The following is a 144,179-nucleotide window of genomic DNA, read 5'->3' on the forward strand; positions in this document are numbered from 1 at the left end:
TAAACAACTATAGAAGACACAAGGGGGACACGGGGAAAAGCATGAACTACTTATCATTAGCTGACTCAAGAAGGAGTTCATCAGAGCTTTCAGTCACAATACCACAGAGGGGAACAAACCATCTGCTTGCAACCTTGGCTTGAAGGAACTGAAAATATCACCAGCACAATCCAAAGGAAGGAAGGGGTATTTAACCCCTTCACGACCGCGGGCAGTAAAGTTATGTCCTATTTTAACATGACTTAACGACCAGGGACGTAACTCTACTGCCGAAAGTTCATTTGATTGCCGTGGCCATATCAATGGCTTTCAAATGATGTCCCCTGCTGTTTCTTACAGCAGGGGACCGTTGCTTGACCCCGGGGGGTGGCATCGCCAGCCCCCATCGACGATCGTTGTGATTGGCTGTTCAAATCTGAACTGCCAACCACATCGTTCGCACTGGTTTTGGGTAAAACAATGCCTGAACCAGTGCGACATTGTGAGATCCTGCTATGAGGTGCCGCTGCAGCTGCAGCAGATCATAGCAGGAGATCAAGCATGGTGCCCCCCAGCCCCTGCAGCACTGATTGGAGCGATCGTGGTATGACGCGCAATCGGTCCAATCAGCGTGGGGCGGTCTGATCTGGATGTGACTGCCCTCCCCAGGCTTGTGTTGGTCTGGGGAGCCCTCCCCCAACATGTCTGCAGCATGCACTGGCTGGTACTTGTAGTACCACGCCGATGCTGCCACTGCCACCGCCGCTGCATTCGCCGCTGCTTTCTGGCTGCCGCTCCTGGTCTCGCAACCCATAAGTATTGCATGCTGCCCTGCGCGCTCCCGTGATTGCCCCTGCATGCTCCCGTCATGGCCCCTGCCCATGCTAATGTGCCCCCCGGCTGCAATCTGCCCCCACCCCTCGCTGAATCTGCTCCCCCCACTGCACTCTGCCCCCACGCGATCTCAATTCTGCTTCCATGCGTCTGCCTCTTCTTCTCCGGTCTCCCCCTCCCCCCTCTCCATCTGCTCTCCCTCTCCGATGTTCCCTACCTGCCTCCACCAGGTCGTCCGAGGTCTTCCCTGGCCCGATCACATCTGCCTCCATCGCTGGGTCCTTCTTGGGACTTCTGAGGAGCTGTCCAACTTCATGCCTGCTGCTCTCCTGTAAGAAGCTGTCCACTTTCTGCCTTTTATTCCTCCTGCAGTTCCTCTGGTCAGTGATCCTCCTGCAAATCTTCTGGGTACTGTGAGTATATTTTTTTTTGTATCCCCTGTCCATTTTCACACCTCATCCGTCTCTGCATCCCCCTGAGCGCTGATCAGTGATGCAGATAACTTATCGGCATCCGTGGTCAATTTTCGGTGGGACTTTTTTTTCTTTTGTCCGTATCTTGCGTCGTTTTTTTTGCACCTCATTTGTGTGTGCGTCCTGCAGCGGCTGAGCGCTGATCAGGGATGCACATAACGGATCGGCATCCCTGCTCAATTTTTTCCCTGACGCTTTTTGTATCTCATCCGACCGTGCGGCCAATCAGTGCACCGTGTCTGTGCGCTTGAAAAGTCAAATGGCGTTCCTTCTCTTCTGAGCCCTGCCGTGCGCCCAAACAATTACTTTCCACCACATATGAGGTATCTGTGTACTCTGGAAAAATTGCACAATAAATTTTATGATGCATTTTTTCCTGTTACCATTGTAAAAAAAAAAATCTACCTGGCTGAAGCAAAAATGTTGTGGTAAAAAAAAATAAAATTTCACGGTTCAACATTATCAACTTCTGTGGAACCCCTGGGGGTAGAAAGGGCTCGCCAAACATCTAGATAAATTCTTTGAGGGGTCTAGCTAATGATTCCAACCAATTTTGCTGTCAAATGGTGTTCCTTCTCTTCTGAGTCCCACCATGCACCCAAACAATTACTTTCCACCACATATGAGATATCTGCGTACTCAGGAGAAATTGCACAATACGTTTTATGGTGCATTTTTTCCTGATACCCTTGTGAAAAAAAAGCTACTTGGTTCAAGCAACAGTTTTGTGGTAAAAAAAAAAAATTGTATTCATGGCTCAACATTATCAACTTCTGTAGAGCCCCTTGGGGCTCGCTAAACATCTAGATAAATTCCTTGAGGGGTCTAGTTTCCAAAATGGGGTCACTTGTGAGGGAGCTCCATTGTTTAGACACCTCAGGGGGGTCTCCAAATGCAACATTACGTCAGCTAATGATTCCAACCAATTTTGCTGTCAAATGCCGCTCTTTCTCTTCTGAGCCCCGCCATGCGCCCCAACAATTACTTTCCACCACATATGAGGTATCTGCGTACTCAGGAGAAATTGCACAATATGTTTTATGGTGCATTTTTTCCTGATAGCCTTGTGAAAAAAAAAGCTACCTGGTTCAAGTAACAGTTTTATGGTAAAAAAAAAATAAAATTGTATTCATGGCTCAACATTATCAACTTCTGTAGAGCCTCTTGGGGCTCGCTAAACATCTAGAAAAAATATTTGAGGGCTCTAGTTTTAAAAATGGGGTCACTTGTGGGGAGCTTTATTGTTTAGGCACCTCAAGGGGTCTCCAAACCCGACATGGCGTCCGCTAATGAGTGCAGCTAATTTTGCACTCAAAAATTCAAATGGCGCTTGTTGCCTTCCAAGCCCTGCCGTGTGCCCAAACATTTGATTTCCACCACATATGAGGTATCTGCGTACTTAGGAGAAAATGCACAATACATTTTATGGTTAATTTTTTCCTGATACCCTTGCGAAAATAAAAGCTACCCAGTTAAAGCAACAGTTTTGTGGTAAAAAAAATGTTTTTCTTTTCACGGCTCAGCGTTATAAACTTCTGTGAAGCCCCCAGGCATTCAAAGTGCTCACCAAACATCTAGAAAAATTATTTGAGGGGTCTAGTTTCCAAAATGGGGTCACTTGTTTAGGCACATGGCGTCCGCTAATGAGTGCAGCTAATTTTGCGTTCAAAAATTCAAATGACGCTCCTTCCCTTCCGAGCTCTGCCGTGCGTCCAAACAATTGATTTTTACCACATACAGTTAGGTCCAGAAATATTTGGACAGTGACACAAGTTTTGTTATTTTAGCTGTTTACAAAAACATGTTCAGAAATACAATTATAGATATAATATGGGCTGAAAATGCACACTCCCAGCTGCAATATGAGATTTTTCACATCCAAATCGGAGAAAGGGTTTAGGAATCATAGCTCTGTAATGCATAGCCTCCTCTTTTTCAAGGGACCAAAAGTAATTGGACAAGGGACTCTAAGGGCTGCAATTAACTCTGAAGGCGTCTCCCTCGTTAACCTGTAATCAATGAAGTAGTTAAAAGGTCTGGGGTTGATTACAGGTGTGTGGTTTTGCATTTGGAAGCTGTTGCTGTGACCAGACAACATGCGGTCTAAGGAACTCTCAATTGAGGTGAAGCAGAACATCCTGAGGCTGAAAAAAAAGAAAAAATCCATCACAGAGATAGCAGACATGCTTGGAGTAGCAAAATCAACAGTCGGGTACATTCTGAGAAAAAAGGAATTGACTGGTGAGCTTGGGAACTCAAAAAGGCCTGGGCGTCCACGGATGACAACAGTGGTGGATGATCGCCGCATACTTTCTTTGGTGAAGAAGAACCCGTTCACAACATCAACTGAAGTCCAGAACACTCTCAGTGAAGTAGGTGTATCTGTCTCTAAGTCAACAGTAAAGAGAAGACTCCATGAAAGTAAATACAAAGGGTTCACATCTAGATGCAAACCATTCATCAATTCCAAAAATAGACAGGCCAGAGTTAAATTTGCTGAAAAACACCTCATGAAGCCAGCTCAGTTCTGGAAAAGTATTCTATGGACAGATGAGACAAAGATCAACCTGTACCAGAATGATGGGAAGAAAAAAGTTTGGAGAAGAAAGGGAACGGCACATGATCCAAGGCACACCACATCCTCTGTAAAACATGGTGGAGGCAACGTGATGGCATGGGCATGCATGGCTTTCAATGGCACTGGGTCACTTGTGTTTATTGATGACATAACAGCAGACAAGAGTAGCCGGATGAATTCTGAAGTGTACCGGGATATACTTTCAGCCCAGATTCAGCCAAATGCCGCAAAGTTGATCGGACGGCGCTTCATAGTACAGATGGACAATGACCCCAAGCATACAGCCAAAGCTACCCAGAAGTTCATGAGTGCAAAAAAGTGGAACATTCTGCAATGGCCAAGTCAATCACCAGATCTTAACCCAATTGAGCATGCATTTCACTTGCTCAAATCCAGACTTAAGAAGGAAAGACCCACAAACAAGCAAGAGCTGAAGGCTGCAGCTGTAAAGGCCTGGCAAAGCATTAAGAAGGAGGAAACCCAGCGTTTGGTGATGTCCATGGGTTCCAGACTTAAGGCAGTGATTGCCTCCAAAGGATTCGCAACAAAATATTGAAAATAAAAATATTTTGTTTGGGTTTGGTTTATTTGTCCAATTACTTTTGACCTCCTAAAATGTGGAGTGTTTGTAAAGAAATGTGACAATTCCTACAATTTCTATCAGATATTTTTGTTCAAACCTTCAAATTAAACGTTACAATCTGCACTTGAATTCTGTTGTAGAGGTTTCATTTCAAATCCAATGTGGTGGCATGCAGAGCCCAACTCGCGAAAATTGTGTCACTGTCCAAAGATTTCTGGACCTAACTGTATGGGGAATCAGCATACTCAGGAAAAAATAAATTGTATAGTGCACTTTCTCTTTTCTCCCTTGTGAAAATAAAAATTTTATGGCAAAAAGTAACATTTTTGTGTTAAAAAGTATAATTTTCATTTTTTCCTTCCACATTGCTTTGGTTCCTGTTTAAAAGAGGGGGCGAGAAGGTGTGCAAAAAGAGGGATACACCTATATCACACACAAAAATAGGTCTTTATTAATTTTAAGACACAAAAACACATTTAAAATCCTTAAAAACAGGCCAATAGCCACAATAAACATAATTTGTCCCTATAGGAGGCAAATTAACACCTCCTTCTCAAATGGCAAAATAAATATATAAAATCTATATAGGAGTGGTTTCCCAAGGCATATGTTGTATACACAAATCAAATTAACCTGTTATACAATAAGGATCATATGATATAGCACAATACAGACAATATGCTTATGCATACAATTATGTATATATACAATCAGTATAACATTCAATACAAAGATAGATAGATAGATAGATATATCTATATATATAATTGCCTTATTCTGTCTGTCTGTCTGTCTGTCTTGCTCCAAAATTCTGTCCTTACTGCGACAAGCGTCTCATTGACCGACCCGCTCTGCCCCCCGCACGGATTGGCCGCTTGCCCAGGCTCTGCCCCCCCTCCACGGATTGGCCTCTTGCCCCGGCCTCCTGCACGCATTGGCAACTCGGCCACGCCCCACCCCCCTCACGCATTGCACGCTCGCTCTGGCCCCGCCCCCGCACGTATTCCCCGAACCGACATGGAGCCCCGACTCCCAGGTGAGTGCTATACCCCCGGGAGCCCACATCAGCGTACGCCGGCAACCCAGCCAACACATACCCTTGCATTGCTGGGGTTGCCGGCGTACGCTGGTGTGGGCTCCCGTGCGTGCGGGGGGTGGGGTACGCTGGTAAGCATGGCACACATCGAGTAATATTGTGTAGCATGGTTACCAGCGTACACCGGCTCCCAGGTGAGCGTATCAAGGTCCTGCAGCGGCGGAACACACACACACGCACACACATAAGAACAGACACACACATCAGATCACACTCACTCTCACACACACCTCACACACACATCAGATCGCATCCACACACTCACAACATCCCGTGATATCGCTTGCTTCTCGGCGGCGATACTGTGCGTGCAGTGACCTTCCAGGACCTGCCGGAGGATCACATGGACAGAAGCATGTGGTATCTCCGGATGTTGTGAGTGTGAGCGCGTATGTGCAATATCGTCAGTGTGTGTGTGCGTGTATGCGATCGGGTGTGTGCTTGTATGCGATCAGGTGTGTGCGTGTATGCGATCGGGTGTGTGCGTGTATGCGATTGGGTGTGTGCATGTATGCGATCGGGTGTGTGCGTGTCGGCAGAAGGCAGAGGAGCACTGCGTACAGCACAGCTGCTGGGACCGCACACCGGAGGGGACAGGCAGAAGTGGGGTGTGAGTGTATGCGATCAGATGTGTGCGTGTATACTGTCTGATGTGTGACTGTGGAGCACGATGGGGGGTGCACAGCATGGGGGATGGAGCACGATGGGGAGTGCGCAGCATGGGGGATGGAGCACGATGGGGAGTGCGCAGCATGGGGGATGGAGCACGATGGGGGGTGCGCAGCATGGGGGATGGAGCACGATGGGGAGTGCGCAGCATGGGGGATGGAGCACGATGGGGGGTGCGCAGCATGGGGGATGGAGCACGATGGGGAGTGCGCAGCATGGGGGATGGAGCACGTTTGGGAGTGCGCAGCATGGGGGATGGAGCACGATGGGGAGTGCGCAGCATGGGGGATGGAGCACGATGGGGAGTGCGCAGCATGGGGGATGGAACACGTTTGGGAGTGCGCAGCATGGGGGATGGAACACGTTTGGGAGTGCGCAGCATGGGGGATGGAGCACGTTTGGGAGTGCGCAGCATGGGGGATGGAGCACGATGGGGGGTGCGCAGCATGGGGGATGGAGCACGATGAAGAGTGCGCAGCATGGGGGATGGAGCACGATGGGGGGTGCGCAGCATGGGGGATGGAGCACGATGGGGAGTGCGCAGCATGGGGGATGGAGCATGTTTGGGAGTGCGCAGCATGGGGGATGGAGCACGATGGGGAGTGCGCAGCATGGGGGATGGAGCACGATGGGGAGTGCACAGCATGGGGGATGGAACACGTTTGGGAGTGCGCAGCATGGGGGATGGAACACGTTTGGGAGTGCGCAGCATGGGGGATGGAGCACGTTTGGGAGTGCGCAGCATGGGGGATGGAGCACGTTTGGGAGTGCGCAGCATGGGGGATGGAGCACGATGGGGAATGCACAGCATGGGGGATGGCGCATGATGGGGAGTGCGCAGCATAGGGGATGGAGCACGATGGGGAGTGCGCAGCATGGGGGATGGAGCACGATGGGAGGTGCGCAGCATGGGGGATGGAGCACGATGGGGGGTGCGCAGCATGGGGGATGAAGCACGATGGGGGGTGCACACCTCCCCCCAAAACACACACACACACCGCCACACACGCACTGCCCAACACACCACACACACACTGGGAACCACAAACACTGCCCTACACAGACACCCACACACACAGACAACGCCGCACACACACAACACCCAACACACAAACACCGCGGCACACACAAATATACGCACATACCGCACAACACACACATTGCACAAAACATACCTCCTCCCAAAACACACACACACACTCCACACCCACACAAACCGCGCAACACACACAACGCTACAGACACACAGCGCTCCACAAACAACGCAACACACACAACGCAACACACAAACAACACCGCTCTCACCCCCGCCACACCCAGACAACACCCAGAACATGTACAGCGCCCTACACAAACACTTGGTAACTACACACAACAACATCTATATATATATATAACAAAAATCATACTTTAACTACACAATACGTAAATTCTAGAATACCCGATGCGTAGAATCGGGCCACCTTCTAGTATGTATATATATATGCCAAGTTAAATCCCTATAGATAGATGACCCAGTAGATGTTAAATCCTAGTCAGTATCAAAAGCAAGGGAATAGTAACCACCCACAGCAATAGATTACCAGCCAGGCTGGATTTACCACCCCTGACAAAGTTGTCCTTGCTGACAAAGATACAAGTGGGGACGCTTATCTCCTGCCTTCCCTATCATATGGCTTTTTCTATCTGGTAAATCCAGCCTGGCTGGTAATCTATTGCTGTGGGTGGTTACTATTCCCTTTCTTTTGATACTGACTAGGATTTAACATCTACCGGGTCATCTATCTATAGGGATTTAACTAGGCATATATATATATATATATATATATATATATATATATCTTTGTATTGAATGTTACACTGATTGTATATATACATAATTGTATGCATAAGCATATTGTCTGTATTGTGCTATATCATATGATCCTTATTGTATAACAGGTTAATTTGATTTGTGTATACAACATATGCCTTGGGAAGCCACTCCTATATAGATTTTATATATTTATTTTGCCTTTTGGGAAGGAGGTGTTAATTTGCCTCCTATAGGGACAAATTATGTTTATTGTGGCTATTGGCCTGTTTTAAAGGATTTTAAATGTGTTTTTGTGTCTTAAACTTAATAAAGACCTATTTTTGTATGTGATATAGGTGTATCCCTCTTTTTGCACACCTTCTCGCCCCCTCTCTTAAACATGTATAATTGGGTGTGCTGAGGTGATTCCTCCTTTATTTCATTTATGGGTTTATTGGTTCCCATAGGTGGTGCCCTCCTACAGCTTGTTTCTATTTCTTTGGTTCCTGTGAAGCACCTAAAGGGTTAATAAACTTCTTGGATGTGGTTTTGAGCAGCGTGAGGGGTGCAGATTTTATAATGAGGTCACTTTTGGGCATTTTGTGCCACCTCGGCCTCTCAAAGTCACTCCAAATGTAATGTGGTCCCTAAAAAAATTATTTTGTAAATTTTGTTGGAAAAATGAGAAATTGCTAATGAACTTTGACCTCTTCTAACTTCCTAAGAAAAAAAAAAGTTTTTTTCGAAAATTGCGCTGATGTAAAGTAGAGATGTGGGAAATTTTATTTAGTAACTATTTTGTGTGACATATCTCTCAGATTTATAGGCATACATTTTCAAAATTTGAAAATTGCGAAATTTTCAAAATTTTCGCAAAATTTCTGAAAATTTTTCCAAATAAACGCAAAAAATATCTGCCTAAATTTACCACTGACATGAAGTACAATATGTCACGAAAAAACAATGTCAGAATCGCCAGGATCCATTGAAGCGTTCCAGAGTTATAACCTGTCAAAGTGACACTGGTCAGACTTTCAAAAAATTATTAGGGTGTTTTAGTGGCCGGAGGTGAAGGGGTTATTATGCACAGGCCCGGACTGACAGGCGGGAGGGGCGGGACTTCTCCCGGTGGGCTGGCCGGTGGAGGGGTGGGGGGGCCGCCCCCCGCCTCTCCCGCACTGCCTGCTGTTTAAAATTATTTTGTGGCTGCCGCCACCCGCCGGCCGCCACTATAGCGGCGGGGTCCGGTGAGCGGCCCCCGCCACCAATTTTCAATGCTGCTGGCCGCTGTGCCCCGCTGTGCCCCGCCCACGACGTGCAGCAACGTGATGACATCAGCACCTTGCTGACGTCATCACAGTGCTGCGGGGCCGGGCGCCACACTGGATGCATCAGGCAGCGGTAAGTACTCCATGGAGGAGCCGAAAAGACAGGTTTAATTAATGGAGATGAGTGGGGAGGGGCGGAGGACACATAACGGGGAACATATGTGAAGGAACACCACTTTGTGACAGGCAGGGGTGGTTACTGTATTCCAAGGGGGGGAGGCAGGAGTGTGTAGTGATGGGGTAGTGTAATTTGTGTGTGTAGGGGGTGATGGGGGGGGAGGTGTGCATTTTATTATGTCTGGGGAGGGGTGATGGAGGGTGTATTGTATTGTGTGTGTGTGGGGAGGGGTAATGGAGGGTGCATTGTATTGCGGGTGTGTGGGGAGGGGTAATGGATGGTGCATTGTGTGTGTGTGTTTGTGGGGGTGATGGAGGGTGCATTGTATTGTGTGTGTGTTTGTGGGGGGAGGGGTAATGGAGGGTACATTGTGTGTGTGTGTGTGGAGGGGTAATGGGGTGCATTGTATTGTGTGTGTGGGGGGGAGGGGTAATGGAGGGTGCATTATATTGTGTGTGGAGGGTATTACAAAAGTGCAGTTTGGGGGAATATATAACTAAATAATAATAAAAATGAATGGGCAATATGTGGGGATAGTATGGAGAGAGGCAGTGTGGGGGTATATTATAAAGAGCAGTGTGGGGGGGACATTATGGGGAGAAGCTGTGTATGGGGACATTATGAAAAGAAGCAGCGTGGGGGTATATTAAAGAGATAGGCAGTGTTGGAGGCATTTTGGATAAGGGTAGTGTGTGGGGGATATTTTGTGAAGGAAGCACAGCAATTATTTATTCAGTGACACAGCATGGGAGATATTTATATTTATGGGGCAGTATAATGATACTTTTATTTATAAAGGTGCTGTGTGGGGAAGTGCTGCTGAAGAATAAAGAGGGAGGTCTTCAGAGACGAGTAGCGGGCAAGAAACCTCATCATGGCGTCTGTATTGCGTGGAGACAAAAGGGATGGGACCGACTCAGAAGATGTCACCTATAAAGGCACCTGGATGTAAATGATTATTTGTGATGCTGCCTGCGTCTTATCAGTATTGTGGTTCCTGTATGGTCCGCAGTCTGATAACAACAACTCCCAGCATCTCCTTACCATTGTTAAGGACAAGCTGGGAGTTGTAGATTCCGGCATCTTCCGAGCCTTCCTATTGATTTGCAATGTAAAATACAGATCGTTTTCCGAGTGGAAAACACCAGAAGAATGGAGCGGTCACTTCTTTTAATCGCTTGGTGGTTTTAGAAACCTGAAGTGGGTAAAAGATGCTCAAAGCCTGAACCTGTGCACAGCGAGAAGATGCATGTGGTCATTTGAGTATTTTTCATAGTGGTTTCCATGGTGGGATCTGCCCTCCAAAAAATGTCATTGCACATTCCCTAAGTGGTATGTGTCCAAAATTGTCACCAGTGAAAACGACAGATTACCTGTTCACCTATCTGTAGAATAGGTCACCAGTGTTTGTTTTAGGGGATCTGATTTTGTATCCCTGCCCATCAGCTATGTGACCGCAGCATTATATGGAGAGCAGCATCCTCTTCATTATCTGCGAGACCCAGCTCTGTAGGGAAAATAGCGGCTTTACCAGGTCCTGCTACTAAGAGCAATAAACAGGACTGAGCTGTAATACTGGACACAGCCGTGACTACATGTTATATGGTCGTGTTACACAACCTACAAGTGCACAAAGATATTACACATTCACCAAGTGAGCCTGTGTACCCCCAAATGCCAGGGCTGAATTTTAGTCCCAGTCCGTTCCTGATTATGCAGCTACCGGTGGACAATCCAGGACAGAGAGTGATAGCTTCGTTAGATGCCCATAAGGCATTTGACAGTGTGGAATGGGGGTATCTGTGGGAAGTGCTGAGACATATGGGATTTAGCCCTAGCTTTATATCTTGGATACAGTTGTTATATGCTAGACCATCGGCTAAAGGAAGAATTAATAGAATGTTGTCACATACAGTGGACTTACAAAGGGGTACTCGTCAGGGTTGTCCGCTCTCGCCTCTCCTTTTTTGCTTTAGCGGTTGAACCATTGGTGGCCGCTATACGACAGAACAGTAGATGTAAAGAATCCGGCACACTAATAAAATGATTACAAAATTGCTTTTCTGAGAGTGTTTTTATTGTGTTCTTGTGAGAATATCAAGAAATGCGAATAAGACAAGTCCGACGTTTCGACCAACACCTTTGGTCTTTTACAAGGACTGTAAGAATGTAAAACAATATAAAAACAAAGAATTACAGAAAATAAATGAATACAGTGAGCATTGTTCAGTCACAATAAAAAATAACAAAAAATTAGAAAAAACAAAACTAGAAACACTAAATAGTGGAAAGAGAAAACAGGGATTACAATAAGTTTTTTCTCACAAGAGAACACAGCATGCGTAAAACAATGATAAATGGATGCATTGTTACATTCAAAGGTATACGTGCATCATATTAGGGTAAAGGAGAAGAAAAAGGAGGAAAGAATTAATGGAAGCTACTAAGTGGCAAGGCGAAAAAAACAAACCTCAAGGGGTTGTGGTATAGTGCGTATCGCATGGAATGGTCAATCGCATATGTCTAGTATTCATCACTCTTACAGAGCCTAAGATCAAAGAGGGAAAGGGTAAGAGAGTGGCATGTAAGGTATAGGTTGAGGAACAGAGATACAACCATATAAATCATTAGGGAAAGGAGGGTAATATCATCCTAGGACATAAATGTAAATACCTTAATACCCTTATATAGATGATAGAATGACAGTCGTCCTCTTATCACCTTTGTTTTGAAAGCTGTATGACAAATGACACACATATTGTACATTTAATATGGTTCAGTGCATGGAGCAAGTAATGATAGAATAAATGTATTGTGGAGATACATACATATATGGCAATGGGCACCTGACCATCCAAGTGGGAAGAAAAAATAACACCTCTTACGTCTCTATAGGACATGGGATTGTAGGCAAAAGGAACGCCAGGCACTGAATAGGTCCATAAGTTTAAATGTATGCGTCTTACGATCTAAAACAAATATGTAAGAAAAAACAAGTGGTGGCTCGGTGTCATATTACCAACTGACATATCTGAATAATTATAAATTGCTATAGATTGTATATAAGGAGAGAGGATCACCTGTAGGGGAGATAGCCTATTCTGTTGTAGGCAAGGAGCCTAAGATAAGTATAAGATGGCTCCTGGATATAAGAATAAAGGACTATGTCATTTAGACAGCCAAGGAAACAATAAACAATGGACTACTCTAAGGTATCGCTTACCCAAAGGGTGAGACTAATAGGGTATGGTCCTGAGATTGGTCAGTGAGGCCTGTATATAAACAAAGGCGATTAGGGGTCAAGGTCTAAATGACATAGTCCTTTATTCTACTTATATCCAGGAGCCATCTTATACTTATCTTAGGCTCCTTGCCTACAACAGAATAGGCTATCTCCCCTACAGGTGATCCTCTCTCCTTATATACAATCTATAGCAATTTATAATTATTCAGATATGTCAGTTGGTAATATGACACCGAGCCACCACTTGTTTTCTCTTACATATTTGTTTTAGATCGTAAGACGCATACATTTAAACTTATGGACCTATTCAGTGCCTGGCGTTCCTTTTGCCTACAATCCCATGTCCTATAGAGACGTAAGAGGTGTTATTTTCTCTTCCCACTTGGATGGTCAGGTGACCATTGCCATATATGTATCTCCACAATACATTTATTCTATCATTACTTGCTCCATGCACTGAACCATATTAAATGTACAATATGTGTGTCATTTGTCATACAGCTTTCAAAACAAAGGTGATAAGAGGACGACTGTCATTCTATCATCTATATGAGGGTATTAAGGTATTTACATTTATGTCCTAGGATGATATTACCCTCCTTTCCCTAATGATTTATATGGTTGTATCTCTGTTCATCGACCTATACCTTACATGCCACTCTCTTACCCTTTCCCTCTTTGATCTTAAGGGGGCTTTAAACGCTGCGACATCGCTAATGCGGAGTCGTTAGGGTCACGGAATTTGTGACGCACATCCGGCCGCATTAGCGATGTTGCTGCGTGTGAAACCGATGAGCGATTTTGCATCGTTGCAAAAACGTGCAAAATCGCTCATCGGTGACATGGGGGTCCATTCTCGATTATCGCTACTGCAGCAGTAACGATGTAGTTCGTCGCTCCTGCGGCAGCACACATCGCTATGTGTGACGCCGCAGGAACGAGGAACCTCTCCTTACCTGCCTTACGGCCGCTATGAGGAAGGAAGGAGGTGGGCGGGATGTTACGTCCCGCTCATCTCCGCCCCTCCGCTGCTATTGGTCGGCCGCTCAGTGACGTCGCTGTGACGCCGCACGGACCGTCCCCTTAGAAAGGAGGCGGTTCGCTGGTCACAGCGACGTCGCTGGGCAGGTAAGTATGTGTGACGCGTCTGCGCGATGTTGTGCGGCACGGGCAGCGATTTGCCCGTGTCGCATAACAGATGGGGGCGGGTACCCACGCTAGCGATATCGGTACCGATATCGCAGCGTGTAAAGTAGCCTTTAGGCTCTGTAAGAGTGAGGAATACTAGACATATGCGATTGACCATTCCATGCGATACGCACTATACCACAACCCCTTGAGGTTTGTTTTTTTCGCCTTGCCACTTAGTAGCTTCCATTAATTCTTTCCTCCTTTTCCTTCTCCTTTACCCTAATATGATGCACGTATACCTTTGAATGTACCAATGCATCCATTTATCATTGTTTTACGCATGCTGTGTTCTCTTGTGAGAAAAAACTTATTGTAATCCCTGTTTTCTCTTTCCACTATTTAGTGGTTCTAGTTTTGGTTTTTCTAATTTTTTTGTTATTTTTTATTGTGACTGAACAATGCTCACTGTATTCATTTATTTTCTGTAATTCTTTGTTTTTATATTGTTTTACATTCTTACAGTCCTTGTAAAAGACCAAAGGTGTTGGTCGAAACGTCGGACTTGTCTTATTCGCATTTCTTGATATTCTCACAAGAACACAATAAAAACACTCTCAGAAAAGCAATTTTGTAATCATTTTATTAGTGTGCCGGATTCTTTACATCTACTGGACTTATATTTTTCCGAGCACCTTAAAAAAAACCCTTTATAGTTGAGCCAGGCTTTTCTAATTTATACGACAGAACAGTGACATAAAAGGATTTGTATATGGCCCTCTAGAAGAAAAGATAGCCCTCTATGCAGACGATATTTTGCTATTTTTGGTAGACCCGGGAGCATCATTGAGCCATGCCATGCAGGTGATCAAACTGTTCGGAAAGAACTCTGGACTGTCTATAAATTGGACCAAATCAAACTTATTCCAGGTGGATGCGGGAATAGACTGGTCGGCTTCAGGTGATGAGGTTAACAGACTTGCAGTAGTGGATCGGTTTAGATATCTGGGCATACAGGTATCCCTACCAATTGTGAATTGCTTCACTATTAATCTAGTTCCTTTACTGAAGCAACTGCGTAGTAAGATAACTGCATGGAATAAGCTTTATGTATCAGTGATGGGATGGATTAACCTTATTAAAATGGTACTTATGTCCAAGATACTTTATGTGATACACAGTACTCCTATCTGGATCACTCAGAGTCACTTTAAAGAGGTTGTTTTAGAAGGGGGCCACGGGGCTTGGATCCCCTCTGTGTGAACTGAGGTGAAGATGTTAGGAAAGACCATGCTTAGCAAGCACCTATATACCATAGCTGTGGGACACTGTAGTCTCTGGGTAGCCCTCACGGAATATGAAGACATATAATCTTATTAAGAGGGGACTGTGAAGGCCTAGGCTAGGAATCGTTTGTCCACTATAATAGTATTATAATATAATATTAACCTGTATTTTGAATGTTTTATGTATTGCTTTCTACATATATCTGACTGAAATGTTGCAAGGATTGTATATGTAAACAAACTACGCTTAGGGCTAACTAATGAGTTTGTAGTCTCATAAATAAGTAAACTGACATTCTTCAATAGAACAGGTTCTTGGAAAACTGGTTAGACTCATGAATAAGCAATATTCTTGAGTAGACTTTCATCTGTTCCCAAACACACCTGAATGACTTAAAGGAATGTTGTTTTACAGGACTGTCCAAAAAGCTGTATAAAATGTTATGCTTTTTGAATACACGGGCAGAAGGCCTCCACTTCTCCCAAATAGAGACACATTTCTCTGTGTGGTCATTTTCCTGATTCATATACATCTTGTTACGGGGGGCTGTCTGATAATAAAACCCAAAGGAATATCAGACAGTCAGGGTCCACCGTGCAAAGACTCTGCTGCAGACTATGGCAGAGGATAAGGGGTATATAAGTGTGCCACTGTAAATAGTAATAGCACAAGTGCAGAGTGCAATACCTCTGTTAAACTCACAGAGGAATATAATTAGGAAATAAAGCAATTCCTCCCTTACTTGGAGAGTGTGTGGTATGGTCTCTCTTAATGGTCAGAGAGTCAAAAGCAGTGAGTGTGAAATGGCACCTACCTAGGTCCGTTCCTCTAGCGGTGCCAGGAGACGGACAGCAGCGTAAGCCGCACAAAGCTCCTACCTGCGTTCGCTCCACTAGTGTGCGAGGACATGAACCACTAGATATGGCACCTGCCTAAGTCTGCTCCACTAGTGGTGCAAAAGAGACGGACAGCAGCATAAGCCACACAAAGCTCCTACCTATCTTCGCTGCCATAGTGTGCGAGGATACGAACAACTGCCAGACGCAGTATAAGGAACGTTACCCTAGCGGCAACGTCCACCTACGAGTATAATCACAAGGCCCAGCCGGACCATGTGCCTCAGGCACCTGCCTATGTCCGCTCCACTAAGATGTAAGGATGCGGACCGCAGCCGAAGCTGTAAGGTACAAGAACGCTACCCTGCCGGTAGCGCTCACCTAGCATAGACAGAGAGATGCCTAGAAGGACGTGCACAGAGCGTCTACTCTCATGCATGAACCAAGAGAACTGAGCGCCGGGCGGCGTGCGTCAGGGTCTTATATAGACTCTGTGCCTCATCCAAGATGGAGGACACCAGAGCCAATCCGCTGCCAGAACGACAGCAATGACGTCACGCTGGCCTATCACCGAGTAAAGCGTCACAAGCACATGACCAGCGACCAATCGGCATAGAAGGTGTCAGAGACATGTGACCACGTGTCACAAGCACATTACCAGCGGCCAATCAGTTTAGAAGGTGTCAGAGACATGTGACCTCGTGTCAGCGATGATGTCACCCGCACATGTGCAATGGCTCCAAGATAGGACTTAGTCTCCAGCGCTTGCACATGTGCAGTAGCAAGAAATCCGAACATAGTCTCCAGTGCTCGCACATGTGCAGTAGCAAGAAATCAAAGCAAGAAAGAGTTCGTTACTTACTTTGCCCAGGAAGATAAGTTGGTTTATTGCATCGATGTCGAAGGTTCGATGGGTCAATTCAAAATCCAATATGATTCAGCGCAATGGCGTCTTTTTATAGATTCTTCAAAAAGAAGTGTCAAACCAGTTTTACTCCACAACGGCGGTTTTCATGCTTCCATCCCTGTAGGTCATTCCGTACACTTCAAGGAAACCTACGAGAACTTGGAATTGGTTCTTCGTAAACTTAAATATGAAGACCACGGTTGGCAAGTGTGCGGGGATTTGAAAGTCTTGTGCATGCTGCTCGGGCAACAAGTTGGGTATACCAAATACCCTTGTTTTCTGAGTCTATGGGACAGTCGAGACCGACAAAATCACTGGACCAAGAAGAATTGGCAGCCGAGGGTGCTCACAGTTGGTGAAAAAAAAATGTCTTCCGAGAAACTTTGGTTCCTCCCCATAAAGTTCTTCTACCACCTCTCCACACCACCTCTCCAGATCAAATTGGGATTGATGAAGCAATTCTTAAAATCACTTCCAAAAGATGGAGAATGCTTCAAATACTTGTTCGCCAAGTTTCCAGGCCTCTCGGAGGCAAAATTGAAGGAAGGTCTGTTCGTCGGACCAGACATTAGAAGGCTTATAGCTGATCAAGAGTTTATCAATACCATGACGCATCCTCAAAAAGAAGGGTGGATTGCATTTAAAGAGGTCGTAGAGAAATTTTTAGGCAATAACAAAGACCCTGACTACAAACAAATCGTCGGACTAATGCTGAAAGCATTTCAAGTTTTAGGTTGCCGGATGGGTTTGAAAGTGCATTTCCTCCATTCCCACCTTGACAACTTTCCTGAAAATTTGGGAGCTGTGAGTAAAGAGCAAGGTGAACGATTCCACCAAGACATTAAACAGATGGAAAGAAGATACCAGGGAAGATGGAGCATTACAATGATGGCAGACTACTGTTGGACGCTTCAGAGAGACATTAAATATGCTACTCACAAGTGTAAATGTACCAAGAGAACCCTCATAGGGAAGAAGAATCGATATAATGTGTGTTAGTGAGCTCATTGCAGTTAAAAAAATGATTTTCATGAAACATTTGTAATAAAAAATTAATTTTATGAGTCTATTTTCATTTATTTTAAGGTATTGTCTTATTTAACATAGTTACTTAAATTGTCATACAACATGATGTCCTATAACAAAACGGAGGTCATTTTCGGATTCAGTGCACTCAAAAACATAAAGATTACGTGGAATAACCAAAACAGCTCTCGAAAAAATTTTTTTTACAGATCTGTGTAAAGTTCTCAACATGTTGAAGGGAATTAAATTAGGTGATGTCCTCTTGGTGGGAGATTTTAATTTGGTCCCAGATTGTGTTTTAGATTCCACAGCTCAAGCCAGAAATTGTACCTTCTCACTTAAACATTGGTTGTTGAATAATTAATGTTTGGACACTTTTAGAAGCCTGAACTCCCAATCGTACGAATATACCTACTATTCGGATATTTACAACACAATTTCCAGAACTGACTTAATTTTAACCACCTCCCTATCGATTTCTAAATTTAAAAAAGGTACTATTCCACAAAGGACCTTTTCAGATCATTCACCAGTTTTAGGCGAAATCATCTTAAATTCTTAAGCATATAAGATTTTTTTATGGAAATGTAGTCCCTTACTGATCCATTCCTCTACCTACAAACCACAATTAGAACGAACGATAAAAAAACGACTTAATTAAAAACAACAGAGATACGATCTGTGCCACCACGGTTTGGAATGCCCATAAGGCAGTGGTGAGTGGAGAGTTAATGGGGATTTCAGCTCATTACATCAAGACAAAAAGAGAAAAAATTGAAAGTATTCAAAATAAAATTAATAGCACTGAGAAAAAACAACAGTCTTCCTATTCCATCAATTGATATTCACAAGGAACTATTAGACCTTAGGGAACAATTGAGATTGATCATACTCAAAGAGATTATGACAGATTTAACTTTTACTGGAAAATAATTTTTTACGCTTGTATTAATAAACCCACTAAGTTAATGGCCCAAAAAGAAAAACATTTAAGAATTCGAAAAAGAATTATCTCAATTAAAACTGCAATTGGCAATATTGCATATCACCCTAAAGACATATTTGATACTTTTGCCAAATATTATGAAAACTCTATAATCTTAAAAATGACCCACTTACTCCCCAGCCAACCTTGATTAATGAATTTTTGTCCAGTTTAAATCTACCAATTATTTTCAGACAATTTAACTAATTTCAATGCTCCTTTTACTGAAGAAGTCAGCAAAACAATTAACTCTATTAAATTAGGTAAATCCCCGGGTCCAGTTGGGCATACAAATGAATATTATAAATTATTTAGTCCTCTTCTTGTCCCTCATTTAACTAAAACACTTAATGAAAACTCCTCCAAAGGTTCCTTCTCCCCGGAGATGCTTCAAGCTACGATATCCCTAATCCCAAAATCTGGTGGAGATAATGAATTAATTGAGAACTACAGACCCATTTCCTTGATCAATACGGACACAAAAATTTATTCCAAATTAATAGCCAACAGATTGAAAAAGATTATCTCACATATTATAAATGAAGGTCAACTTGGTTTTGTTGAAGGGGCGTCAAACATCTGATGGAACAAGGAGGACAATCAACCTTGTCCATCAGATGGGTAAAAGTAGAACACCATCTATATTGCTAGCACTGGATGCCGAAAAGGCTTTTGATCGCGTAAACTGGCAATATCTGAGGGCGACTGTCGAAATTCAGCTATGACGGCAGTTTTATTAAGACGATTATGGCATTATACTTTATGCCAACGGCGAGAGTGTATGCTAATAATCATTTATCATCTCCCTTCAGCATAACCAACGGTACAAGACAGGGTTGACCTCTTTTTAATCTAACCATTGAGCCTTTAGAAGAATATATCAGAACTAATATTAATATTAAAGGAATCCCCACAAAAACAATACAACATAAAATAAGTTTGTATGCTGATGACATAATACTCTCCCTTCAGATGCCTTGTCCTCTATCCCTGAATTAATTATGACCCTTGAGAAATTTACTAACATATATTATAAACTAAATTCCTGCAAATCTAAGTTTCTGCATTTCCATCTCGACAATGATTCTATAAGAAAATTAAAGTCATTATATTCTTTACAGAGGAAACAAATAATATATCCTATCTGGGTATCTCGCTAACAAAAAAATCTTCACAAAATGTTAGAGTTCAATATAGAGCAACTAATTAATAAAATTAAAAAATATATACTACAATACTCCAAAATAGAGATATCTTGGCTGGGGAGGATAACAATCTTTAACATGATGATTTTACCTAAGATCATTTATCTTTTTAGAACTATACCATTATTTATTCCATTATACCATTTGTTAAAGCTTCAAATAATAATAATAATAATAATAATAATAATTTTATTCATTTATATAGCGCTATTAATTCCATAGCACTTTTACATACATTGGCAACACTGTCCCCATTGGGGCTCACAATCTAGAGTCCCTATCTGTATGTCTATATCTGGGACAACAAGCGAGGTAGAATTTCTAAATCTATATTAATAAAACACAAGAAAAAGGGAGGATTGGGGGTTCCAGACTTTGTCAAATATTACATGACCTTTCTCGATCAAAAACAGCCAAAAGTGGATACAAAATTCTCATCATTTCCCTTGGATGGATTTAGAACTTTCTTCCAATAATTATAGACCCCTCAAAAGTCTCCTTTCACATTTTAATAATCCTTCCCTTCCTCTTCCAGAATGTCCCACATTACTAGCCACCATTAACGCTTGGAAATTTTTGTTAAAACAAACCCCCCAAAGTAAGTAAATATTTGCAAATTAAACATTTCTCACTCAACTTTTTGGCATTAATGGTAGACATAGAAATTTCCAGCACATGGCATTCCCTGAATTGAAAAGGGTAAGTTACATTCATGATGGTAAGGATTTTATTTCTTATTTTGACATCAGAATAAAGCATAAGATTTCTGACTCTGAATTCAAGATTCTCATGTCCTTAAGAGTCATCGTTAGGAAAATCCTTTTAAATAGAAGTCCTCTTCATGAATCTTTTGACCCATTACTCTGCAATTCTGGTAACGCATTGATTTGGAGCACAAGAAATATTTATCATTATTTAGTAACAGACATACATTTTGTAAAACTAAAATATATGACAGATTGGAAGAAAGGTTATTCAGCAACAATTTCCACAGGATAATTGGCAATTTTCACTGCAGGCAACTAATTTCTCTTCTATTTGCGCTTCTCTTCTGGAAACCCATTATAAATCACTCTCTCGTTGGTATTATACCACATTAAGATTACATCAATTCAATACTACCAACTCTTCATTATGCTGGAGGAATTGCGGAGGGGTCGGAAATTTACTTAATATTTTTTGGGAATGTCCAATATTAAAAATCTTATGGAAGGAAGTTTCTAGTCTAATAAATAGAATTATGAATTTCAATATAGTTTTGACTCCACAATTGGCTCTCCTTTCATTAGATTTAGACCTATTAGATCCATCCTTTTATTCATTTTTTCCTTACCACTAAATCATTAATTGCAGGCCAATGGAAGAATCCCCTCCCTCCAAACATTTCCCAAATAATTAATTTGATGGCCCAACATAATGAGTTTGAAAAATATCACGCAACTCTAAACAATTTTTTCCCCAAGTATTATAGGCAATAGAATCTCTGGAACGATTTTCACCAAAGTACAACATAATACATCAAATACTTATTTGCTCTCTAGTTTGAATTGAATCTCCTCCAATTACTTTCTTTTAGAAATATAATTTCCTCATCTTTCATGGTCTTCTTTATATCAAATATAATTATCGGTTTGTTATTCATAGTATTATATGTATTAGTCTAGAGTTGTTTTAGGCTTAGAAGTTTATTTATTAAGGTTCTCCTATACCCTATACCCTCCCTATTCCCTTTCCCCACCTTCCAGACACCCCTAATAAATTCATTCAACTCTCCCACACACCTACTTTTCTTATATTTTCCTACCCCCTTATCCTTCGACACTTGTTTGATACCGAATCTAGATCGCAAATGAAATATTTCTATAATACTTTGTTCTACTTGTTTGACATCTTACTTTTATTCCCTTCCCTCATATATTATATAACCCTGTGAATAAAAATATTTTAATCATAACAGTGCGTCATAACCACATTTTTTGCTTCAATCTTTTTCCCTATTTTCCTCCTACAAAACCTAGGTGTGTCTTATGGTCCGAAAAATACGATAGGTTTAAAAAGAAAGAAAAAGGGGGCTTTACACGCTGCGATCTCGCTAGCGAGATTGTAAGCGATTGTACCCGCCACCGTCGGTTGAGCGACACAGGCATATCGCTGCTCGTGTCGCACAAACTCGCTTGCCCCCGTCACACGTACTTACCTGCCCTGCGACGTCACATGGCAGGCGGCCAATAGAAGCGGAGGGGCGGAGATGAGCGGGACGTAAACATCCCGCCCACCTCCTTCCTTCCGCATAGCTGGTGGAGGCAGGTAAGGGATGTTCCTCACTCCTGCAGTGTCACACATAGCGATATGTGCTGCCGCAGGAACGAGGAACAACATTGCTAAGGAGAGGTAAACGATTTTTTTGTTTTAGGACGACCTCTCCGCGGCAAACAATTTTTGCTGCTTTTGCGATCGTTTTAGGTCGCACATAACTATTACACGCTACGATATCGTTAATGACGCCGGATGTGCGTCACAAACAACGTGACCCCGACGATAAAACATTAACGATATCGTAGCGTGTAAAGCCCCCTTCACTTGAGCATTTTCTGATGGGTGGCAAGACTTGATTTACCAGTTAAACATTTCACTTATTCACAATATGAATAAGGTTCCTTCCCCGTGTGGCTTCTTCACATGTTTAATAAGATCTGATTTATGAGAATAACATTTTCCACATTCAGAACATAAAAATGGTTTATCCCCTGTGTGAATTTTTCCATGGTCAATAAGAGTTGATTTCCTAGTAAAACATGAGAATGGCTTCTCCCCTGTGTGAGATCTTTGATGCCTAACAAGATGTGATTTCTGAATAAAACACTTACCACATTCTGAACATGAAAATGGCCTCTCCCCTGTGTGAATTCTTTGATGCTCAACAAGATCTGATTTCCGAATAAAACATTTCCCACACTCTGAACATGAGAATGGCTTCTCCCCTGTGTGAATTTTCTGATGATTAACAAAAAGTGATCTATGAGTAAAACATTTCCCACACTCTGAACATGAGAATGGCTTCTCCCCTGTGTGAATTTTCTGATGTCTAACAAGGTTTGATTTCTGAATAAAACATTTTCCACACTCTGAACATGAAAATGGCTTCTCCCCTGTGTGAATTTTCTGATGTCTAGCAAGTTCTGATTTCCGAATAAAAAATTTCCCACACTCTGAACACAAATATGGCTTCTCCCTTTTGTGAATTCTGTTATGTATAACAAGATCTGATTTCTGAGTAAAACATTTACTGCATTCTGAGCATGTAAATGGCTTCTCCCTGATGTGAGTTTTTTGATGATCGGAATTTTGGACTAGTTTGAAAAGATGAGACGATAGAGCTTTCCGAGGAAGGACTGGAGGTATATCTGGGACAACAGCATGCTCTTCATATTTATCATGTGTGATACTTTGATCATCTGTTTTAAATTCTGAAGATATTAGAGGTTCATCCAAACTCCTGATACAGTCATCTGCTAAAAATAAACACAATGTTATTATTTTATAATGATATTATCTTGAAAGTACATTTATTTTTTTAAACCATAACATCAGAAATTAAATTAGGAAAAAATGTATTCTGAATCTGTTTTCCAATTTCGACATCTAAAGGCCCCGTTACACGCAACGACGTATCTAACATATATCGCCGGGGTCACGGATTCTGTGACGCACATCTGGCATCGTTAGCGACGTCATTGCGTGTGACACCAACGAGCGGCCATTAACGATGGAATATACTCACCAAATCGTCCATCGTTGACACATAGTTCATTTTCAAGAAATCGTTGATTGTTGAGGACGCAGGTTGTTCGTCGGTCCCGAGGCAGCACACATCGCTATGTCTGACACCTCGGAAAAGACGTACTACAGCTGACCTGCGGCCGCCGGCAATGAGGAAGGAAGTAGGTGGGCGGGATGTTACGGCCGCTCATCTCCGCCCCTCCGCTTCTATTGGGTGGTCGTTTAGTGACGCTGCATGAACCGCCCCCTTAGAAAGGAGGCGGTTCGCCAACCACAGCGACGTCGCTTGGCAGGTAAGTCCGTGTGACGGCTCCTAACGATATTGTGCGGCCATGGGCAGCAATTTGCCCGTGACGCACAAACGACAGGGGCGGGTACGCTCGCTAGCGATATCTCTAGCGATATCGCTGCGTGTAAAGCCCCCTTTAGAGTTACATCTTCGTTAATTCGCATCTCCCATTCCTAGCACCAGTTCTCTGGAATGTGCTGCAGTAAATAATCTGATTGAGTTTCACAATGTGACTGCAGGATAGTGAGGGACAGGGGGCTCCTATACTGTCCCTGATGCTAGGGGACCCTAAGCTATTCCTAACCTCTAGATTACCCCTAAAGGAGGAGATGCCAGAGTCCTGTGCCTTACTATTCGCCTGACCAAATCTAATCTGTTATCCCTTTGGAAAGGAAGGGACAGGACTATGATGGAAACACAGATTAAGCCAGACGGGAAACAGAAATTAAGACAGACAGGACACATTGCAAGTCACAAAATAAACAGTGAGAGACTAAAGAGAAAAGAAAGAGCAGAAAGGTAGCAACAAAAAGACAACAAGGGTTTACACTACAACAGCTCATAGTAATAATGCACAACCACTGGTAAGTCTGGATTAAAACACCTCACTAGAAAAGTATAGGTAAACTATAGCTGGCATTAATGAGATAGTGCAGCCAGCATATACAGAGGGGGAGCGAACAATACTTTCCTCTCTACAGCATGTGATCAAAAACATTAACAAACAGCCCTGCAGAGAATAACTCTTGCTAGCCTGCCCAAGCCTGTGGTTCAGTGCCTGCGTCTCCTTGCGCTGCTCACAAACATCAGAGAAGTTAACATGCACGCTGTGCCGAAGTCTTGCGCATGCGCAGTTATCATAGGCCACTATCGCGGGCCTGTGCAGAAACTATCCCTCGTGCGCGCCGGGAATGTATTTGCTCAGGCATGAGATTATGGGCGGCACTGTGCTTGACACATGGCACAGTGTGGAGGATGACGGGACCGTTGTCATCATGTCAAATCAGCACAGGGGACGACGTACAGCGGCAGGAGGGGGGGGGGGAACGAAAGAGAAATAGAGCCCACCCACCGAAAAAAATTACATACGAAAAGGTGATATCTTATAAAGTTGTTTTGGCGGTCTGAAAAGGGGGCCAGAAACAAGGCGCACATTCATAGAATGCAGCCCAGGAGCTACAGAAGGTGGTATTTTTAGTTGCATAGGGAAATATCTGGTGACAGGTATCCTTTAATTACATCATGTCACATGACTCTGAAGTCATCAAAGGTCCTTAAACAATCAACCTCAGAATACAACTGATGAAGACCCTAAGAGAGTGGGGATCCTGAGAAATTGGCAGTTTGACTCCTTCCAACAGTGGCCCTGACTGTAACTAGGGCTTATTTTTGGAGTAGGGCTTATATTTCAAGCATTCTCCAAAAATCTCATAAAATCATGCTAGGGCTTATTTTTGGAGTAGGTTGTCTATTTGGGGAAACAGGGTATTCATGAACCCTCTGCAGGTCTTTGAGTTGCCTTCATAATGACATAGAGAATGCACTAGAAACATACAGCAGAAGAAGCAAAGAAAATACAGCTGAAAAAAAACAAAGCAGAAAACCTGAAAATGTAAACACAAAATTAGTTCAGAAAGTACATGAGTAGATATCTCTTACAGGATAAAGATGGAGAAAACACATCCTGGGGAACATCAGGATCTTCTTGTTTACAGTCCTGTGGGAGAAGAGGACAGGGACATCTCTCTGGTGTTGTCCTCTTACGGGATAGAACTGGAGGAGACACATACAGGGACTGAATTCATTCCTTACATACAGGTAATTATAGGCCGTGTGTATTTAGTCCTGTCTATTACCTGGTGATGTGAGGGGCTGGGGATCCTCCATCATGACATTCTTGTACAGATCTTTGTGTCCTTCTAAATACTCCCACTCCTCCATGGAGAAATAGACGGTGACGTCCTGACACCTTATAGGAACCTGACACATACAATGATACCGTCACCCCCGATCCCTTCATAGCGTTACTGTATAATGTCCCAGCATTCCCAGCAGTGTCACCTCTCCAGTCAGCAGCTCAATCATCTTGTAGGTGAGTTCTAGGATCTTCTGGTCATTGATGTCCTCATGTATCGGGGGGTGAGGTGGAGGCCCCGTGATTGGGCTCAGGGGTCTTCCCCATCCCTCAGACACAGGGGCCTGACAGCGCTCACTAGAGGTCTTCTTCACTACTGTGTAATCCTGGTTATGGAGAGACACAGTAATAAATCTCACTCCAGACATTTCCAGAGTCCTCAGCTCTCCAGTTCTGTCCATCTGTTATTCCCATAGATAAGAATGATGTAATGTGACGTCATCAGAATCTCTCACCTCTCCAGTAAGCCGGAAGAGGATCTCTAGGGTGAGGTGTAATATCCTCTCCGCCATCTTGTCCCTGTCCTTATCCATCCTTCATGGGGCAATCAGGAGAATTCTCTTCTATAGAAGATCTCCACTGAGAGGATTCGATATTGTAGGGACCTGAATGGGGAGAAGATGACGATGGAACATCATAAAGAATCCACTGTAATAATACAATTACTGGATATACAAGAAATCTCCTTCACTATAGGGAAAATCCTGAGAATATAACAAGATGGAGAGGACATTTCCCAGTACAGAGGCCGGAATATCAGCAGAATGTATGTGACCGAGACAGATAGAGCCGCGCTATTATATCTGAAGAGCAGAGAGAGAAACCTCCCCGCCCCAAATAGTCTCAGAGCTGAAGGGGTTAATGCCGCCTGCCCCAGTAATGGGGAATCTCCACACACCTCCACCTGCAGAGCCGCACACTAGATATATGGCTGCTCTGTGCTTACAGGACCTGTGATGATGTCACATGGAGGGGAGGAGCCTGGGGTCACATGATCAGCTCCTCAGTGTATGTTAGTCGTGGTTTCACAGTTGGCAGCGTTGTGATGTAACGCTCTGAATTGATTGTTTCTCCACGTTGTAGGAAATCCCCATGGATTTCCCGGCTGAGGACGGGGTCTTGAATGTCTTTTTCTGGCCCGAGCCTTTGTGCTGATATTCCATGGACTGACGTTTCGGTGTCCGTAGTGGTGTACACAAGTTTCGTCTCCTGTCACTATTGAATGCAGAAAGGCGTCACCTTCATTCTCGTAACGTGAGAGGATTTCCTGGTAAATGTCCATTCTGTGGCTTTCATATCAGACGTCAGCATCCGGGGCGGCCATCGTGCACAGATCTTCCCATAACCAAGCAGAGCAATAATGTGACTACACGTTCCTGTGAAATGCCGATTGTGCTTACAATTTCTCTCTGAGTGATACGACCATCATCCGGAATCTGTCTACATTTCCATCTGTAACTTCGTGGTTGCTGTCACAGGACGTCCAACTCTTTCTTTGTCACACAAGTCAGACGTTCCCGCCTCACCATCTTTAATCTTACTACTGGCCCAACGACGCACAGTGCACATCAGCACAATCACCATACATGGCTTGTATTCTCTGATGGATCTCCTTTGGGGTGACACCTTCTGCTGTCAGGAATTCAATGACCGCACGTTGCCTAAATCACATTGACCGACCGCCTGCACAGGATCCATTCTTTACACTGTAACAACACAACCATTCATTGTAAGGTTTCCCGCCAACTGGAGCTGTAGAGGAGAGTCTAATGAACAGTCCAGTACCTGCCTCATACCAGCGCTGCCATCTGTGAGGAGTTATGAAGGTAGAGGCATTACTTTTCATTTAACCCTCATATTATTATGTTTTTGGCCTTACAGCCCCATTTCTCTGACCTGCGCTCAGTCCCGGGGTTCTGACGCGCTCTGTGTTGTAGATTTGGGGCGTCTCGGTAGACGTTTCTCCAGGCCTCTCCCTTAGACCGTGCTCACAGTGTTGTATATTCTCTCATGCATCAGACTCTAGTGTGGAGCCGAGTGTCATTCACTATAATTAGATTCCGTCATATACAAGAATCGGATAAAAGTGCGGGGAAGATGGAGAGATTAAAGGGTTTATCCTGCGCTTTTTTTTAACTATTAGGCTACAGAGATACCTGTAGAGGAGAGGAGCTCACAGCAGAGCAGGTAAATAGTTGGTGTCCACCTGCTCTGCTGTGAGCTCCTCTCTCTTTGCACAAAGGTCATGTTACATAATTACATAGGTTGAAAAAAGACCTAGGTCCATCTAGATCAACCTTTCTCCACCAATTATACATTTTGTCATTAAGTCATTTATAACCGACAATGTTGTGTTTACTGAGGAAATCATCCAGCCCCTTTTTAAAAGCTGTTATAGTATCTGCCATTACTACCTCTTGTGGTAGGGCATTCCACAGTCTGACTGCTCTAACTGTAAAGAACCCTTTCCTATTTAGCTGCCGGAATCGCTTTTCTTCCACTCGCAGCGAATGCCCCATGGTCCTTAGTATTATCTTTGGAAGGAATAAGTAATGTGCCAGTTCTTTATATTGACCACACATGTATTTATACATATAAGGTCTGTTTCACACGTCAGTGAAAAACACAGACGTTTTCCACTGTTAAAAACGCCTATGTCCCTCCGTGTGATTCACAGCACACGTGGGTTGTCCATGTGCAATCCGTGATACGTACTCCATGGTTTCATATGGACATAAACTCACCTGTCCTACTGGCCATGGTGCTGAACTCTCCAGCTCTGCAGCATCTGGCCCCCGCTGTCTCTCACCTCTGCAGCTAATTGCGGGTTGGCTCTGGCCAATTCATAAATATGCATGCCATAATGAGCCGGCCAGGAAGCTGCAGAGAGCAGAGGCTGAACAGAGCATCGCTGGAGCCGGGTGAGTTGAAAATGCTTTTTATTTTCAATGTCCGTATTTTTCTGGTACGTGTTTCACAGATCACACCATAGTGTGGTCCGTGGGATATCAGTGATGCCAGAAAAAAACAGACTTGTCTCCGTGCGGCAATCACGGACACGCGTGTACGCTTCACGGAGACACGGTCAGTGAAAAGTCACTGATGTGTGCGCAGACCAACTGATTATAATAGGTCTGCGTATGTCCATGATTCTGGTATATATATAAAAAAAAAGCACATACATACCAGAATCACTAACATCTGAAACAGGCCTTAATGAGATCTCCTCTGAGACGTCTTTTTTTCTACGTTAAACAGATCTAATTTTTGCAACCTCTCATCATATGGGAGGCCTTCCATTCTTTGTAGTCTAGTTACCTGCCTTTGAACTGACTCTAACTTCTGAATGTTCTTTTCAAAATATGAAGCCAAAAACTGGATCCATATTCTAGATGTGGCCTTACAAGAGATTTATAGACAGGTAAAAATATGTTGGGATCACGGGATCTAATCTTTCTTTTTATACACCCTAAAATCTTGCTTGCTTTAGCAGCTGCTGCCTGACATTGAGTGCTGCTGCTCAGCTTATTTGTAATGAGAATACCCAAGTCCTTCTCCTGCTCTGTTGTCCTGAGTTTACTTCCATTTAATATATATGCAGCTATAGGATTACTCCGTCCTAGGTTTATTACTTTACATTTATCAACATTAAATCTCATTTGACAAGTGTCTGCCCATTCCAATATATTATCCAGATTGTTTTGTAATATTGTACTATCAAGGTCAGTTTTTAATATCCTACATAGTTTGGTGTTATTAGCAAAGATTTAAACTTTACTATCAATCCCATCCACAAGATCATTAATAAAAAGATTAAAAAGGAGCTGTCCTAGCACAGATCCCTGCGGTAACCCACTACTTACTATAGCCCATGTAGAGAATATACCATTTATGACTACTCTTTGTTTCCTATCTTTTAGCCAATTCCTTACCCAGTTGTATTTAGTTTCCCCTAGTCCTTGCTTCTGCAGCTTCGGTATAAGGCTATTATGTGGTACAGTATCAAATGCCTTTGCAAAGTCCAAATAAATCACATCAGCTGCATTACCAATATCCAGATTTGCACTTACCTCCTCATAGAACCCCAAAATATTACTTAGACATGACTTATCTTTCATGAATCCATGCTGTCTGTCAGTTACTACATTATTTTCTGCAATATATTTTTACATGTCATCCCATAAAATGCACTCAAAAACTTTGCATACTACTGATGTCAGGCTTACTGGACGGTAGATGCCTGGATTCTCCCTCTTACCTTTCTTAAATATCGGTACCACATTAGCAATCCTCCAATCCTGAGGAACCAATCTTGGTACAAGTGAGTCTAAGAAGATGCGATACAGTGGTCTGTCAATTACTGAGCTCAATTCCCTCAATATTCTGGCCCAGGGGATTTGTCAATATTTAATTTACTCAGACGCAGGCGTACTTCTTCTTGTGTTAAATTAATATCAGGTGGTGAACTTTGTTTTTTGACTTGTTGAATGTTCCCTGGAACAGTCTGTTCCTTGGTTAACACAGATGAAAAGTTACTGTTTCATATCTCAGTGTTTTCTTTGTCTTCTATAATTAACTGGTTACTGTATTTTAAGGAACACATACCATCCTTTGTTTTCCTTTCGGCATTAATGTATTTATAGAAAATGTCGGATTTATTTTAATGCCCTTGTCGATTTTTGTTTCAGTAGCTAATTTTGCTTGCTTGATTTCTTTTTTACATTTCCTATTGAAATCCTTATACTCCTAAAAATTATATTTCTGTATTTGCAGCCTTCAAGATTTTGAATGCTATTTGTTTTTATGTTATTATACTTTGTACTGTCTTATTTATCCATAGTGGTTTCTTTTTATTCCTGGACATTTTATTACCACACTTAAGCTTTTCCTTTAATTTGTTGAAATCAGCTTTCCTAAAATTTTAGGTTTTAGCATTTCCCCTTTCAAATGCTCTATTGAATATTACCATATTATGATTGCTGGTGCCCAAGTGCTCCCAGACCTGTAGATCTGAAATTATATCTGGTCTATTTGACAGGACCAGATCTAGCAAATTATCTCCCTTTGTCGGTTCATCTACCATCTGAGAGAGGAAATTGTCTTGAATTGTAGATAAGAACTTACAACTTTTAGCACAACCAGAAGATTCTATGTCCCACTGAATTTCTGCAGAGTTGAAATCCCGCCTAATAATAAGGACCCGATTATTATTATTATTATTATTATTTGATGCCTTTTCAATTTGTTGCAGCATTTCACCCACTACCTGTTCAGGTATGTTAGGTGGCTTATAGCAAACTCCAATTAGTAGCTTTCCGTTATTCCCCTCCCCCTGTACATTTACCCAAAATGACTCTACATTGTTGCAGCTCCCCCCAATGTCGTTATTGAGCTCAGGTCTTAGGTTAGATTTGATAAATATACACACTCCTCCACCTTTTTTGTCTTTCCTGTCTTTCATGAATGTAGTATAACCCTCTATGTTTGTCACCCAGTCATGGCTCTCATCCAGTTTCCGTTATGCACACCACATCATAATCCTTGCTTGATATCAGTCTCCAATTGATTCATTTTCTTTGCAAGACTTCTTGCATTTGCCAGTAGACATTTAATAGTATTAACACATTACTTACTCCTTGCCTCCCTACTTTCCTTGCATGTCCCAGCCTCCCAACCTTCATTGACCCCTACTGTCTCACTGTCTCTATCTGCTCTATCCCCTTATTTGCTCCACTACTCTCCCTACCCTTCCTCTCCCAAATCCTAGTTTAAAAGCTCCTGCATTCTTCTGACCATTTTCTCCCCCAGCACAGCTGCACCCTCCCCATTGAGGTGCAGCCCGTCCCTACCGTAGAACCTGTAGCTGACTAAGAAGTCGGCCCAGTTTTCCATGAACCCAAACCCTTCCTTCCTGCACCAATTTCTAAGCCACATATTTATCTCCCTAAGCTCCCGTTGTCTTTCTAGTGACACTCATAGCACTGGTAGTATTTCTGAAAACACCACCTTGGAGGTCCTGGACTTCAGCTTCTCTCTTAGTTCCCTCTAATCATTTTTAAGGACCTTCCACCTGCCTCTAACTTTGTCATTAGTACCAATGTGCACCATGACCGCTGGGTTTTCCCCAGCCCCACCCAGCAATCTGTCTATCCGATCCACAATATGCCAAACCCGAGCACCCGGCAGAAAACACACTGTTCGGCATTCACGGTCTCGACAACAAAAGACCTTGTCTGTCCGCCTAGTTATAGAGTCCTCTACCACCACCATCCATCTGGCTTTTGCTGTACTCCTATTTCCCTCCTTCCTACAGCAGTCGTTTTCCTAGTTACTAGTAGCAACGTCCTGCTGTAGTGATCCTAGTCCTGGCCCTTCATTCCTAATATCAGCCACACAGGCATATTTATTAGGCTGTGCCAGATCAGGACTTGGCTCCCTGACACTTTTCCCCCTACCTCTGCTTCTGTTACCCAGCTACCTACCTCTGGGTCCTGACCTTCCCCACCTCCACCCTCCTCCATAGCACTGGCCCCAGCCAGAGCCGCTCAGTGAGCTCTAAACTCCTCTCCAGGTTTGCAATGCCCCTGAGTGTTGTGAGCTGCATATTTAGATCAGTTACCTGGGCTTCCAAATATGTAACACGCTGACATCGAGAGCAGACATATTCACCCTCGAACGGCTGCTCAAGGCAGGCATACATCTGACAAGGCACACACCTGGCAGCATTGTCCATGGAGCCGCTATTAATGGGGATGAACATCACAGAAAAAAGCAAAAAACAATGGGAAACTTGTAAGGAAAACTCCAAACTATAATATTGTGCTTATACTATGCACTTCCCGGCCCCCTCAGACTTTACTGCCCCTCACAAGCTCAGTGACCCTCGCTTACTGTGGCCGGGGTAAATAGTTCTGGAACAATCTAGAAACAGCTGTGGCCACTGCCCCCTCAGACTTCACTGCTCATCCCTGGATTTCCAGGATATCTGCTCCATGTCCGTCCACGGCTTCCAGGATGTGTCCTGTCTACATACAGCCTCCATTACCTCACTGTGACCCCCTGACATAACCTCCCCTCACCCAGCACCATGACACCTAGCACAGCAGAGCCCTGCATACACTGAGGAGCTGACCATGTGACCCCTGACTCCTCCCCTCCATGTGACATCATCACAGGTCCTGTAAGCACAGAGCAGCCAGCCATATATCCGGTGTGCGGCTCTGCAGGTGGAGGTGTGTGGAGATTCCCCATTACTGGGCACAGGCGGCATTAACCCCTTCAGCTATGAGACTTTCTTGGCGTTTTTCTTTTTTGATTTTGTTTTTTCAGACGCCCCAACTATGAGAGGCCGGAAGTGAGGAAACCCGTCTGCCCTCAGTCCTCAGCCCCTTTCTGCCCTCAGTCCTCAGCCCCTTTCTGCCCTCAGTCCTCGGCCCCTTTCTGCCCTCAGTCCTCGGCCCCTTTCTGCTCTCGGTCCTCGGCCCCTTTCTGCCCTCGGTCCTCGGCCCCTTTCTGCTCTCGGTCCTCGGCCCCTTTTTGCTCTCGGTCCTCAGCCCCTTTCTGCCCTCAGTCCTCGGCCCCTTTCTACCCTCGGTCCCCGGCCCCTTTCAGTCCTCAGGCCCTTTCTGCCCTCAGTCCTCGGCCCCTTTCTGCCCTCAGTCCTCGGCCCCTTTCTGCCCTCAGTCCTCGGCCCCTTTCTGCCCTCAGTCCTCGGCCCCTTTCTGCCCTCAGTCCTCGGCCCCTTTCTGCCCTCAGTCCTCAGCCCCTTTCTGCCCTCACTCCTCGGCTCCTTTCTGACCTCGGTCTTCTGTCCCTTTCTGCCCCCCACACAGTATAATGCTCCCCCAGAATGTTTTCATTATATGTTTCCCCTTATTCTCTCCAGTAATTGTATTATTACAGCGGATTCTTTATGATGTTACATCGTCACCTTCTCCCCATTCAGGTCCCTACAATATCGGATCCTCTCAGTGGAGATCTTCTATAGAAGAGAATTCTCCTGATTGCCCCGTGAAGGATGGATATGGACAGGGACAAGATGGCGGAGAGGATATTACACCTCACCCTAGAGATCCTCTTCCGGATTACTGGAGAGGTGAGAGATTCTGATGACGTCACATTACATCATTCTTATCTATGGGAATAACAGATGGACAGAACTGGAGAGGTGAGGACTCTGGAAATGTCTGGAGTGAGATTTATTACTGTGTCTCTCCATAACCAGGATTACACAGTAGTGAAGAAGACCTCTAGTGAGCGCTGTCAGGCCCCTGTGTCTGAGGGATGGGGAAGACCCCTGAGCCCAATCACGGGGCCTCCACCTCACCCCCCGATACATGAGGACATCAATGACCAGAAGATCCTAGAACTCACCTACAAGATGATTGAGCTGCTGACTGGAGAGGTGACACTGCTGGGAATGCTGGGACATTATACAGTAATGCTATGAAGGGATCGGGGGTGACGGTATCATTGTATGTGTCAGGTTCCTATAAGGTGTCAGGACGTCACCGTCTATTTCTCCATGGAGGAGTGGGAGTATTTAGAAGGACACAAAGATCTGTACAAGGACGTCATGATGGAGGCTCCCCAGCCCCTCACATCACCAGGTAATAGACAGGACTAAATACACACGGCCTATAATTATCTGTATGTAAGGAATGAATTCAGCCCCTGTATGTGTCTCCTCCAGGTCTATCCAGTAAGAGGACAACACCAGAGAGATGTCCCCGTCCTCTTCTCCCACAGGACTGTAAACAAGAAGATCCCGATGTTCCTCAGGATGTGTCTCCTCCAGCTCTATCCAGTAAGAGATATCTACTCATGTACTTTCTTCACTAATTTTGTGTTTACATTTTTTTACTTTCTGCTCTGGTTTTTTCAGCTGTATTTTCTTTGCTTCTGCTTCTTCTGCTGTTTGTTTCTAGTGTCTTCTCTATGTCGTTATGATGAAACTCAAAGATTTACAGAGGGTTCATGAATACCCTGTTTTCCTGAAAATAAGATGTACCCCAAAAATAAGCAGTAGCACAATTTTATGAGATTAAAAATAAGCCCTAGTTACAGTCAGGGCCAGCTTTGGGAGGAGTCAAACTGTGCAATTTCTCAGGATCCCCACTCTCTTTAGAGTCCCCATCAGTTGTATTCTAAGATTGATTAAAGGGAAGGTGTCATCCAAAAAAAAAAAATTTCAATAGCTGAAAAAATGTAAAGTATTAATGTTTTAATGTTTTTTTGTAGATATTATTATTTGTTTTTAATTGAGCACAATATAAAAAAAGATATAAAAAGTTTGATATTTTCCACTCTTAAACACTAGGGGGAGCAGCTGCTGAAGTCTTACAAAAATCCTACTGTAGAAATAGCCTGGATTACAGCTGCAGTAAAAGTGGGCGGAGTCTGCTCTCCTGTGTGTGATGTCACAGCTCCCCTCCCAATCTGGGTGTTTCCAACAGATAATAGAGAATGAAGTGTAGGGACACAGTCCAGAGCCATTTTACTGGTGACCAGAAATGTCTAAAGTGTCACCAAGGACAGCAGGAGTATCACACAGGATAGGATTAGATACCCAGTTCAGCACACAGTATCATACAGGAGAGGATTAGATACACGGTTCAACAGACAGTATCACACGAGAGGATTAGATACACGGTTCAGCAGACAGTATCACACAGGATAGGATTAGATACACAGCTTAGCAGACAGTATCACACAGGATAGGATTAGATACACAGCTCAACAGACAGTATCACACAGGATTAGATACATGGCTCAGCAGACAGTATCACACAGGAGAGGATTAGATACACGGCTCAGCAGACAGTATCAAACAGGAGAGGATTAGATACACAGCTTAGCAGACAGTAGCACACAGGAGAAGATTAGATACACAGCTCAGCAGACAGTATCACACAGGATAGGATTAGATACACAGCTCAACAGACAGTATCACACAAGATTAGATACATGGCTCAGCAGACAGTATCACACAGGAGAGGATTAGATACACGGCTCAGCAGACAGTATCACACAGGATTAGATACATGGCTCAGCAGACAGTATCACACAGGAGAGGATTAGATACACGGCTCAGCAGACAGCATCACACAGGAGAGGATTAGATACACGGCTCAGCAGACAGTATCACACAGGAGAGGATTAGATACACGGCTCAGCAGACAGCATCACACAGGAGAGGATTAGATACACGGCTCAGCAGACAGTATCACACAGGATAGGATTAGATACAAGGCTCAGCAGACGGTACCACACAGGATAGGATTAGATACACGGCTCAGCAAACAGTATCACACAGGATAGGATTAGATACATGGCTCAGCAGACAGTAAGCATTACACAGGATAGGATTAGATACACAGCTCAGCAGACAGGATCACACAGGGGAGGATTAGATACACGGCTCAGCAGAGAGTATCACATAGGAGAGGATTAGATACACGGCTCAGCAGACAGTATCACACAGGATAGGATTAGATACACAGCTCAGCAGGCAGCATCACACGGGAGAGGATTAGATACACGGCTCTGCAGACAGTATCACACAGCATAGGATTAGATACACGGCTCAGCAGACAGTATCACACAGGATAGGATTAGATACACAGCTCAGCAGGCAGCATCACACGGGAGAGGATTAGATACACAGTTCAGCAGACAGTATCATACAGGATAGGATTAGATACTGGCTGCTGAGCTGTGTATCTAATCCTATCCTGTATGATACTGTGTGCTGAAGCTGTGTATCACACAGCAGAGGATTAGATACACAACTCAGCAGAGAGTATCACACAGGAGAGGATTAGATACAAGGCACAGCAGGCAGTATCACACAGGAGAGGATTAGATACATGGCACGGGGGGGGAGGGAAGCGAGGGGTGTCATTGGAGACGGTAGCAGCGCTGTGGGGGAGGGGCGCCGGTACTCACGCATTGCTCTGCATGCACGCAATGGCTGCAGCAAGGAGAGTGGAGGGGGAGTCATGACAGCATTGGAGATGGTAGCAGAGGCTGTAGTTAGGGGAGGGGGTTTCATTGAAGACAGTAACGGCGGGGGAGGGGAGGGGAGGGGGCCCGGCGCCCCGTACTCACACATCCCGGTGGTTGACAAGGGTAAAGTGGAGCAAACAGCATTTGCTGTGAGCTCCACATTGATGGCGCTGATCTCCTCCCTCTGCTGTGATCTGGACAGCCAGGGGGCGTGTCCATTTCACAGCAGACGCCTTCTCTAATGTTTCTAAATGGGGGTCGGAGCCCGACTATCAGAGTCTATGCCCAGAGGGCTGCCATAAAGGTGAGTATCTGTCGTTACAAAAAACAAATTCAATATGGCAACCCCCAGTGCCTTCAGTAAAATTAGAATGAAATAAAAACTAAATAACCAGTGATTTTAATTTTTTATTACAAATACTTGATTTCATAATCACTATTATTAATACAAAAATAAAAAAACGCAATACTTTCCTTTAAGGATCTTTGATGACTACAAAGTCATGTGACATGATGTAACCAAAGGTCTTTTAATTTTAGGGGTCTAAAGAACTGAAAAGAAGACAGGCTGGCATGCAGGACTGGCATTAGGGGAAAGGGAGAGCAAACTGTGCAATTTTACAGGGCCCCATTCGCCTAGGGGCCGTAGTGTTTATATACCAATTATAGGACTGCTTAAGGATCTTTTTGAAATCATGTCATGTGACCAAAGGTCTCAATTGTAGGAGTCTAAAGCTGAAGAGCAGACAGGCTGGTGTGTGTGTGTGTGTGTGTGTGTGTGTGTGTGTGTGTGTGTGTGTGTTTTTGTGGTCACACCAATTTTAACCAGCCTTGCCGAAATGGGCAAAGCTTGGGCTAAACAAGGGTGTGATGCCGCCGCTTCTCTAATGTGTAGCAAACTGTGGCGTTCCCTATGCCATAAATCTCTCTCCAGTCCCTGATGTAATTTTTCAGTGTACATAGCCGGTCTTGATGAATTGGAGCGCTAATGTTTACCTTCACAGACAGCAAGACCCTGCTACCTGCTTTGGTTACAAAGCCTAAGGATAGGCCATCATCGTCATAGTCCCGGACATCCCCGTTAAATTTCCAGCATCTGACTTTACCTATTTTATTGTTATCTTGGAAAAAAATCTCTTTGAAATTGTCTATGTTGTGGATCAATGTCACAGAGATGTTTGCAGGTTATTCAACTGTCAAGGCAGTGTCAGGATCTGTGGAAACTACACTCTGCCTGCTAACTTCTCTGATGTCTGTGAGCAGTGCATGGAGACACAGGCATCGAACTACAGACTTAGGCAGGCTAGCAAGAGTTAATCTCTGCTGGGCTACTGGTTAGTGTCTTTCATAACATACTGTGTGAAGCCAGTATCATTCTCTCCCATCCTGTTTATGCTGGCTGGACTATTTCATTAATGCCAGCTATAGTTTACCTATACTGGTCTGGTGAGGTGTTATGATATAGACTAACGGGTGGTTGTTGTGCATTATTGCTGTGAATGGTTGTGGTGTTAACCCTTTGTTTCTGCCTTCCTGCTCTTATTTTTCTCCTGTTTCTCACTGTTTATTTCTGTGAGTTTGCAGTGTGTCTAAGTTTTAGTTTTCCCATCTGTCTTAATCTGTATTTCCATCATACTCTTTCCCCTTCCTTCCTTCAGGGATCATAGATTAGATCTAGTCAGGAAAATAGTAAGGTACAGGACCAGGGCATCTTCACCTTCAAGGGTAATCCAGAGATTAGGGATAGCCTAGGGTCTCCTAGCGTGAGGGACAGTATAGGACAATCAATCAGATTATTTACTGAAGCACATTCCAGAGAACTGATGTTACTGGAGAGATGTCTTGGAGACAGGAATAAGAGGTCTGAATTAACAAAGATGTAACTCTTAGAAAATTGGAAAATAGATTCAAAATACAATTTTTCCTAATTTAATTTCTGATGTTATGGTTTAAAAAAATAAATGTACTTTCAAGATAATATCATTAAAAACTAATAACATTGTGTTTATTTTTAGCAGATGACTGTATTGGCTGGTCAGATGGACATCTAATATCTTTAGAATTTAAAACAGATGATGAAAGTATCACACATGATGCATATGAAGAGCATGCTGCTGTCCTAGATATACCTCCAGTCCTTTCTCGGAAAGCTTTCTCATCTGATCTTTTCAAACAAGTCCAAAATTCAGATTTATTACAGAATTTTAAGCCAAATAAAAGTTACAGAAGGGATGTGGAACATGAAACTGCTCCTACAAGGGAGAAACCATTTTCATGTTCAAAATGTGGGAAATGTTTTACCAGGAAATCAAATCTTGTTGCCCATCAAAAAACTCACACAAATGAAAAGCCATTTTCATGCCCCCAATGTGAGAAATGTTTTGCTGTAAAATCATATCTTTTTGACCATCAAAAATGCCACACTGGGAAGAAGCAATTTTCATGTCAGGAATGTGGGAAATGTTTTATTCAGAAATCATATCTTGTTAGGCATCAGAAAAATCACTCAGGGGAGAAGCCATTTTCATGTTCAGAGTGTGGAAAATGTTTTATCTGGAAATCAGAACTTGTTGTACATCAAAGAATTCACACAGGGGAGAAGCCATTTTCATGTTCAGAATGTGGGAAATATTTTAGTTGGAAATCACACCTTGTTAGACATCAGAAAATTCATGCAGGGGTGAAGCCGTTTTCATGTTCAGAATGTGGGAAATGTTTTTTTCAGAAATTAAACCTTGTTAGACATGAGAAAAATCACCACACAGGGGTAAAGCCATTTTCATGTTCAGAGTGCGGGAAATGTTTTATTGAGAATTCAGACCTTGTTAGACATCAGAAATATCACACAAAAGAGAAGCCATTTTCATGTTCAGAATGTGAGAAATGTTTTATTGAGAAATCATACCTTGTTATACATCAGAAAATTCACACAGGGGAGAAGTCATTTTTATGTTCAGAGTGTGGGAAATGTTTTATTCGGAAATCAGGTCTTGTTTCGCATCAAAGATCTCATACAGGGGAGAAGCCATTTTCATGTTCAGAATGTGGGAAATGTTTTATTCAGAAATCAGATCTTGTTGTGCATCAAAGATCTCACACAGGGGAGAAGCCATTTTCATGCCCAGAATGTGATAAATGTTTTACTAGGAAATCAGGTCTTGTTCACCATCAAAAAAATCACACAAAATAAACCATTCCTATGTTCTTAATGTGGAAAGTGTTTTTTTTAGAAATCAGTTCTTGTTAAACATCTGAAGAAGCCACAGGATACTTTCACATTTGCGTTTTTTTCTTCCGTCACAATCCGCCATTTTGTAAAACAGCGGAATCCGTTAACGGATTCCGCTGCTTCCCATAGACTTGTATGGATGACGGATTGTGCCAAAAGTACCTGCGTTCCTTCCGCTGGGCGGCGCTGCGTTGCATGTAACTTTTTTTGAGCAGCGGAATCCTTAGGATTTCACTGCACATGCTCTCTCTGGCTCCCTGCACCTGTAACCAGGTAACATCGGGTAACCAAGCAAAGTTCTTTGCCTAGTTACCTGATATTTACCCTGGCTACGTGTGCAGGGAGCCCGACACTTCCCCACTTGGCTCCGCCCCCTCCCGCACTCCACTCCGCATGTACACACACACACACACGTACACGCGCACACACACTTACCTGTCCTCAGCGCGCCATGGCCCCGCTCGGCTCCACCCACCCTGCACTCCGCCCCACACCCCCCGCACACATACTCGGCGGCCGAACTATCAGCTGATCACCCGGCGACCGGCTGCTGTGAACGATCAGGTGATTGTTCACAATAGTCTGCCGCCGGTGAAATTGTAGAAAAAAAAAAAAAGCTGATTCCATTGTTTTGTATGATCCGTTGCATCCGTTGTGCCACTAAATGCAACGCATCCGTGGCATCCGTCACACAACGCAATGCAATGGATGCCGTTCAACGCAAGTGTGAAACTAGCCACATAGGGAAGGAAACTTTTTTTCATGTTGTGAATAATTGAAATGTTTAACTGGTAAATTAAGTCTTGCCGACCATCAGAAAACCAACAGAGCAGAGCAGCCATTCTCGCTTTCAGAATTGCCAAATGATTTTATGATTTAATCAGGTCCTGTTGTCAGATAAGTCACACAGGAGAAGCCATCATGATGTACCATAATTCAAAGAGTTTTATCCAAAAATCAGCTACAATTTCTCAAGTATGAATTGGTGAGGGAAAGAACTATATTCTCTATTTTAAACTTATCGTATTTTTCGGACCATAAGACACAATCTAGGTTCTGAAGAAGGAAAATAGGGAAAAAGATTGAAGCAAAAAAATGTGGTTATGACGCACTGATATGGGGGAATCTGCTACTGACACTGTTACGGGGGTAATATCCCCCAATCTCTAGCGCAATGTGTTTGATGACTTTCGCTTTAAAAAGTGCTTATCACAAATCTGTGGCTGCCTTTTTTATTCACTAAAACAGTGGAGAACCACAGATTAGTGAATTTTCTAAATATAATCCACTACCAAAACTTTTCGAGTGTCCCTAATGTCCCCCAAAACTAACTTCCAGGTTGTGAGATCCCACAACCCTCAGTGATCACTCTCACAGTGAAAGAGTGAGCTCTACGACCCCAGCGCTGCAGCATCCTTCTTTAGCAGTTCAGTAAAATATTAAAGTTTGTAACCGCGCTGGATTAGTTGAGAAAGAAATTTCTCGCGCTTGGAACAGCTGCAGAGATTTGTGGGATCCCGCTCTGCATACTGAAACCGGCCAGAGAGAGAGATTTCTGTACTGACCATGCCAGGCTGCTTTCTGGGCATGCTCAGTACAGAAAACAAGATCCTGTCTATCAGGTACCGGTGACTTCTGATATAGCAGGATCCGGCGCCCATTGAAATAGATTGCAGGTACCGCCGCAATCTAATGTATCCATTGACATGCGGTATTTTGCCCGAGGACTAAAACACTCCAAGTAGCGTTTTTGAAAAAAGGTAAAATACCGCAAAGCAACGGATCCAGTGTATGCCGCACGCAACCGCATTTGTCGTGATTCCATTGCAAATGCATTGAAATGTCAATACATTTGTAATGGATCCGGCTTTGCAGTAAAAAATCCATTCGTGACGCAGTTTAAAAAAAAAAACGCTGATGTGAAAGTACCCTAAGTTGGGTGTTTCGAGAGCCTTTAGGAATATTTGTAAAATGTTTTGATACTGGATTATATTTAGATAATTGACTAATCTCAGGTTGTCCACTGCTTTATTTACTAAAAAGCAGAGCCCCAGATTGCAGATAAGAACTTTGAAGTATATCACATTGTATATAATTTCATTTCAAAACTTGTTTTGTTAATAAATGCTTGTAAATGTATATTCTTCATGCCTTTCTTTCTCTATTGTTTAGATGTGATGATTTTGTCTCAGAACCTCTGGACTTGAGGCAGAGCTGTAGACATTTTGCACAAAAATAGTGAGGGGGTGTCCTGGAGATGTCACGACAAGCGGACAATCCAGTGGAAGAAGTGTTGGAAAATCCCAGAAATTTGCAGAACGTATTGTTATCTGACAGTTCTCGGTTTCTGCAGCAGTGGACTCCATGACCCTGGGAAACGGTCAGTTTTTCCTCTGTTGTCAGCCTGTGACTTCCTTTATAAACCTCACCCTGGGGTGCTTTGGGTGCAGTTCAGAGTTGTTCCTGGGTGTGGTTTGCAGCGGTCGTCTCCTCTTGTTGTTCCTTGGACGTCTGTGGTAGCTACTCCTAAGATAAGTGTTTGACTTTTGCTATGTAACTGTAATTCCTCTGTATTGTTTCCTATTGTCTCCCTTAACGTTAGTGATGTTGAATAAGGGCTCATACCCACCATCCTTACTTAGGGCCAGATCAGAGTTTACCTAGTGTGAGGTATTCCTGCTCAGTGACAGGTGTGGAACCTGTATAGTGTTAGTGAGGGTGAGCTGTATTGTCAGGAGTCACCACTTCCCCCTTCCCCTAGTGATAGGGCATTCTTTTCCCGATCCCTTTGTATTGTACTATACAGCTGGTATAGCTTCTATCCCCAGCAGGGACAGGGGAGATTTGAATCACACTTTACATCCTAGATATGTGGAAGTTGTTAAAACACACTGGTCCAAATTTATCAAAGCTTTTATGTCAAAACAATGGCTCAAAAGCCTTGAAAAGTCACAAAAATTTGGATCAATGCATAGTTGTGCCAAATTTTGGTGGCTTTTGCCATTTTCACTCCAAAAATTGGCAGGGTTTGGGTGGGACGAGGGCATGACACCACAGCTCCTTAAATTCATGACTAGCTGTGATGTTTCCTATGCCAGAAATCTCACTCCAGTCCCTGATGGGAGTAATATTGCTAGCATGACACTAGGAGGCACATGCCACATGCCACTCGTCAAACGCTCCGGATTCATGAAGAGGCATGCATCACTTCATGAATCAGGAGTGGCCCCTGCAAAAATTGGGCTCTTTATGTTATAAAAATGATCCCTTTACACAGGATAATTGTTGTAATTAAAAACTAAAGGATTTTATCTGTCTGATATCCAAAGGATTATTTTTCTGTGGGGCTACCCACAAATAGAGATGAGTGCACCCGTTGAATTTTGGGTTCAGTTCTTCAGTTGGACTTTGAATAAAATTCAGTTTGGGAACTGGACTGGTCCTGAAGTTACTGATTGGGCAGTTCGGGTCTCCACCCACATAGAACTAGCCCTAAACAGAGTATTTAGTATCTTAGGAGGGAGGACAGAGTTTTTTTCCTTGTACACAATCTATGTATATAATTGCCTTATTCTGTCTGTCTGTCTGTCTTGCTCCAAAATTGTGTCCTTACGTTGACAAACAGCGGATTGGCCGCTGGGCTCGCCATGGCCCCGCCCCCTGCACGGATTGGCCGCTCGGCTTGCCTCGCCTCCACCCCCTCGCACGGATTGGCCTCTCGCCCCGGCCCCCTGCACGCATTGGCAACTCGGCCACGCCCCGCCCCCCTCACGCATTGCACGCTCGCTCTGGCCCCGCCCCCCGCACGCATTCCCCGAACCGACACACACACACACACAACGCTACAGACACACAGCGCTCCACAAATAATGCAACACACGCAACAGACAAACAACACCGCTCTCACCCCCCGCCACACCCAGACAACACCCAGAACATGTACAGCGCCCTACACAAACACTTGGTAACTACACACAATAACATCTATATATATATATATATATATATATAAATAACAAAAATCATACATTAACTACACAATACGTAAATTCTAGAATACCTGGTGCGTAGAATCGGGCCACCTTCTAGTACATCCTATAACGATATTTTTATCTCCCCGTGAAAGCCATTCAAACACTGCAAGTGGCTCGCAATGGGCCGAGCACTGTGTGTACCCAAGCACAACGATGCTAGATCGAGTGGTTAGGATACATAAATCACTCGATCTCCGAACTCTAACACTGATTTTTTTGATGAAGTCTGTATTTGGTACAAACACCGAATTTTATTATTTAGATTCGCTCATCTCTGCCCACAAACCTTTATTACAGTTTAGATTATGGGTGTAGAAGAGACCAGAACTGAAAGGGTCTATATCTTTGTGAAAAGCAAGTAACATTTATGATACCTATACTGGGATTTGTGAATTTTATGGGATTCTGTCACTAAGTGTTTACCTCTTAATTAAAAATCAGAATAATATAAAGACAGTGTCACATAGATACGGGGAAGTACCAAGTGAACGGCGAAAGGGAAACCCTGTGTGTAGCAAAGGGGGAGATGGTGACTTCTGACCAAGGCTTCCGGTGGGCCCTGGGTTCCTTCACCGCCTTAGATAGGTTCCACATCTATGAGCCGATCCGGATACCTGACCTTAGGCTGCCCATGATCTGGGCCCTAGGTAGGGAGTGGATGGGATGAGGTGTTCGTTAACCCCACTAGGCACTAAAGGGCACACAGGGATAACAAACAAGGGGAACCAATATACAACTTATCTCTAGACGACTCAGTAAGAAGTTCGGCAAAGAGCAACAACGATCCTACTGGTGTGTGCAAGCCACCTGCTTGTATCCAGAGCTTGTGAAAAAACTGAATATCACCAGCACAAGTCCATGGAAATTGAGAGTATTTAAACCCAATGGGAAATAAAGATTATTAGCAGCTGAAGTAAAGAGGAGCTCCCCTGGGTCCTAAAGAAAAAAAGATGAAAAACCAGCAGAGGAGATACCAGTACAGTGAATACTAACAGCAGAAATAATAGAAAGTCAGGGAGTATTTTGCGGAACCAAATGCTGTGACCTTCTATTGTCGGACACCACAGGACTGTCTGTTACCAGTGACAGACAGTGACTCTGATTCTAATGATGTGTCATTTACTGCTTGCTGTAGTTTTGATAAAATCACTGTTTATCTCTCACCAATATCCATTTGCTGGGAACCCTGGCCATCACCCAATGATGCAGAACAATGCTTTACATTCTCCATTTTATCACAAATTTGAAAATATCACTTTTCTGTTATATCAATGCAGTTCATAACACCTCAATTCATATTTTCTATAAGGGGAAACAAAGGATTTGAATCTATCTGCTGTTTTTCTGTTCAACTGCTGCTCTTATGTCTACCGGTTATAAATCTGTCCTTTTCTGCATTCTTGTGCATTCAAGCTGAGATTGGCCTCACATCTGCTAGAGCATTCTCTTTAGTTACTTCTTTCCAAAGGACGGAGTCAGCTTCATAGCTGACCCCCTTTATAGGAGTCTTTATGGATTTTATAATTTCTATATGACACAGGACTACATATTAATACATCTTTTTCCAAAATTGAGCTTTTAACTTTTTGAAAGCCAGGGTCTTTTTTTGGACACTTTCCTGGACTTGGTGCTTGAAGAGTTCAATAAAATCAGAAATATTACTGTCATGATTCTTGTCAGACTTTGCTTGCGGAGATCCATTGTATGTGTTTGGTTTCCTGCTGTTTGCATTCTCCAGGGTTAGGTCCAATGGGAGGACCCTATTCTGTCGTGCCTCGTTCCGGGGGTCACGCTGCCTTATCTTGGAACTGTTTTCCTTGGTACGCCACGAGTGAATAGTTCCTGTTCTGCAGTGTGTGCTTCGGGTTCTTGTGAGTCTGTTCTGATGCTACCCGCTACCTAGTACTCCTTTCCCTGACCTCCATCCTTCCCGTCTTGTCTTACCTCTCTGTCTCCCTAACCCGTTCTCTGCTTTGTTATCCCGTGTCCACTCCTTCTATACTTACTTGTCCTCTCGGTTTACTACCCCAGCTTTCTATCTGACAAAGGCTCTGCTCCCCTCCGGCTCCTGACGATACCTCCTGGCTTTCTGACCCTTGGCTCTCACTTGAACTCCAGCTCCACTTATCCCTCTGTACTATGTGACTTCCCGATACTGACTTAGGGCTTGATTGACCATTCTATTGCATCCTTCTGCGGATGCTAGTGACCTCTAGTGGGCTTCAAATATAAAAAATAAATTGATCCTGCACCACTAGGCTTTACCTTCACAGTTTAGTGGCTGAAGGAAAGCTGCTCCAGTCCTTGTAACAAAATGAGCCAGGAGGAGCACACTCAGATGAGAAATAAAATGTCCGAAGGATTATTCACAGAAGATGAAAAAGTGTCTCCACTCCAAGGTCAATAAAAATGGATTTATTAATACAAAAAGAGGTACATAGAAAAAGCAGTGGTGGAGCTGGGTGGTCTTGGCTTTGAGCAGTTTGTGACTTTCTGGATCTCGCTATGTTCGAGGCCTACCTTGATTTAGGATAAATGGCAGCCTGGATTTTCCGTTCTACAGAGAGTTTCCTTCTCCTTACCAGACACTGTTACTAGAGGATAGAAGTGACTGGAAGTAGCCCCACCGCCTCCAGCGTCATACACCTCTCCCCCCAATACTCAGTCCTCACTTCCTGAGTCCTCAGACGCAGACATCTTTCTCTATTTTTCCTGTCAGAAAAGGACCTGGAAATGTCCTCACTGCTGCGTCCTTTCCTTTTACCATGTAAAGCAAAGGTAGTTTTGAGAACAGCCAGCAGAGGTCAGTGTAGATGCAACAGCTCTCAGAGCAAGGCTTCAGAAGGCACAGATAATGCGCAACATTATAGAGAATCACACGGCCATCAGGGGACATTCTAGTAGTGTCTACTCTGGTCACTGCACACTCACAGACCCACTCACTACACGTCACACACACGCAGCTCCACTCAGTACACATTGTACACACACAGCTCTGCTCCGTACACATAATACACACATCGCACACACACAGCCCAACTTAATACACGTCTTACACATCCGGCTCTGTTCTATACACCTCTAACACACATGGCTTTACTCCATACACACATGGCTCCACTCCGTACACCTCATACACACACGGCTCCGCTCCGTACACCTCATACACACACGGCTCCGCTCCGTACACCTCGTACACACATGGCTCCACTCCGTACACCTCGTACACACACGGCTCCGCTCCGTACACCTCGTACACACACGGCTCCGCTCCGTACACCTCGTACACACACGGCTCCGCTCCGTACACCTCATACACACACGGCTCCGTCCCGTACACCTTGTACACACACGGCTCCACTCCGTACACCTCGTACACACACGGCTCCGCTCCGTACACCTCGTACACACACGGCTCCACTCCGTACACCTCGTACACACACGGCTCCACTCCGTACACCTCGTACACACACGGCTCCGCTCAGTACACCTCGTACACACACGGCTCCGCTCCATACACCTCGTACACACGCGGCTCCGCTCCGTACACCTCGTACACACGCGGCTCCGCTCCATACACCTCGTACACACGCGGCTCCGCTCCGTACACCTCGTACACACGCGGCTCCTCTCAGTACACCTCGTACACACACGGCTCTGCTCTGTACACCTCGTACACACGCGGCTCTGCTCCGTACACCTTGTACACACACGGCTCTGCTCCGTACACCTCGTACACACACGGCTCTGCTACATCCACACTGTAAACCCCTCCTGACCCCACACATAAACTTCCCCTCATCCAGCACCATGACAACCAGCACAGCAGAGTCCTGCATACACTGAGGAGCTGATTTTCTACTAATAGGGCATCAATAACTTATAGGAGGGGACGTAATTTGAGAGATCGACTCGTTCACAGCCACCTAGTGAAATCTGCTGAAAGTACCACGAGGCTAAATAACAGTCCAGTTGTGGGCACATTCAGGTGTGGCTCGTGTAAAGCCTGTGACTATGTGAAGAAGAGTAATGGATTCCATAGTGAAGTGACGGGCATTACCTACACCAATCGTGAGTTTATCAATTGTAACACCACTGGTATAGTGTACATGGCTAAGGGCACATGCCCTAAGATGTATATAGGGAAAACAGTACGCCAATTTAAACAACGGATTTTGGAACACATAGGCAACACTAGAAGAAAGGAGGATACTCCTATTTCTAGATATATATGTGGGAAGTTCATGGGGGGAATTGCGGAGAGATCTCCTTCCAGGGAATTGGAAAAGTGAGGGAGTCTGGTAGGAGAGGAGATATAGACAATAAGGTACAGAGGAAGGAGACACAGTGGATATATAGGCTGAAAACAGTGTCTCCTAATGGCCTAAACGAGTCTATCTCCTTTACCCCCTTTATATAATCTACTATTGCCAAAATGGTTGTCTATCTGTATAATTTGATGTATTTTCCCTACTATGTAGTGAAATCTCACTAGCTGTGAGCATCCGGCTCTCTTCTATACACCTCTAAGGCTAGTTTCACACTTCCGTTGGCAGGACTCCGTCAAAACTGTAGGTGCGTTAAAACAACGCATCCGTCAAACAACGGATGCCCAACGGACCATTTGACGCGTTATTTTACTGGAATCCGTTAATGGATTCTCGTAAAATAACGGATCCGTTACGTCCGTTACATCCGATATGCTTCCGTTAACGGACCAAAAAACGGATTCCGTCGGAATCCGTTTCTTTGGTAATTGGATAAGTAGTGGGCGTTACTCAGGAAATTCATGTTTTCAAGTGTATATATATATGAGAGGAGGCACAATCTATCTCAGACAGGCTAGAAAACTAGAGAAATGGACGTCATAACGGGGAAGATCGCTGAAGCCTATATCGAATATTCCTACCAGGCAAATGTCTTGGCGTATCGATTTTCAGAAGCTCAACGGCAACGTCGTCGTCAACAGAGAAGGCGTCGCTACTGGGTTCACCCCATTAATGAAAGCAGGATTTTCCGTCGTGTCTTTTACACTCTTTACCTTGAATTGAGAAGGCAGCCTGAAAAATGTATCAACTATGTGCGCATGCCAGAGGAAACTTTTAATCGTCTATTGGAGCGGGTGGATCCTTTTATCAAGTGGAAAGATACTTTTTTCCGTAAGGCTATTAGTCCTGCCGAGCGTCTACTCATTACTTTGAGGTAAGCATGTGGTACACAAAATGTAATCTAATTTTTTGCCAAGTATGATTGATTATTAATTTTTCTTTTGATCTTTTACAGATTTCTCGCTACTGGAGAATCTTACTCATCCTTACACTTTCAATTCCGAGTGGGGATTTCTACAATTTCTGGAATCGTCTGCTCCACATGCCAGGCTTTGTGGGAATGTTTAAAAGACGAATATAGTCCTCACCCCACCGAGCAGCAATGGATGGATGCAGCTGAAAAATTCTACCAAATATGCAACTTCCCTAATTGCTGCTGTGCCGTGGACGGCAAGCATGTCAGGATTCTTAAGCCACAAAACACTGGGTCAGAATACTACAATTATAAAAAAAAAAATTCTGTTGTGCTAATGGCAATTGCCGATGCCCAGTATAAGTTTTTGGCCGTGGACATTGGGGCATTTGGTCGAGCAAATGATTCCCAAGTTTTAAAGAATTCGGCAATTGGAAGAAATCTTTACGGAGGACATTTTGCTTTCCCGCAACCAAAACCGCTTCCACAAAGTGATGGACCACCACTCCCCTTTGTATGTTTGGGGGATGAGGCCTTTCAATTGTCCCAAAACTTATTAAAACCATACTCAAGTCGTGGGCTAACACATGAGAAAAAAATATTTAATTATCGCCTAAGTCGCGCAAGGCGCATGGTCGAATGTGCTTTCGGGATTTTAACTGCTCGCTGGAGGATCTTGACAACTGCAATAAATGTGAAAATAGAGACTGTTGACGAAATAATCAAAGCCTGTATCATATTACATAACTTTTTGTTGTCCAATGGCGTTCCTCCACTTGAAGAAGAAATGACAAACTGTACCCTAACACAATACAGCAACGTTTCCTTCCGTACCACCACTGAAGTCTTGCTTATTCGGGACGAGTTTGCGTCATATTTTGTGTCGGATATCGGTCGTTTGGAGTGGCAGGATACAATGGTTTGATGTACGTAGATTGTAATCCATGTCTGAGATTGTATATTTTGTGATTTTGTGTAACATTGTAATCCATGTCTGCTAATGTATATTAGGTTATTTTATGTGTTTATAGTCTAAATTTTACTAACATTTCTTACAAATGATATTAAAATTGCATTTAAAAATTGCAAATTTTTATTGTTTTTTTTTTTCAAACGTTTGTTTATAAAAAACAAAGTTGGTTTCAATTTTGGATCATTATTACTGAAACAAAAACCAGTTGAACTGCAGCCAAGTTCAGACAGTGAAATTGGAACACCCTGGCAAACCTGGTAGTCTGATGACTGTCCCCCCCTGTACAGGAATCGCCTTCCTCCTTGTGAATTGACAACACACATAACATCTGCCACAAATGTCGTTATGCTTTACTGTCCCTGTGTCACCACAAATCCCCCTGAACTATACCTCCTCTACCCGTGTAGTGGCATGCATCTTGCTATACCACGACATCGGCACCAGGCACTGTATGTGTACCATTATCCCATTTTTAATATTTATTTCAAATAAATAAGTAAAAATAAAAACAAACACAATGTTAAAGAAAAAATTATTATTTATTAAACATAAATTTAAAGTTAAATTATTAAAAAAATAAAACACTATAAATGTTGGTAATGTGGGGTGGAGACATCGCTGGAACCGCTCGCAGAATTGTTCCCTCCAACAGTTGGGGTATTAAGTGTGGATTGGGTAGGTGAAGGTTGGGTAAGAGGTAATGGTGAGGGTGTAGAAAAAGAAAGAGAAGTGGTGGGCAGAAAAGGGCTTGAAAGACAAGATAGTTGAGGGCTGGTAGATGGGCGAGAGCTTGTAGAAGGGTGAGGTATTGGAGTAGGTTGAGGGTTGGTATAAGGCAGAGTGTTAGAAAATGGAAAGGTGGAGGTTGGATAAGATGTTGGGGTTCGGAAGGAGGAAAAAGAATGATGTAGCGGGTTAGGAAGTGCAGGAGACAGTGCGGTTGGGGATGGAGTTGTGGAAGTGTTGTCGTGTGGGCTTGAAAATGGAGATGGGGAATAAAGGGATGTTTGGACAGATCTTGTAGTGTGCATAGGGTTTCTGTAATGTGTGGGTATTGTAGATTGTGAGTATTGGTGAGTCTGTGTCGGAGGCTGTAAGTGGACTGGGGGTGGCATCTGAGGGGCTGTGGATAGATGTGGTGCAGTGGTGGGAGGGGGATGTTGATGGAGTTGCTGGATGGCATTCTGGAAAGCCCTCATTACATGGATTTGCTGGTCAGACGGTAGGCTTTCCAGCTCACCGATAACAGAATGGAAAAAATGTTGACTAGGTGTTTGCCTTACAGCTGAAAGCACCTCATCTATCTTGCTGGTCAACACTTGTAAACTATGGTTTACAAGGTTGAAGCCAGCGATTATTTGGTCTGATAAAACTTTGATGAAGCTATGGATCGATGCGTTCAGGTGTAAGAACTCGGGGCTGCCCCTATTCGGACCACTGTGTCGCTGACGACCCGAACCTAACGCGGTTCGAGTTTCGTGAGCGTCAGAGTGGTCAGATAAGGGAACACCTACTCTCTGACCAGCCTCATATAATGAGGTTTGCCAGTATGCCGATGGGCAGGTTGGGTAAGAGGGGAAAGATGGGAGGTTAGATAGTGAGGGATTAGAGGGATTGGTAGAAGGGAGGGAGGGCTGTGAAGTTGAGGTGGAAGGGAGGGAGGGTTCAGAAGAAGAGGTAGAAGGAAGGTAGGGATCAGAAGTGGAGGGCCTGTTGGAGGGTTCACCGGTGACGTTCTGTTCAGCAATCGCTCCAAGAGGGTTCAATTGGGATGCAGGCTCCACGGTGCTACAGACGGTTCTGTGGAATGAGAAAAAACAAAAAAATTAACATATATTATTCACATTTGCCGTAGCATGTGATCGATTACAAAGGATACATACATTCAAAGATGCTTAAATTAAACACCCAAAAAATATATACAGTTAGGTCCAGAAATATTTGGACAGTGACACAATTTTCGCGAGTTGGGCTCTGCATGCCACCACATTGGATTTGAAATGAAATCTCTACAACAGAATTCAAGTGCAGATTGTAACGTTTAATTTGAAGGTTTGAACAAAAATATCTGATAGAAATTGTAGGAATTGTACACATTTCTTTACAAACACTCCACATTTTAGGAGGTCAAAAGTAATTGGACAAATAAACCAAACCCAAACAAAATATTTTTATTTTCAATATTTTGTTGCGAATCCTTTGGCGGCAATCACTGCCTTAAGTCTGGAACCCATGGACATCACCAAACGCTGGGTTTCCTCCTTCTTAATGCTTTGCCAGGCCTTTACAGCCGCAGCCTTCAGGTCTTGCTTGTTTGTGGGTCTTTCCGTCTTAAGTCTGGATTTGAGCAAGTGAAATGCATGCTCAATTGGGTTAAGATCTGGTGATTGACTTGGCCATTGCAGAATGTTCCACTTTTTTGCACTCATGAACTCCTGGGTAGCTTTGGCTGTATGCTTGGGGTCATTGTCCATCTGTATTATGAAGCGCCGTCCGATCAACTTTGCGGCATTTGGCTGAATCTGGGCTGAAAGTATATCCCGGTACACTTCAGAATTCATCCGGCTACTCTTGTCTGCTGTTATGTCATCAATAAACACAGGTGACCCAGTGCCATTGAAAGCCATGCATTCCCATGCCATCACGTTGCCTCCACCATGTTTTACAGAGGATGTGGTGTGCCTTGGATCATGTGCCGTTCCCTTTCTTCTCCAAACTTTTTTCTTCCCATCATTCTGGTACAGGTTGATCTTTGTCTCATCTGTCCATAGAATACTTTTCCAGAACTGAGCTGGCTTCATGAGGTGTTTTTCAGCAAATTTAACTCTGGCCTGTCTATTTTTGGAATTGATGAATGGTTTGCATCTAGATGTGAACCCTTTGTATTTACTTTCATGGAGTCTTCTCTTTACTGTTGACTTAGAGACAGATACACCTACTTCACTGAGAGTGTTCTGGACTTCAGTTGATGTTGTGAACGGTTCTTCTTCACCAAAGAAAGTATGCGGCGATCATCCACCACTGTTGTCATCCGTGGACGCCCAGGCCTTTTTGAGTTCCCAAGCTCACCAGTCAATTCCTTTTTTCTCAGAATGTACCCGACTGTCGATTTTGCTACTCCAAGCATGTCTGCTATCTCTCTGATGGATTTTTTCTTTTTTTTCAGCCTCAGGATGTTCTGCTTCACCTCAATTGAGAGTTCCTTAGACCGCATGTTGTCTGGTCACCGCAACAGCTTCCAAATGCAAAACCACACACCTGTAATCAACCCCAGACCTTTTAACTACTTCATTGATTACAGGTTAACGAGGGAGACGCCTTCAGAGTTAAATGCAGCCCTTAGAGTCCCTTGTCCAATTACTTTTGGTCCCTTGAAAAAGAGGAGGCTATGCATTACAGAGCTATGATTCCTAAACCCTTTCTCCGATTTGGATGTGAAAACTCTCATATTGCAGCTGGTAGTGTGCACTTTCAGCCCATATTATATATATAATTGTATTTCTGAACATGTTTTTGTAAACAGCTAAAATAACAAAACTTGTGTCACTGTCCAAATATTTCTGGACCTAACTGTACATACCTTCTTGGAAGCATGCTGCCTCTTAGGAACGCAAGGGCACGCCCATACCGGTATTGGGTGCCCTTGCGTGCCGCCGAACCGCTTGGAGCCTGCATCTCCTTGTTTAAGTCCCTCTTGAAGCGATCACGGAGTGAACGCCACCGGGTCGTCAGTCGGTAACTGAAAAGAGGAAAAAAAAAATTAAATACATCTTTGAATATGGTAAGTTTTTCAAAACATGTTTGTAATACTTACTTGCTCTTTTACGGTTCCTCGTGTCAAGCTCCTCACACCCATCTATGAGTTCTGCTGCCATTTCTTCCCAGAGCCGCCGGGTGATGAGAGAATTGGCATGGCGGTTGTCTCTCATATTCCACAGCGGCTCTCGAGCATGGACGAGGTCGATGAGGAGTTCGACATCGATGCCACCTCCCTCCCCATCAGAATCCTCGTCCTGCCTCCGCCGTGAGACCTGTCAACAAAACAAAATTAATTAAAAATAAAGTAAAAAAATCAATCTTTAACATTTAGAAACCATGGAAAGCATCAGAAAAAAAATAAATAAATAAAAAAAAAACTCACATTGCTGCGACCACCGCCATGCCGACGGCGACTCCGGGAGCAGCGAGGAGGACCTCAAATGTTCGGAACAACGACCTTAGAGAAAAAAAAAAAAAAAAAAAAGTAATGCAATCCACTAACTAATTGTACGTAGTTCGTGATGGTACCTCCATAGCTAACGTAGCTATGGTACCTACGTAGTTACGCTTACTACGCGTCGCTATGTGTGTAGGTAGGGTAGCTATGTGTCAATAGGTAGGTAGTTATGGTAGGTATGTAGATAGGGTAGGTATGTGTCGGTAGGTATAGTATGTATGTATAAAGCTATGTGAGGTATGCATGTATGTTGGTTAGTAGATATGTTGCATTATTTGTGATGTCAATGAAGTGGATATACTTACATCCTGCGAGCTCTCTCCATGCATATCTCCAACCCTTTCTTGCATGTTTCCTACATCGAGCGATGCGGGTTCCGCCGCTGCTGCTGCTGCCGCCTCCTCTGTTGGATTTTCATCCTAAAAAAATGAAAAAAAAAAAAAGTTAAGAATAAAAAAAAATTAAAAAAAAAAATTAAAAAAAAAAATTTAATATTACCTGGAATAGGTCAGGGCTTGTGCTGGATTCTCCTGACATTCTGAAATAGATCTATTTTTTGTTAAATTAAAAATTAGCACAAACAATACATTATTTTAGAAGAGCGTTGATTAACACTAAAAGTATACTTACATTTTTGTCAAATTCAAAATTTTAAGTGACCACTATGATTTTTAGTGCGTAGTACAGCTTCACAGGTTATTAATTTTTTTGTTGATGTAACCTATAGTTTTTTAAAAAAAATAAAAAAAAAAGTTAAAAAAAAGAAAATTAAGGTGGGGGGCTAGTTGTTTTGGTGGGGTTGGTTTGATGGTGAGGGTGTGGTTAAATTATAAAAATTTTAAAAAATAATAATAATTTTTTAAAAAAATTTACAAAAAAAAAAATTTTTAGCCAGTGACACTTGCATATGCTACCTTCAAAAAAAAACAAAAAAACCTATGTTTAGTTATTTCGGTCTTCCACCGCAAAATAAATTTTAATTGCACCTCTTAACCTAAACCAATAACCATAGGCTAAACAAGAGAAAATGACGTGAAATAATGCAACAAACACTGATTTTGCAAAATTTTATTTGTATTTTTTCTCTTTTTTTTTTTTTTTAAAGGTAAAAGAACTCTTTATTGATCACAAGAAAAAACAATACAAAGAGGTGCTGGGGCTGAGGGTGGTGGGGGCGTGCTGGGGCGGAGGGTGGTGGGGGGTTGGTGGGGCTGAGGGTGGTGGGGTGGTGCTGGGGCTGAGGGTGGTGGGGTGGAGCTCGAGCTGAGGGTGGTGGGGGGTTTGTGGGGCTGATGTTGGTGGGGGGTTGGTGGGGATGAGGGTGGTGGGGTGGTGATGGGGCTGAGGGTGGTGGGGTGGTGCTGGGGCTGAGGGTGGTGGGGTGGTGCTGGGGCTGAGGGTGGTGGGGTGGTGCTCGAGCTGAGGGTGGTGGGGGGTTTGTGGGGCTGATGTTGGTGGGGGGTTGGTGGGGATGAGGGTGGTTGGGGGGTGGTGGGGCAGAGGGTGTTTGGGGTGGTGGTGGTGCGTTGCTGGGGATGAGGGTGGGGATGAGGGTGGTGGGGGGTTACTGGGGCTGGTGGGGTTCAGGAAGGTTGTCCTTTCTCACCAATGGAATCTCGGGGTCCAGGTAGTCAGGCAGGGCTCCAGGCAGGGCTCCAGGCAGGGCTTCAGGAGTGATGATGTGGACACCTTCTCTGATGAGATGTATTTATACCCCATCAGTAATTGGGAGCAAACAAGATAATTGCTACAGCAAACTAATCATGCAGGATTCCTTTAACGGATTCCGCCTCTTAACGCAGAGCGCAGGAATCCGCTAACATAGGACACCATTAGACACCTTGATGGATTCTAACGGAATCCGTCATGGTGCGCTATTTTAACGCTCCAAAAAACGTTACATGCTGCGTTCAATCCGCTAGACGCAGCGTCAAAATAACGCCGCTGCGTCGTCTAGCGGATGCAACGCAGACACTTGCGTTACAGTGCGTCGTCCATACAACTCTATGGAGAATAGCGCGGTCCGTTAACGGACTGCGCTATTCTCCATAGTGACGGAATGCGCTGAACGCAAGTGTGAAACTAGCCTTAGTGGACCGGGGTGAGGAAAACACACACAAGGACAGGTTCCCTTTCAGTTTTGGAAGTCATTATCTTAACACAGCAAAATATCGTTATAAACTCTAACGAGGTGGGAGGTCAAATCATTCTGCCAAATTCACTTTACCTTTGAGTCTTTATCCAATTTAAGATTTATTGATTTTATCATTCAAGAAAATGAGAAAGAATCAAATATAAATTTCCGGGAATATATATAGACAAATCATAACAGCATATAGCAGTGTGTGTGAAGATAATGATATAAAAAGACTTGAAGCAGGTAGAAAGGCAAACAATAGACCATGAAGGAAGGAAGGTAGATCATAAACCATGGGGACCACATCAGACCCTTGAAGCTTCGTGGGGATAAGCGGAAACATACAAAAAGTTTTAAACCCACATGTGAGAGGAGGCCACCCAAGTATATCTCGATATATTGGACTGGCCAGAAAGGATTCCCAATGGAAGCACTTAGTTACAGTTGCATCAATATCTGTTTGCAACGTGGTCATCAATGTCTCCATCAAATGGATTAAAGCTATTTCTGTGAATTATTCCTCTAGAGTTGAAGGGTCCACTTTTTTCCAGTGATGTGGGATTACTGTTTTGGCTGCTTGAAGGAGATGTCTTAATAATGACTTTTTCTAAGTGTTTTTAGACATAGAAAACATATAAAGTTGCCTCCGGACATTTGGGGACCACAACTCCTTAAACCTTTAGGACAATCGTGAGGACTTTGTCCATCTCAATACTGGACAAGACCACAAAATGTGTGATATTGTGCCTTTGTGCACCCTACACTGCCAGCAAAGGTTGGACACTTCCAGAAACCATTTATGTAAAGCTACAACCACCTGGTACCACCTGGAGACAATTTTATAACTCGTCTCCTGAGATTTGGTGGCTATTACAAATTTATAAGACAGGTAAAAACACTTGGTTCATTGTTCTCTAGTAAACATTTGCTGAAGTCCAGTTTCCCAAGTTCTGCAAAACGGGGGCAGGGTCTCTAGATCTGAGTCTGTCAATCATTTATAGATAATTGAGATAGTGTTTGGGGACTGGCAGACGCTGTGCACATTTGCTCAAAATGGGTTATAGGTCCACAACACTCTCACGGCTTATCAAGCAAAGAGGGAAAATGTCTCAATTGTGTATATTCAAATTTATGGCGAACCTTAAAGCTACTCATACCCAGAATGGCTGACGGAGGCATTATCATGCCCCCAGTAGCCACCTGGAACAGACATAGAGGGGATGTCTTTGAGCCATCCAAAAAAAGTATTTTCTTGATATTTTTCTTTTGGAGTAATGGCTTCTTCCTGATAAAGTGGCCTCTCAGCCCATGTTGATACAGTATTTGTTTCACTGTGAATAATGACGCAATCTACCAGCTTCTGCCAGCATCTTCACAAGGTCTTTTGCTTTTGTTCTTGGGCTGATATGCACATGTCTGACCAAAGCATGTTCATCTCTGGTACACAGAACCCATCTCCTTCCTGAGTGGTATGATGACTGCACATTCCCATCTTGTTTGTACTTGCGTATAATTGTTTGTACAGATGAACGAGACACCTTCAGGTATCTGGAAATTGCACTCTAGGATGAACCAGACTTGTGCAAGTCCACAATTCTCTTCCTGAGATCTTGACTGATTTCTTTTGACTTTCCCATTATGCTACATAAAGAAGCAGTGTGTTTCAGGTGTGCATTAAAATACATCCACAGGTGTGTCTGTAATTAACTCGGATGTTACCTATAAACCTATCAGAGGTTTCTAAAGACATGATATCATCATATGGGCTGTTCCATATTGTTTAAAGGCATAGAACTTTTAAGGGTGCTTTACACGCTGCGACATCGCTAGCGATAGCTAGCAATGTCGTGCACGATAGCACCCGCCCCCGTCGTTCGTGCGACATTTGGTGATAGCTGCCGTAGCGAACATTATCGCTACGGCAGCGTCACACGCACATAACTTTTCAGCGACGTCGCTGTGGCCGCCGAAGAATCCCTCCTTCAAGGGGGAGGTGCGTTCAGCATCATAGCGACGTCACTGCGGCGTCACTAAGCGGCCGCCCAATAGCAGAGGAGGGGAGGAGATGAGTGGCCGGAACATGCCGCCTACCTCCTTCCTTCCTCATTTCCGGTGGACGGCAGGTAAGGAGATGTCCGTCGTTCCTGTGGTGTCACACATAGCGATGTGCGGTACCGCAGGAACGACGAACAACCTCGCTACTGACCAGACAATGATTTTTGGTAAATGAATGACGTGTCACAGACCAACTATTTTTAACTCTTTTGCGATCATTTAAGGTCGCTCCTTGGTGTCACACGCTGCGATGTCGCTAACAACGCCGGATGTGCGTCACAAACACCATGACCCCCGACGATATATTGTTAGCAATGTCGCAGTGTGTAAAGCACCCTTTAGTGTATATAAACTTTTGACTTTGCAGAAAATAATAAAAATGCCTGAAATCATTCTCTCTCTTTCATTTTTCTGTCATTTGGCAAATATAAATAATTTGGTTCCTAATTGACCTAAAACGGGAAAGATTTATTCTGATCTCACATCAGATAAGTTAGAAAAACCTGCAGATGTGTCTTTATAGAGAGTGGATGGAAACTTCTGGTTTCAATTGTATATGTCCATTATGATGATTCTATATAGCTTTGTCCCATGGTAGAAATTATTACTCTAATGTTTGCCTGTCCCCGTCTCTTCTTCATACAGACCTTGTCTTACACACTGACCTTCGTATGTTATATTTGTATTTTTTATTTCTTCAGCGCTCTATTGGGAGACCCAGACGATTGGGGTATAGCTACTGCCCTCCGGAGGCCACACAAAGCACTACACTAAAAAGTGCAAGGCCCCTCCCCTTCTGGCTATACCCCCCCGTGGTATCACGGGTTCTCCAGTTTTCAAGCTTTGTGCGAAGGAGGTCAGACATCCACGCATAGCTCCACAGATTTTAGTCAGCAGTAGCTGCTGACTATTTCGGATGGAAGAAAAGAGGGCCCATATAGGGCCCCCAGCATGCTCCCTTCTCACCCGTGGATGGTGTTGTAAGGTTGAGGTACCTATTGCTGGTACAGGGGCTGGAGCCCCACATGCTGTTTTCCTTCCACATCCCCTTGTAGGGCTCTGTGGAAGTGGGATCCTGCCGGCCTCTAAGCTCTGACGCCGGGCTCCATCCACAGACCCAGTTGAACCTGATGGATACGGAGCAGGAGTACAATCAGGGACATGGCCCTGCATCATACAGGTACTCTGTGTCCCCGGCAGGCACAGACACACTCCGGGCTGGCTGGGTGTTGTAGTGCGCCGGGGACCGTAACGTTGGAGTTAGTGTTCCTACAGTTTACTGGGGGACTTGGTGTTGTGGGAACGCAGCGCCGACCCCCACTGGACCGGGCGGCGCTGCTGTGACTTGTGGTGCGCCGGGGACACGCCGACCGCGCTTTTACGGCGGCGGCGTTTATAAATCCAGTCCCCGGCTTTTGCGGCCTAGCTCCGCTTCGTTCCCGCCCCCACCCTGTCAATCAGGGTAGGGGAGAGACGCTGTTTCGCAGCAGCGACGAGGGCTGGAGCCTGATTTACATGCTCCAGCCCTCTCACTAGGCACAGAGGGAAGCAGGCTTCCCGCTCTTAGTCAGGAACGCCCAGGGCCCGCCCCCCCTCCTCTCCCAGGACGCCGGCAGCCATTACATGCAGTCTGGCTGGAGGAAGGACGCAAGGCTCTGGGAGACCTGGACTAGGGGGTTTTTGGAGAACACACACCCGCTCTTAAGCGGGCGGTAAGCGGCTTTTCAGCTGGCCCCTCTAGTGCCTCAGTGTGTATTGGTGTACTGTGTCACCAGATATATATATTTATTTATATTTATTTTTTTCTTGCACTGTGAGGTCGCTTCCTGGCTAGACCCCAGATCGCTCTGAGGAGGCAGCAACATGTCATCCACAAAACGCAAGGCTGCCAAGGCTAGGGCTGTGTACACTGCGTGTGCTGCATGTGGGGCTGCTCTACCAGCAGGTTCCAAAGACCCCCATTGTGTGCAATGCTCAGATCCGGTGCTGCTTCGCCAGCCGGAGTCCGGAGGGGTAGTGACCCAGGCTGAGACGCTTGTAAGTCCTGCCCCGGTGTCAGGGACAGACTTTGCAGTTTTTGCTGATGGAATGTCTGTGACTATGGCAAAGATCCTTGAAACTTTGCAATCCATGTCTGGGGCTCAGTCTATGGACACGGCGAGGTCTCTGTCCTCTAATCCACCTCAGTTGGAATTAGTCCAGACTGCAAGGGGGTCCCCGGCTTCCCAGGCTGAGTATTATGACTCAGATGATAGCCCCAGCCACCCTAAGCGAGCTCGCTGGGAAAGACCCTCAACGTCATCACACTGCTCAGGGTCTCAGCGCAATCAGTCGCCCTGTGATGCGTCTGAAGAGAGTGATCAGGAGTCTTATCCTGGAACCCCTCTCAATCTGGATACCCCGGATGGGGACGCCATGGTAAACGATCTTATCTCAGCCATCAATAGGCTGTTGGATATTTCTCCCCCAGCTCCTTCTGCAGAGGAGGCAGCTGCAGAGCAGGAGAAGTTTCGTTTCCTCTATCCCAAGCGTAAATTGAGTGCCTTCTTGGATCACTCTGACTTCAGAGAATCAATCCAGAAACACGACGCTCATCCTGAAAGGCGTTTCTCTAAACGTTCTAAGGATACACGTTTTCCTTTCCCCCCTGATGTGGTCAAGCGCTGGACCCAGTGTCCAAAAGTAGACCCCCCGATTTCCAAACTTGCAGCTAGATCCATAGTTGCAGTGGAGGATGGCGCTTCACTTAAGGATGCCAATGACAGACAGATGGACCTTTGGTTAAAATCTGTCTATGAAGCTATCGGCGCGTCGTTTGCTCCAGCATTCGCAGCCGTATGGGCACTCCAAGCTATTTCAGCTGGTTTAGCAAAAGTGGATGCTATCATACATCCAGCGGCGCCGCAAGTGACGTCCCTTACCTCGCAGATGTCTGCGTTTGCGTCTTACGCTATCAATGCGGTCCTCGAATCTACCAGCCGCACCTCAATGGCGTCCGCCAATTCGGTAGTTTTGCGCAGAGCCTTGTGGTTAAAGGACTGGAAAGCAGATGCTGGTTCCAAAAAATGTTTAACCAGCTTGCCTTTATCTAGAGATAGACTGTTTGGCGAGCCATTGGCTGACATCATTAAACAGTCCAAGGGTAAAGACTCTTCCTTACCTCAGCCCAGATCAAGCAAACCTCAGCAGAAAAAATGGCAGCAGAGGTTTCAGTCCTTTCGAGGCTCGGGCAAGACACAATTCTCCTCGTCCAAAGGGACTCAGAGGACGCAAAGAGTCTCAGATTCCTGGCGGGCTCACGCACGCCCCAAGAAAGCAAATGGAGGAACCGCTTCCAAAGCGGCTACCTCATGACTTCCAGCCCCCCCCCTCCGCATCTCCGGTTGGGGGCAGGCTCTCCCGCTTTTCCGACATTTGGACGTCACAGGTCAAAGACCGGTGGGTGACAAACATTTTGTCTCGCGGGTACAGAATCGAGTTCAGTTCTCGTCCTCCAGCTCGGTTCTTCAGAACCTCCCCTCATCCAGACCGAGCAGATGCCCTGCTGCAGGCGGTGGACTCCCTAAGAGCGGAAGGAGTAGTGGTTCCTGTACCGCCTCAGGAACAAGGGCGAGGGTTTTACTCCAATCTCTTTGTGGTTCCAAAAAAGGACGGCTCGTTCCGTCCTGTTCTGGATCTAAAGCTGCTCAACAAACATGTGCACGCCAGACGGTTCCGGATGGAAACCCTCCGCTCTGTCGTTGCCTCAATGTCTCAAGGAGACTTCCTTGCCTCAATAGACATCAAAGATGCTTATCTCCACGTGCCAATTGCTACAGAACATCAACGTTTTCTACGTTTTGTGATAGGAAACGACCATCTTCAGTTCGTAGCTCTGCCATTCGGTCTGGCGACAGCCCCCCGGGTCTTCACCAAGGTCATGGCGGCGGTGGTAGCAGTCTTGCACTCTCAGGGACACTCGGTGATCCCTTACTTAGACGATCTACTTGTCAAGGCACCCTCTCAAGAGGCATGCCAACTCAGTCTACATGCTACGCTGGAGACTCTACAGACGTTCGGATGGATCATCAACTTTCCAAAGTCGAATCTGTCACCGTCACAGTCGCTAACGTATCTTGGCATGGAGTTTCATACTCGAGCAGCGAGAGTGAAGCTTCCGCTGAACAAGCAGCGGTCCCTACAGACAGGGGTGCAATCCCTCCTTCAAGGCCAGTCGCACCCCTTACGGCGCCTCATGCACTTCCTCGGGAAGATGGTGGCAGCCATGGAAGCAGTTCCCTTTGCGCAGTTTCATCTGCGCCCACTTCAATGGGACATTCTCCGCCAATGGGACGGGAAGTCAACGTCCCTGGACAGGAAAGTCTCTCTCTCCCAGACGGCCAAGGACTCTCTACAATGGTGGCTCCTTCCCACCTCATTGTCTCAGGGAAGATCCTTCCTGCCCCCATCCTGGGCAGTGGTCACGACAGATGCGAGTCTGTCAGGGTGGGGAGCAGTGTTTCTCCACCACAGGGCCCAGGGGACGTGGACTCCGCAGGATCAATGTTCTGGAAATCAGGGCAGTGTATCTTGCCCTACTGGCCTTCCAACAGTGGCTGGAAGGAAAGCAGATCCGAATCCAGTCGGACAACTCCACAGCGGTGGCATACATCAATCACCAAGGAGGGACGCGCAGCCGGCAAGCATTCCAAGAAGTCCGGCGCATTCTAATGTGGGTGGAGGACACAGCCTCCACCATATCCGCGGTTCACATCCCAGGCGTAGAAAATTGGGAAGCAGACTTCCTCAGTCGCCAGGGCATGGACGCAGGGGAGTGGTCCCTTCACCCGGACGTGTTTCAGGAAATCTGTCGCCGATGGGGAGTGCCGGACGTCGACCTAATGGCGTCCCGGCACAACAACAAGGTCCCGGCATTCATGGCGAGGTCGCGCGATCAAAGAGCTCTGGCGGCAGACGCATTAGTTCAAGATTGGTCGCAGTTTCGGCTCCCATACGTCTTCCCACCTCTGGCACTCTTGCCCAGAGTGTTACGCAAGATCAGATCCGATTGCAGCCGCGTCATACTCGTCGCCCCAGACTGGCCGAGGAGATCGTGGTATCCGGATCTGTGGCATCTCACGGTCGGTCGACCGTGGTCACTGCCAGACCGACCAGACTTGCTGTCCCAAGGGCCGTTTTTCCATCAGAATTCTGCGGCCCTGAACCTGACTGTGTGGCCATTGAGTCCTGGATCCTAGCGTCTGCAGGATTATCTCAAGGAGTCGTAGCCACAATGAGACAAGCTAGGAAGTCAACGTCTGCTAAGATCTACCACAGAACGTGGAAGATTTTCTTATCCTGGTGCTCTGCACAGAGAGTATCCCCTTGGCCATTTGCATTGCCTACCTTTCTTTCCTTCCTGCAATCGGGGTTGGAAAAGGGCTTGTCGCTCAGCTCCCTTAAAGGGCAAGTCTCGGCACTATCCGTGTTTTTTCAGAAGCGTCTAGCACGTCTTCCTAAGGTGCGCACGTTCCTGCAGGGGGTCTGTCATATTGTGCCCCCGTTCAGGCGGCCGTTAGATCCATGGGATCTGAACAGGGTACTAGTTGCTCTCCAGAAGCCGCCTTTCGAGCCTCTGAAGGAAGTTTCTTTTTCTCGCCTGTCACAGAAAGTGGCGTTTCTTGTTGCGATCACATCGCTTCGGCGAGTGTCGGAGCTGGCAGCTCTGTCATCCAAGGCTCCCTTCCTGGTGTTCCACCAGGACAAGGTAGTGCTGCGCCCCATTCCGGAGTTTCTCCCTAAGGTCGTATCCTCGTTTCATCTTAATCAGGATATATCCTTGCCTTCCTTTTGTCCTCATCCGGTTCACCGGTATGAAAAGGACTTACGTTTGCTAGATCTGGTGAGAGCACTCAGAATCTACATTTCCCGCACGGCGCCCATGCGCCGTTCCGATGCACTTTTTGTCCTTGTCGCTGGTCCGCGCAAGGGGTTACAGGCTTCTAAAGCCACCCTGGCTCGATGGATCAAAGAACCAATTCTAGAGGCTTACCGTTCTGCGGGGCTTCCGGTTCCTTCAGGGCTAAAAGCCCACTCAACCAGAGCCGTGGGTGCGTCCTGGGCATTACGACACCAGGCTTCGGCTCAACAAGTGTGCCAGGCAGCTACCTGGTCGAGTCTGCACACTTTCACCAAGCATTATCAGGTGCATACCTATGCTTCGGCGGATGCCAGCTTAGGTAGAAGAGTCCTGCAGGCGGCAGTGACACCCCCGTAGGGGAGGGCTGTTTTGCAGCTCTAACATGAGGTATCTCTTTACCCACCCAGGGACAGCTTTTGGACGTCCCAATCGTCTGGGTCTCCCAATAGAGCGCTGAAGAAGAAGGGAATTTTGTTACTTACCGTAAATTCCTTTTCTTCTAGCTCTTATTGGGAGACCCAGCACCCGCCCTGTTGTCCTTCGGGATTTTTTTGTTGTTTGCGGGTACACATGTTGTTCATGTTGAACGGTTTTTCAGTTCTCCGACGTTATTCGGAGTTAATTTGTTTAAACCAGTTATTGGCTTCCTCCTTCTTGCTTTGGCACTAAAACTGGAGAACCCGTGATACCACGGGGGGGTATAGCCAGAAGGGGAGGGGCCTTGCACTTTTTAGTGTAGTGCTTTGTGTGGCCTCCGGAGGGCAGTAGCTATACCCCAATCGTCTGGGTCTCCCAATAAGAGCTAGAAGAAAAGGAATTTACGGTAAGTAACAAAATTCCCTTCATTTATACCTTCTGAGATATTTCTTCTGCCTCCTTTTCCTTTGGAGAACTTCAACCTTGAATGGTTGTTACAAAAGTTTAAAGAAAAAAAATCATTGTGTGATAGAAATTATTTTTAACTCATTCACCGCCAGCCACTAAAACACCCTAATGACCGGACCATTTTTTTGCAATTTTGAGCAGTGTCACTTTGGCAGGTTATAACTCTGGAAAGCTTCAACGGATCCTGATGATTCTGAGAATGTTTTGTCATGACATATTGTACTTCATGAGTGTGGTAAATTTAGGCTGATATTTTTTGCGTTTGTGAAAATTTCCAAAATTTGGCAAAAATTTTGAAAATTTTGCAATTTTTAAACTGTGAAATTTTATACCTATAAATCAAAGAGATATGTCACACAAAATAGTTACTAAATAACATTTCCCACATGTCTATTTTACATCAGCACAATTTTCGAAACTAAATTTTATTTTGTTAGGAAGTTAGAAGGGTTCAAAGTTCATCAGCAATTTCTAATTTTTCCAGCAAAATTTACAAAACCATTTTTTAGGGACCACATTACATTTGAAGTGACTTTGAGAGGCCTATGCGACAGAAAATACCCAAAAGTAAACCCCATTCTAAAAACTGCACCCCTTAACCTGTTCAAAACTGCATCTAAGAACTTTATTAACCCTTTAGGTGCTTCACAGAAACCGAAGCAATGTGGAAGGAAAAAAATGAAAACTTTGGGGTTTTTTTTTTTACACAAAAATGTTACTTTAGCCATACATTTTTGCATTTTCACAAGGGTATCAGGAAAAAATGTACCATAGAATTTCTTGTGCAATTTGTCCTGAGTACACCGATACCTAATATGTGGTTGAAATCAATTGTTTGGGCGCACAGCAGGGCTGGTAGGGAAGGAACGCCATTGGAATTTTTGAAAGCAAAATTAGTTGGCATCATTAGTGGACGCCATGTTGGGCTTGGAAGACCCTCTGAGGTACCTAAACAATGGAGCTCCCCCCACAAGTGACCCCATTTTGGAAACTAAACCCCTTAAGAAATTTATCTAGCTGTTTGGTGAGCCCCTTGAACCCACGGGGGCTTCACGGAAGTTGATAACGTTGAGCCGTGAAGATATTTTTTTTTTTTTACCACAAAATTGTTGCTTCAAACAGGTAGCTTTTTTTTCACAAGGGTATCAGGAAAAAATGCACTATAAAATTGATTGTGCAATTTCTCCTGAGTAAGACGGTACCTCATATGTGGTGGAAATCAATTGTTTGGGCTCACGGCGGGGCTCAGAAGGGAAGGAGTGCCATTTTAATTTTTGAAAGCAAAATTAGTTGGAATCATTATGATACGATATGATACACTTTATTGATCCGGTGGGAAATTCTGGTATCACAGCAGCACAACTTAAATCATAACATGAATTACTTAATTGACAAGACAGTAGAGTTGACAGATGAACATTATACATTAGATTAGGACAAACACAGCGGGTAAACTGAAAGTAGAAGAAATAAAGTAGACATTCACCTTGATGATTTAACACTAATGTTATTGTTGTACATTCCCATAGCAGTTGGCACAAATGATTTCCTATATTTTTCCTTCTTACACCTCAGAAGGATCAGCCGGTTACTGAAGGTGCTCTTCTGTCTCATGAAGAGCTCATATAATGGATGTGCATTATTATTCATAATCGCCGACAGCAGAGCTTGCCTTCTTGATAAGCTTATTCAGCTTCTTAGCATGAGAGACTGAAACACTACTACCCCAGCATATGAGTGCAAAAAAAATGGTGTCGCGGGCGGAGGAGGGGACGCTGCGCTGTCCCACTGCTCGGGTCCGGCTGCTGCTGCTCGGTGGTGGCTCAAGCGGTGGGCCGGATCCCGGGGACTCGAGCGGCGTTCCTCGCCCGTGAGTGAAAGGGGGAAGTTGATTGTGGGGATTTGGTATTGTCCGTGACGCCACCCACGGTTGTGGTGAGATTGGTGACACCACCGCTGCTCTGGACAGGGATCCCGGGAGCGATGACAGGGAGCAGCCTGGATGTTAGTTCTCCCCTCCGTGGGTAGGGTAGTTGGTTGTCCCGGGGCCCGGTGATGGGGTAGGGATGGATGGCAGGTGGGTTACGGGGCCTGGCGAGGTGCAGGGTCGCGGGGGGGGGCAGCGTGGTGCCGCACGGCACGGTGGTACTCACTCAGCCAATGATGAGGACACAGTTCTCGGTAAAACAAACGGCTGGATGGACAGGTCCCACAGACGGCTGCAGTGTTGTTGCTCCCGGCAGGTTGGTGATGACTGCCTTTCCCTGCACCTATGTACTGTAAGTGGTTCCAATGGGTTCCCACCGGTAACCCGCTCCCCAGCTTGGATATGGGCTGGAGGAGACCCTTTTGCCCGCAGGCTCTGGCCCTGGGAACTTTAGGCTTGGCAGTTGTTTAACAGGGGTCCCAACGGGGACCACAGTTCTTCGTAGCCAACAGGCTACCACAAACAAAACTGTAGGGTCCCAACAGAGACTTGCCGTAGGGTCCCAACGGGGACTGTTAGCTGGATCCTAGGGGCCATCCACAACACCTGGCTCCAGTACAGCTTCCTCCTGCAGCTTTCCCACAGTCCACCATCGAACAGCACGAGCCCCCAACGCCACCATCACACAGGGGTGACACTGTCCCACAGGACTCCATTTTCAGCTGCCGATGATGCGGGTACGACTGCTCCTCCAACCGGACTCCTTAGCCTTGAGGGCCGTCTGGAACGTCAGCAGAGTCCCAATGGGGACCAACAGCAAGGTAACCGGGAACTGCTACCATGCTCTAACTTCTCTTTCTTAATCGGCAATCCCGCGGCGCAGCTGCCTTTGCTGCCGCTCCCGGTGCGGAGCACTTTCTGCTTGCTCCAGTTCAGGCAGTGTGGGGAATGGGCCCAGCCAGAGTCCCTCCGTGCCGGCTATGACCGGTACCTTCGGTAATGAGGGACCCCGCTGTGACATGGCCTGCTCTGCCTCCTGGCAGCGGCATCCCCGCCGTGCCTCTGGTGCATCTTTGCTGACGGGCTCTGCCTTCGGCTTCTTCCATGGAAGCGGATCAGGGCGATCACAGGCTTCTGCTGCAGGTCGGTCCGCCGGGGCGGATTGGCAGGGTATCGCTACCGGTGGTGGTGGTAGCGGGCCTAGTGGCGGGGCAGCAGCAGCCAACACGGGTAGCGGGGGAGGTAGCAGGGCGAGCGGGTATGGACCGGGTCCGTCGGCTGCGATGACCGACCCACTAGGGGTACAGGGGTGTGGGTCACTTACCCTCCCTTCCAAGACTCCCTCCACCTCGCGTCTCCGTATGGCCGCCACCACTTCCGCCATGTCGGCCTCCCACTCCTCCAAGAGGAGCTGCATCTTGACCTGCAGCCGTTGTTGGAGCTGCGCGGTCCGGATCTCCACCCATGCTGCGGTTCCGGGCGCGGGGGCTACGGTGCTGCGGGACGGCATGTACATGGCTTCTGGCGGCCTCTCCCAGGAACCAGCAATAAGATGCCCGCAGGGTCCTGGCGTCCCTGCTTTTATAGACGCGGCTACATGCGGCCAGACGCCATCAGTCCCCCTTAGTATCTTTCCGGCTCCTCCTCTACAGGGGCGGGGTTTTGGCCTTCGCGCCTCCACTACTCGAGGAGACGCTCGAGCGGGAATTTTTCGCGCCCAAGTTGGCGGCTTCGCAAATTTTTCGGCCGGACACCTCCGGCGGTCACACAAGGCGCACTTCCACCAGTTGGTAGAATGGTAGGATCCTGTTCGTGACGCCAAGTTGTCGCGGGCGGAGGAGGGGACGCTGCGCTCTCCCACTGCTCGGGTCCGGCTGCTGCTGCTGCTCGGTGGTGGCTCGAGCGGTGGGCCGGATCCCGGGGACTCGAGCGGCGTTCCTCGCCCGTGAGTGAAAGGGGGAAGTTGATTGTGGGGATTTGGTATTGTCCGTGACGCCACCCACGATTGTGGTGAGATTGGTGACACCACCTCTGCTCTGGACGGGGATCCCGGGAGCGATGACAGGGAGCAGCCTGGATGTTAGTTCTCCCCTCCGTGGGTAGGGGGGCTGGTTGTCCCGGGGCCCGGTGATGGGGTAGGGATGGATGGTAGGCGGGTTACGGGGCCTGGCGAGGTGCAGGGTCGCGGGGGGGGGCATCGCGGTGCCGCACGGCACGGTGGTACTCACTCAGCCAATGATGAGGACACAGTTCTCGGTAAAACAAACGGCTGGGTGGACTGGTCCCACAGACGGCTGCGGTGTTGTTGCTCCCGGCAGGTTGGTGATGACTGCCTTTCCCTGCACCTATGTACTGTAAACGGTTCCAATGGGTTCCCACCGGTAACCCGCTCCCCAGCTTGGATATGGGCTGGAGGAGCCCCTTTTGCTCGCAGGCTCTGGCCCTGGGAACTTTAGCCTTGGCGGTGACTGTGTTTCCCTCTCTCGGTTGGACTGTTGCCTCCTGTCGGGACTTGGCTGCTGGGAAACCCAGGAGGTTCCCTTTGCTAACGGATTTGGCAAATTCACGGCGACTCCTAGCCTTGCCGGGGTCCGTAAGCCCCTGCCAGATGGTGCTGACTTCTCTTTGTGTACCGGTCCGGTACCACCGGGCCACCGCCCGTCCATGGTCCTTATGGTAGACTCCGATAGGCCACTCCTGCAGATGGTCACCACCGTCTGCCAACCTTGCTGATCTGTCCGGCCCACACACCCGGACCAACTTCAGTTTGCTCAGCTGCCACTTTACTCCTTTCCACTTTCACTCCCTAACTGAACTGCACTCCTTCCTTTTCCCGCCTCCAGGACTGTGAACTCCTCGGTGGGCGGGGCCAACCTCCTGGCCCACCCCCTGGTGTGATCATCAGCCCCTGGAGGAAGGCAACAAGGGTTTTGTCTGACTTCGGTGTCCCTGACCGGGAGTGTGGGGTGTGTTGGTGTTGTTCTCTGTGGCCCCTGGCTTGTCCAGGGCGCCACAATGGCACTTGCCACTACAGACTGGTAGAGCATTTCTAACATTTTGCTGCAAACATTAAAAGACCTCAGTTTCCTTAGGAAATACAGTCTGCTCATCCCCTTCTTGTAGACCATCTCTGAGTGGCATCTCCAGTCCAGTTTGCTATCCAGGTGGACCCCCAAATATTTGTAACTCTTCAACTGCTCCACCTCCTGACCAGCAATAGTGATCGGTAAACATTCCATCTTTCTCCTGCTATAGTTAGCCTCCAACTCCTTAGTTTTCTTAACATTTAGTTGTAGATAGTTACCATGGCACCAATCCACAAAATTCGACACCACCCTTCTATATTCCTCATCCCCCTGGTCCGCCCTAATACATCCCACAACCATGGAGTCATCCGAGAATTTTTGAAGGTGGCAAAAATCAGATTTATACTGAAAGTCTGATGTATACAGTGTGAATAGAAAGGGCGCTAGCACCATTCCCTGAGGGGCACCTACACTGCTCAATAATCTGCTAGACACAACTGCTCCCATCTGTACAAACTGTGGCCGATCTGATAGGTAGTCAGTTATCCAATTTCTCATCCCCTCCTCCACCTTCATATCAGTCATCTTTTTGTGTAGTAAAAGTGGCTGCAGGGTGTTAAATGCACTTGAGAAATCGAAGAACATCGCTCGCACAGTGGTTCCGTCATTCTCCAAAAATGAATGTACAGTATGTAACAGAGAAAGAATAGCATCGTCCACCTCCAATCTATGCCGGTAAGCAAACTGTAGGGGATCAATAAAAGCCCTCACCCTCGGACTCAAGTGAGCAAGCACTAATCTTTCCAAGGCCTTCATAGCATGAGATGTTAAGGCTACAGGACGGTAGTCATTTAGGGTTGCAGGACGTTTTCCATAACACTGGTACCCTCTGTGTTTGCAGACTCCCATTAAATAGGTTTGTAAAGACCGTACACAGCTGGTCTGCACACACTTTAAGGACGCGTGGACTGAGTCCATCTGGCCATGCAGCTTTACCAATGTTAAGTGTCTTAAACTGCCTCCTCACTTCATTTTTGGAGACTCTGAAATTAGTCTGCTCATCCTCCAATATCAATGTTTCAGAATTTGCACCAGATTCACATCCTCTGTCAGTTGGCGTTACACATGTATTGCTAAATCTATTGAAATACTCATTCATCTCATTAGCCTTGTCCAGTTTTCCTCCCCCATGCTCAGACCTCACCTTAAGCTCATTAGCGGAGGCCATATCACGTTTGGAGACCCCCTAAGGGGAATAAACAGTGGAAACCTCCCACAAGTGATCCCAATTTGGAAACTAGACCACCCCCCCCAAGGAACCCATGAAGATGTGTGCTGGGGACTTTGAACCCCCAGGTGCTTCAGTGAATTTTATAATGTTACCCCATGAAAACATGAAAATGAAAAAAAAAAAATTTTACCACAAAAACGTTCTCTTAGTCTCTATTTTTTGATTTTCATAAGGGCAACAAGATAAAATAGATCTCAAAATGTGTTGGGCAATCTCTCCTGAGTATTCTGATACCCCATATGTGGGAGGGAACCACTGTTTAGGTGCACGGCAGAGCTCAGAAGGCCAAAACCGCAAGTTGAATTTTCAAACGCAAAATTGTCTGGAATAGTTAGCGGAAGCCATGTTGCGGTGTAAGAGCCTCTGATGTGCCTAAACAATGGAAACCCTCCACATGTAACCTGAGGGACATTGTGTAGGGTGTGTGGGGCATGTGAAAAAATAAAACAAATAAAAAAAATAAAAAGAACTAAACTTTGTGTGTGTTTGTTTCTGTGAATCTATTTTCTTTGAGTAGAAAAAAAAAAACTAGAAAGAAAAAGAGAAAATAGAAAGGAGATTCAAATTTGGTAACATAAAAAAAGAAACATACTAAACGGACGTCAATAAAAAGCAAAAAAAAAGTCCTGCCCAAATGGAGCATGGATGCTGATCTGTGATGTGCATCACGGATCGGCGATCGGCGGCTGCAGGACGCACGGACGGATGGGGTCCAAAAAGTGACGTGGTATGACAGACAAAAAAATGTATATTCACAGAACCATGAAGATCAGTGACCAGAGGAACTCTGCCGCAGGCAGCTAGATGGGCGACTGAAGCTAGGACCCAGGAAGTACCCAGCGATGGAGGCTCCCACTGCAAGGTGAGTTCAGACAGATGAAGACCTCGGATGACTCGGAAGGAGCAAGAAGACAGCGGCAGCAGGCAAGAAGATATAAGAGGGGGACAGGAGAAGCCGAGGGGGGGAGGAGGGGCAGGGGACAGTAGAAGCCATGGGAAAGAAGGGGACGGGGAGGTCGGAGGGCTGGAGAGATAGGAGAAGGGGCAGTACTTATGGGCAGCGCAGCAGAGAACGGGCAGCTCAGCGGAGATCAGGCGTGTAACTACAAGTCCCAGCAGGGGCATGACGCAGACTGGCTGGGGAGGGCTCTCCAGGCAAAAACAATCCTTGGGAGAGACGTCACCACCAGGTCAGCCGGCCCCACTGCACGCTGATTGGAGCAATTGCGCGTCATAGCAATATCGCTCCAATCAGTGCTGTGGGGAGGAGGAGGGCGTCGTGTTTGCTGGCCTCCAGCCACTGGTCGTAGCTCCTGAATCACCAATCATAGCTGGAGTGCACTATTTTAGGCATTTAGTTTATGTGAAACAGTGCGATTTCTGTGATTGGAGGTTCAGATTTGAACTGCCAATCACAACAATTGTGGATGACGGGGTGGCGATGCCACCCCACTCCGGGGGTTAAGGAAATGTCCCCAGCTGTAAGAAACAGCAGGGGGCATCATTTGAAAGCAGTTGCTATGGATACGGCAATCAGATGAATTCTAGGCAGTAAAGTTACGCCCCTGGTTGTTAAATCCTGTAAAAATAGAATGTGATTTTACTGTTCGCGTTCGTGAAGAGGTTAATTATAATCTAAAATAAAACACTTTGGAGATAAAGGCCTCACTTTTTATCTTCTTGTTATTATATGTAAATGGGAAAGGGACATTGGGCCATTACTGATGATCAATGTACAAGGATCCTTGAAGGGGTCAGATCTATATCCCTAGTGGACATTGTAGACTGTCAGATCTAACTGTCAGATCAGACTGAGGAACTTTGGCATGCCACTGTATAAATCACCCATAGGGGATATATGACCTTATGTTCCTCCACAAGGTCGGCATACGTACAGAGGACAAAGCGGAAGCTGCTGATCTTATACACAGGCTGCGGAGTATAAATACTTTATTGGAGTAAAGTTATTACAATTGTAAAATCCTAATCAGCAGGTTTGGTCGGAGACACCAAGGTTTTATATAAGGGAATATAGAAGAACGGACACTGGACACACGTTGGAAAACTGCGGTAGGACGATTATTGTTTCTTACACATAAATTGATAACATTTAGATGGATTCAGACCCTCCGACAAAACGTGATTAACAAAGTCATCACTACAGGACGGTATGAGAAGGGGATTTATTCTAAAGGAAATGCTAGAGCCAAAAATGAGAGACTCTGGGCCCCGGGGCTGGAGACTTCGGGCTTCCAGCGTGTCAGTACAAGGCGGGGTCCTTGTCCATGGAACTTCTCTACTCGGTATAATGAGACTCACTGATCTTATTCATAGAAAAAGCATCTGAGTAACATAGAAACTGCCGAAATATGAGAAGCTTGTCTGATCTATAAGTCATTGTATAAAGAGCTATGGAGACAGCGCTATTCTTCTGTATAACATATGTGATGTGGCTGTAGCCCTAATATTTCTGTACATGACATCTATGTATAGATAATCTTACCCCAGCATTCCAGATTGGGGAAAGATGGAAGAGGGCATTTTATGTATTAATTATTATTATTATTATTATTATTATTATTATTAAAGCAAATGGAGAAAAAAAATCAAAAACATTAGTTTAGATAATCAGACTTTATTGAAAAAATGTTTTGGGTGTCAGGTTATTGGGACAATTTAGTAAGTATTTACAGTCAAACTCCCCTTAGAACCTATAATCTGTGTATTGGGGAATAGAGAAAGGAGTCAGTTCCCAATGATGATGAAAAAACTACTAAACTTAATGGAAAGGCATTTTATATAACTCGATCACATCAGATGTTCCCACAAAGAAGGAATGGCTCGTAGATGGAAATAGTAATTTGTAATATGAACATGTTTATTACTGTAGTATAGAGAAGTTACAGACATTGTTCAGATATGGAGATTGTGTGCTGAAAGTAACTAATGAATGTATAAATGTATAACAATGTGAAATGTTCGATGCACATGGAATATTGCTTTTTATTAGATTTTTAGAAAACAGACGTCTATTAGTAACTGTATATATTATAATTCTAATGTAACTTCTAACGTGCTTTCCCTTTCTTCTTTCCTTACTTGCCTTTACATTGACTGTCTCTTTTGTGTTTATTTGTTCAGTTTGTTAAATCTATATTTTCTCCCCGTGTAAATTTTTCTTAGTGGTCAACAATTTATAATTTAAGTGAAACATTTCTCACCTTCTAGATATGATAATGCCTTCTTTCTTTGTGAGTTTCAAAAGATGCTATTTGTGTGTAAAATATTTCCCTTATTCTAAACATGTCAAGGATTTCTCCCCTGTGTGAATTCTTTGGTGTATAGTAAGATTTGATTGAGCTGCAAAACATTTCCCACATTCTGAACATGAAAAAGGCTTTTCCCCTGTGTGAGTTCTCTGATGTGTAACAAGATTTGATTTTTCGTTAAAACATTTCCCACATTCTGAACATGAATATGGCTTCTGCCCTGTGTGAATTCTCTGATGTGTAACAAAATGGGACTGGTCTGCAAAACATTTCCCACATTCCGTACATGAAAAAGGCTTCTCCCCTGTGTGAGTTTTCTGATGTCTAACAAGATGTTGTTTTTGGTTAAAACATTTCCAACATTCTGAACATGAATATGGCTTCTGCCCTGTGTGAGTTCTATGATGTATAACAAGACTTCCTTCTTGCTTAAAACATTTCCCACATTCTGAACATGAATATGGCTTTTCCCCTGTGTGAGTTCTCTGATGTGTAACAAGATGTGATTTTTCGTTAAAACATTTCCCACATTCTGAACATGAATATGGCTTCTGCCCTGTGTGAGTTCTCTTGTGTGTAACAAAATGGGACCGATCTGCAAAACATTTCCCACATTTTGAACATAAAAAAGGCTTTTCCCCTGTGTGAGTTCTCTGATGTGTAACAAGAATTGATTTTTCGTTAAAACATTTCCCACATTCTGAACATGAATATGGCTTCTGCCCTGTGTGAGTTCTCTGATGTCTAACAAGATGTGATTTTTGGTTAAAACATTTCCCACATTCTGAACATGAATATGGCTTCTGCCCTGTGTGAGTTCTCTGATGTGTAACAAGAATTGATTTTTCGTTATAACATTTCCCACATTCTGAACATGAATATGGCTTCTGCCCTGTGTGAGTTCTCTGATGTCTAACAAGATGTGATTTTTGGTTAAAACATTTCCCACATTCTGAACATGAATATCGCTTCTGCCCTGTGTGAATTCTCTGATGTGTAACAAAATGGGACTGATCTGCAAAACATTTCCCACATTCTGAACATGAAAAAGGCTTTTCCCCTGTGTGAATTCTCTGATGTGTAACAAGCTTTGATTTTTCGTTAAAACATTTCCCACATTCTGAAGATGAAAATGGTTTCTCCCCTGTGTGAATTCTCTGATGTATAACAAGACTTGACTTACGTGTTCCGCATTCTGAACTTCCATTTTTAATGCATTTTTTGTGACAATTATTTTCCTTAATAGTCTGTGATGAATCAGAGGATATGACTTGTTTAATAGACTCAGATGATACATTTTTGCTGTGAAGGGATGATGGTATATCTGCAATAGTGGCTTTCACTTCAGTTATATCTTGCGTGATCTCAAGGTTATCTGATTTTAAAATTGAAGATGTCAGTTGTGCCTCTAATCTCCTGGTACAGTCATCTGCCAAGAATAAAAATTATTTTTAATAATATTTTTAAATTTAAGGATATAATTTATAATTAGCTTGTAACGCCTTTACTGGCGCCCCCGCACAGTCCTGCACCCTTTCCCCAGCGGGAACTCCAGAACACTTACCTTTCTGGACACCCAACGGTGTCTTCAGTGTATACGGTCCCTGTTGCCATCTCCCAGGGCCTGGAAGTGTGCTTAGGGCACTCACACCTATTCTTAAAAGGTCAGTGTGCCCTAACCAGGAAGTGCCTCTCAACCTATGGCTGAGAGGCACTAGGTAGTTAAGGCATCCTTCCCCCTGAGATGGGAGGTGCCTGGGCAACATGTTGCTAGTTGTTAGATCCATTTCCTGAGTGTTATGCTGTGTGTGCGAACACATGTCTGTATCCTAGTATCCACTGTGCCCGGCGGACCTGCTGCATCTATCTATACCAGCTGCACCTACCATACCTACTACATCTATTTATACCAGCTGTGCCAGCTGGACCTGCATTATCCTATCCCCAACCCCCTGGGGCCAGCTGTTGCAATAACGGGACTCCCTGGAGTAGCACCAGGCGGGTATCTTCTAGCACAAGCCTATCTTCACCATGAGAGACTCTACAGAAGACAAGGTAGTTGCTTAGTTACGCCCCTCATGGATGAGCCAGTGCTGTGACCCAGTGGGTCCACTCCCGCAAACACTAGCAAGTGTGGCACCCCTGTGATTAGGCGCTACAGGGGAATACAGCACCTTAACATCAAGGTGCAGTGTCCTTTGGTCACAGGTGAAAGAGAGAGGAAATGCAGAGTCTTATATTAGATTGAGTAACATTGACTCAGCAGCCCCTACCTTCATATTCCTGGGACTGTTTATAGAGTAGGTCCATAGGGGGGTGGAGCCTAGCTGAGCGTGAGACGCGACGTGATTGACAGGATGACTGAGTGACAGTTAGTCAGTTAACAGTCAGTCAGTAAAGAGTGACAAGAAGAGACGAGAGTAAATTGATGACTGAAAGAAGGGCTAGAAATAACATAGACCCGACGTCCTGAGCGAGGGTACCCCAAAAGAAAAGAAAGACACAGGAAAAGGGGTAACCCAGACGGAAAGAGGACGCTTTAGGTCTGGCGAGAGCCGGCTGAAGCGTTCAGGTCGACACAGGTATAACGGAACCGAGGAGGTTTGTCAGGTTTATCCCCAAACCATTGACCATTAAACTGGGATCTTAAATAAGAGGAGTTCAGGTACCCATCAAGAGTCTAACTACTAACCCCAAGCTGAGTTCACGACGCTTTTGCGGGATAGATAAAGAAACCGTACAGCATCAGACTCCTGGGAAAACCAGTGACTAGACTAACGAGTGGGTTAAAGAGGGAGTCACAGAGCCCTCAGAGCAGGGACCAAGAAAGAGACAAGGAAAGGTTACCTCAGAGAGAGACTCTGTCATTAAATCTCCTCCGAAACTTGTGACCATTGGCCTTCTGGTAACCGAACTGTTTCTGCTGTGAACTGTGCAAAAAAACCCAGCTGCCAGTAAAAAGGACTTGTTTGAACTGATGCGAATTCGGTGTGTCATCTCTCCGCCGTTTGACAGGACCCCGCGACATCAGAGAAGAAGGCAGCCATCACCACTCGGTCGCTTCCCTCCTGGTCAGCGACCCTCCGCACTGAGGTAAAATAGCTCCACCTGTGGGGAGCTGAGAGATCTTAAGCTGCCGTCACCATCGCCTCAGAGGTCGGCCGTGGGCAGCGTTGGTATATTCCGCTCACCAGACACTACAGGTGGCGTCACGTATATCCCCAAAATCATCCCTGTACTCCATACTACAGCTGCAGAGTGAGCGCCCAGGGCACGAAGCCGGGACCGACCACCTGTGATAACCCCATCGAGAGTAAAGTATCCGTAGTCCCGGCGCCAGAGTAACCCCCTATCGAAAACCCTGATGGTCGACTCAAAAGTATAACATAGCTAAACAAATTTCAACTTCTATAAATTGTGATTATTTACTAAAACAAAAAACGTTTACAATCTAAGGCTGAGGCCACACAGGGATTACGGCGAGTGCTCGCATGACACTCGGCTCATGCTCGCAGGAGTGTCATGTGACTGTGCTCCAATCAGACCACAGCTGCAGAGGAGAGGGAGGGATTTATCTCCCTATCTCCTCCATTGCTGGCTAATGCGAGAATCACACTGCTCTCGTGTTACACTGGTGTAACGTGAGACCAATGCTATGTTTCTCTCACCTCATAGACTTGAATGGGTGCGAGATAAACGAGATCACATTCCACCCTCAGCATGCTGCGACTATTTTCTTGGTCCTATTAGTGCTGAGAAAACAATCACTCATGGGAACTGCCACATAGAGTAATATTGGTTCAAGTGGAATGCAATATTTTATCGCATTCCACACGCTCCGTATTACTCGCCATGTGTGCTGACACTAACAGTAGACCTCAGAGCAGGAACCAGTAGACCATGATGTTCAACCCTCTTTGTTCATTTTGCCTCCCGTATATTGGAATAATAAGCCATTAAATAATATTTTGCAGGGCAAAATTATTGCAAACTGCTTCTCCATCAGTGCAAAAATGGAAGTTTCCACAATTGTTGTAGCTGAAAGACTCTTGATTATAAACAGATATGGCTTCTGTAGAGTCACAATAGTCATTTACACTAAAGCAGAATATGGTAAATGCTATTTACTGACAATATGTTGTGGTATCACTATTTGTTTAAAGAGCATCAAATGCAATGTTTGATCACTTCTAATTCTTTTGCATTCTTGGTGAATTTCAGGGTTATTTTTGTTTTTTGTTTTTAATAAATGGAAAACAAATCAACCCAACATTACAGCTAAGATAAAGTAGAAAATCCCACAGAAAAAAAATCTCAGAAACACTGGGATCAGATTCAGCATTACAGAGGTGTTATCATGTAAAGTGACAGATGTCAGATTGGAGAAATGGGGCCTGGATAGGAGAAGAAAACTGGCTGCAGTGGAAAGCCATGAAATAAGAGCGGCTTTGTACTAACTACTATAGAGAAAACTGTGACTATAGACAATAACACATCTACTAAAATGACCGCCCTCCCCCCGACAGCCTTCACCGTCAGTGATTTAGTGACTAGAGGTGCCACATCTGGAGTAATTACAGTATGTGGCTCGGGGGCTCTCGGCAATCCAAACTATTGTAGGGGCCAATATCTTCTGTCAGATGAGTTTCCTGAAGACATATTAGACATTTACTTTCTGCCTCTTGGACTCCACAATGGACGGCTCCAGTACAAGGTCTTATATAATGGACATTTGTAGAATTCAGAGAAAATATCTTTCAGGCTCTTGAAAGTAAAAATATCAGAACTTTATGTGTTATTACTTTCCTTTTCTTTCTAATTACATTTTGGAAATGATGTGGGTGGGCTGCCCGGCCTCCATGTACCCACTGTGAGGTAATTCTAACCTCCCTCATATGTTACAGTTACCCTGTGCCCAACTTTGGCTATAAACGCCCCTATCAGCACATTCATCAGAAGGGAGAGAAGGAAGATCCATCAATAAGAAGCCGAGATTCTAGGAAGATGCATTCATTGCTCTCAGTGGGAGAAACAATAAGAATCTTGAAGTTATTATACTTAATAATGGCGAACAAAAATATAATAAATGATGTTACAAAGCAAGCTTTCCAGACTACTGAGGTCTCTTCATCAACTACAAGATTATTATTTTGTTTCTCCCACTGAGAACAATCAATCTTTATTCACCTGGAGAACACGGCACCAAACTAAGAATCTAGGAGGTCACCAGCATCATTACCCTCCGCTTTCTCTTAGGGGTCCACCATACAGATTAGATTCTTCTTCCCATGATTTTCAAAGTTGTCTGCACTTTCTACGTACACTGTCATATTGATTTACAGATTAGAGAATTGGGCAGATAAGGGTCAAAATCTTCTAATTTCAGAGGATAGGATGGATCCTACCTGTAAGATCTGGCTATAGATCTCACTCCAACTGAAGAGCATCCAATGCCCAAAATAATGGGGACAGTTTTGGGTGGAGGAGCATGTGGTGGTCTAGCAGCAGAATGGTGACCATTTGATATGGCCGGACTACAACCCTGATAAAGCAGCCACAGCCGGTGACTGAGAAGAATCTGTGACTTCTCTGCATTTAGTGGTCACTACTCACCTGGGCGGTTATCTGTAGGAATCTCCTCTTTACTCCGCTCATCACCCCTCACATATGTCTCTGTAGTATTAATATGGGGCAAATCTTCCCCCTGAAACAAATATTGTAAAAGTCACAGACAGACGGAGAAGTCCCATTTATGATCAGCTCTAATCCTGCCATCTCCACCGCTCTCATTACACAAGTATAAAACATATAATACTGGAGGATAAAACAAGACTGAGCACAAGACCTTCACAGCCGTCTACACATCATAGGGAGATTTCATGGCCCCTTCTCTCCATCTACCTGATGATCCTGAGGAACATCGGGGTCTTCTTGTTTACAGTCCTGTGGGAGAAGAGGACGGGGACATCTCTCTGGTGTTGTCCTCTTACTGGATAGAACTAGAGGAGACACATACAGGGACTGAATTAATTCCTTACATACAGATAATTATAGGCCGTGTGTATTTAGTCCTGTCTATTACCTGGTGATGTGAGGGGCTGGGGAACCGCCATCATGACGTCCTTGTACAGATCTTTGTGTCCTTCTAAATACTCCCACTCCTCCATGGAGAAATAGACGGTGACGTCCTGACACCTTATAGGAACCTGACACATACAATGATACCGTCATCCCCCGATCCCTTCATAGCGTTACTGTATAATGTCCCAGCATTCCCAGCAGTGTCACCTCTCCAGTCAGCAGCTCAATCATCTTGTAGGTGAGTTCTAGGATCTTCTGGTCATTGATGTCCTCATGTATCGGGGGGTGAGGTGGAGGCCCCGTGATTGAGCTCAGGGGTCTTCCCCATCCCTCAGACACAGGGGCCTGACAGCGCTCACTAGAGGTCTTCTTCACTACTGTGTAATCCTGGTTATGGAGAGACACAGTAATAAATCTCACTCCAGACATTTCCAGAGTCCTCACCTCTCCAGTTCTGTCCATCTGTTATTCCCATAGATAAGAATGATGTAATGTGACGTCATCAGAATCTCTCACCTCTCCAGTAAGCCGGAAGAGGATCTCTAGGGTGAGGTGTAATATCCTCTCCGCCATCTTGTCCCTGTCCATATCCATCCTTCACGGGGCAATCAGGAGAATTCTCTTCTATAGAAGATCTCCACTGAGAGGATCCGATATTGTAGGGACCTGAATGGGGAGAAAAGGACGATGTAACATCATAAAGAATCCACTGTAAAAATACAATTACTGGAGATAATAAGGGGAAACATATGAGAACATTCTGGGGGAACATTATACTGTGGGGGCAGAAAGGGGCCGAGGACCGAGGGCAGAAAGGGGCCGAGGACTGAGGGCAGAAAGGGGCCGAGGACTGAGGGCAGAAATGGGCCGAGGACTGAGGGCAGAAACGGGCCGAGGACTGAGGGCAGAAATGGGCCGAGGACTGAGGGCAGAAAGGGGTGAGGACCGAGGGCAGAAAGGGGCCAGGAACCGAGGGTAGAAAGGGGCCAGGAACCGAGGGTAGAAAGGGGCCGAGGACTGAAGGCAGAAAGGGGCTGGGGACTGAGGGCAGACGGGTTTCCTCACTTCTGGCCTCTCATAGTTTGGGCGACTGAATCTATCAGAGGAAAAGGAACAAAAACCTCACAATTCATAGAAATCAGCAAGAGAAAAACTCCAAGAAAGTCTCAGAGCTGAAGGGGTTAAGGTCACTTGTGACCAATAATGGGGAATTTCCACACACCTCCACCTGCAAAGCCGCTGTCACAAGTGACAGTCATGTGGTTTCTGGCTATAGAAGGTCACAGCATCTGGCTGTGCAGAATGCTCCCTGACTTTCCATTGTTCCTGCTGTCAGTATTAATTTCCTGCTGGATTTATCTCTCCCCCTTTTGGACCCAGCAGGAGCTCGCCTTACACCAGATCTTCAGCATTGTCTGGGTGCTTAAATACCAGTCAGTCACTTTCTTGGACTGATGCAAATAAGAAAGCCGCGGAGACTAGCCAGATTCCTACTCCACACTGATGAGGGGCAAATACCCCGAAACGGCTGTCTGTGGATGGATACCATGTTTGGTATAGATGGTCTCCTTGACTAGAGACTGCCCTTCCCGTGGTTGTTCCTTCCCGGTGAAAGACCTGGCTAGTTTCCTGCCAGCGTTGAGAAACACGTGATGGTGTCTCCGCGGCTTTCTTATTTGCATACTTCCCAGGGGGCAATGCTCTAGAATCACTGCATTGAGAAACACGTGATGGTGTCTCCGCAGTGGATATGTTGATCTCCCTAAGGTCAACAATGCTTGCTTAAGTAGTCTTTTACTAGGCATTGCCCCCACTAGCCAGATTCCTACTCCACACTGATGAGGGGCAAATACCCCGAAACGGCTGTCTGTGGATGGACACCATGTTTGGTATAGGTGGTCTCCTTGACTGGAGACTGCCCTTCCCGTGGTTGTTCCTTCCCGGTGAAAGACCTGGCTAGTTTCCTGCCAGCGTTGAGAAACACGTGATGGTGTCTCCGCGGCTTTCTTATTTGCATACTTCCCAGGGGGCAATGCTCTAGAATCACTGCGTTGAGAAACACGTGATGATGTCTCCGCAGTGGATATGTTGATCTCCCTAAGGTCAACAATGCTTGCTTAAGTAGTCTTTTACTAGGCATTGCCCCCACTAGCCAGATTCCTACTCCACACTGATGAGGGGCAAATACCCCGAAACGGCTGTCTGTGGATGGATACCATGTTTGGTATAGGTGGTCTCCTTGACTGGAGACTGCCCTTCCCATGGTTGTTCCTTCCCGGTGAAAGACCTGGCTAGTTTCCTGCCAGCATTGAGAAACACGTGATGGTGTCTCCGCGGCTTTCTTATTTGCATACTTCCCAGGGGGCAATGCTCTAGAATCACTGCGTTGAGAAACACGTGATGGTGTCTCCGCAGTGGATATGTTGATCTCCCTAAGGTCAACAATGCTTGCTTAAGTAGTCTTTTACTAGGCATTGCCCCCACTAGCCAGATTCCTACTCCACACTGATGAGGGGCAAATACCCCGAAACGGCTGTCTGTGGATGGATACCATGTTTGGTATAGGTGGTCTCCTTGACTGGAGACTGCCCTTCCCGTGGTTGTTCCTTCCCGGTGAAAGACCTGGCTAGTTTCCTGCCAGCGTTGAGAAACACGTGATGGTGTCTCCGCGGCTTTCTTATTTGCATACTTCCCAGGGGGCAATGCTCTAGAATCACTGCGTTGAGAAACACGTGATGGTGTCTCCGCAGTGGATATGTTGATCTCCCTAAGGTCAACAATGCTTGCTTAAGTAGTCTTTTACTAGGCATTGCCCCCACTAGCCAGATTCCTACTCCACACTGATGAGGGGCAAATACCCCGAAACGGCTGTCTGTGGATGGATACCATGTTTGGTATAGGTGGTCTCCTTGACTGGAGACTGCCCTTCCCGTGGTTGTTCCTTCCCGGTGAAAGACCTGGCTAGTTTCCTGCCAGCGTTGAGAAACACGTGATGGTGTCTCCGCGGCTTTCTTATTTGCATACTTCCCAGGGGGCAATGCTCTAGAATCACTGCGTTGAGAAACACGTGATGGTGTCTCCGCAGTGGATATGTTGATCTCCCTAAGGTCAACAATGCTTGCTTAAGTACTTTCTTGGACTGATGCTGGTGATATTTTTAGTTCATTCAAGCCTTGGTTGTAAGCAGGTGGCTTGTACTCCTCTGTGGTATTGCTGCTGAACTTCTACCTGTGTCACCTGTAGATAAGTAGTTCATGCACTTTTCCGTGTGTCCTCCTTGTGTCGTCTTTAGTGTTTAGTGGGGTTGATGAAGAGCTCATCCCACCCTTTCCCTATTTAGGGCCCCGCAGTAGTTATACCTAGGGTCAGGTATCCGGCTCGGCGCAGAGGTGCGGAACCTATCTATGGTGGTGAGGACCCAGGGACCAGCAGTAGTTATAGCTAGGGTCAGGTATCCGGCTCGGGGCAGAGGTGAGGAACCTATCTATGGTGGTGAGGGCCCAGGGACCAGCAGTAGTTATAGCTAGGGTCAGGTATCCGGCTCGGGGCAGAGGTGCGGAACCTATCTATGGTGGTGAGGGCCCAGGGACCAGCAGTAGTTATAGCTAGGGTCAGGTATCCGGCTCGGCGCAGAGGTGAGGAACCTATCTATGGTGGTGAGGACCCAGGGACCAGCAGTAGTTATATCTAGGGTCAGGTATCCGGCTCGGGGCAGAGGTGTGGAACCTATCTATGGTGGTGAGGACCCAGGGACCAGCAGTAGTTATATCTAGGGTCAGGTATCCGGCTCGGGGCAGAGGTGCGGAACCTATCTATGGTGGTGAGGGCCCAGGGACCAGCAGTAGTTATAGCTAGGGTCAGGTATCCGGCTCGGCGCAGAGGTGAGGAACCTATCTATGGTGGTGAGGACCCAGGGACCAGCAGTAGTTATATCTAGGGTCAGGTATCCGGCTCGGGGCAGAGGTGAGGAACCTATCTATGGTGGTGAGGACCCAGGGACCAGCAGTAGTTATATCTAGGGTCAGGTATCCGGCTCGGCGCAGAGGTGAGGAACCTATCTATGGTGGTGAGGACCCAGGGACCAGCAGTAGTTATATCTAGGGTCAGGTATCCGGCTCGGGGCAGAGGTGCGGAACCTATCTATGGTGGTGAGGGCCCAGGGACCAGCAGTAGTTATAGCTAGGGTCAGGTATCCGGCTCGGCGCAGAGGTGAGGAACCTATCTATGGTGGTGAGGACCCAGGGACCAGCAGTAGTTATAGCTAGGGTCAGGTATCCGGCTCGGGGCAGAGGTGAGGAACCTATCTATGGTGGTGAGGACCCAGGGACCAGCAGTAGTTATATCTAGGGTCAGGTATCCGGCTCGGGGCAGAGGTGCGGAACCTATCTATGGTGGTGAGGACCCAGGGACCAGCAGTAGTTATATCTAGGGTCAGGTATCCGGCTCGGGGCAGAGGTGAGGAACCTATCTATGGTGGTGAGGACCCAGGGACCAGCAGTAGTTATATCTAGGGTCAGGTATCCGGCTCGGGGCAGAGGTGCGGAACCTATCTATGGTGGTGAGGGCCCAGGGACCAGCAGTAGTTATATCTAGGGTCAGGTATCCGGCTCGGGGCAGAGGTGAGGAACCTATCTATGGTGGTGAGGGCCCAGGGACCAGCAGTAGGTTTAGTCTAGTTTCGTTTCCCTAGACACAGGGTTTCCCTTACCTTCCTTTTTGCTGTTCGCTTGGTGCTTCCCAACCCCCGCATCTAGCGTAACAGCCGCACAGTATACATGTGGCTGCTCTGTGCTTCCAGGACCTGTGATGATGTCACATGGAGGGGAGGAGTCAGGGTCACATGATCAGCTCCTCAGTAGTGATGGGTAAAATGCGGTTTTTTGGTGAGCCGGGTCTTTTGCCTCTGAAAACGGCTCTTCATTTCCTATTACCTTTGGCTTTAAATTTGAAGCCAAATTCTGGTATATTGTAACCCATGATTGTACCTTTTAGTAACAATCTACATGTGCCAATTTATGACATAAAACAGAATAGTTTCCAGAATAACCGGATTTTATATTATTTGCTGTAAAAACTTTAACAAACACAAAATGAACATGTAAAATAGCAACAAGATCCTAATCCTCAGCGCCACATTGTAGAGCCCCATTCACACGTGGCGAGTTCGCTGTGGGCTGTGTCTGCTGCAAACAGTCTGCAGCAAATCTGCAGCGTCAGATGTGGCCTCTGCATCCAGGCGGATTTAGAGAAGGAATCTGCTGCGGAATTCCCCCGTCCATTGGCTGCAATGAATGTGGCATATCGGATACTCTGCACATAGTGACGCTGCTGAAGCCAGTTTCACACCTCACGTCACATTCTGAATTTTTCCATGAAGTGAGAATGTGTTTTGGATAAAGCCATTGCCGCTGTCGGCTTCTGTAAATGCCATGGAATCTCCACGCTGATGATCTGCTGGAAACTCCGCTGCAAATCCACAAAGTGTGAAGGCGCCGAAAAGTGTCTCTAGGGCCCATTGGATAAACTAAGTGCCATAGCCTGGATGGACGGATTCAGTTTATTTCCTCTGTTATCTGTTTTGGAAAAGACTGTTTTTTTGGTGTCCCATCAAGGACCAATGTCTTCTGCCATCACTAATATAATGTCAGTAAAGGGGTTGGGTCACATGGGCACGTGCCATTAATTGAGGAGAACTTTTTAAAATAGGTATATTCTCCATATACCTCTTTTACAAATTCTGCTTCAATCCTGCTGGTATTCCATAAAAACCTATGGAACTGTTTACATGGGTTTCCATGGAAGTTGTCCTGTGCCGGAGCCCTATTCAGCAAAAGACACACAGGATGCGACCATGTTGTCGGCCAGCGCTCGCTGACTGACCGCATGGACCATGCAGCACCCGTTGTGGGCCGGGCGGTGACAGCACGGAGCTGTGCGATCGGTCCCCGGAGGCCAATCACGGAGTTCTGTGCGCATGTCATGCGTGAGCACAGAACTGCCTCCGGCCCCGCCCCCTGAGGCAGGGGCATAAGAGAAAATGCAGCGCTGGATCATTGGTTCTCTTCCATTCAAGTGAATGGGAGAGAACAAGGGACGCACATTTACATCCGCTGTTTCTCCCTCGCTCAGCGAGGATTTACAAGCTGGCGGTAAATAACTAGAATCAGGCGAAATCCAGATGTCAGTGTTCCTTTAATAAAGTGCCTGACTGCCTGACTGCTGCTTGTCACAGATTGGAGGGGGCGGGGCTGTGAGTCAGTGCTATGTGCGGCAGCAGGAGGAGCATTCTCAGTCTCCTGGATAAGATCAGAGTGACTACTGCCGGGAGGGAGGGGCCGGGAGGGGCGTGGCAAGAGGGGAGGGGCGTGGCAAGAGGGGCGGGGCAAGAGGGGAGGGGCGGGGCAAGAGGGGAGAGGGGCCGGGAGGGGCGGGGCAAGAGGGGACTGGCTATGGAACGGAACTGGCAAAGAGCCGTTTACATTTCAATTGGCTCCTCCCTGCCAGGAGCCGACTCATATGATTCACTATGAAGAGCCGGCTCATTCAGGAGATACCATCACTACTCCTCAGTGTATGCAGGACTTTGCTGTGCTGGGTGTCATGGTGCTGGATGAGGGGAAGTTTATGTCAAGGGCTCATAAAGTGCGGCACTGGAAGCTGCAAACAGACACGTAGCAGAGGTACCAGAAGTCACAGGCATACAGAACACATCCTGGAGACCACAGACAGGTAGCTGAGGTACATGTAAGAGGCAAAAGCTGCCACAGGCATACAGCAGAAGTCCTGAAGACTGCAGACAGGCTGCAGAGGTACTGACACCCACAGACAGACAGGTAACTGAAGTACAGTGGAACCTCGCTTAACGAGTAACCCAGTTAGCGAGTATTTTGCTGAAAGAGCAAAGCCTTCTGTAAATCTGTAACTCTGTTTACGAGAAATCTTTGCTGTATGAGCAAAATACTCACCGCACACACTTCTGGTTCCGTACATCCACCGCGCTCTGACCCGCTCTTGCAGTCCGCACAAACCCTTACAAGCACACACAAACACGCACGCACACACACACATATTATGCTCACCTTACCTTCCGTTCCCTTGCCGGCTTCCTGGAACTTGTAGTTCGCCCGTGTACGCTGTATATAAGGTAATCATCGCGACCGCCGATGCTTCCGCTCCCAGCGCGCTGACGTCAAAGGCAGGAGCCACTTGCCTCTGATTGGCCGGCGCGCTGCCTTTGAGTAGCGTCTAACAGGGGAAGGTCCACCCTTGTTGCGATGGTTACCGTTACACATCCTGTAGCGACGAGGGAGGAACTTCCGCTGTCAGACGCTACTCAAAGGCAGCACGCCGGCCAATCAGAGGCAAGTGGCTCCTGCCTTTGACGTCAGCGCGCTGGGAGCGGAAGCATCGGCGGTTGCGATGGTTTCCCGATATACAGCGTACAAGGGCGAACTACAAGTTCCAGGAGGCCGGCGAGTGAACGGAAGGTAAGGTGAGCATAGTATGTGTGTGTGCGTGCATGTTTGTGCGTGTTTGTGTATGTTTGTGTGTGTGTGTGGAATGCGACATTTAGCAGGTTGTGGAACGAATTGTCTGCATTGCAATGATTTCCTATGGGAAATCTTGCTTTGCTGAACGAGTAACTTGGTTAACAAGCACACTCCCAGAACGGATTGTTCTCGTTAACCAAGGTTCCACTGTATTGAAAGTCGCAGACAGGTAACTAAAGTATTGGAAGCCGCAGACGTCCTGGAGACATTTATTTTTATCCTTTATCAAGTAAAATAATAATTGCAGATAGTGAAAGTCATTCTTCTGTTACCCAAATCTCTGCTGAACATTACACAATGTACATATCACATTCCTCTAATAATGGGCACAATCTAGTTATACCTTTATCAATCCATTCTGTGACATTCCCAAAGTGCTCACAATTCCTGTTCTTCCAGATCAGAGCACAACATAAGTAATAATCTATACTAAAATGGACTTTATTTCTGTCCAACACTGATCACACATTTTCCCACTCCACATTTGTCCCCTGTTTGTCCCAGGAGTCCCACTTCTAGGGGGAGAGCGATTGCCGCCTTTCTCTGCACCATGATAGACATTTGGCTCATAGCACAATGTCGGGCAAACACCTTCTTTCACAGAAGTAAATCTTATAGAAAATCCCTCACAATAACTATTGCACGGACGCTGCAAAATCTACAGATCTGGAATCTTCAGACTGTAATCCTGATCAATGTAAGTGATTATCAAAGAGAAAATGTTCATTCTAATACGTCATTCAGGGAATTTTGGAATTCAGAAAATGAAGAGGAGGAAGGAGAATCAATTGTGCGGGCAGGCACAAGGTACCAACAAGGCAGGACAGATAGGAACAAGGTAATAGCTAGGAACTAGACAATGGACAAGGGGACATGACAACTAGCTGGCTAGGGAATAAACCACTAACTAACCAATAGTATTGCAGGAGAGTGCCTTAACTTCCCAATGCCTCTCATCAATAGGCTGAAAAGCACTTCCAGGAAATGGTGTGCTGGCCCTTTAAGAGAAGGGCAGCGGTGCACATGCATGCCCTAGGAGCAATCCCAGAGGCGCTTTGCAGCATGCACAGTTGACACCCATGTGGAAGACCACGGGGAAGCCAAGTAGCATGGTGCAGGCCGGCAGTGGCAGTGAGTGCGTTGGTGTCCCTACAAGAGGGAGAGAGAGCAGTGCAAGGATGCTGGCACTACAGTACCCCCCTCTTACACATCCTCTTCCTTAGGCCTGAAGAAAGTATTCTCTCCTCGATATCATCGGTAGCTGGCAGACAGGGAGAAAGCCAAACAGGCTTGAAAAAAGGAACCACAGAAGACCGGAACGGAAAAGTACCAACCAAGCAGGTCTCGATTCCTCTCAGACTCTAGCGGGGCACCTCACCAAATTACCAGTCCAGAAAAGACTCAAGAGCACGGAGCCAAGGCAGACTTAGAAAAAACTGACAAACCAAGTTTGGAAGCACAAGAAAGGGGATCTTCTTCGAATGCTTATCTCCCACACATGATTCTACAGGCTCAGGAACGAAGCGTCTGGGTTCAGACAGGAGCATTCCACCCACACATGACACCAGCAAGGGCTTCAGAAGGCGTCAAATCACAGCTCACTGAACAAAATTCCCAATGAAACTGGAGTCCAGATGAGCTGTCTAAGGCCGGTTTCAGACATCCGTGTTTAATCAGGTACAAGCCACACGCATCGGTATGGTCATACGTGTGTCACGCGTGTGTCATCTGAGTTTGCATACGTGTGACATGTACCGGAGAAAACACGAGTTTTTGAAATAAAAAGGTTTTCTATGTTCGCCTGTATCCAGTGCTGTTTTCTTTGCCTCTGCTGCCTCCCGCTTCTGACCGCCGCTCATTATATTCATTGATTATTAACTGCACTGAGGAGCTGGAAGCCGGAGCATCGCGGGGACAGCGCTGGGTACAGCATTGCCAGGGACAGCATCACCGGTGACAGGTGAGTATCCAGCAAGCAGTATGTGCAGTGACGTCCAGGAGGTCATCGGATTTCCGAATGAACTCTGATGAGCTCCTGATGACACCCCGCGACACCTGTGCTACAGCAGGTGTCAGGAGGGTGACTTCACGGGTTCATCAGAGTTCATGGGGAACTCTGATGACCTCCTGGACGTCACTGCACACACACTGCTTGCTTGCTGAATACTCACCTGTCACTAGCGATGCTGTGCCCAGCGCTGTCCCCACGATGCTGTCCTCGGCGATGCTGTACCCAGCGCTATCTGGCTTTCCAGCTCCGGCTTTCAGCTCCTCAGTGCAGTGAATAATCAATGAACATAATGAGCGGCGATCAGAAGTGAGAGGCAGCAGAGCCAAAGAAAACAGTGCTGGCTACAGGTGAATATAGAACATCTTTTTATCTCAAAGACTCGTGTTTTCTCCGGTACATGTCACACTGATATCACACTGAGCACATCAGTATGCGGTACCCGTGTTGCCGGAGACAAAACGGACATGTCTCCTTGTGTGCGTGTGGGGCCAGAAGGGGTCCCCCGGTCCATGTGAAAACACGGCAGTGTGAGTAACACCAGAGAATAACATGGGTACGTGTGGTATCCGTGTTAAAAACGGAAACACAGACCTGAAACACGAACGTCTGAAACCGGCCTCAGGGAGCTGAAGTTCTCCAAACAATGCGGACATGGACTGAAACGAGGAAGAGGAAGAAGGCTTGCTTCTGCCGAGGGTAATCCCTCCTACAAAGCCCAGGCAAGAGGGTTTCGGCGTCAAAGGACAGGTTGGACAAAGTGCTCTGCTCCTCCACCCAGGACCTTGACTTGAAGATTTTCACATCATAGATCAGATGTTTTAAAATCGATTACTTCTTTAGGCTCAGGAACAGGAGTGGAAACAGAAACCTGGGAAGCAAATGGCTTCTGGATGAATGGAGCCAGGAGAATAGGTTTCTTCACACGGCAGACTTCCTTGGCACGTTTCCGGAACTTCTGATCAACCTGTCTACAGCAAAGGAGATAAGATCATCCAGAGTAGCAAGTATATCAAGACCAGCCCCTACATCCTTGGTTCTCTTGGATAAATCTTTCCAAAACGTGTCCGCCAGTGTCTGATCATTCCATCTTAATTGAGTAGTGAGGGCGCAGAACTGAGATGCATACTGACCATCAGTTAGAACTCAATGACACTAGTGCAGAAGAAAGGACGCAGCCAAGATGACTCGAGCTGGTTTCTCAAAAACTCTCCAGAAGGACTGCAGAAATTCGAAGAGGTCAGCAGTAATTGGGTCATTTCTTTCCCACAGGGGACAGACCAGGCAAGAGCATCTCCGAGGTGCGACATCAGAAATGCCACTTTGGACTGGTATGAAAAAAACTGATGAGCCATCAGCTTAAAGTGCAGGGTGCAGTGGTTGATGAAACCTTGGCATTGCTTGGGATCACCATCAAAGCATGGTGGAGCAGCCAGAGAAGTGGATTCAGACAGGGCCGGAGCTGTTCAGGAAGACATTCATTGACTGAAGATGGACCAGAAGTTGTTATATTTGGTCCCGCATCTGTAACATATCACGGTACATTTCAGACTGAGGCAGAAAAACGGAGTCAGCTGAGTCCTGACCTTTCTCCCCCACCCATTCCGCCTAGGAAAGCAGACAAAGGCAGGGGAACAGAACAGCACCCGACCTACAAAGGCCCACCCACAATGCACAGCTCAATCAAAGTGCAGTGCACTTCTGAAACTTTGATTAGATATTTCAGCAGCCAAACAACCCATGTTTCTATAACAGGTATGCTTGGATTCAGCATCCTTGTGCCAGTATGACACTACCTTTACTTCATATAGCAAAAGCCTGGTGGTTGGTTCTATTTGAGATTCCTTTCGCAAAAGCTTTTGTTACGAGGAGAGCATATTTTGTTTTAAATGTACAAAAAGCACCCATAGTTGTAATCCCTTAGTGTATGAGGTTGGAGAGAATATTCTGAGCTTCCTTATACAGTTATCCCTGTTTTGGATGACTATTCCATGCCCCTTGTCGGCTGATAGTTACTATATCTGAATCATTGCATAATGATTTTAGGCCAACCTTTTCTTTTTTATTTAGGTTATTTTGGGCAGATGGAAGTGTAAAATTTCTGATTTTATTGAACTCTTCAAGCACCAAGTAGAGGAAAGTATTCAAAAAATTACCTTGGCTTTCAAGGGGATAAAAGCTTGATTTTGTGAAAAACATCAATATGTAGTCTTGTGTCATATAGAAATTAGAAAATTCATAAAGACCCAACAACACCCCTATGAAGCTGACCCCCCCCTCCTTTGGAAACAGGTAACTAAAGAGAATCCTCTAGCAGATGTGAGGCCAATCTCAGCTTGAATGCACAAGAATGCAGAGAATGACAGATTTATGACAGGTAGAGATAAGAGCAGCAGATGAACAGAAAAATAACAAAGAAATTCAAATCTTTTGTTTACCCTTATAGAAAGTATAAAGTGCATTGATATAATAGATACAGTAGGAAAGTCAATTTTTTAAATTTGTGCTAAAGCATTGTTCCGCATCATTGTGTGACTGCTGGGCTCCCGACAAATGGATATCAGCAAGAAAGATGAAAATATCTATGCAATGTCTCCTTTCTATGTACAGATAAAATTGTGACAGGAAAGATGGCTGAAATATCTTCCACCTGGGACCTCCAGGGGTGAAGTTATCAAAACGTTTCGGAATCTCATAATTTTCTAAGACTTAAGGGGGCTTTACATGCAGCGACATCGCTAGCGATATCACTGGTGAAAGCACCCGCCCCCTTCATGTGTGCGTCACGGGCAAATCGCTGCCCGTCGCGCACAAAATCATTAGAAGCAGTCACACAGACTTACCTGCCTAGCGACGTCGCTGTTGCCGGCCAACCGCCTCCTTTCTAAGGGGGTGGTTCGTGCGGCGTCACAGCGGCATCACTAAGCGGCCGCCCAATAGAAGCGGAGGGGCGGAGATGAGCAGCCGTAACATCCCGCCCACCTCCCTCCTTCCTGATTGCCGGCGGCCGCAGGTAAGCTGTAGTTCGTCGTTCCCGAGGTGTCACACGTAGCGATGTGTGCTGCCTTGGGAACGACGAACAACCTGCAACCTCAACAATCAACGATTTTTTGGAAATGAATGACGTTTCAACGATCAATGATAAGGTGAGTATTTTTGATCGTTAACGGTCGCTCGTTAGTGTCACACGCAACGACGTCGCTATCGATGCCGGATATGCAACACGGAATCCGTGACTCCGGCGATATATTGTTAGATATGTCGTTGCGTGTGACGGGTCCTTTAGACTTGTGTAACTTGTGGTGATAAAAAACTAATTCCAATTATGATCTTCATTCAATGAAAGGAACATTGCTGTGTCTCCGGAAATCTGAAGCCATTACTGTGACCTAAGTTCAGTAATTTTCCATTTTGTTCCCCTTTGTAATATCTTTTGTGTATTTTTATAAACACTGCCTACTTTTCAGATTAAATACAGTGAGTCCACCCATATCCTGTCCACCGCCATTAACTTGAGAACGCCGGCACAGCTATAGGCATAGAAGTGGTGTCTAGGTATTGTAAAGTAGCCATGCACTACACAATGAAACCACCTATAGCGCCACCTGGTGAAAAACAACGGAGTTAGCATTTTTATCTTGAAAACAGAAAGAGATAGAGCAAAAAAAGTGAATTACAAAGTTGTAGGGCATCATCAATTCAATACAAATCGACATCTTGCATACAGAAATGCAATGATTAGAATGTGTAAAACTCACAAGGCTGCGGACGTGAAGCGATACCTCATGGAGACCTTCCTACAAGTCATTGGGTATGGTGGCTGCGTGGAGTGGCCTCCACGCTCACCTGACCTGACCCCATTGGACTTCTTTCTGTGAGGTCACATCAACCAGCAGGTGTACGCGACCCTTCCACCAACATTGCAGGACCTACGACGACGTATTACAGATGCTTGTACAAACGTGTCACCTAACATATTGCACAACGTGCAGCAAGATACAGTATGCTGTGCAGAATCCAGATGTGCATTGCAGCTAACGGTGGTCACTTTGAGCATCAAATTTAAATGAGCGCCATATGCTTGACCAGCATTCAATGTTTTGGGTGGGTCATGGGTTTCATATCATAGCATTTCTGTATGCAAGGTGTCGATTCGTATTGATGATGCCCTACAACTTTGTAATTTATTTTTTTTCTGTATCTCGTTCCGTTTCGAGATAAAAATGCTAACTCCGTTTTCCACCAGGTGGCGCTATAGGTGGTTTCATTGCATAGTGCATGGCTACTTTACTATACCTAGACACCACTTCTATGCCTATAGCTGCCGCCGTTCTCAAGTTAATTGCGGTGGACAGGATATTGGTGGACACACTGTATATAGAATTTAATAGCGTATGGCTTTGGGATGTGGGTTATAGATTAAGAGGAACAAAGCTACTTGTAATGTGTGTCCAATCGACCTGTATAAGCAGAGACCCTGATTCCAGCGATGTGTCACTTACATGGCTGCTTGCTGAAGTTTTGAAAATCAGTTTTCTCTGTTTAAAATCTACCAGATGTCGAAAAACTGCTTTGTGTATAACCCCACCCACACCACTGATTGGCAGCTGTATACAATAAGCATAGATAGAAAGCTGCCAATCAGGGGTGGAGTTATACAGAGCTTATGGAGATATAGGATACATAGCAGCAGGTTTACTAGTTCTCTAGTGATAATCCCCTAGTGATAATACAGTGATTTTATCAAAACTACACTACACTACACTACACTACAGCAAGCAGCCCAGTAAATGAAACTGAAACATCATTGGAATCAGAGTACCTCTCTTTCACAGGTGTGTCACAGGACAGTGATGTGGTATCCGGCAATAGAAGGTCACAGTCTTTTGCTGTGCAAAATGTTCCCTGACTTTCTATTTTTCCAGCTGTTAGTATTCTGTGTACTAGGTATCTCCTCTGCTGGGTTTTCATCCTTTTACTTTAGGACCCAGGGGAGCTCCTCTTCCCCTTCAGCTGTTAATCATCTGTATTTCCTCTTGGGTTAAAATATTGTCATTTTTCCTGGGCTTGTGATGGAGATATTCAGTTCCTTCACAAGGTCTGGATGCAAGCAGGTGGCTTGCACACACCAGTAGGATCTTTGTTGCTTTTTACTGAACTTCTTACTGAGCCGTCTAGAGATAAGTTGTATATTTTTTTCCCCTTGTTTGTTATCCGTGTGTGTCCTTTAGTACTTAGTGAGGTTGATGAAGAGCTCATCCCATCCGTTCCCTATTTAGGGATCAGTTCAAGATCAACCTAGAGTCAGGCATCCGGTGCGGCGCATAGGTATGGAATCTATATAGGATGGTGAGGGAACTCAGGGCCCAGCGGTAGGCTTGGTCAGGGCTCTCATCTCCCCTTATCCTAGGCACAGGCTTTCCCTTCCCTTTCGCCATTCATTTGGTACTTTGGTACCTAGCGTGACATTGTCTTTACATTATTCTGATTTTTAATTAAGGGGTAAACACTTAGTGACCGAATCCCATTGAATTCACAAAACCCCAGCATAGGTATCATAAATGTTACTTGCTCTTCATTAGGAGATAGACCCCTTTCAGTTCTGGCCTCTTCTACACCCATAATTTACACTGTAATAAAGGTTTGTGGGTAGAGATGAGTGAACCTAAATAGTAAAGTTCGAGGTTTGTACCAAATACAGACTTTATACAAAAATCAGTGTTAGAGTTCGGAGTTCGGGTGCTTTATGTATCCTAACCATTCGATCTAGCAGCGGTGTGCTCGGGTACACTCAGTGCTCGGCCCAGTGCGAGTTGCTTGCAGTGTGTGAATGGCTTTCACGGGGAGGTAAAAACATTGTTATAGGATGTATTGTGTACAAGGAATGAACGCTATCCTCCCTCCCCCGGTAATAAATACTCTGTTAATGGTTGGATGCATGTGGGCGGAGACCCGAACTGCCCAATCAGTGACTTCAAATGGGGTTCAGGACAAGTCCGGTTCCCAAACTGAACTTTATTTAAAATAACAGAAAAAGCCGAACCTGAACTTCAACGGGCGCACTCATCTCTATTTGTGGTTAGTCTCACAAAAAAAAATCTCTTGGATATCAGACATAAAATCCTCTAGTTTTTTATTACAATAATTATCCTTTGTAAAAAGATCATTTTTATAACATAAAAAGCCCAGTTTATGCGGGGGCGACGCCTGATTCATGAAGTGATGCATGCCTCTTCATGAAACTGGAGCGTTTGATGAGTGGCATGTGCCTCCTTGTGTCATGCTAAAATATTACTTCCATCAGGGACTGGAGTGAGATTTCTGGCATCTGGGTCATTCCGTGTCAAGTGGACCAGTTTTAAAAATCGTCCCCACTCGACGTTCTCCGATTTTGCTGAAAATTTATAAGGATGTACATGTATGTTTGAAAAGAGGTTCTGTAAATTTTTAGGGCCAGATCTCAAATATATTGGGCACTGTTGACCTTTCACTGGAGGCCCCCCCCAAGGCAGCGGCTTCAGCTAAGAGGATTTTGCAAACTTTGGCACATAGCCATTAGAGTTCTATACTGGCTATGATGCTGAATTTTGGCATACTAGCTCAACTTTTGCTGCTAAACACGATAATTATTACCGGCTATGACAAAACAATATTTCGGCCGCAATTTTGTGTCAAAGTAGCTTGCAAAACGCCTCGCATAAAATTTATGCCAAACTTTCCCCATATATAACTCAAGACCAAAAACCAATAGGAACTGGTGCTTTACCCTGTACAACAAACATCTTCATGACTTTGCATTGCTTCAATATCACGGTCAAAGCATATGTATTTGTGGAAATATTCACACCCACATATGATGACAAACTTTAAAAAACCGAATTTTACCTATTTTTAGGTCAAATTTCCCAAAAAGGGTACCCCTAAAATATATTAATTCTGTTATCATTTGAAAGAGCACATTTTTCTCTACAAGGATCATTGGGGGTTTTTTGGAGTCTCTCCATTTAAGAAAAGAAAAATGCCACTGAACATGGTGTTATTTATTAATACGCAATGAATGCTAACTGCACTATTCAAACCCTTGCGTTGGTCCATGGTGGTTATACCACAACCAATTCCCTAAGAATTGGTATTATAATCCTATTAAGAATTGTAATAATGCTGTCTTTCGAGAATTGGCAGCCCCATCGCCTAGGAGCCATGGCCGATAGCCGTGCAAGGCAAGTCGCGGGTGGTCTCTTTATCGCAGGTTCCAAAGCCTGAGGGTGGGTGTCTTTGCCTAGGATCCCAAGCCTAATATTGGGTATCTTTTGTTGATTCCCAAGCCATAATGTTTAGTCTAAGTAAGTGGTCTGGAATTGTTGCTGAATTTGCAACATAATCGGTTCAGAGAAGCTGTATTGTCGGCCCATTGCTGTTGCAGCTGGTGCTGGAATTATTGCAATGATTGACTGCTCGGGAATCCAGCATGTATCATTTCTCACAGGCCAGTGACAGAAGCTGCTCCATGAGGATGCATAAAATGTATTAATGCATCATGGTCGTCGACTGAAATTTCAGAAATATTTCCAATCCTCCAGTTCCTATGGTAAATGCAGGCAATGTATTGCCCTGGCTGGAGGTTTGCAATTGGCACAAGGCATTTCTGATCTGACAAATCCATCTACATGGGCAATGAAAGATGAAGGCTCATTTCACACCCTTGAAATGTGAATCTTTTGGTCATCAATTTCATTCTCCATCACTAAAAAATAAATAATATATGCATTAAAATGTAACAATAGTCAATAGGTTTATAGGTTTTTGATTATAATAGACATTGCTAGCAACAATACAACTCTGTAACATGTGATAAGAATCTGAAAATCAAACACAAAATCAATGCATTACGCGCATACATAACACCATGTTCAGTGGCATTTTTCTTTTCTTAAATGGAGAGACTCCAAAAAAACCCCAATGATCCTTGTAGAGAAAAATGTGCTCTTTCAAATGATAACAGAATTAATATATTTTAGGGGGACCCTTTTTGGGAAATTTGACCTAAAAATAGGTAAAATTCGTTTTTTTTTAAGTTTGTCATCATATGTGGGTGTGAATATTTCCACAAATACATATGCTTTGACCGTGATATTGCAGCAATGCAAAGTCATGAGGATGTTTGTTGTACAGGGTAAAGCACCAGTTACTATTGGTTTTTGGTCTTGAGTTATATATGGGGAAAGTTTGGCATAAATTTTATGCGAGGCGTTTTACAAGCTACTTTGACACAAAATTGCGGCCGAAATATTGTTTTGTCATAGCCGGTAATAATTTTATCACGTTTAGCAGCAAAAGTTGAGCTAGTATGCCAAATTTCAGCATCATAGCCAGTATAGAACTCTAATGGCTATGTGCCAAAGTTTGCAAAATCCTCTTAGCTGAAGCCGCAGGCTTGGGGGGGGCCTCCAGTGAAAGGTCAACAGTGCCCAATGTATTTGAGATCTGGCCCTAAAAATTTACAGAACCTCTTTTCAAACATACATGTACATCCTTATAAATTTTCAGCAAAATCGGAGAACGTCGAGTGGGGATGATTTTTAAAACTGGTCCACTTGACACGGAATGACCCTAATATCTGATGGAGATTATCACATATGAGCCTCAGGGGGAAATAAAAAGGGATTGTAGGTCACCGTCTCTGGGTGAAATAGTGTGCAGCAGTAGGTGCGACGCTCTGTCAGTGGGGGAGTCGCAGCGCAGTACCCGGGGTCCCTTTCCTCTTTTCCCATTAGAGGCATGGAGAGGGGGGGGGGGAATAGAGCCATGAGGAGGGGATTGGAGCAGTCACTGTATATAATGGAAGCCCATTGGATATTAAAGGGAACCTGTCAGCAGAAATTTTTCAATAAACCTAAAAGATTCCCCTTCTGCAGCTCCTGGGCTGCATTCTAGGTTTCTGTTGTTATTGTGCCCCCTTTTAGACCAAAATAAATACTTTATAAAGTGTTAGCTTTTTGTATGTAAATCTTGTTATTTGTACACGGGGGCGGGCTGTCTGGTGTCCGTTATTCTCCCTCCTGCCGCTTTATGCCGTCCCCCATCGCTCAATTTCATATGTCATCAGCAAGTACCCGCCCATAATCTCGTGTCCTGCGCAGAACGGTGGAGGCAGAGGGGAAAGCGCGGGCACGAGATTATGGGCGGGTACTTGCTGATGACACGCTATGCTGGCACGGCGCATGCGCGAGACCTCAGGAGCATTGGGCGGCGTCCTGAGGTATGAAATTAAGTGATGGGGGACGGCGTAAAGCGGCAGGAGGGAGAATAACGGACACCAGACAGCCCGCCCCCGTGTTCAAATAACAAGATTTACATACAAAAAACTAACACTTTATAAAGTATTTATTTTGGTCTAAAAGGGGGCACAATAACAACAGGAACCTTACTAGAATGCAGCCCAGGAGCTGCAGAAGGGGAAGCTTTTAGGTTTATTGAAAAATTTCTGCTGACAGGTTCTCTTTAAAGGTGGAACCAAAGATCCCAAAGGGCTGAATTCCACAATGATCTGTGACTGATACTGATGTGTTTATTACCAGGTGATTATCAGCGCATTCAGTATACACAGTTTATGGGAATTTTTAGCATTATTATTATTACTAATTGTTGATCATTTTTCTTTATAGAGTTCGGGGCAATGTCGGCTCCAACAAAAAATTCTTCCTCATCCACTGAATATGAACGTTTTCATCTATTGAAGAGAATCCCACAAGTGACATAAGAGGATATCTCTGTGTGTATATTCTCTGTGCTGTGTATTATATGGGGTGTACTTATATTAATGTTTGTATTGATGCTTCTTGTAATCTTCTATTTGTGTAAGTTGTATTTGCTCGTGTCTTGGTGATTTGATGATTCAGTGACGGTGTGTTTAACCCTCAGAGGTTGTGTGGGTTTTATCAGTGGCCGCATTCACTTTGATATTGTCATGATTAAGAACAGTAATCTGTGTGAAACGTGGTGACGGGCAGGGTGTCCTTTTTTTTCACATCATGCTTTTTCACTGTCTTTAATAAAGTTTTTTTAATTAAGCTGTTGATGGATTTCCTCTCTTCTATAGGGCCTCAGACACTGCCATCACTAATCTAGGACTTAGTGGTAGCTATGGGCTGCTATTAACTCCTTATTACCCTGATAAACACCACACCAGGGCAATCGGGATGATCCAGGTAAAGTGCTGGGATTGTTACATCTAATAGATGCGGTGATCTGGGAGGCTGCAGGCTGATATTTTTAGACTGGGGAGGCAGCCTAATAACCATAGGCCTCCCCAGTCTGAGAATCAAAATTGAGGGGACTGCACGCTGTTAGTTATTTATTTTACTGTACAATATAGACCCACCCACCGGCGTCTGATTGGTTGCAGTCAGACAGCTGTCATTCAGCGTCGGGGCGCATCTGACTGCAACCAATCACAGCCACCGGTGAGCGGGGGAAGCCGTGAATATGTATGAGCCTAATGAGCGGCCCAGGAAGAAGAACGAGAGGCCGCAGGAGCAGTGTGACAGCCGCGCCGGTGATCGGTGAGTATGAAGTGCTTGCTCCTACCACTTTGTGCCGGATTCTGGTTCCCATAGACTTTATATGGGGACCAGCCTCTGGCCAGATACCAAGGATCAATCCCTCACTGACCCGGAGCCAGCAGGGGATTGATGTGCCAGTCCTCCAAAACGCAGAAAGAAGTGACATGCTGCTGCTTTTTTCTTCCACAAAAACTGCAAGGAACAAAGAAGCAACGTGTGCACAGCCTGTCTGAATTCTCATAGACTTTGCTAGGGAAGGCAATGCATGCAGTTTTGGGCAACAAACAACCCAAAAACGTGGTGAAATAGGCAGCGTGCGCACAGAGCCTAAAGATGGAATTGCTGCTGGTCAACTTGCAAATCCTGTCACAGTGGCCGGTGTGTAATGTGTGGCAGACGGACAGGAGGTATGAGAACGGCCTCTGACTGCACCACAGCCTTAGCTCATAATTTTATTACCTGGTATAACGTTACTCACTAGTGATTGATGGCCCTGTCAGAAGTTATGAGGCATTGAACGACTGCCCTATTACATGGAATACATTACAAGCTGCGGTCAGACACAATTCACCTAGATGATGATTATGGCAGCATGTACATCATTGTGAATAGATAAAAGAACCACTTTAAAAGGGAAAAAACCTCACATAGCAAAGTTTGTAATAGTGAGTTGAAAGAAAAAAAAACATCTGCAAACGGCGCCCTGCAACTAAAAGGTCTTGTCCTGATTAACTACTCATTTTTTTTTTCTTTCCTTCGACTCCATGTGTAAAAGCCGCTTTACACGCTGCGATATTGGTCCCGATATCGCTAGCGTGGGTACCGGCCCCCATCTGTTGTGCGACACGGGCAAATCGCTGCCCGTGCCGCACAACATCGCCCAGACCCGTCACACGTACTTACCTGACCGGCGACGTCGCTGTGACCGGCGAACCGCCTCCTTTCTAAGGGGGCGGTTCGTTTAGCGTCACAGCAGCGTCACTGAATCGCCGCCCAATAGAAGCGGAGGGGCGGGACGTAACATCCCGCCCACCTCCTTCCTTCGCATTGCGGACGGGAGGCAGGTAAGGAAAGCTTCCTCATTCCTGCGGTGTCACACGGAGCGATGTGTGCTGCCGCAGGAACGAGGAACAACTTCGTTACTGCTGCAGTAACGATAATTGAGAATGGACCCCCATGTCACCGATGAGCGATTTTGCACGCTTTTGCGACGATGCAAAAATCGCTCATAGGTGTCACACGCAACGGCATCGCTAATGCGGCCGGATGTGCGTCACAAATTCCGTGACACCGACTTCGCATTAGCGATTTCGTAGCGTGTAAAGCCCCCTTAACACAACAACAAGAAACTTTTAGTAACGTTCAAGTGTCTTCATCAAGACATTGGTCTCTTCCAGCCAATCACTGACCTCAGCAACTCGTTCCAGCTACATCGGATGAGCCACGGAGATCTGTGATTGGCTGCAGCAATGTTGACGTGATGTCACAGCCAAACAGCCTAGAACACCGCCGCAGAGAAGACGGTGCTCAATCTGGTTTGGGAGTATAAGTTTACACCGTGTGCAGAATTATTAGGCAAGTTGTATTTTAGAGGATTTTTTTTATTATTGATCAACAACTACCGTATTTTTCGCTTTATAAGACGCACCTGATTATAAGATGCACCCCCAAATTTGGTGAAGGAAAAGAGATTTTTTTTTTTTTTAATGTTAAATGGGGTCCATCTTATAATGCCAGTGTCCCTCTAACAAATTATATAGGGTATATGTCCCTCATAGCCCCCCATCCTAAAATTAGCCCGCTTAATCTGGATATGGCCCCCTTATATTGAATATAGCCCCCTTGTGATGGCACACGTTCCCTGTGCTGCCTATGGCCCCCTATGGATTGCATACATTCCCCTGTGCTGCCTATGGCTTGCATACATTCCCCTGTGCTGCTTATGGCCCCCTATGGATTGCATACATTCCCCTGTGCTGCCTATGGTCCCCTATGGATTGCACACGTTCCCCTGTGCTGCCTATGGCCCCCTATGGATTGCATACATTCCCCTGTGCTGCCTATGGCCCCCTATGGATTGCACACGTTCCACTGTGTTGCCTATGGTCCCCTATGGATTGCCTATGGTCCCCTGTGCTGCCTATGGCCCCCTATGGATTGCATACATTCCCCTGTGCTGCCTATGGTCCCCTATGGATTGCACACGTTCCCCTGTGCTGCCTATGGCCCCCTATGGATTGCATACATTCCCCTGTGCTGCCTATGGCCCCCTATGGATTGCACACGTTCCACTGTGTTGCCTATGGTCCCCTATGGATTGCCTATGGTCCCCTGTGCTGCCTATGGCCCCCTATGGATTGCATACATTCCCCTGTGCTGCCTATGGCCCCCTATGGATTGCACACGTTCCACTGTGTTGCCTATGGTCCCCTATGGATTGCCTATGGTCCCCTGTGCTGCCTATGGCCCCCTATGGATTGCACACGTTCCCCTGTGTTAGATGTCGCCCCCATGATGCTGCCCATGGCCCCTATATAGATCGCACAAGTCCCCCTGTGTTAGATATCGCCCCCATGATGCTGCCCATGGCCCCTATAGATCGCACAAGTCCCCCTGTGTTAGATATCGCCCCCATAGTGCTGCCCATGGCCCCTATATAGATCGCACAAGTCCCCCTGTGTTAGATATCGCCCCCATAGTGCTGCCCATGGCCCCTATATAGATCGCACAAGTCCCCCTGTGTTAGATATTGCCCCCAGGCTGCTGCCCATAGTAAAATAAAACACTCTTTCTTTACCTCCTCCAGCGCTGAGCTCCCTCCGTGCTTCTGCTCTCTTCCACTTCCAGGTTCTCGGCCGGTCATGTGATCGGCACAGCAGACTGAGATCTCTGCCTGCCTGATCACAGTGGAAGCAGGGACACGGGGAGAAACGCTGGAGGGGGTAAGTAAAGCTTTTTTATTTTAGAATGAACAGCAGCCTGGGGGCCAAATCTAACACAGGGGGGGCATGTGCCATCACAGGGGGGCGCAGGGACAAATAATATGCACCGCTCCCCAGCCCATCACTGCGGTGCGATTTCAGCACCACCGGAGATGGACAGCGGCTGTGCATATTATATGAGCGGGAGCAGGAGATCAAACGCTGCTGCCGCAGTGTTCACCTGCCCCCGGCACAGCGCCCCCACCTCCCCTGGGCCCTGCAGTGTATATATACCCCCCCCCCCCCGTATATTCGCTTATAAGACGAACCCCCTACTTTCCCACAAAAGTGCGTCTTATAAAGCGAAAAATACGGTATGGTCTCAATCAACCCAAAAGACACATATCAAAGATTAATATTTTTGGCAGTTGGAGTGGGTTTTTTTAGATTTGGCTATCTTAGGAGGATATCTGTTTGTGCAGGTAACTATTACTGTGCAGAATTATTAGGCAACTTAAACAAATATATTCCCATCTCACTTGTTTATTTTCACCAGGTAAACCAATATAACTGCACAAAATTTAGAAATAAACATTTCTTACATGCAAAAACAAAACCCCAAAAATTAGTGACCAATATAGCCCCCTTTCTTTCTGATGACACTCAGCAGCCGACCATCCATAGATTCTGTCATTGCTTGATCTGTTTACGATCAACATTGCGTGCAGCAGCCACCACAGCCTCCAGACACTGTTCCGAGAGGTGTACTGTTTTCCCTCCCTGTAGATCTCACATTTTATGAGGGACCACAGGTTCTCTATGGGGTTCAGATCAGGTGAGCAAGGGGGCCATGTCATTATTTTTTCATCTTTTAGACCTTTACTGGCCAGCCACACTGTGGAGTAGTTGGATGCATGTGATGGAGCATTGTCCTGCATGAAAATCATGTTTTTCTTGAATGACACCGACTTCTTCCTGTACCACTGCTTGAAGAAGTTGTCTTCTGGAAACTGGCAGTAGGTCTGTGAGTTGAGCTTCACTCCATCCTCAACCCGAAAAGGTCCCACAAGTTTATTTTTGATGATACCAGTCCATACCAGTACCCGCTGGCGTGTGAGTCGGAGTGGAGCTCTTCTGCCTTTTACTGATCCAGCCTCTGGCCCATCAAGAGTTACTCATTTCATCAGTCCATAAAACCTTTGAAAAAATCAGTCTTAAGATATTTCATGGCCCAGTCTTGACGTTTTATCTTATGTTTCTTGGTCAGAGGTGGTGGTTTTTCAGCCTTCCTTACCTTGGCCATGTCCCTGAGTATGGCACACCTTGTGCTTTTTGATACTCCAGTAACATTGCAGCTCTGAAATATGGCCAAACTGGTGGCAAATGGCATCTTCACACTTGATTTTCCTCAATTCATGGGCAGTTATTTTGCACCTTTTTTGCCCAGCACGCTTCTTGCGACCCTGTTGGCTATTTGACATGAAACGCTTGATTGTTCGTTGATCACGCTTCAAAGGTTTGGCAATTTCAAGACTGCTGCATCCCTCTGCAAGACATCTCACAATTTTGGAATTTTCAGAGCCCGTCAAGTCTCTCTTCTGACCCATTTTGCCAAAGGAAAGGAAGTTGCCTAATAATTAAGCACACCTTATATAGTGTGTTGATGTCATTACACCGCACCCCTCCTCATTACAGAGATGCACATCACCTGATTTACTTAATTGGTAGTTGGCTCCCAAGCCTATACAGCTATGAGTAGGACAACTTGTATAAAAAGTATCATGTGATCAAAATACTCATTTGCCTAATAATTCTGCACACAGTGTATTTGCACAGTCAGTGTTTGCAACGTTTTGGAAGTAGCTTGTTTGTCTGCATACAGAATGCTGCGTTCTACAGTACAAGCACAGTGGATGGATTTATAGAAATCTCCTGCCCACGGTGCTTCTTTTCTCTGCTCCGTAAACATACATGTGGCTCGGCTTTCCAAGCTGCAGCATGTCAATTTCTGTTCCTGTGGCCAGAATGTTCTCCATAGGGAGAAAAAAGCAAAAGTAGGTAGCACACTGAACCCTGATAGTAGGCGCGGACTGCTGCATTCTCCTGCAGAGCACACTCACATTTCCACAGGCGGGCTGACACTGCGTCAGCTGCTGTACATGCAACCTAAGAGCTTACTTTGTAGTGTTCCATATCACTTAGTCTATGTGAAAAAAATTAGCGTGAACACTTTCAAATCTAGTACCACTAATATACTAATCGCATACTGATACATGACAGACTGAACATGAGTCAACAGTGTGATGCAGCAGCAAAAAAGACAAGCACAATTGTGCAATGTATTAACAGAAGCACAGATCACTTGAAGTAATTATCAACCTCTACTCCTGTTTGGTCAGACCTCACCTGCAATTCTGGGCACCACGTCTTAAAAAAGACATCAACAAATTGGAGCAAGTTCAGAGAAGAGCAGACAGAATGGTGACCGGTCTATAAACCGTCCGATGAGGAACGGTTACAGGATTTGAGAATGTTTAGCTTGAAAAAAAGAAAAACAGAGAGAAAACTTAATAGCCGTCTGCAAATATCTCAAGGGCTGTCGAACTAGAGGGGTCAGCCCTATTCCCATTTGCAGACAAGGAAAGAATAGAAGCAATGAAATGAAACTGATTGGGAAGCGTCACAGATTAGATTTTGGAATAAAAACCTTTTGACAGTGAGGGCGATCAATGACTGGAACCACAAGAGGTAATGAGTTCCCCTTCAATGGAAGACGTAAAAAGGAGACTGGACAGACACCTGTGTGGGATGATATAGTGAATCCTGCTGTGAGCAGGGAGTTGAACCTGATGACCCTGGAGGTCCCGTCCAACTATAACATTCTATGATTCTACTGCAAATAATCTACAGATAAAGTAGAATAAATCCCAATTGGCATGATGACATGGTTTTTAGCCAAGTGTGTCCATTTTAAAAATGCTCCTAGGGACCTGGTCCTTTAGCCCACTAGAGTTTAGCTTTTTCATAAAGAGCAGGCTAAATCCCAGTGGGCAGAAGGACCTGGTCCATTAGATCACCAAAGGCCGGTTTACACGCTGTGATATCAGTACCGATATCGCTAGCGTGCGTTCCCGCCCCCCATCGGTTGTGCGACACGGGTAAATCGCTGCCCGTGGCGCATATCGCCCAGACCCGTCACACTACTTACCTGCCTAGCGACGTCGCTGTGACCGGTGAACTGCCTCCTTTCTAAGGGGGCAGTCTGTGCGGCGTCACAGCGACGTCACTGAGCGGCCGCCCAATAGAAGCGGAGGGACAGAGATGAGCGGGACGAATATCCCGCCCAACTCCTTCCTTCCACATTGCGGCCAGCGGCATGTAAGGAGAGGTTCCTTGTTCCTGCGGCGTCACACAACGATGTGTGCTGCCGCAGCAACGAGGAGCTACATCGCTAGCTACAGCAGTAGCAATTTTCGAGAACAGGGGGCATGTCACCGATGAGCGATTTTGAACGTTTTTGCGACGATTCAAAATCGCTCCTGTCACACGCTGCGATAACGTTAATGCCGCCGGATGTGCGTCACTAACGACGTGACCCCGACGATAAAACATTAACGATATCGTAGCGTGTAAAGCCCCCTTAAGTTTTGTATTAAAACACTCGTTAGGACCTGGTCCTTTTTTCCCACTAAAAATCGTATTAAAACACTCATTAGGACCTTGTCCTTTAGCCCACTAGGATTTAGCTTTCTTATGTAGAGCAGGCTAAATCCCAGTGGACAGAAGGACCTGGTCCTTTTTTCCCCATTAAGAATTGTATTAAAACACTCATTAGGACCTGGTCCTTTATCCCACTAGGAATTAGCTTTCTCATACAGAGCAGGCTAAATCCCAGTGGGCAGAAGAACCTGGTCTTTTTTTCCCACTAAAAATCGTATTAAAAACTCATTAGGACCTGGTCCTTTATCCCACTAGGAATTACCGTATTTTTCGCTTTATAAGACGCACCTGATTATAAGACGCACCCCCAAATTTGGTAAGAAAAGAGAATTTTTTTTTTAATGTTAAATGGGGTCCATCTTATAATGCCAGTGTCTCTCAACAAATCATATAGGATATATGTCCCTCATAGCCCCCCATCCTAAAATTAGCCCCCTTAATCTGGATATGGCCCCCTTATATTGAATATAGCCCCCTTGTGATGGCACACGTTCCCCTGTGCTGCCTATGGCCCCCTATGGATTGCATACATTCCCCTGTGCTGCCTATGGCCCCCTATGGATTGCATACATTCCCCTGTGCTGCCTATGGTCCCCTATGGATTGCACACATTCCCCTGTGCTGCCTATGGCCCCCTATGGATTGCACACGTTCCCCTGTGTTAGATATCGCCCCCATAGTGCTGCCCATGGCCCCTATATAGATTGCATAAGTCCCCCTGTGTTAGATATCACCCCCATAGTGCTGCCCATGGCCCCTATATAGATCGCACAAGTCCCCCTGTGTTAGATATCGCCCCCATAGTGCTGCCCATGGCCCCTATATAGATTGCATAAGTCCCCCTGTGTTAGATATCACCCCCATAGTGCTGCCCATGGCCCCTATATAGATCGCACAAGTCCCCCTGTGTTAGATATCGCCCCCATAGTGCTGCCCATGGCCCCTATATAGATCGCACAAGTCCCCCTGTGTTAGATATCGCCCCCAGGCTACTGCCCATAGTAAAATAAAACCCTCTTTCCTTATCTCCTGCAGCGCTGATCTCCCTCCTGTCTCCCTCCGTGCTTCTCTTCCTTACTTCCTGGTTCTCAGTGCAGTCATGTGATCGGCACAGCAGACTGAGATCTCTGCCTGATCACAGTGGAATCAGGGACACGGGGAGAAACGCTGCAGGGGTAAGTAAAGATTTTTTATTTTAGAATGAGCAGCAGCCTGGGGGCCAAATCTAACACAGGGGGAGCATGTGCCATCACAGGGGGACGCAGAGACATATAATATGCACCGCTCCCCAGCCCATCACTGCGGTGCGATTTCAGCACCATTGGAGATGGACAGCGGCCGTGCATATTATATGAGCGGGAGCAGGAGATCAAAGGCTGCCGCCGCAGCGTTCCCCTGCACTCCAGAGCTGCTGCCCCCACCTCCCCTGGACGCTGCAGGGTACATATATATATACCACCCCCCCCCCCGTATATTCGGCTTATAAGACGCACCCCCTACTTTCCCCCAAAATTTGGGGGAACAAAAGTGCGTCTTATAAAGCGAAAAATACGGTATGTAATGTGCGTCGCACGGTACTTGCATGAACGTCTGTGATCTGACTATTACGAAACATATGAACCACCTCCACTAACGTGTTTGTCGCGCCAGAACTGGTAGACCTTGTGATGAGCCGACTTGTTGACTCCGATATTTTTTCCTGGACCTCCACCTCTTGGCTTTTGCAGTCTAGCAATTTTCTTGGCCAATAGACTGGTCTTGATGAACTGAAATTAAATTATTTTTTTTGGAGGGAAATTTTCATGGCTGCCAGTCGATTCAAACCAGTGATCTATCGCTTGGGAATTAACCTAATAACACACTGAGCTGTTAGTGAATATGAGAAGAGATTGTCATATGTAGTATACAGGAAAAAAAAGATTTTTCAAACACCAGGAGCAAAACAGTAAAAATAGTCACCTGACAAATCTGCATAACTAATCATATGCTAAATAGTTGTAAGTCAAATTTATGTATGAGATAGCCAAGATGATTATCTATAAAATGATGGTAGTCTCATTCTCAAATATGTAGTGGATGGTGAGATATGGAGCCTGAAAGTCACACATTCAAACATTGTTACCCTTTTGCTCATCAGTGTATAATGAAATCTTGGATTACGAGCATAATTCATTCCAGGTGTGAGTGCTTAAACCAAGTTACTCTTGTATCAAATCGAGTGTTCCTATAGAAAATAATTGAAATTCAGACAATTCGTTCCACCATCCAAAAATAGTTACTGTATTTATACAAACTTATTACAGTAATTATATAATTGCCTTATTATGTCTGTCTGTAACAAAAATGACGTCATTACAGGGACAACCGTCGCATTGGCCGCTGGCCTCAGTCTGTCCCCCCCCGCACGCATTGGCCGCTTGGCCAGGCTCCGCCCCCTCACGCATTGGACGCTCGGCTTGGCCCTGCCCCCCCACACACATTCCCCGAACTCACACGGAGCCCCGACTCCCAGGTGAGTGCTGCACCCCCGGGAGCCCACACCGGCAACCCAGCCGAGACATACACTCGCGTTACTGGGGTTGCGGGCGTACGCTGGTAACCATGGTACACATCGGGTAACCATGGAAACCACTTTGCTTAATTACCCGATTGTGTACCATGGTTACCAGCATATGCCGGCTCCCTGCCCAATCAGATCGTTGGTCGATTGTTGGTCTCCCGCTGTCAAACACGCCGATGCGTGCTGCACAGCAAGAGACCAACAAACAAAAAATGAACCAGCACTGTCGCTTTGACTAGTTACCTGATGTGTACCATGCTTACTAGCTTACCCCGGCTCCCGATCCATGTGTCCCGGAGCCGGCGTACACTGGTAACCATGATACACATTGGGTAACTATGGAAATCGCTTTGCATAGTTGCCCGCTCAGCCACGCCCCCCACACACACTCTGCCCGCTCGGCCACGCTTCCCACACACATTGGGCACCTATACACCTCCCCCCAGGACTACTCCACCTAATAGACACCCACTCTGCCTGCTCGGCCACGCCCCCCACACTCTGCCCGCTCGGCCACGCCCCCCACACACTCTGCCCGCTTGGCCATGCCCCCTACACACTCTGCCCGCTTGGCCACGCCCCCCACACACATTGCGCACCTATACACCTCCCCCCAGGACTACTCCACCTAATAGACACCCACTCTGCCCGCTCAGCCACGCCCCCCACACACTCTGCCCTCTCGGTCACGCCCCCCACACACATTGGGCACCTATACACCTCCCCCCAGGACTACTCCACCTAATAGACACCCACTCTGCCCTCTCAGCCATGCCCCCCACACACTCTACCCGCTCGGCCACGCCCCCCACACACAGTGCCTGCTCGGCCACGCCCCCCACACACATTGGGCACCTATACACCTCCCCTCAGGACTAATCCACCTAATAGACACCCACTCTGCCCGCTCGGCCACGTCCCCCACACACTCTGCTTGGCCACGCCCCCCACACACTCTGCCTGCTCGGTCACGCCCCCCACACACATTGGGCACCTATACACCTCCCCTCAGGACTAATCCACCTAATAGACACCCACTCTGCCCGCTCGGCCACGCCCCCCACACATTCTGCTTGGCCACGCCCCCACACACTCTGCCTGCTCGGTCACGCCCCCCACACACATTGGGCACCTATACACCTCCCCCCAGGACTACGCCACCTAATAGACACCCACTCTGTCCGCTCGGCCACGCCCCCCCACACTCTGCCCGCTCGGCCACGCCCCCACACACTCTGCCCGTTTGGCCACGCCCCCACACACTCTGCCCGCTTGGCCACGCCCCCACACACTCTGCCCGCTTGGCCACGCCCCCCACACACATTGGGCACCTATACACCTCCCCCAGGACTACTCCACCTAATAGACATCCACTCTGCCCCTCCCCCCACATACTCTGCCCGCTCAGCCACGCCCCCCACACACTCTGCCTGCTCGGCCACGCCCCACACACATTGGGCACCTATACACCTCCCCCCAGGACTAATCCACCTAATAGACACCCACTCTGCCCGCTTGGCCACGCCCCCCCACACTCTGCCCGCTCGGCCACACTCCCCACACACATTGGGCACCTATACACCTCCCCCAGGACTACTCCACCTAATAGACATCCACTCTGCCCCTCCCCCCACATACTCTGCCCGCTCAGCCACACCCCCCACACACTCTGCCTGCTCGGCCACGCTCCACTCACATTGGGCACCTATACACCTTCCCCCCAGGACTACTCAACCTAATAGACACTCACTCTGCCCACTTGGCCACGCCCCCACACACTGCTCCCATACACATTGGGCACCTATACACCTCCCCCCAGGACTACTCCACCTAATAGACACCTCCCCCCCCAGGACTACTCCACCTATTAGACACCTTCCCCAGGACTATTCCTCCTATTATCCTGCTTTCCCGCTATTATCCTGCTCTCCCCCAGGACTACTTCTCCTATTATTCTACTCTCCCCCCAGGACTACTCCTCTCTCCCCCATGACTACTCCTCCTATTATCCTCCTCTCTCCCCAGGACTACTCCTCCTATTATACTCCTCACCTCCAGGACTACTACTCCTATTATACTCCTCTCCCCCCAGGACTACTCCTCCTATTATCTTCCTCTCTCCCCAGGACTACTCCTCCTATTATCCTCCTCTCTCCCCAGGACTACTCCTCCTATTATACTCCTCTCCCCCCAGGACTACACCTCCTATTATCCTCCTCTCCCCCCCAGGACTACTCCTCCTATTATACTCCTCTACCCCCAGGACTACTCCTCCTATTATGCTCCTATCTCACCAGGGCTACTCCTCCTATTATCCTCCTCTCTCCCCAGGACTACTCCTCCTATTATCCTCCTCTCTCCCCAGGACTACTCCTCCTATTATCCTCCTCTCTCCCCAGGACTACTCCTCCTATTATCCTGCTCTCCCCCTATTATCCTGCTCTCCCCCCAGGACTACTCCTACAACACATACACTGCACAAAACATACCTCCCCCAAAACACACACACACCCACACAAACCGCGCAACACACACAACTCTGCAAACAGCGCTCCACAAACAACGCAACACACACACAGCGCTCCACACATACAACACCGCTCTCACACACACCCCCACCCAGACAACACCCAGAACATTTACAGCGCCCTACACAAACACTTGGCAACTACACACAACAACATCTATATATATATAACACAAATCATACATTAACTACACAATAAATTCTAGAATACCCGATGCGTTAGAATCAGGCCACCTTCTGGTACAAAATAATGTACTGTATACATATACAATTATTACAGGACACTAATACAAAATATTGTACAGTAAAAATGTAAGGGGTAGTCGGACCCCTGGTAGTGAAGGAGCGGTTTTTCCCCCCTGAAAATGCCACAGTAGTATGGTGGCAAATTGTAAATGTTGATGGTAAAATGTTACCTGTCATAAACTGTTTCCCCACTAGGTGCCAGTGTAGAGCAGTGGTTCCCCTGGTAACGGTGGCAGGGAAGGAAGGGGCAGGGCAGCCTAGTTGGGGAAGGAAGGGTTCTGAATGCAGAGTCCAGTGTGCAGTGAGATGTGAGAGGCGAGCAAGCTCGGTCTGAGGTGACGGGGCAGAGTGTGGGAGTGAGACGAGGCAGTCAGCCTGAGTGAGTACTCTTGGCTAGAAAGCAGAGGAAACCCATGAGAAACGGTGGAAGAGTTGGGACTAGTCCGGAGCCGGTGGTGTGTACTAGAGTGGAGTGCAGCTATCAGGGGGATAACAAGTGGCCCCTGCAGGCGAAGGTTAGTGCCCTGACAAAGAAGTGGAGAGGTGAGAACTTATCCAGAGCCGGTAGTGTGTGCTAGATCTGCCCTACAGTAAATCCGGGTTAGAGTGCAGCTACTAGGGGGTTAACGTATGTCCCCTGCAGGCAAAGGAAAGTGCCCGTAGAGAAAAAGGAAACCGTTTTTGTAGAAAAGGACCTGTAACTTGTAACGTACTAAAGTAAACCTGCTGCAAACAAAAAGATGGAAGCTTTGTTTAATAAAACGGTGTTTGGTTTACCCGCTGCCTGCAATTGTCTCTTTCCTGAAAGTGAAGAAGGAGCTGGAGAGCACAGAAAGAACGCTGTCATGAATGGGCCCCATGCATCCACACTCTGCCCCAACAACACACCTGTTTTGCAAGTAACGGCCGGGCCGGGGTTCAGCCTGCGGCCCACAAGGCGAGGGGACCCGACTACACCCCCTGAGGCGCCCCCTGCCCCCGTTACAAAAAAACAAAACAAATTAAACTGCACTTCAGCTTGCAATGGAATTGTTGGTGTGCAGGAGGTAGAGTATATGCAATGTGTTGCACTGGTTAGCAGAAAGAAAGTACAACACTATATCCACAAATGCAAATTGATAGACATGCTCTATAGTATATACTGTACTGGACAATGGTATACTGTATACAGTACATATATACAGAAAGTTACCTCCAGAGCGGGTCAGAGCGTAGGGAAAGGACAGAACCGGAGGTGTGCATAGTGAGGATTTGCTCTTACTGCAAAGCATTGCTCTTAAACAAAGTTACACATTTTTAAAACGCTTTGCTTGTTTTGCAAAACGCTCTCAAACCAAGTTACTCTTAATCCAAGGTTCCATTGTATATTTATATATTCACTATATGGACAGGAGTATTACACCCCTCCCCCAAAAATACCCAATATTCCTCCTCCATCTTCTTAACTCCCAATCTCAGCGATCTGCCATTCATTACAGTTATGCGGGCTTTACACGAGTCAATAGCACGAGCGATCGTACCCGCCCCCGTCGTTTTTGCGTCACAGGCAAATCGCTGCCCGAGGCGCACAAACTCGTTTAACCCCCGTCACACGCACTTGCCTTCAAGACGACCTCGCTGTGTGTGACGAACGTCCACTTCCTGAAGTGGGAGGGATGTTCGGTGTCACAGCAACGTCACACGGCAGCCAACCAATAGAAGCGGAGGGGCGGAGATGAGCGGGATGTAAACATCCCGCCCACCTCCTTCCTTCCACATAGCCAGCGGGTGCCACGGGACACAGGTAAACTGTGTTCATCGTTCCCGTGGTGTCACACGGAGCAACGTGTGCTGCCACGGAAACGATGAACAACCGACGCCATTAAAAATAAACAATATTTTGAAAGTTAACGACAAGTACACGACTCACAATTTGTGAGCAATACTGCATCGCTCGCAGGTGTCACACGAGACGACGTCGTGCGCTATGCCGGATGTGCGTCACAAAAACCGTGACCTCGTCGACACATCGCACGATAGCTCGTCTCGTGTAAAGCCCGCATTACTTTCAGCGCACAATCTCAATGTCTGAACAATGTCTGTAACTTCTCTATACTACAATAATAAACATGCTCATATTACACATTACTATTTCCATCTTTGATCCATTCCTTCTTTGTGGGAACATCTGATGTGACCGAATTTTTAAAATTATATTTCATGCTAAATTTAAAATCCTAATGATAGGTCCTCTATACAGCATAATACTGACATATGATACAGGGTGGTACGGTGGCTCAGTGGTGACAAACTCCTTGCAGATAATGACACCTAGGACAACATCTGCAAGGAATTTGTATGTTCTCCCCATGGTTGCTTGTGTTTCCTCCCACACTCCAAAGACATACAGATAGGAAATTTAGATTGTGAGCCCCAATGGGGACAGTGTTGCTGATCTAAAGCGGTGTAAACCGCTATGGAATATGTTGGCGCTATATAAAGATAAATATTATGATAGGTGTCCTCCAACATAATTAGACCCTTAGGACACTCGGTCGGTTTTGTTATCCATCTTTCATAATATTTCTGGTGTTAATATATTGAACAATTATTAAAATCTATATCCTGGATTTTAACCATACCTTGTAAAGTCTGAGTATCTAAACCAGGGGTGGGGAACCTTTTTACTACTGGAGGCCATTTGGAATTTTCTACCAACCATCGGGGGCTGCACAAAATTATCAACTTGAAAACTACCTGGCTATAGTTGTTCAAACAATTAATTAACTCACCCCTACTGTGGTGGCTGGAGCTGCTTCTCTTTGGTGCGGCTGTGATGTTAGGTGATATTGATCATCTTGTTTCTCACAGCTGCTTTTCCAGGTTAGTCTCGGTCTGGAGATGCTGGGGGCATACACATCACAAGAGACGCTGGGTATACACATCACAGGAGACGCTGGGGCATGTACATCACAGGAGACGCTGGGGCATGTACATCACAGGAGGGGCTGGGGCATGTACATCACAGGAGAGGCTGGGGCATACACATCACAGGAGAGACTACAGGAGAGGCTGGGGCATACACATCCCAGGAGGTGCTGGGGCATACACATCCCAGGAGGTGCTGGGGCATACAAATGTCGCGGGCGGGGAGGAGGGTGTCAGCACTGCGCTCACCCCTCTGCTCGGGTCCGGCTGCTGCTGCTCAGTGGTGGCTCGAGCAGTGGGCCGGATCCCGGGGGTCTCGAGCGGCGCTCCTCGCCCGTGAGTGAAAGGGGATTGGGTTTTGGGATAAAGTATATTGTCCGTGACGCCACCCACGGTTGTGGTGATTTGTTGACACCACCGCTGCTCTGTATGGGGATCCCGGGAGTGATGATGTGGAGCAGCCAGTTGTTGTGTTGCCTCTCCGTGGGTAGGGGTTGGTGATCCCGGGGCCCAGTGATGAAGTGGGAGATGCAGGGCTTGGCGGGGTGCAGGGACGCAGGGGCAGCGCTGTGCCTTGCGGCACTGTGGTACTCACTCAGCCTGAGACGTTGACACAGTTTTCGGTAAAACACACGGCTGGAAAGACGGTTCCCACGGACAGCTGCACTTTCTCTCCTAGTAGGTGACGGTGATGTCCCTTTGTCCTGCACCTAATGTCCTTGTGTTGGTAGCGATGGGTTCCCACCGGTAACCCGCTCCCCGGCTTGGATATGGGCCGGAGGAGCCCTACTTTGCCCGCAGACGCTGGCCCCGAGGAACTGGTGCCCTGGCGGTGGCGGTGTTCCTCCTTGATGGGTGGACTGTTGCCTTACTGGGGTGTAGGGTGTGGTGGTGTGATGACCTGTGACCCCTGGCTTGCCCAGGGCATCACATTCCCCCTTAGCAAAATGCAGACCGTCCGCGGGCTGCCGGTCCAACACCGGTTTTATTTTCTGTAAATATATAAAAGTAAAACGGTAACATATATACATTTTTATTACTTCTTCCCATAACGGGAGGCACTTTACTTAAACGTTGCAAAACGGTTCACGGTTACGGTTTCCGCTCTCTCCCACCCAAGCAACCTGGCCCTGATGCTGTCCCTAAAACCCAGGCAGCACCCCTTGTCCCCAAGTCCAGCACACGTTACCCGAGCGGGATCTGTCCTTCCCCTCCAGAGGGTAGCCACCGGTTCCTGTGGTGGCTGGGCCCCAGCCTGCTCTGCTGAGGGCCCTCCCTCCAACCTGCCTCTCCGGAGGCGGCAATGCGGAAACGGTAACGATAAACAACTTATTTACAAGCCACTAACGTTTGTGGTTGCCCTGCAAGTTCAGTTCACGGGCTTGTCCATGGAAAGTCCTCCATGCAAAACAATTTTAAACGGTCCCCACGGGGACAACGGTGCCGGCAACGGCCGGTTTTCCAATCATGGTCAATCAGGTTACTTCTTCGGTTATCATTGCTTCCATCATCTTTCAAAACTTTCAAACAAACACAACTACAGTGGGGGTCCCAACGGGGACTGGACAACGGTGCTCCGCTGCCCTTACTCCGGGTAGTCGGCCTCATCCGAGGGAGGGGGTGCGGGGCTCACTCGGCTCTCTTGGCTGCCCCTCAGTTTGGCATCCAGGGCGAACCACCCCCTCTCTCCACAGTGCCGGGTATACTGGACAATGTCACCCGGCATTAGGTTGCGGCCGGGATGCTCTTCAGGCAGGTGAGCATTTACATCCCGCCGGGCTACAAACACTTCGGCCTCCAGGCCCGGTTCATAAATAAACCCATAGCCCCGGCGGACATCAAACCGCCTCACCTGCCCCTCGTACAGCGGACCCCGGACACGGAACGTGGCCTGGCGGAGATTCTCCTTCTCCCTTATCGCTTGGGCCACCAGCTCGGCCTTCTTCCTCTCCCGTTCACCGATCTCCAGGCCCAGCGGTACCGGCTCCCTATCCAAATACGGCGCTGCTGCGAGCTCCGGCGCACGGGTCGGGCCCCGCGGGACATTCTGGACGTTGCCCACTGTCAGGAATCTGGGCGGCGGGTCCCGCGGTGTCTTGGCCTTGGGTGCTGCCTTACAGCTACAACCCGGCGCTACCTCAGCCGAGGTGTGGGGGATGGGCACAGGGGCTTTCCGCTGCTGGGCCTTCGGCTCGGAGCGGGTCATCAGCTCCGGCTCGGGGGACTTTTCAGGGGATGCCTCCAGTTCAGTCTTTGGGACCTTCCAGGGCAACAACTCCGGTCGACTACGGGCTCCGGCTACAGGTCGGCCCGCCTGGGCAGGGACGCTGGGTATTGCTACCGGTTGCGGTGGTAGCAGGCCTTGTGGCGGGGTCACGGCCTCCGAGACGGGTGGCGAGGGAGGCAGCGGGGGGAGAGGGCTTGGACCGGGTCCTGCAGCCGCGATGACCGGCCCTTCCAGGGCATCGGGGCGTGGGTCACTCACCCTCCCTTCCTCCTTGCGTCTCCGCACGGCTGCTATAACGTCTGCCATGTCGGTCTCCCACTCCTCCATGAGGAGCTGCATCCTGACCTGTAGCCGTTGGTAGAGCTGCGCGGTCCGGATCTCCACCCACGCCGCGGTTCCAGGCGCGGGGGCCACGGTGTCGCGGGACGGCATCCACATGATGACTTCTTCCAGGAACAGGGTGACTGCAGAGTCCTGGAGTCCCTGCTTTTATAGCTGCTCTCACATGCAGCCAGCCGCCATCGCGTCCCCCTTAGCTTCTCTCCGGCCACTCCTCTATCGGGGCGGGGTTTTGGCCTTCGCGCCTCTGCTACTCGAGAAGACGCTCGAGCGGGGACTCTTCGCGCTAAAGATGGCGGCTTCTGAAATTTTCCTGCCGGACACCTCCGGCGGTAACAAGGCGCACCTCTACCAGACGGCAGAGCGGTAAGATCCTGTTTGTGACGCCAAGTTGTCGCGGGCGGGGAGGAGGGTGTCAGCACTGCGCTCACCCCTCTGCTCGGGTCCGGCTGCTGCTGCTCAGTGGTGGCTCGAGCGGTGGGCCGGATTCCGGGGGTCTCGAGCGGCGCTCCTCGCCCGTGAGTGAAAGGGGATTGGGTTTTGGGATAAAGTATATTGTCCGTGACGCCACCCACGGTTGTGGTGATTTGTTGACACCACCGCTGCTCTGTATGGGGATCCCGGGAGTGATGATGTGGAGCAGCCAGTTGTTGTGTTGCCCCTCTGTGGGTAGGGGTTGGTGATCCCGGGGCCCAGTGATGAAGTGGGAGATGCAGGGCTTGGCGGGGTGCAGGGACGCAGGGGCAGCGCTGTGCCTTGCGGCACTGTGGTACTCACTCAGCCTGAGACATTGACACAGTTTTCGGTAAAACACACGGCTGGAAAGACGGTTCCCACGGACGGCTGCACTTTCTCTCCCAGTAGGTGACGGTGATGTCCCTTTGTCCTGCACCTAATGTCCCTGTGTTGGTAGCGATGGGTTCCCACCGGTAACCCGCTCCCCGACTTGGATATGGGCCGGAGGAGCCCTACTTTGCCCGCAGACACTGGCCCTGAGGAACTGGTGCCCTGGCGGTGGCGGTGTTCCTCCTTGATGGTTGGACTGTTGCCTTACTGGGGTGTAGGGTGTGGTGGTGTGATGACCTGTGACCCCTGGCTTGCCCAGGGCATCACACACATCCCAGGAGGTGCTGGGGCATACAGATCCCAGGAGGGGCTGAGGCATACATTTCCCAGGACGGGCTGGGGTATGCACATCACAGGAGGTGCTGGGGGCGTATATGTGGCGCCTCTGACCTGGTCAGGCACCACTGAGTACTGCACCCATGCTGGGTCAGTACAACACAGGTAATCCTGATGGCTGACCGGGGTGTGGACACACAGGCGCATAGTAACCAGGTCTCCCACATTGACCTTTGAAGGGACCTCTGGGGAATCAAGGAGGGGGCGTGGCCTCCATCTCCACTCAAGGGGTGTGGCTGAGAGTCTGGTTGCTAGGTTGCGTAGGCAGGCACAGAGGGGAGGGTGTAGTGAGCAAGTCAGTTAGTGAAGCTCAGGGAGAGCAGGTGCAAGAGGAGACCCTGCAGGCTGTCACTAGTCAGACAACGCAAGTGCAGTGGTTGCTGGCAGGGGAGGACTGCCAGGAGGAACCAGACCCGCATGGGGTTACAGGTCCCCAGAGCAGGGTCCCATTCAGTTGGCCTGCTAAACCTGGCGGTGTGGGGCACTTCATGCCCTTCACCTCACCAACACAGAGTCCGCAGCCACGTAGCAATGAGAGGGCCCATAGGTGACAAGAGGCAAGCAGCCGGAGTGACCTGGTCCAGGCTACAAGCAAACGGGCCAAAAAGGGGAGAACAGGCGAGAGCAACTTCCCTGGGTGACCCCCGTAGGACTTCAAGTAGGGGTCACTACAAAAAACGCAAGGGCTAGGAAGGCGAGCTAGCAGCCACCCCCAAGGTCAGCCTGAAGGAGCCTGGTTCCCCTCTTGGAACATCACAGCATTGCCCGGGTTACTCATCCTGCCACCTGAAGTGAGTAAAAACCCTGAAAGACATTCCTGCTGTGTGTGTGTTTTTCTGCGACCTGTGGTACTACACACCCACACCAGGCCCTGGGGCTAGCCTCACTCTCGAGAGGCTACACCACCTAACTGCAACTAACATCAACCCCAGGTGTCCCCTAAACTTCAGTGGCGGTCACCCTGGCCGCAATTCCGAGAGTGGCGTCACGAATTCCCCATTGAAGTTAACCTACCTGTGACCAAAAGGACCCAGGACGCGTGCCGTTCCTGAAGACCCTGAGACGACCTGAAGGTAACTGGGGCCGCGGGGCGGCACATATACATCACAGGAGATGCTGGGGCAAATACATCACTAGGGGGGCTTAGACAGCCCTGGTGGTCTAGGACAGCACTGGCGGAGGCACGGACAGCGCTAGTTTGCAGCACTAGGTGGCAGCACTAGGTGGGAGCACGGAGAGCACTAGGTGTCATCACTAGGGAGACACACAGACAGGACTGGGGGAACATAGACATCACCAGGAGGGCACGGACTACACTAGGGGGCATAGACAGCAGTTGGAGGGTACAGACAGCAGTGGCGAGTACAGAGCACTGGGGCATTACACAGTCCTGAGGGGTGGCACACAGCACTGGGGAGCACGGACAACATAAGGGGGGCACGGACAGCACTGGTAGCAGCATGGACAGTATTAGGTGGTGCGGACAGCAGTGAAGGAGCATAGACAGCACCCAGGTGGGCACGGACAGCAGTGGGAGGTTACACAGAGCTGAGGGGGTACAAAGCACTGGGGGTACACACTGTACTAGGGGGTACACAGCACTGGGGGGTACACAGTACTAGGGGTACACAGCATTGAGGGGTACACACTGCACGAGTACTAGGGGTACACAGCACTGAGTGGGGGGGCAGCGATGGGTTGAGTACTCACAGTACTGGGGTGGGGGGGAGGCGTCACACACACACAGCACAGCACAGGTCCGGGAGGCTGGTAAATCTGCTGCAGCTCTTCTGTGACTATATCGCAGCATGCTGCTTATCCCGCCCACCAGAGCATGCTAGCACAGGCTGGGGTTAAGCCCTTACCTCCCAACGTTTGTAGAAAGGAAAGAGGGACAAAGTATTTTGACCACACCCCTAGCCACACCCCTAGCCACACCCATTTGTCAGTAAGGGTCATTCAGCAGTTGCCCCAGACTGTTCGTTAATAGTCATAGCAGCCAGAATGTTCTTATATTTCTATGTGTCACTATATGACATGTTGCTTCTTTGTGCCTATAAAGCCGTGTTCACACGCTGCATAATTTCAGGTTTTTTTTGTTTATGCCGCTGTCGGCACCAAATACACAATAACTATCTTCTCTGATTATTCCATTTTTGCTGCATTTTTTCTGCCTTTTCTCCATTATTTAATGTGTTTTTGGTTCAGATGTGAATGTGCATTTTAAAGTGTTTTTATTGTACTGAGAAGCTTTTTCCTGGGTTTTTTTTAGCTCCACATAGAAACCTCCAGAGACAGAAAACCCGAAAACCGCAGAATTCAGCGGCGTCTTCTCCTGGAATCACATCCACTTTACTTGGATAATTAAACAGCAGAATAAATGTGCAAACAACAGCAGAAAAAAAACCCAGCATTTATACTACATGTGAACACGGACTAAATGTCCAAGCAAAGTGGATGAGACGTAATGAAATCTCCGCCCCTGGTGCGTGTAAAGACGCCGCTGATCTGTGCGGATTTGGTGGGTTTTTTTCTTTATAATCTTCAGGATCCACATCTGCCCCAAACATGTGTCAAATAAGGCAACAATGCATAAAAAATACCGCAGACACGCAATAATCAGAGATTGTTATTGTGCTCGTGGCGCGGACAGCGGCAGAAAAAACGCAGCATTTACGCTACGTGTGAACACGGCCTCAGCAATACATTTTTATTACATTTTGTATGGATTTTAATAAAGAAAAATAATAAATTGCGCCATTTTTTTCACACCATTTACCGATCCCCATCAATAATCTGATCGCTGTATTGTTTGGGTCGTTACGATTACAGGGAGACCAAGTATGTCCATGTTATTTGCCGATTTGTGATGTTTATTATTTTATAAAAAAGTGTAATAAAAATTACATTATTCTATTTTTTTTTATTATTTTTAGAAATTTCATTAGAAGAAAAAAAAACCTCTTTTCCTCTCCCTCTAGAATACAGGAGATAGAGACGCTGCTGTGTACAATGGAGCTCTGTGTCTGGTGTAATCTGCTCTGTACAATGGAGCTGAGTCATCTGCTGTGTAAGAGGCTGCATTGTAGGTTTATTCATATAAAATCCTCTGTCTTACATCATCATTTCCTAGTGGCTCAACAGCAAGAGCAACTAGGAAAGATAGGAGGCTGCTAGGAGGAAGCTGTTTGTTGGTTTGATTCCAAGTTGGTGAACATAAAAAAAATAAATAAAAATGTATTTGTATTTTTTCCCCTCATTTCTTTATAGTAGTTTTATGGGTTCAAATGAATCTGACTCTTTCCTTCACCTACAAAGAGGTGCAATATCTATCCATCCTTCTATCTATCCATCTATCTATCTATCTATCCATCCCTCCTTCTATCTATCCATCTATCTATCCCTCTATCTATCTATCTATCTATCCATCCTTCTATCTATCCATCCTTCTATCTATCCATCCTTCTATCTATCCATCCTTCTATCTATCCATCCTTCTATCTATCCTATCTATCCATCCTTCTATCTATCCATCCATCTATCTATCCTTCTATCTATCTATCCTTCTATTTATCCATCTATCTATCCCTCTATCTATCTATTTATCTATCCTATCATCTATTATCTATCTACCCTTCTATCTATCTATTTATCTATCCTTCTATCTATCAATTATATCTATCTATCCTTCTATCTATCCCTCTATCTATCAATTATATCTATCTATCTATCAATTATATCTATATATCTATCTATCTATCAATTATATCTATCTATCCTTCTATCTATATCTATCTATCAATTATATATATCCTTGTATCTATCTATCTATCCTTCTATCTATCTATCAATTATATCTATCTATCCTTCTATCTATCTATCCTTTTATCTATCAATTATATCTATCAATTATATCTATCAATTAAATCTATCTATCTATCCCTCTATCTATCTATTTATCTATCCTATCATCTATTATCTATCTACCCTTCTATCTATCTATCTACCTATCTATCCTTCTATCTATCTATCCTTCTATCTATCCCTCTATCTATCTATCCTTCTATCTATCTATCTATCTATCTATCTATCAATTATATCTATCTATCCCTCTATCTATCTATCAATTATATCTATCTATCCTTCTATCTATCTATCTATCTATCTATCCTTCTATCTATCTATCTATCTATCTATCAATTATATCTATCTATCCTTCTATCTATCTATCAATTATATCTATCTATCCTTCTATCTATATCTATCTATCTATCAATTATATCTATCTATCCTTCTATCTATCTATCAATTATATCTATCTATCCTTCTATCTATCTATCCTTCTATCTATCAATTATATCTATCTATCTATCCTTCTATTTATATCTATCTATCAATTATATCTATCTATCCTTTTATCTATCAATTATATCTATCTTATCTATCTATTATATCTATCTATCTATCCTTCTATCAATTCTATCTATCTATCCATCTATCTATTATCTGTCATGTATCTATATATCCCTATATCATCCATCCATCCGTCTATCTTCCATCCGTCTATCATCCATCCGTCTATCATCCATCCGTCTATCATCCATCCGTCTATCATCCATCCGTCCATCTTCCATCCGTCCATCTTCCATCCGTCCATCTTCCATCCGTCCATCTTCCATCCGTCCATCTTCCATCCGTCCATCTTCCATCCGTCCATCTTCCATCCGTCCATCTTCCATCCGTCCATCTTCCATCCGTCCATCTTCCATCCGTCCATCTTCCATCCGTCCATCATCCATCCGTCCATCTTCCATCCGTCCATCTTCCATCCGTCCATCTTCCATCCGTCCATCATCCATCCGTCCATCTTCCATCCGTCCATCATCCATCTGTCCATCATCCATCCGTCCATCATCCATCCGTCCATCATCCATCCGTCCATCTTCCATCCGTCCATCTTCCATCCGTCCATCTTCCATCCGTCCATCTTCCATCCGTCCATCTTCCATCCGTCCATCTTCCATCCGTCTATCATCCATCCGTCTATCATCCATCCGTCTATCTTCCATCCGTCTATCATCCATCCGGCTATCTTCCATCCGTCTATCATCCATCCGTCTATCATCCATCCGTCTATCATCCATCCGTCTATCTTCCATCCGTCTATCTTCCATCCGTCTATCTTCCATCCGTCTATCATCCATCCGTCTATCATCCATCCGTCTATCATCCATCCGTCTATCTTCCATCCGTCTATCTTCCATTCGTCTTTGCAGCTGAATAATCTGCTTCTTCTCAACAGCAATATAGAGGTCTAGATAACCAAAACTGCCTGTGTTTTTCAATCCAGGCAGTGGCTCAGTGGTAGAGCTGCTGACTATGGAACAATGAGCTCTCAAGGTTCACGGGTTCGAGTCCCGGCCGCCCCAATAATCCAGAGCTGATGATAATATATTTTAATTTATTCACTGCACTGAGGGGAGGAACCGGGACATCAGCTGTGAGGCGGGACTGCCTGAGAGACCTGAAAAATCGTGGCAGTCCCGCAGAATCCGGGATGGTTGGGAGGTATGGTTAAGCCTAGAATGTATATGCTGCAGTCAGGTCCTGGAAGGATAGTAAATCTTGAAAAGTACAAAACTTTATTTATTACAAAATCACACGTAAAAACAGGAAAAAGCCCTCAAAGTGGAGCACATCATCCCCAGTTAATAACCCTCAGAGAAATATATACAAGGATACATCCACAGGTATATTTATATATATAGCCACGAGTGGCTGATAACAGAGACAACAGAAGTCTATTAGGGTACCTTCACACTTTAGCGATGCAGCAGCGATCCGACCAGCGATCTGACCTGGTCAGGATCGCTGCTGCATCGCTACATGGTCGCTGGTGAGCTGTCAAACAGGCAGATCTCACCAGCGACCAGTGAACAGCCCCCAGCCAGCAGCGACGTGCAAGCGACGCTGCGCTTGCACGGAGCTGCCGTCTGGAAGCTGCGGAGACTGGTAACTAAGGTAAACATCGGGTATGGTTACCCGATGTTTACATTAGTTACCAGCGCACAGCTGTGTGTGCAGGGAGCAGGGAGCCGCGCACACTGAGCGCTGGCTCCTTGCTCTCCTACCATAGCTACAGTACACATCGGGTTAATTAACCCGATGTGTAATGCAGCTACATGTGCAGAGAGCAGGGAGCCGCGCACACTGCTTAGCGCTGGCTCCTTGCTCTCCTAGCTGCTGTACACATCGGGTTAATTAACCCGATGTGTACAGCAGCTACATGTGCAGAGAGCCGGAGCCGGCAGCACAGGCAGCGTGAGAGCTGCAGAGGCTCGTAACTAAGGTAAATATCGGGTAACCACCTTGGTTACCCGATGTTCATCTTGGATACAGCTTACCTCAGCTGTCAGATGCCGGCTCCTGCTCCCTGCTCGCTTCATTTGTCGCTCTCTCGCTGTCACACACAGCGATCTGTGTGTCACAGCGGGAGAGCGGCTTTGAAGAAAACGAACCAGGGCTGTGTGTAACGAGCAGCGATCTCGCAGCAGGGGCCAGATCGCTGCTCAGTGTCACACACAGCGAGATCGCTAATGAGGTCACTGCTGCGTCACAAAAAGCGTGACTCAGCAGCGATCTCGGCAGCGAGCTCGCTGTGTGTGAAGCACCCCTTAGTCTCCTCAGGCATAAATAAGCCAATTTAGAATATCAATGCTATATCAGCCAGTAGATAGCAAAATAGTTAGGTGCTACTATTCATGAAAATGTTCAAGATAATATCACCTGCCCATCAGCACCAGATAAAATGTGCATTATTAAATAAGCTATAAACAGCGTGCAAATAACACACTGGTTTGCACCTGCATAAATCTACCGTGCTGATGAGGAGGTGGTGGAAAGCAAAACTTCACAGGGCTAATTAACATTCAGTAAGCACCCATGGTCTATCATGAAACACTGTATGGCTGATAACAGAGACAACAGAGGTCTATTAGTCTCCTGAGGCATATATAAGCCAATTTAGAATATCTCTGCTGTCTCAGCCAGCAGATGGCAAAATAGTTCGATATAAACCATTAGGTGCAACTATTCCTGAGAAAGTTCAAGATAATATCACCTGCCCATCAGCACCAGATAATGTGTGCATTATTAAATATGCTATAAACAGCCTGCAAATGACACACTGGTTTGCACCTGCATAAATCTACCTTGCTGATGAGGAGGTGGTGGAAAGCAAAACTTCACTGGGCCAATTAACATTCAGTAAGCACCCATGGTCTATCATGAAACACTATATGGCTGATAACAGAGACAACAGAGGTCTATTAAGGCCCCGTCACACTAAGCAACATCGCTAGCAACATCGCTGCTAACGAACAACTTTTGTGACGTTGCTAGCGATGTTGCTGTGTGTGACATCCAGCAACAACCTGGCCCCTGCTGTGAGGTCGTTGGTTGTTGCTGAATGTCCTGGGCCATTGTTTAGTTGTTGCTGTCCCACTGTGAAGCACAGATCGCTGTGTGTGACAGCGAGACAGCAACAACTAAATGTGCAGGCAGCAGGAGCCGGCTTCTGCGGAGGCTGGTAACCAATGTAAACATCGGGTAACCAAGAAGCCCTGTCCTTGGTTACCCGATATTTACCTTTGTTACCAGCCTCCTCCGCTCTCACTGTCAGTGCCGGCTCCTGCTCTGTGCACATGTAGCTGCAGCACACATCGGTTAATTAACCCGATGTGTGCTGTAACTAGGAGAGCAAGGAGCCAGCGCTAAGCATTGTGCGCTGCTCCCTGCTCTGTGCACATTTAGCTGCAGCACACATCGGGTTAATTAACCGGATGTGTGCTGTAACTAGGAGAGCAAGGAGCCAGCGCTAAGCAGTGTGCGCTGCTCCCTGCTCTGTGCACATTTAGCTGCAGCACACATCGGGTAATTAACCCGATGTGTGCTGTAACTAGGAGAGCAGGGAGCCAGCGCTCAGTGTGCGCTGCTCCCTGCTCGTGTAGCTGCGTGCACTGGTAACCAAGGTAAATATCGGGTTGGTTACCCGATATTTACCTTAGTTACCAAGCGCAGCATCTTCCACGCGGCGCTGGGGGCTGGTCACTGGTTGCTGGTGAGCTCACCAGCAACTCGTGTAGCGACGCTCCAGCGATCCCTGCCAGGTCAGGTTGCTGGTGGGATCGCTGGAGCGTTGCTGTGTGACATCTCACCAGCAACCTCCTAGCAACTTACCAGCGATCCCTATCGTTGTTGGGATCGCTGGTAAGTTGCTTAGTGTGACTGGACCTTTAGTCTCCTCAGGCATAAATAAACCAATTTAGAATATCAATGCTATATCAGCCAGTAGATAGCAAAATAGTTAGGTGCTACTATTCATGAAAATGTTCAAGATAATATCACCTGCCCATCAGCACCAGATAACATGTGCATTATTAAAATAGACTAACAGCGTGCAAATAACACACTGGTTTGCACCTGCATAAATCTACCGTGCTGATGAGGAGGTGGTGGAAAGCAAAACTTCACAGAGCTAATTAACATTCAGTAAGCACCCATGGTCTATCATGAAACACTATATGGCTGATAACAGAGACAACAGAGGTCTATTAGTCTCCTGAGGCATATACAAGCCAATTTAGAATATCTCTGCTGTCTCAGCCGGCAGATGGCAAAATAGTTCGATATAAACCATTAGGTGCAACTATTCCTGAGAAAGTTCAAGATAATATCACCTGCCCATCAGCACCAGATGATGTGTGCATTATTAAATATGCTATAAACTGCGTGCAAATGACACACTGGTTTGCACCTGCATAAATCTACCGTGTTGATGAGGAGGTGGTGGAAAGCAAAACTTCACAGAGCTAATTAACATTCAGTAAGCACCCATGGTTTATCATGAAACACTGTGAGTCATATCAGTTGTCAGCTAACATATCACACAGGCATTCATGACAGACCACTAGAAGATGACATTGCATAAAATTACATAATACTATCCACAATCATATACCTGGAAAGGAGGGTAAACTAGGCGAGTGCTCCACCACCCCTGATGCCGTTTCGCCTCGCTTCTTCAAAAGGGGCGTGTCAGGGTGGGGAGATGTCCAGGCATTTATCTTCGTAAAGCAGCCAATGGCAGGAGCAGTTCAAACAAGCCTCCATACACACCTCTGTCACATGATGCTGGTGATGTTGGCGTGTGGGGCAGTCACCGCCTACCTCTATCAAGTTCACTCTCCTGGATGCGCGCGCTGGAACACAGCGTGACACACAATGTCCCAAATAAGGCGCATACCAGGAAGTGTGAGGAGCGGAGACTGGCGCACGCGCACTGCCGGCAAAATGTAACTTAATGCCGATATGGCAAACATCGCAAGGTATTTTAAATAAGGGAAAAATATTTTAAGGGAAAATTGGCAGTGTCTCTATTATAATTAGATTACAATCGATATACACAGATCATTCAACATGTACAAGCTTATATGCAGATGTCCATACATACATTACATTGCAAACATAGTAAATGTGGAGAAAAAATTATTAAATATTAAACAACAAATACTTCATGACAATGTGCAAATCCTCATATTATCAAAAGTAATGCCTATAAATTCTGCCGCTTGTGTGAACAGGCAGTCGATATGAATATAAAGGAGACTGCACATAGTGTAGGATTATCCCCAACAGCTATATATATTAGTCACAACCAGATTTCACAATAACAATTATAATTAGAAAAGCCGCATAAGGAATAAAAATTCTTCTGAAATATATGGGAGTTAATATCCGCTTCACCACATTAGATGTTTCAAATCAATTTAGGATTTGTTGCTTGCAGGCAGAAATAATTTGCCAGGAGCGTGATCTCGTATAGACGCACATTAGACTGCTTATCTAGGGCTAAAACAAAAGGAGAAGAAAACATTAAAACAAAAAACGGTTTTCAAAGCCAGAGAAACACTTTGGCTGAATAAGGCAACAAATTTATTTAAACAGGGAGCCCCATCTGTCGTATCTGAAAGCCTGGTGGACAACAAGGAGCACCTGAGACAATATAGGAACCTGGTACAAAAAAAGACAAGATTATGGTGGAATAAGGCCTCTCTTACCAATTATCACTCCCAAAGAATAATACCAAGGGGGTTGAGAGTGCAGGTTTTTCCATCCTTTGAACTTAATAACGAGCTATTAACTAATAGATGGATCAAGGCTGCTGAGACTTGCTCCCTTGAGTTTATCCAGATTATTATTGAAAATAATTTAATATCATTGAATAAAATTGATGAGGATCTTGAGGCATTAATGCTTACCATCAAAAAAGATATGGCTGTGGACCAGATAAACAAATATATGGCCGATTTAGAAAAAGAAATTGATAAATGGGAGCAAGAAATAAGTCAAACCAAGTTAAAGAAGTACCAGCGAGATCTTGGTGACTACGAAAATAAAAAAATTTATAAATGGCAGCAAAAGGGCTATAATATGCCCAGATCCCGCATACAGAAAAATCAATCTGGAAATACCAATGCAGCAATGTCTGACAGCTATGCGTCATCTAGCGATATGGATGAAGGCAGCGAAATATCATTCAGGACCAGAGCTAAAAACAAAGCTGGATCCAAATATCACGACATGTTCAAACCGAGAGATGGCAGATCCCATAAGGGACAAGATCATTACAAGGTAATTAATCTGTCGGATTATAATCTAACTGATGTACAGATGGGTGTGTTAGAAAGGGGTCTCACCTTCTCTCCCTCTCAACCAATGGATAAATTTACAGCGGTGAAGGACATTCATCTATTTTCCCGTAAGTTGATTTTACGTCGTTTACATCACAAATCTAGTGGAGGTGATTTGTTCGACACCTCGGTTGAGAGGGAAGCTTTAGAGACCCTAGAATCTCTAGCAAGGGAGAGTGACACTACCCCCACAAATAAATTTCCATTGCACCTCATGCATAAATCAAAAACCTTCCCATCACTCAGTTTGTGCCCAGCGGTAGATGTGTTTACCAAATTAGTTTGTGGAGATATCGAGCGGATGAGATTGGACGGTTTTACATCAAAATCTAATCTAAGTAGAATTGAAAAGCAAGCACTCCAAGACCTCAGTCAACTAGAAAATGTAGTTTTTAAACCAGCCGATAAAGGCGGAAATCTAGTCGTCTGGCCGTCCACTTTATACGAGAAACAAGCGTATAAATTATTAAACGACGGCAAGTGCTACAAGCAATTATCCGCCAACCCATCCGCTCAGTACCAAAACAAATTAGTTTCTATTTTAGAAAGGGCTTTCGAGGAAGGAATAATTCCTAAAAAATTTTTAGACCTTGTGAAAAAACTTCATCCACGTCTGCCAACTCTGTACCTGATCCCAAAGATCCATAAAGACCCCAGAGACCCCCAGGGCGACCCATAATATCGGGTAATGGCAGTTTATGTGAACTCGTCTCCGTCACTATCGATCACTTCCTCAAACCTATCGTGGCAACATTACCATCATACATTCAAGATACAACCTCTGCTTTGCAGAGAATTAGCCACATACAGGTTGAGGGGGAGATGATCATGGTGACGGCTGACGTAGAAGCCCTGTACACGTCAATCAAACACACTGATGGACTTCGAGCCATAAAATGGTTTTTACAGACCAGCAATATTGACGCATCCATTTCTGAACTCCTACTGATCCTTTTAGAATTTGTGTTGTATCATAATTTTTTCACATTTAACAAAAGGGTTTATTTACAGTTACAAGGCACAGCGATGGGGGCCTCATGTGCCCCCTCGTATGCAAATTTATTTTTAGGTTTCTGGGAACGCCATTTATTTTCTGGAGATATCACATCTACAATATCTGGAGTTCAGGAATGGATGCGTTATATTGATGACATTTGGTTTCTGTGGTCTGGATCTGAGGGTGATTTAGCTGAGTTTATGAACGAGCTTAATAAAAACGAATTGAATATTAAACTCACTTACAAATATGGCAGACGTCTTGAGTTTTTGGACCTCCAAATTGAAGTTTTGGATGACGGCTTCATACACACTGATGTATATCGCAAGCCGACTGCAACAAATTCGTTGTTGCACGCCTCCTCATCCCATTTGCCCTCCCTTATTCATGGTATTCCTATCGGACAATTTTTGAGGGCCAAAAGAATATGTTCCAGCGAAATGACCTTTGAATCTCAATCTAAAGATATCTCCCGCAGATTCATGGAACGTGGATATAGTAGGAGAAGTATCAAGAATGGTTACAAACGAGCCAAGAATTGCAATAGAAATGATCTCCTCTTTGCACCTAAAAATAGATCCAAAGAGGGGCCTGATGTGACCAGAGTAATATCAACATATAACTCCCAGTGGAGGGATTTCAAGGCCATTTTGGAAAGACATTGGAGTATTTTATGTACTGATCCAATTTTGAAAAATTATATTCCCCCCAAACCCTCCTTGGTGGCCAGGCGCTCACGTAACTTACGACATATTCTCGTACATAGCCACTACGAGGCCCGTCCCAAAACTAAAAGTAATGAAGTCTCCAATCCCCTAAATGTTTTTTTCCCGTGTGGCCTTTGTAAGGCCTGCGGGAATTGTGTCAAAACAAAATTTTTCAAAAACCATGATGGTATGGCCATTTGGAAGACACTTAGCTGTTCATCGAGTGGCGTGATATACCAGGCTGAATGCCCCTGCACCAAGATATATGTTGGTCTTACGACACGAAAATTTAAAGTCAGGGCATTGGAACACCTTAAAGATATTAGGAATGCCCGTACAATAGAAAATCCGTCTTTACTTAAGACGTTACCAAGACACTTCAAAAAACATCATGACTGCAATTCGAAGGGTCTAAGGTTCTGTGTCATTGACCAAATCCAGCTTGGACCAAGGGGAGGGGACCTCGCACAAGCTCTGGGCAGATTAGAAGGTAGATGGATCTACAGACTGGGATCCCTAACTCCACAAGGTTTGAATGAAACTGATGGCTTTGGTTCCTTTTTATAGTCTCTTCCGCATAGCTCATTAATGCCTTGTTTTTCAGGGAGATAATCTCATATTTTGCTCTTTTGAAGTTGTCCTACGGTTTTCTTTTATGGGTGGGTATGGTTTTAGTCCAGGTTAACCGTTTTTTGTTTTAATGTTTTCTTCTCCTTTTGTTTTAGCCCTAGATAAGCAGTCTAATGTGCGTCTATACGAGATCACGCTCCTGGCAAATTATTTCTGCCTGCAAGCAACAAATCCTAAATTGATTTGAAACATCTAATGTGGTGAAGCGGATATTAACTCCCATATATTTCAGAAGAATTTTTATTCCTTATGCGGCTTTTCTAATTATAATTGTTATTGTGAAATCTGGTTGTGACTAATATATATAGCTGTTGGGGATAATCCTACACTATGTGCAGTCTCCTTTATATTCATATCGACTGCCTGTTCACACAAGCGGCAGAATTTATAGGCATTACTTTTGATAATATGAGGATTTGCACATTGTCATGAAGTATTTGTTGTTTAATATTTAATAATTTTTTCTCCACATTTACTATGTTTGCAATGTAATGTATGTATGGACATCTGCATATAAGCTTGTACATGTTGAATGATCTGTGTATATCGATTGTAATCTAATTATAATAGAGACACTGCCAATTTTCCCTTAAAATATTTTTCCCTTATTTAAAATACCTTGCGATGTTTGCCATATCGGCATTAAGTTACATTTTGCCGGCAGTGCGCGTGCGCCAGTCTCCGCTCCTCACACTTCCTGGTATGCGCCTTATTTGGGACATTGTGTGTCACGCTGTGTTCCAGCGCGCGCATCCAGGAGAGTGAACTTGATAGAGGTAGGCGGTGACTGCCCCACACGCCAACATCACCAGCATCATGTGACAGAGGTGTGTATGGAGGCTTGTTTGAACTGCTCCTGCCATTGGCTGCTTTACGAAGATAAATGCCTGGACATCTCCCCACCCTGACACGCCCCTTTTGAAGAAGCGAGGCGAAACGGCATCAGGGGTGGTGGAGCACTCGCCTAGTTTACCCTCCTTTCCAGGTATATGATTGTGGATAGTATTATGTAATTTTATGCAATGTCATCTTCTAGTGGTCTGTCATGAATGCCTGTGTGATATGTTAGCTGACAACTGATATGACTCACAGTGTTTCATGATAAACCATGGGTGCTTACTGAATGTTAATTAGCTCTGTGAAGTTTTGCTTTCCACCACCTCCTCATCAACACGGTAGATTTATGCAGGTGCAAACCAGTGTGTCATTTGCACGCAGTTTATAGCATATTTAATAATGCACACATCATCTGGTGCTGATGGGCAGGTGATATTATCTTGAACTTTCTCAGGAATAGTTGCACCTAATGGTTTATATCGAACTATTTTGCCATCTGCCGGCTGAGACAGCAGAGATATTCTAAATTGGCTTGTATATGCCTCAGGAGACTAATAGACCTCTGTTGTCTCTGTTATCAGCCATATAGTGTTTCATGATAGACCATGGGTGCTTACTGAATGTTAATTAGCTCTGTGAAGTTTTGCTTTCCACCACCTCCTCATCAGCACGGTAGATTTATGCAGGTGCAAACCAGTGTGTTATTTGCACGCTGTTAGTCTATTTTAATAATGCACATGTTATCTGGTGCTGATGGGCAGGTGATATTATCTTGAACATTTTCATGAATAGTAGCACCTAACTATTTTGCTATCTACTGGCTGATATAGCATTGATATTCTAAATTGGTTTATTTATGCCTGAGGAGACTAAAGGTCCAGTCACACTAAGCAACTTACCAGCGATCCCAACAACGATAGGGATCGCTGGTAAGTTGCTAGGAGGTTGCTGGTGAGATGTCACACAGCAACGCTCCAGCGATCCCACCAGCAACCTGACCTGGCAGGGATCGCTGGAGCGTCGCTACACGAGTTGCTGGTGAGCTCACCAGCAACCAGTGACCAGCCCCCAGCGCCGCGTGGAAGATGCTGCGCTTGGTAACTAAGGTAAATATCGGGTAACCAACCCGATATTTACCTTGGTTACCAGTGCACGCAGCTACACGAGCAGGGAGCAGCGCACACTGAGCGCTGGCTCCCTGCTCTCCTAGTTACAGCACACATCGGGTTAATTACCCGATGTGTGCTGCAGCTAAATGTGCACAGAGCAGGGAGCAGCGCACACTGCTTAGCGCTGGCTCCTTGCTCTCCTAGTTACAGCACACATCGGGTTAATTAACCCGATGTGTGCTGCAGCTAAATGTGCACAGAGCAGGGAGCAGCGCACAATGCTTAGCACTGGCTCCTTGCTCTCCTAGTTACAGCACACATCGGGTTAATTAACCGATGTGTGCTGCAGCTACATGTGCACAGAGCAGGAGCCGGCACTGACAGTGAGAGCGGAGGAGGCTGGTAACAAAGGTAAATATCGGGTAACCAAGGACAGGGCTTCTTGGTTACCCGATGTTTACATTGGTTACCAGCCTCCGCAGAAGCCGGCTCCTGCTGCCTGCACATTTAGTTGTTGCTGTCTCGCTGTCACACACAGCGATCTGTGCTTCACAGTGGGACAGCAACAACTAAACAATGGCCCAGGACATTCAGCAACAACCAACGACCTCACAGCAGGGGCCAGGTTGTTGCTGGATGTCACACACAGCAACATCGCTAGCAACGTCACAAAAGTTGTTCGTTAGCAGCGATGTTGCTAGCGATGTTGCTTAGTGTGACGGGGCCTTAATAGACTTCTGTTGTCTCTGTTATCATCCACTCGTGGCTATATATATAAATATACCTGTGGATGTATCCTTGTATATATTTCTCTGAGGGTTATTAACTGGGGATGATGTGCTCCACTTTGAGGGCTTTTTTCCTGTTTTTACTTGTGATTTTGTAATAAATAAAGTTTTGTACTTTTCAAGATTTACTATGCATTCAGCTCCACTTCTTATCTGAGCATTATAGTGCCCAGATTGTTGTTATAGATCAGTGTTTGAAGTGTGTTCATCAAGGACAATTGATATTTAAAGGTCCTGGAAGGAGCCTGTATGTGAAACGCCCGCGCTGGGGCCTGCAGGGATGGCACGGTCACCGGGTCAGTGGTATTTGGGGTCAGGCTGTGAGTGGCCCGACCCAGCTTCCGTGACCCCGGCGGGTTTCAATAAAAGGAAAGTCCGACAGTCAGTCCGGTGTGACAAGGGGGACGGAAGTAGGGTAACGGGGTTCCTGGGGAGCTTGCCATCGGTCACAATGGCCACTGCAGTCTCGGCCTCCTCTGCCACCGCTCTCCCTCAGGAAACAGTATGGGACGGGGTGCTAGCAGCGCCACCCGTGGTATGCGGTCAGGTGTGCAGCCGCCGCTGCGCAATCTCTCTCCGGGGCAGGTGTTACAGGCAGCTGGATGGAATCGCTCCCCACAGGTGGAGCGGGGGAGCCCCGGGAGGTTAATGAGACCCAGGGCAACAGTCCTCAGGGACACCGGGGCACGGGGCGGTAGCATTACTCACACCAGTCACAGAGTGTGGGTTCAAGTCTTTATTTACAGTCCATTCCACATCGCACCCGGGTGCTGGTCCTCGCCGCCTGTAGCCTCCGGTCGGTCCCGGGCAGGTAGGAGGAATGGGTCCGGTGAGGTGATCTGGGGGTCCCTCTCTTTCGGTGCGTTAATGCTATCCCCGTGGCATGGAGCATCTTGGGGACCCGCAGCCATTCTGTCTCTCTCTCTTGCCCGGTAGCGTACACCTTAACCGCCACCAGGTACAATGTTCTCAAAGATCCCCAGTCCTCGGCTCCATTCCCTTCCTCTAGATGTTATCAACCCTGGTCTCGTGGCATCTCCTCAGCAGGGAGCTGTTCTGTGGAGGTCTGGACTCTCTAGCAGCCTCTAATAGTGATGGGTAGTTCGTGAGTGAGTAGTTCAAAATGAACTACTCCTCAGAGTGAACTAGTTCATCTAGTTCACCATCCTGACAGAGATTAGTTCATCATGAACTAAACAGCAGTGGGAGGAGATAGAGAGTGATCCTCTACAGCTCCAGGAGGCTCCTGCTCTCACACTTGAAGGTAGTAAAACACTAGCACACATCAAATACAAATATAATAGTAATAATAATATTAATAAAAACTGAAATTGCACAGTAGACAGACACAGCCCATATGTGTGTATGAGGGAGAGAGAGAGTTTGTGTGTGTGGTTCATGCCCCTCACCTGTCTGTGTGATAGGATCACCCTCCTGTAGAGGATCACCCTCCTGTAGCCTAGATCAGTCTTGCTAAAATCTTTATCACTGGCTCCTGTTCTGTTCTCAAAATGGTGGCTGCTGAACTGCTCCTCAGCTCCCTCATACACATTCATTATGGGTCAGTACTCTACACTACCACAGGGGGCGCTGCTGGGCTCCCTCATACACATTCATTATGAGTCAGTACTCTACACTACCACAGGGGGCGCTGCTGGGCTCCCTCATACACATTCATTATGGGTCAGTACTCTACACTACCACAGGGGGCGCTGCTGGGCTCCCTCATACACATTCATTATGGGTCAGTAATCTACACTACCACAGGGGGCGCTGCTGGGCTCCCTCATACACATTCATTATGAGTCAGTACTCTACACTACCACAGGGGGCGCTGCTGGGCTCCCTCATACACATTCATTATGAGTCAGTACTCTACACTACCACAGGGGGCGCTGCTGGGCTCCCTCATACACATTCATTATGAGTCAGTACTCTACACTACCACCACAGGGGGCGCTGCTGGGCTCCCTCATACACATTCATTATGAGTCAGTACTCTACACTACCACAGGGGGCGCTGCTGGGCTCCCTCATACACATTCATTATGGGTCAGTACTCTACACTACCACAGGGGGCACTGCTGGGCTCAGTGAGATGCATCAGAATGAACTAGGCTGTCCTGATTCATTTCCAATAAAACATTTAGTTCAGCATATCATATAGTTCATTTAGTTCACAGGTCACATGATGCATTTCCTATCAGCTCCTCACAGGAGAGAAATACTGAACTAAATGAACTAAATGAGCTAATCTTTTGAACTAATCTTTTCAGTGAACTAATCACCAAAATGAACTAGATTTCCCATCACTAGCCTCTAATGTTCTCCTCAACTTTCTCCCCGTCCTGCACTGTACTCACTCCTATCCAGGCCCCACTCCCCTTGGTTGTCATGGGAACCTGCACACCTGCTCATTTAGGAGACAGGATGAGTCATGCAGGATCAAACTACTTTTAGCTCCTTCTTGCCAGTGTGATGTGTGTGTGTGGACTTCACTCCTCCTGCCCGGGAAAAAGGGGGGTAATATTTAATACCCTGTAACGAGCCAGTTGCAGGGGCGTTACATATGTGGGGTCGGTCAAGGACCTCAGCCCCGGATCCTATATGCTATTTGGCTGCAGACTCGGTGGGACAGATCCGGTAACTGTTCTAGCCGTTCCCCGTGACCCTTGCAGAGTTGGTAGACAACGTGAAGTATGCCTGCCCTAGGGTTCTGTACCCCGACAGCGCCGGTCCTGTGGAAGCAGCCGCCTGCTTCTCCCCAGCGATTGTGTTGAACGCCTTAGCCCACAAAGCTGCTCGTGGTACGTCCGCTCTGCTCTGTGTCCGTAGCTCTTCTCATCTTGTTGTAGTTGTGTTGTGTGTGCCGAGCTGTTGCCCCCAGCCGCTGCCCCCGGCCGGTTCACTACTCTCACCAGGTCAACCTGCTCATCCCACTGTGTGCTCCTCACTCCCCCTGGTGGTTGCTTCTACCTGACCCTGAGTCCCCAGTTCCAGTGGATCGGGGAGCCCCTGGTGCGGTTACGTCCTGTAAACCCAACCGCTGTAGTGACCCCCTATTGTGACCCGATCCTGGCCCGGTTCCCATTGGGGAGAGGAAACCCACTGTAACTGTATGTATGTGTGAGTGGAAACCGGTACCAACCTCTCCTGGACCCAGGATAAGTACTACACCCTAATGAAGGTGCAGTACCCTGTGACGCCTGAAGCCTCAGGGGCGCCACATATTTATATCTCTAAGATTTACACGTCTTCCACACATGGCTCCGCTCCGTACACATCGTACACACACGGCTCTGCTCCGTACACATCGTACACACACGGCTCTGCTCCGTACACATCGTACACACACGGCTCTGCTCCATACACCTCGTACACACACGGCTCTGCTCCGTACACCTCGTACACACACGGCTCTGCTCCGTACACATCGTACACACACGGCTCTGCTCCATACGCCTCGTACACACACGGTTCTATTCCCATCACGTCATACACACACGGCTCTGCTCCGTACACCTCGTACACACACGGCTCCGCTCCGTACACATCGTACACACACGGCTCCACTCCAAACACCTCATACACACACGGCTCCGCTCCGTACACCTCGTACACACACGGCTCCGCTCCGTACACCTCGTACACACACGGCTCCGCTCCGTACACCTCGTACACACACGGCTCCGCTCCGTACACCTCGTACACACACGGCTCCGCTCCGTACACCTCGTACACACACGGCTCCGCTCCGTACACCTCGTACACACACGGCTCTATTCCCATCACGTCATACACACACGGCTTTGCTCCGTACACCTCGTACACACACGGCTCCGCTCCGTACACCTCGTACACACGCGGCTCTGCTCCGTACACCTCGTACACACACGGCTCTGCTCCGTACACCTCGTACACACACGGCTCTGCTCCGTACACCTCGTACACACACGGCTCCGCTCTGTACACATCGTACACACACGGCTCTGCTCCGTACACCTCGTACACACACGGCTCTGCTCCGTACGCCTCGTACACACACGGCTCTGCTTTGTACACCTCATACACACACGGCTCCGCACACCTCGTACACACACGGCTCCGCTCCGTACACCTCGTATACACACGGCTCCGCTCCGTACACCTCGTACACACACGGCTCCGCTCCGTACACCTCGTACACACACGGCTCTGCTACATCCACACTGTAAACCCCTCCTGACCCCACACATAAACTTCCCCTCATCCAGCACCATGACAACCAGCACCCCAGAGCCCTGCATACACTGAGGAGCTGATCATGTGACCCTGACTCCTCCCCTCCATGTGACATCATCACAGGTCCTGTAAGCACAGAGCAGCCATATATCCAGTGTGCGGCTGTCACGTTAGTTACGGGTAAGTCCAAGTGAACAACAAAAGGGAAGGGAAACCCTGCATCTAGGGAAAGTGAAGCTGGTGACTCCTGACCAAACCTACTGCTGGTCCCTGGGTCCTCACCACCATAGATAGGTTCCTCACCTCTGCCCCGAGCCGGATACCTGACCCTAGATATAACTACTGCTGGTCCCTGGGCCCTAAATAGGGAACGGATGGGACGAGCTCTTCATCAACCCCACTAAAGACACAAGGAGGACGCACAGGAAAATGCATGAACTACTTATCTACAGGTGACACAGGTAGAAGTTCAGCGAAGTTTTCAGCAACAATACCTCAGAGGAGTAGAAGCGACCTGCTTACATCCAGGGCTTGAATGGACTGAAAATATCACCAGCACCAGGCCAGTCCAAGGAAGGGAGGGATATTTCACCACCTAGAGAATGCTGATGATCAGTAGCTGGGTAGAAGGCAAGTTCCTGCTGAGTGCAAAAGGAAGAGCGATGAATCCAGCAGGAAAGCTCCTATACCAATGACTACTGACAGCAGGAGCAAAAGAAAGTCAGGGAGCATTCTGGCAGACAAACGCTGTGACCTTCTATGGTCAGAAACCACATGACTGTCTGTCACCCGTTACACATCCGTGACAGCGGCTCTGCAGGTGGAGGTGTGTGGAGATTCCTCATTATTTGTCACGGGTGACATTAACCCCTCCAGCTCTGAGACTTTCTTGGTATTTTTCTCTTGTTGATTTCTATGAATCGTGAGATTTTTGTTCCTTTTCCTCTGATAGATACAAACGCCCCAACTATGAGAGGCCGGAAGTGAGGAAACCCGTCTGCCCTCAGTCCTAGGCCCCTTTCTACCCTCTGTCCTAGGCCCCTTTCTGCCCTCAGTCCTCGGCCCCTTTCTGCCCTCAGTCCTCGGCCCCTTTCTGCCCTCAGTCCTCGGCCCCTTTCTGCCCTCAGTCCTCGGCCCCTTTCTGCCCTCAGTCCTCGGCCCCTTTCTGCCCTCAGTCCTCGGCCCCTTTCTGCCCTCAGTCCTCGGCCCCTTTCTGTCCTCGGCCCCTTTCTGCCCTCGGTCCTTGGCTCCTTTCTACCCTTGGTCCTCGGCCCCTTTCTGCCCTCTGCTCTCAGCTTCTTTCTGCAGTCGGTCCTCAGCCGCTTTCTGACCTTGGTCCTTGGCCCCTTTCTGCCCTCGGCCCCTTTCTGTCCTCAGTCCTCGGCCCCTTTCTGTCCTCAGTCCTCGGCCCCTTTCTGTCCTCGGCTTCTTTCTGTCCTCGGCCCCTTTCTGCCCTTGGTCCTTGGCTCCTTTCTACCCTCGGTCCTCAGCCCCTTTCTGCCCTCTGCTCTCAGCTTCTTTCTGCACTCGGTCCTCAGCCGCTTTCTGCCCTTGGTCCTTGGCCCCTTTCTGCCCTCGGCCCCTTTCTGCCCTCGGTCCTCAGCCCCTTTCTGCCCTCACACAGTATAATGTTCCCCCAGAATGTTCTCATTCTGTTTCCCCTTATTCTCTCCAGTAATTGTATTATTACAGCGGATTCTTTATGATGTTACATCGTCATCTTCTCCCCATTCAGGTCTCTACAATATCGGATCCTCTCAGTGGAGATCTTCTATAGAAGAGAATTCTCCTGATTGCCCCGTGAAGGATGGATATGGACAGGGACAAGATGGCGGAGAGGATATTACACCTCACCCTAGAGATCCTCTTCCGGCTTACTGGAGAGGTGAGAGATTCTGATGAGGTCACATTACATTATTCTTATCTATGGGAATAACAGATGGACAGAACTGGAGAGGTGAGGACTCTGGAAATGTCTGGAGTGAGATTTATTACTGTGTCTCTCCATAACCAGGATTACACAGTAGTGAAGAAGACCTCTAGTGAGCGCTGTCAGGCCCCTGTGTCTGAGGGATGGGGAAGACCCCTGAGCCCAATCACGGGGCCTCCACCTCACCCCCCGATACATGAGGACATCAATGACCAGAAGATCCTAGAACTCACCTACAAGATGATTGAGCTGCTGACTGGAGAGGTGACACTGCTGGGAATGCTGGGATATTATACAGTAACGCTATGAAGGGATCGGGGGTGACGGTATCATTGTGTGTGTCAGGTTCCTATAAGGTGTCAGGACGTCACCGTCTATTTCTCCATGGAGGAGTGGGAGTATTTAGAAGGACACAAAGATCTGTACAAGGACGTCATGATGGAGGTTCCCCAGCCCCTCACATCACCAGGTAATAGACAGGACTAAATACACACAGCCTATAATTATCTGTATGTAAGGAATTAACTTAGTCCCTGTATGTGTCTCCTCCAGGTCTATCCAGTAAGAGGACAACACCAGAGAGATGTCCCCATCCTCTTCTCCCACAGGACTGTAAACAAGAAGATCTCGATGTTCCTCAGGATCATCAGGTAGATGGAGAGAAGGTGCCATGAAATCCCCCTATTATGTGTAGACGGCTGTGAAGGTCTTCTGCTCAGTCTTGTTTATCCTCCAGTATTATATGTGTTAGGCTACTTTCACACATCAGTTTTCTGCATTCAGGCACAATCCTTTTTTTTTCCTGATCTAACGGATCCTGCAAAAAATGTAAAAACCGTATCCACCGGATCCATTTTTTAACTGATCCGTTATGCCGGATGCATAAAAAAACAGATCCGTTGGATCCATTTTGCATCCGTTTTGTCCGTTTTTTTTGCTTGATCCGCTTTTTTTAAAAACATTGGAGCATGCGCAGTTTACAAAAACGGATCCGGTAGCCGCATCAGTTTTTTGCCGCATTGCGCCGGATCCGGCGTCCATAGGCTTCCATTGTAAAACACGCCGTATCGCGCTGGATCCGGCGCTATGCGGTTTTTTTGCCGGACAAAAAAACGTTGCAAGATACGTTGCCTCCTGACGCCGCTTTAATTAATTTTGCCGCATCCGGAAAAAAACGGATGCAACACAAAGCCATCAGGCACAATCCGGTAACAATGCAAATCTATGGGGATAAAACGGATGCGGTACCGGATCCTTTTTACCCGTTTTTTTCCGGATTGTGCCTGATGGAAAAAACCTGATGTGTGAAAGTAGCCTTATACTTGTGTAATGAGAGCGGTGGAGATGGCAGGATTAGGAGAGATAAGAGCATTGATGATTCCTTTTAGTTCTCGCTCACACTACTGTATTTTCAGTGCTGTCCATAAAATAACACAACGTCTCGCCCTCAGACCATTGTTATTGGATGTGGCAGTGCAGATGGGGATTTTTCTTTCTCACTGACAGTATCTGCGTGTGAGAATAATCCCAGCATCCTCTAGTGCCTTCCGTAAATCGGAGGAGACTCGTCCATTCATGTCTGTGTCTGCACAAACCATCAGATTCCCACCAGCTCCACCATACAGCAGACATTGTGTTACGGGTACATTGCAGTTCTGTAATGGAGGAAGCTGTAAATGGTCTTGTAAATTATTAATAGCGGCTGTAAATACCAGATTGTATATGGATGACAAATAAGAAAAGACTTGTCCTAGTTTTCTGGATGAAGCTGTGATGATTCTTTATCCGGCCGTGTGAGCCCATTAGACTGGAGAACATTTGTGACAAAATTTCCTGTTTTTTTTTTAGGTTTAAGGTAGACATCCCGTTCCTTGAAAAACTATTCATACCCGATGAACTTTTCCACATTTTATTCTCTTTACAGCCACAAATAAATGCATTTTATTGGGGTTTTATGGGATAACACAAAGTAGCAAACATTTGTGGACTATAAAGGAAATTATACATGGATTTCTAAATATTTTAAGAAATATACCGTAACTGTGAAAATTCTGATGTACATTTGTATTCAGTCCCCTGAGTAAATACCGTATTTTTCGGGTTATAAGATGCACTTTTCCTCACAAAAGTTGGGA

At 46.3% G+C, this 144,179-nt stretch overlaps 1 protein-coding gene across 1 annotated transcript; it reads right to left on the reverse strand.

Moving 5' to 3' along the window:
* Positions 1-17,969: 17,969 nt before the first annotated feature.
* On the reverse strand, positions 17,970-81,987 carry LOC142258810 (uncharacterized). Its single transcript, XM_075331402.1, has 17 exons — positions 81,842-81,987; positions 81,533-81,712; positions 81,327-81,450; positions 81,146-81,243; positions 80,858-80,948; positions 75,271-76,673; positions 71,712-71,930; positions 55,061-55,174; positions 54,392-54,570; positions 54,120-54,278; positions 52,266-52,339; positions 38,864-38,925; positions 26,511-26,585; positions 26,202-26,381; positions 25,997-26,120; positions 25,800-25,913; positions 17,970-23,583 (listed from the first exon to the last, which is right to left on the reverse strand). The coding sequence occupies exons 1-17, from the start codon at positions 81,917-81,919 to the stop codon at positions 22,709-22,711; spliced, it is 4,149 nt and encodes a 1,382-aa protein (XP_075187517.1). The 5' UTR covers positions 81,920-81,987; the 3' UTR covers positions 17,970-22,708.
* Positions 81,988-144,179: the final 62,192 nt, after the last annotated feature.

Source organism: Anomaloglossus baeobatrachus (assembly GCF_048569485.1).
Source record: "Anomaloglossus baeobatrachus isolate aAnoBae1 chromosome 5 unlocalized genomic scaffold, aAnoBae1.hap1 SUPER_5_unloc_12, whole genome shotgun sequence".
Taxonomy (NCBI): domain Eukaryota; kingdom Metazoa; phylum Chordata; class Amphibia; order Anura; family Aromobatidae; genus Anomaloglossus; species Anomaloglossus baeobatrachus.

Excerpts from the sequence above, each read along its gene's own strand:
- LOC142258810 (XM_075331402.1), bottom strand. The coding sequence starts at position 81,919 with ATGGATATGGACAGGGACAAGATGGCGGAGAGGATATTACACCTCACC. Across the intron at positions 26,382-26,510 it reads TCTTCCGGCTTACTGGAGAG|GATTACACAGTAGTGAAGAA; the intron begins GTGAGAGATTCT and ends CTCCATAACCAG. Across the intron at positions 25,914-25,996 it reads CCAGCCCCTCACATCACCAG|TTCTATCCCGTAAGAGGACA; the intron begins GTAATAGACAGG and ends TGTCTCCTCCAG.